Below are 121,896 nucleotides of genomic sequence, written 5' to 3' on the forward strand. Positions count from 1 at the left end.
CCATCTCACCAATAATCCAAAGGCAGAAATTATGACATTTTCATCCAGTGCCCAGTATTTGTTGGTACATGCTAGAAGACTTTACCCCAGGGATCTCCCCTGGGTTCCACTCATGTTTGATTTTCTCCTGGTCACTTAAGCACAGTCTATGTCATGCAGCCTGTGTTTACTGGACCTGTATTCCAGGCCAAATTCAGGTTTGCCAAGAATGGGCTTTCTCTATTGCTGGCCCCTATGCCAAAGCTGCAAAAACGTTCTTTCCTTTGTCCTCCACAAGCCACCTGGAGGGACGGAGGCTTTTTTCTCCACATATGGTATCATACAGTGAGTCCTTCAGGTTTGTTGGGCAATGTCCTTGGTCTCTAAATGCTCAATACCCAGACATTTCTCCAGTCTCCCAAATATTCCAGTACCTTTAATTCTCTTCTCCACCTACTGTGCTCATGAAGGGGAACCCTCTGGTTGGAGCTTCCAGCTGGGCTGCAGCAGCATCTCTGACACTGGGGATTTTCTCCTTATTTTATTATATCCAACCTCCTGTGTCCCTGATCTGCTCTGAACATCCAGTCTTAAGTTCCAGTTAAGCCCCTCCCCACCCTTTTTTTGTTCACCCACCGTGTAGAGAAGCTGCCTGTCTGTTTTCTTGGTTTTATGCCACAGAGCCACCAGGAATGTAGCTATTCCACCATCTTGGATCTCCTGAGATTTCTTAATCTGATAACTACCACTAGGAAAAGTAGCCTTGTTCTTAGGAAATAAACACTGAAATATCTTGAGGTAAAAAAGGTATAATATCTGCAACTTAAATTATTCAAAAACTGAAAGTGAGAGAGGATGATAAAGCAAAGAAGTAAATGTTTTAAAGTGGAGGGACTAGAGATATAGCTCAGTTGTAGAACTCTATGCATGATTTACATGTATGAGGCTCTGGGTTCAAACCCTAGTGTGTGTGTGCGCACACACACACACACACACAGAAAGACACACCAGAAAAGAAAGAAAAAGAAATGCTAATATGGTTATATAAAAGTTATTTGTGTAATTTTTATAATTTTTCTGTAACCTTCAAATTATATCAGAATTAGAAAGCATCCTAAATATTTTAGACTCTAGCTTCACCTAAAGCTAACAAATTGTTTTTACTCTTTAAAACAATATCATCCTCTTGTACATATTGGTGCCACTTCCTCAGTCAAAGTCGCTTAAGTTCTAGTGTCAATTACCTCTTTCTTTGCAGCGGGTATGCTGGGGATTGAACCTGCAAAGCAAACACTCTACCCCTAAGCTATACCCCCATACCCCAGATTATCTCTTTTTAACTTTGTGTCCATCTTTAAGCTTTTAAAACATTTCTGACTAACCATTCTGTAAAATATTAATTTCCTGTGGGTTCCACAATACAACTCTCTCCTATTTTTACCCCACTTTCCTCATCTTTGCTGGTATGTTAACTGACTCTTCATCAGGTGGTCATTCCCCAAGATTCATCTTCATTTTTTTTTCCTTTCCATTCACCATCATCTCCCTACCATCTCATCCATTCCCTCTGTTTTCTCTCAAGTAAATCCAGTCTTGGCTCACTCCTGAGTTCTAATACTATGTAAGACTATGTTATCAATAATATAACAGCTTCCCATGAATGTTCCCAACTTTACCAAAATTGAGTTATGATCTCTCCCTTCAAACCAATTCCTCCTGAAGTCCATATCTCAATCACTAAAATTCCTAACCATTTATTCTAGCCTGGAATCGTAATGTTAATTTAACTCCTGTCTTTTCCTTCCTCACTGTGCCACCCATCCTCTCCTCCAATGTTAGCCTTTAACAGGGATGGACCTGGCTGGCAAGAGACCTGCAGGTGTGGCTAGTATGAATGACAATTATACATTCTCTTACTGGATTCTAGCCCAAACATGAGAACCAAAGTCCTTGCCGACCCAGGGTCAGACCATCTTCCAGTCACTCACACCCACTTACCCCATTCTTCCCATGCTCGGGTTCTCACTGGATGTCAAGCATATAGTGCTGTCTCATTTTTCCTCTTAACATGCTTGCTGTTCTCTCTACCTTTCCCTAGTCTTCCTCCACCTGATGATCCAACTTACCTCTCAAGGCCCAATTTAAATATCACTTCCACTTTAAAGTCTTTCCTTACTATTCCTGCCAGATTTAACTGAATCAGATTTAATTGAATCAGATCTGTGCCCCCACTTAATTTAAACCCTTGTTTTAGTGCTATCTGAAAACTAAAGAATAGCCCAGTTGCTGAAAGAACTAAACAGAAACTTCTCAAGAAAAAGGAAAAAGAAAGAAAGAAAAAGAAACACAAATGGCCAAAAAATATATTAAAAATTTTTCAATATTTCTAGTAATCAGAAAAACGCAAATCGAATCTACACTAAGATTTCGTCTCATTGTAGTCAGAATGGCAATGATAAAAAAATAAATGCTGGAAAGGCTGTGGGAAGAAAAAAACACTTGTACATTGTTAGTTGGACTGAAGATTAACACAACCACTCTAGAAAGCAGTATGGAGATTCCTCAAAAACCTAGGGATGGAACCACCATATGACCCACATACCTCACTTCCTGGCATCTTACCCAAAGAAAATAAAGGGAAAAGGGAGGAAAGGAGAGGATAACATAAAGATAAAGGGAAGCTCAGTAATTTAGAGAAAGGAGATTGAGAGGCAGAGCGAAGGGATAGGGAAGGGGAGGCAATGCAGAATGCATTCATACAAAATCGTGTTATGTGCATATACAAATAGGACAAAGAACCTTAACTTTATGCATAGGTAAAAAGAACTAATTAAACATAAATTTATAGATGAGTGAAAGGAGGTTTAATAGAGTAGAGGAAGGAGAAGGGGAGAAGGGAAGGAGGAAGAGAGGGAAAGGTGGAAAGAGGGGAGATCATGAACTAAAATAGAATTCCATGCAAGTATGAGTGTGTCAGGATGAACCCAACTACCATGCATAACTATAAATGTATGACTGTAAAGCTCTAATAAAAGAAAAATTAAAATAATAATAATAAAAAGAACAGCCCAGTTGCTGGACATGGTGGTGCATGTTTATAATCCCATTAACTTGGAAGGCTGGAACAGGAGCATCACATGTTCAAGGTCAGCTTTAGCAACTCAATGAGGCCCTATATAAACATAAAAAATAAAAAAGACAGGTATATAGTTCAGTGGTTCAATCCCCAGTAACACCCCCACACACACACACACACAAATAGCCCAGTTAGTGGTATACCTGCCACTTGTAGTCAGCTTTCGTCTTGCTGTGATCAATTGCTGTGATCAAAATACCTGACAAGAACAACTGAGAGAAACAGAAGGTTTATTTGGGGCTCACAATTTCAGAGGTTTCAGTCCATAAATGATTGATTTCATTGCTCAGTACCAAGATAAGGCAGGTCATTATGACAGAAGGACCACTGGAAAGATGGTGGGATCAGGAAGCAGAGAGAAGAGTGAGGAAAGATTTACCCTTCCAGTGGCCCACCTCCTCCAGTCACACTCCACCTGACTACAGTTACCACCCCTTCAGTCCATTCAATCTAGAATGGACTGATTGGGTTAAAGCCTTCACAGTCCCCCCATTTGACTTCTGAACACTCCCACATAAATAAAGGAGTTTTGGGGGGATGCCTCATATCCAAACCATAACAATGCCTGTTTCTCCTTATATATTTTAAACTCCCTATCTCCAGGAAACAGGGCTATATATGATCCATTTTTTATTTCCATCAGCTCCCATGCACATGACAGTCGGACAACATGTTTAAAAGGACCTTATTTCTGCAGCCTGTAGTTATGGTGATTGCCCTGAGACACTTTAACAAAGTCTGGCAATTTTTTTCTTAGTAATGTGGATCAAACCCACAGCTTTGTACATACTAGGCAAGTGCTCTGCCGCTGAGTTATATATCTCCAGATTTTTAAAATTTTTATTTTCAGACACGGTTTCACTAAATTGCCCAGGCTAGCTTCAAACTTGGAAATCTTCCTGCCTCAGCCTCCTGAGTAGCTAAGACTACAGGCATGCTCCATCATGCTGGGTTACCAGTCTTATTTCCAAATGTCTTTGCTGGTAGTCCAATTACAGCTATTTATTCCCCTCTTTCTACTTTTCTGCTTTTCATTTCTGCCCTGCCCTAGGTCCTGTCAAGCATCTCTCACTATCCTGATGTCCCACCTTCCTCTTTCCTGCCCTCCTCTCTGGCTTGCAAGAATGGCTAGAGGTGACCATTCAAGCTCCTTTTATCTTCCTTTTTTTTTTTTTTTTTTTTTTTTGTGGGAGCAAGGGGAACCAGGGGTTGAACTCAGGGTTACTTGACCACTGAGCCATATCCCCAGCCCTATTTTTGTATTTTATTTAGAGACAGGCTCTGAGTTGTTTAGCACCTTGCTTTTTGCTGAGGCTGGCTTTGAACTTGAATTCTCCTGCCTCAGCCTTCCAAGCCCCTATGATTATAGGCATTTAAAATTGGAATGATCAGCCCATTCCAATTTCTTAAAAGACTTCTGTCCTGTTCCTCTGTGCCTATTCTATTATAGCCACTGCTGGACAGCTGTGGTCTGCACTGGGTATAACATTGTAAGCTACACAAACACTGACTTTAAGGCCCTCATGAGACTTCACAGAGCATCTAGTAGATACTCTGAACTTGCGGCCAAGAACATTGACACTCAAAAGAGAGGTGAGCAGACTTGTCCAAGGTCATGTAAGCAGTTGCAGCGGCCTTTTGAGCCCACTGCTTTTCCACTTTTCATTGCCTCTGTGAAGAGAGCTTTATATATCATCTCTCATAATTTTGAAACAATCTCCCCATAAAAGCCCATTTTACAACCCTTGCTCATTTTATCAAGTGCCAGTCATTGCTCCAATTTTTGATTGCTGAATGTGCTATGTTTTTCTATGTTTGCTAACTAGGTTTTCATGTATTGTAAATAATGTAGAAGGACAATGTCTCACATATGGGAACTAAATATTGGTCCTTATTTTGTCAGATAATTGTAAAATAATAACTACCTGAGAAAAATCAGATATAGTTTTCTATGCCATATTGTCTTCAATAACATTGGGTTTGATTAACATGGGGAGAAAAGCTGAAATGAGAAAAAGGAAGAGGGTTATTTACATCCTGCTTTGTTTGTATGTCCTCAAAGCAGCGGTAATGCTGCACAATTTCAATGATTGTCACAAAATTGGTAGTTCTCAGCAGCACCTAAGATTCTCCATTGACCTGATTGTTCCTGGAATTCATTATAAAACAAAGATAAGGATAATTTTCCTGGGATTATTGTCAAGCGTCTGATTGTATAAGCAACTACCATTTTCAGGTGTTTTCTGAGCATAAAAGCACAGCAAACAGAAAACTGTGATTAGGAGAAAACCACAAAACATGTTATATTCAAATCTCTTAGTATATGTCTGTATTTGTTATTATTTTAATTCAAAATTCAAAGAAGACAGAAACTATATCTCTTTAGATTCACCTTTATTTAATACTCTCATCTTAAAGCTTATGTAAATATTCTTTCTACCTCTTGTATTTGGTATGTATTAAGTATAGTGTAGTGTGTGTGTGTGTGTGTGTGTGTGTGTGTCTGTAATCTTCTAAACATGCATGAACCATTTCCAAAATAAACTCTCTTACCCAGCATCTAAAAAGTACATTCAGTCACAAATAGAAGTTTAGTGAGTAATATGAGTTTAATTGTATGACCATTCAAGTGATAACTTGTTTCCCTCACTCTACATTAAGTGTCATCAACCCATTTTGCCCCACTGTACCAGATGTGGGACACTTATAAAAACATAAACTTAGTATATAATACATAATGTAATTATTATGGTTAATAATATGATTATAATTATTAAATATTAATTAGTATAATAATATACAAATCTCTAGATTATTATTTGCAACCTATTTTAGTGCACCTGTGTCAATTGCATTGAAACATTTGCAGAATTAAAAACTTGGAACTTAGGGCTGGGGATGTGGCTCAAGGGGTAGTGCGCTCGCCTGGCATGCGCAGGGCACTGGGTTCGTTCCTCAGCACCACGTAAAAATAAAAAAAAATAAAGATGTGTCCACTGAAAACTAAAAAATAAATATTAAAAAAATTCTCTCTCTCTCTCTCTCTCTCTCTCTCTCTCAAAAAAAAAAAAAAAAAAAAAACTTGGAACTTAATGGGCAAAGACACTCTGGTTTGGGTTCTTCCAGAAGCCAATCCCCCTTTAAAAATAGAATTCCCCTTAGTCTGTGTTTGTCTGACGTTTCCTTGGGTGTACAGTAAGGATACTCTAGTGGCCATTAGAATGAGACATATCATCTCTCATAATTTTGAAACAATCTCCCCATAAAATCTCCCCATGAATTCTGAGAATGTTCAGCTAGAATACTACACAGAAGACATCCTGTCTTGATCTGAGCATTATATTTGAAGGCACACAATGGCTTATCATTGGTATCTGGTCCTCATTGGTGCTGCTAGTTGTGGTCACATTGTCCAAGTGTTACCCAGTTTTTCTATTGAATAATTACTGGGGTTTATTTTTCCCCTACTAACTAACAAGCAATCTGTGAGAAGACACTTTGATCAGACAAAAACTGCTACTCACCATAATTTTCCCCTAGAAAGGTTGACACATGGGTACTAAGTTATACTTAGGTAGAAGAAATAAGTTCTGGTCTTCATTGCACAGTAGGGTAACTGTAGATAATAATGATTTATTTGTGTGTTTCAAAAAAACTAGAAGAAAAGAATGTCAATGTTTTCACTGCAGAGAAATGATAAATTTGTGAGGAGATATGTTTATGTTGATTTAAACATGACACAATATACACATAAATCAAAAAAACACATGGTACCCTGTAAATATATGTACCATCCACATATTTTTCTTTAAAAAGACATAAATGGGCCTGTTGTGGTGGTGCACACCTGTAGTCCTAGAAGCTCAGAGGCTGAGGCAAGAGTATCACAAGTCCAAAACCAGCCTCAGCAACTTAGTAAGGCCCTAAGCAACTCAGGGACAGCCTGTCTCAAAATAAAAAATAAAAAGATCTGGGGATGTGGCTCAGTGGTAGAGTACCCCTGGGTTAAAAACAAAAAGATGAATGAAGACATAGATATAGAACCAACTGCATACTAAAGTTTTGTATGTGATAAAGGCAACACTTTAGCCATCTTAGAAATAAGGTATTGGATCTCACACAATGCATCAGAATAAATCTGATCAAATATTTTAGTGAAAAATACAAATAATAGAAAAAACAAAGTGTATCTCTATAACCTGGGGCTGAGATATATGACTTAAAAATCTGGGAAGAATACAGGAAAAATATCAATTACCTAAAAATAAAAAGTTTTGCATGTCAAAAATGCTACTAGCAAAAAAAAAAAAAAAAAGACAAATGACAAAAAAATACTTTTGCTATTTATATCAAGCCCAGAGTTGATATTCCAATATAGAAAGAGCTTCCAAACATAGAGAAGGAAAGCCAATACCCTTATAGAAAAATGAACAAGATTTTTTAACAGAAAATTCCAGAAATGGGAATTCAAGATCAAATGGGGCTGGAGGTGTAGCTCAGTAGTAGAGAACATGCTTAACATGCATGAGACACTGGGTTCCATCCCTAGATCTCTACCCACCCCCCAATAAAAAAGAAGAGAAGGAGAAGGAAAGAAAGAAATTTAAATGGTTCTTACTATGTGAAAGGATATTCAATCTCACTCACAGTAAGGGAAATACAATTTAAAACAACATTGAAATACATTTATCAAATTAGCAAAAAATTACAAAAACCACTCTGGATCAGTCTGTCAGCAAACAAGTACTGTTAGACATTGATGGTGGAAATGCAAAAAGAAGACCCCTTCTGGAAAGGAACTTGGGCATACATAGAAAAATTACATATGTGGTTTATCCTTTGAGTCAGCAATGCCATTCCAAGTCTCTAACCCAAATACATACTGAAAAAAAAACATATGAAGTAATACATGTAATTCACTGCAGCATAATTTGTAATAATAAAAGACTAGAAACAACTCAAATTTCTATCCATAGACGACTACCTGAATAAATTATAGTATATCCATACATTGGAATACCATGCAGTTATTTAAAAATAATGGGAAATATATCTGTATTTCTTCAGAGTGATCTCCAGGATATACTGGTATGTGAAAAAGCAAATTAAAATGAATTTGTATAGTATAACTTCCATTTATATAGAGATAATATGTACTATACTCTCATTTATATATATATATATATATATATATATATATATATATATCATACATTTATATATGAACACTGACTAAATATTTTATAATGTGATTATTGTTTGCTTCTATATCTGATAAGAGTATAAAGATTTTTTGGGGGGTTGCTAGGAATTGAACTCAGGGGTACTCAACAATTGAGCCACATCCCCGGCCCTATTTTTTATATTTTATTTAGAGACAGGGTCTCACTGAGTTGTTTAGCACCTTGCAGTATCTAAGGCTGACTTTGAACTCATGATCCTCCTGTCTCAGCCTCCTGTGCTGCTGGGATTACAGATATGCACCACTGCACCCAGATGAAGATTAAAAAAAAAATCTTTAAAATGAAGTATTAAAGGGCCAGGATTGTGGCTCGATGATAGAGCACTTGCCTAGCACGTGTGAGGCATTTGTTTCAATCCTCAGCACCACTTAAAAATAAATAAATAAAGATATTGTGTCCATCTGCAACTAAAAAAAATATTTTAAAAAAATGAAGTATTAAAGATGTAACTCAGCAGGAGATGAACAATGAGGCGGGGGGAATCAGAATGCAAAAACAGAGAAGTGGAACACAGATGGAAAAATCCTTAAAACTTTGTGAAATCCATCATTTTATAAAAAGGATAATGAATCATAACTAAGTGAGGTTAGCTTAATATTAAAAAGAAACAATGAACCCAGGCGTGGAGGTGCATGCCTGTAATACCAGCAGCTCAGGAGGCTGAGACAGGAGGATCCCAAGTTCAAAGACAGCCTCAGCAATGGTGAGGCACTAAGCAACTCAGTGAGACCCTGTCTCTACATAAAATACCAAAAAAAAAAAAAAAAATAGGCTGGGGTTGTGGCTAAATGGTCAAGTGCCCTTGAGTTCAATCCCCGGTACCCCCAAAAGAAATAAGTTAATTTGCAACACGAACAGAATAGAGAAAACCATTACCCTCTGAATATGTGCAGAAAAGGCATTTGACAAAAATCAAGATAATAACTACCAGAAACCTAGATATAGAAGAAAATTTCCTCAAACTGATAAAGGACACCAGCAACAACAACAAAAAGTTAAATATAATACATACCAGTGAAAGACTAAATGTTTTCCCTCAGGACTGGAAAAAAAGCAGGAATATCTTCTCTCATCATTTTCATTCAATATTGCACTAGTGGTCCTTCTCTTTGCTATAAGGTGAGAGAACAAAATCAAGGGCATAGAGATTGGCAGAGAAAGAAATAACACTGCATTTGTAGATGAGATCATATATGTAAAAGATTCCAAAGACATCTACAAAAAAATTACTAGAACTAAAAAGTGAATTCACTGAGGGCACATAGGATACAAGATAAACATGTACAAGTCAAATAAATTTTTAAAATATTAATAAAAATCCAAAAATTAAATTAAAAATATACCATTTACAATACCAACAAAATTATAAGTTATGTAGAGACAAATTTAAATATATGCAATATGTATATACTAACAAACCTAAAACATTACCAGTAGAAATTTAAAAAGATCTAAATAAGGTTTATAAGTTATAAAATTCAATATTATCATGATGCCAGTTCTCCATAAATTGATCTACAGGTTCAACACAATTCCAACCAAAATCCCAGTAGACTGTTTTGTTGAAACTGAATACATCAACTGAATGACTCAAGGCTACTTGGAATTTTACACAATCCATCCTAGATCTCTTTGAAACCAGTTTCCTAGCATCAATAATGTTTGAAACAAGTGAATGACTATTCACTGAAGGAAAAATTTATATTTTTAATCTGTCAATCAGGCATCTCAAATCAGAGTATTGCATTATTTGATGTACTTTTGTCATATAATTAATTACATTTTTTTTTTTTTGCTCAGAGACCAGAGCTCATGACTGAATGATGTTTCTTACTGTAACCAGACAGAAAGTAGATTTACCTTTTATTAAAGAAAGGAAAAGAGAGAGAAGTGATGGTATAAAGAAATGGTAATGTGCACTAAAAAATGAAATAGAATTCAGAATGTTTGGTTAAAGAAATCAAAATTAAATATTAAAAATCATTATGTTACATACATTTTACCACAATAAAAAGAAATTAAAAATTTTACTTAAAAATTTTCATCAATTCATGTTCAAAACACTAGAAAAACTAGGGGTAATAGGACCATTCCTCAACATTGCAAAAGCTATATACATTAAACCCAAGGCCAACATCATTCTAAATGGAGAAAGACTGAAAGCATTCCCTCTAAAAACTGGAATAAGATAGGGATACTCTCTTTCACCATTTCTGTTCAACACAGTCCTTGAAACTCTAGCCAGAGAAATTAGACAAAAGAAAGAAATTAAAGGGATCCAAATAGGAAGAGCTCAAACTATACCTATTTGCCAACAACATGATCCTATATTTAGAAGACCAAAAAAACTCCACCAGAAAACTTCTAGAACTTATAAACAAATTCAACAAAGTAGCAGGATATAAAATTAACACCCAGAAATCAATTGCATTCCTATACACCAATGATGAATCAGCGGAAAGAGAAACTATCCCATTCATAATAGTCTCAAAAAATTATTTGGGAATCAATCTAACAAAAGAGGTGAAAGACCTCTACAATGAAAACTACAAAACACTAAAGATAAAAGACCTGCCAGGTGGGGTGACACCCGCCTGCAATCTCAGGGGCTCAGGAGCCTGAGGCAGGAGGATTGCAGGTTCAAAGCCAGCCTCAACAAAAGGGAGGCACTAAGCAATTCAGTGAGACCTTGTCTCTAAATAAAATACAAAATAGGGCTGGGGATGTGGCTCTGTGGTCAAGTGCCTCTGAGTTCAATCCCCGGTACCCGCTCCCCTCCAAAAAAAAGAAATTGAGGGCTGGGGATGTGGCTCAAGTGGTAGCACGCTCACCTGGCATGCGTGCGGCCCGGGTTCGATCCTCAGCACCACATACAAACAAAGATGTTGTGCCTGCCAATAACTAAATCAAATAAATAAAAAAACTATAGAAAAAAAAAAGAAATTGAAGAAGACCTTAGAAGACGGAAAGATCTCTATTCTCTTAAATAAGCAGAAATAGCCATACTACCAAAATAGCCATACTACCAAAAGCGCTATACAGATTTAATGCAATTTCTATGAAAATCCCAATGACATTTTTCATAGAAATAGAAGTAGTTATAAAATTCATTTGGAAAAGTAAGAGGCCCAGAATAGCCAAAGCAATCCTTAGTAAGAAAAGTGAAGCAGGAGGCATCACAATACCAGACCTTAAATTATACTACAGAGCAATAGTAACAAAAATAGTATGTTACTGGTACCAAACCAGATGTGAAGACAAATGGAACAGAATAGAAGACACAAACTATTTTAGTTAGCTTTTTGTGCTGCTGTGACTAAAAGACCTGACAAGAACAATTGTAGAGGAAGAAAGTTTATTTGGGGGCTCTCAGTTTCAGAGGTCTCAGTCCATAAACAGTTCCATTCCTTGGGACTGGAGGTGAGGCAGAACATCATGGCAGAAGAGTCTGTGGAGAGAAGCGGCTCACATAATGATCAGAGCAGAGAGAGAGATTACACTCACCAGATACGAAATATATACCCCAGAGGCAAGCCCCCAATGACCCACCTCCTCCAGCCACACTCTACCCATCTTCAGTCACCACCCAGTTAATCCTATCAGGGGATTAATTCACTGATCGGTTTAAGTCTTGCAGAACCCAATCATTTCTTCTCTAAACCTTCTTGCATTGTATCATATATGAGCTTTGGGGGATACCTCAGATCCAAACTATAACACAAATCCATAGAAATACAGTTATCTCATACTAGACAAAGGTACAAAGGTACAAAGGTGCCAAGAACACACACTGGAGAAAAGATAGCCTCTTCAACAAATGGCACTGGGAAAACTGGAAATTCATATGTAGTAGGATGAAATTTAACCCCTCTCACCCTGCACAAAACTCAAAGTGGGTCAAAGACCTAGGAATTAGAGCAGAAACCCTGCATCTAATACAAGAAAATGTAAGCCCAACACTCCAACATATTGACTCAGGAATCAACTTCCTCAACAAGGCTACTGAAGTACAAGAAGTAAAATGAGGAATTGGTAAATGGGATAGTATCGAACTAAAAAAGTTTCTTCACAGCAAAGGAAACAAGGGCATGAAGAAAGAGCCCACAGAATGGTAGAAATCTTTGCCATCTGCACTTTAGATAAAGCATTAATTTACAGGATATACAAAGAACTAAAAATAAAATTAACAACAAAAACAAAAAACAAAAAAACAAATAACCCGGCAAAGGAACTGAACAAACAACTTCATAGAAGAAGAAATATGAATGGTCAACAAATATATTAAAAAATATTCAACCTCTCTAACAATTAGGAAAATGCAAATGAACATCGCACTTAGGGGGTTCGGGATATAGCTCAGTTGGTAGAGCGACTGCTTCACATGCACAAGGCCCTGAGTTCAATCCCCAGCACCACAAAAACAAACAAACAAACAAACAAAAAACCTGCATTGAGATTTCATCTCACTCCAGACAGGATGGCAATTATCAAGAATACAAGCAACAATAAATGATGGCAAGGATGTTGGGGAAAAGGTACACTTATACATTGCTGGTAGGACTGCAAATTAGTGAAAGCACTATGGAGATTCCTCAAAAAACTAGGAACGGGGGGCTGGGGCTGTGTCTCAGCGGCAGAGCACTAGCCTTGCGTGTGTGAGGCCCTGGGTTCAATCCTCAGCACCACATAAAAATAAGTAAATAAAATAAAGGTATTGTGTCTAACTACAACTAAAAATAAATACTTTAAAAAAAACTAGGAATTGAATTACCATTTGACCTGGTTATCCCACTCCTTGGTACATATCCAAAGGATTTAAAATCAGCATACTACATTGATACAGCCACATCAATACTTATAGCAGCTCAATTCACAATAGCTAAGCTATGGAACCAACTTACATGCCCTTCAACAAATGAATGGATAAAGAAAATGTGGTATATGTGTACAATGAAATATTACTCAGCCATAAAAATTAATGACTTTATGACATTTGCTAGTAAAGTTATAAAGTCTGGAAACTATCATGCTAAGTGAAATAAGCCAATCCCAAAAAAACAAAGATCAAATGTTCTCTTCAATATGTTGATACTAACACATAACGATGGGGGAGGGGTAAAACAGAAGTTCAGTGGATTACGCAAAAGAGAATGGAGGAAAGGAGGAGAAGACAGAAATAGCAAAGACAGTGTTATGAATCTAACATGACTTTCCTACGTACATATATGAATACATCATAGTGAATCTCCACATCATGTACCTCCATAAGGCTGGGATCCTAATTAGAATAAGACAAACTTCATGTTTGTATAAATATGCCAAAATATACTCTACTGTAACGTACAACTAAAAGAACAAGTTAAAAAATAAAAATAAAAATTCTTTAACTATAAATATAAATAAAATTATAACACCTCCCTTCCAAAAATTATTATAAAATGTAATATAAAACATATCAATTATTTGTATCTAAAACTCAGTACATATAAAAACAAAAACAGGAATGAGGCAAGAAAGAGGAATAAAATTGTACCAAATTTCTTGATTTATAGAAAAGACTTCAATATCTAATTTTTCCTTTTGTCTCTGAAGATTATGGAAATAGGGGTTAAATGTTGTTTCTAGAAAGCTTAAAGGTAATCATTAACATGGTGTGGTGACACACACCTGTAACTCCAGCCATTCAGGAGCCTGAAGCAGGAGGATCCCTAGTTCAAGGCCAGTCTTGGCAACTTAACAAGACACTGCCTCAAAATAAAAAGGTCTAGGGATATAGGTCAGTGGTAGAGCAGTCCTGGGTTCCATTCCCAGTACCACAAAAATGAAATAAAACAGGATATATGCTTTTTTGATCACTGTAGATGAATGCAAAACACACATGGTATGCATGCACAGAACTATTTACGAAAGTCCAAAAAAATAAAATAAAAAGGAGGGGGAAAAAGATGACTGGAGCAAGACAAGACATGCCAATTATAATTGTAATACAGATTAAAATACATTAAAAGACAATTCCTTGCTTAATTAACAACAATGTCATATCAAAAAGGCAAAAAGGCCAGTTGAGTGTCTATCTGCCAGATTCAAATAATTCAAAAGCAGATTACAAAAGTAATAGCAAACAGATTAGAATTTCAGGCAAACTTTAAATGGGCAGAGTATCAGAGCAGATAAGAATACAATTCAAAATGAATTAGTCTCATGAACCTGTACTTTCTGAATAGAATTGCACCAAAACATATATAAAAGTTATATATTTGTATCTAGCATTTGCAAGAATAAATTAACCAAATTTCCCTATCAGCAGGTGCAATAGGAGATATAAGGGAAACAGGAAAAGAATCTTTTAGTGACTCTTCCTCTATCTCTGCCAGATCAGATAAAAGGTAACTATAATGGGTGAGGTTTCCTGAAGACAGATTCTGAGACAAATGATACCCACAAGAGATTTATTGGGAATACTTTTGGAATAACTTCTGTGAGGGAATGCTGGCAATTGGCACAAAAAGAACTTGAATCATACCGCAGTCACCCAAAGGCCTCAGAGCATGGCCCTTCAAAACAAAAGTCTCCACTGAGGCAAGGAGGGTCAATCTTTGTATTCTTGTATCTATCAACCATTCAGTCATTGGATGCAGACTACTTCCATGAAAGCTTAACCCTTCCACTGAAGACAATTTCTAGGGAGTAACCAGGACTATGATAGGACTGTTCTCAACAAGGGGAGGAGGGCCCAGAATCAGTGAGGACCATTGGATCAGAATGGGAATGTATGAAGAATGGTGAAATGGATGCAAATCCCCTAGAATGTTCTGACATGCTTTTTTCCAGTCCAATTCAGAGTGTTGAAATCTATGTGAGTAAATACAATTTAAAAGGTTGTTTTAAGTGATATCACATTGTCTTGATTACTGTAGCTTTATAGTGTTAAAATCAGTTAGTGTGACTTTCAAATTTGATTTTTTTTTTCCAAATCACTTTGCCTATTCTGAATCATTTGCCTCTCAGAGTCAACTTATCAATTTATACAGAAAACCCTGCTGGGATTCTGATTGAAATTGTGTTGAATCAAGTTGGAGAGAAATGATGTCTTAGCAATAGTGTCTTCCAGTGAATATGATACAGCTCTCTGCCTATTAAGGTCTTTGATTTTTTTTTCATCAGTGTTGTATAGTTTTAAGCATACAGATCCTGCACATATTTTATTAGGTTTATACTTAAACATCTTGGATGCTATTGTAAATGGTACTTTTAATTTCTGATTTTCAATCATTCATTGCTAGTGTACAGCAATGTAATTGCTTTTGTATATTGACTTTGTATCCAATAGTTCTAATAGTTGTAATGGGTTTTTTGAGGATTCCTTGAGATTTTCTACATAGACAACTACGCTATGTGAAAAGAGACATGATTGTATTTCTTCCTTTCCAAGCCATAAGTTTTTAAATTTCTTTTTCTTACCTTATTGCACTAATTAGGATGCCCAGCACAATAATTAATAACTAGAGTGAATGAACTTCCTTGCCTTATTTCCAATATTAGGGGAAAATCATGCAGTCTTTTGTCAAGTTTGATGTAAGCTGCAGGTCTTTTGTAGATATCCTTTATCAGACTGAGGAAGTTCCCTTCTAATCCTAGTTTTCAGGAAGTTTTATCATAATGGATGCTAAATTTTGTCAAATCCTCTTTCTACATTTATTGGGAGTGATGATATGATTCTTCTTCTTTGATTTATTGATATAGTCAGTTAATTACATTGAAATTTTTATGTGGTGCTGGTTATCAAACCCAGGCCTTGCACATGATAGGCAAGTATTCTACTACTGAGGTACAAGCCCACCTGACATTGATTGACTTTTGCACTGAACTACCTACTGGGGAATGATTTGATATATTATAAGGACTCACAAGAATTGAAAAGGAAAAATTAAAACTGTCAATTTTCAAGGACAATATGATTGTAGGAATAGATAATTCAAAAGAATCTACAAATAAATTACTAGTTAATTGAACAAATTTACTGAATTTAAAGTATTTCCATATAGCTATATTTGTATATGCCAGCAATGATTAGAAATTAAAATATACATTTTTCAATAGCATTAAAAATCATATTCCTAGGAATAAGATTTTTATACAATAAACTAAACAATATTCTTAAAGAGCCTAAACAAATAAAGAGACATGCCATATTTATGGATTGGAAAACTCAGTATCATAAATAAGTCAATTCTTCCAAATTGATCTATGGAGTCAAATTTAGTTTCAAACAAAATCCCAAAAACAATTTTTTAACAAAGCCAACAAAGTGATTTTAAAATTTATATGAAAATATATAGGGCCAAGAATAGTCAAGACATTCTTGGAAAAGAACAAAGTAGGAAGACTTAATCAGGTATCAAAAATACTAGAAAGTGACAGGAAACAAGACAATGTGGTATTGGTGCATGGAAAGACAGATGGATTAATAGATGGGAAGAGAATCCAGAAAGAAATTCAAACCCATATAATACATTTCATTTGTGACAATGGAGGCATTACAAAAAGTAGAGAAAGGATGACATTTCCATGGTACATATTTTCAAATTTGGATTCTAGTATTTAACATGCTGTACTATGAACTAGAACATAATCTCTCTGGGAATAAAAACTGTATTTCACTTATATTGAACAACACCAGTTGCTAACACAAGCCCTGGCACATTCCGGGTACTTGATAAATGTTAATTTCATCTTCAACTGAATGACTAAAACCATAAGGAAAGATCACCTGAAGTCACCAGTTTTAAGGATTCCTCTATTGTTCCACTGATTGGTAATTAGGCGGTGACAAATGGGAATGACTGTAGGATACTGCATGAGTTGGCTGATGTCTTGAGCCTATTAGACCTGCATTACTACCAGAAGTACACAATTACGTCTTCTCGTGTCCACACTCGAACTTCAGACCATATAACCCTTTTATGACTTCTTCCTTTTTATAAATTAACTGGGATTTTATCTTGAAAATTAATAGTTGGGGGGGAAGAGCGAAGAAAGAAGCCATAAGGAATAAAATGTGCCCTGTATCTCAGCCCGAGTATAACAGGAACATTCAAGGGACATATGAAACTAGGTGTTCAAAGGATGGAGAAGGTTCAAAATGGAGTCATATCTATCTTTTCAGACAGGATATTAGTACCATAATTCTTTTATGGTTTGTCACCACACACATACACACACACAAAAAATTATCATTCAACTTCAGCGAGAACATGACATCCAGTAGGTCCCCCAAAACAAACAACTGTTCAGGAAGAAACAGAAGTAAAAGTAACCAATTTCTAAAATATTCTGTAGACTAAAATGAAAAGCTGAGTATATTTTAGATGAAAACCATTGTGACTGTAATGCCACTATCAGTTTTGAAGTCTATGTTTTAGAATATTCATTTTTACTTTCTTGTTTTAAAGTTCATTTTATTTTTTATTTGTTCTTTTTAGATATACTGACAATAGAGTATATTTGGCATATTATATATACATGGAGCATATCTTATTCTAATTAGAATCCCATTCTTATGGAGGTACATGATGTGGAGATTCACTATGGTACATTCATATATATATGCAGGAAAGTTATGTCCGATTTGTTCCACTGCCTTTCCTTTTCCTATCCCCTTTCCCTTCCCTTCATTCCCCTTGTCTAATACACTGAACTTCTATTCTTCCCCTTCCCCATTTGTTGTGTGTTAATATCCACATATAGGAGAAAACAATTGACCTTTGGTTTGGGGGGACTTGATTATTTTAAACTGACAGTTGTATTAATCAGGGTTCTCCAGAAAAACAAAGAGATGCATGTATACAATCATCCCTTGGTATCTACAGTGGATTAGTTCTGTGGTACTAAAATCTGCCTCTCTTAGCTCAAGTCCCTTGTATAAAATGACAGCATTTGCCTATAGCCCAAGTGCATCCTCCCATATACTTTACTTTTTTGTGTTCTTGTTGTTTTCAGGTGTTTGTTTGCAGTGCTGGGGCAGGGCCTTGCACATGACAGGCAAGGACTCTACCCCTGAGTTACACTCATAGCCCCCTTTCTATACATTTTAAATCATCTCTAAACCACTTTTATCCTAATACAATGTAGGTACTTATGTAAATAGTTGTTATACTATTGTTTAAGGAGTGATGATAAAAAAAGTTTGTATTTGTTCTATATAGATGAACTTTTAATATTTTATTTTTTTAAGAGAGAGAATTTTTTTAATATTTATTTTTTAGTTTTCAGTGGACACATCATCTTTATTTTACTTTTATATGGTGCTGAGGATCGAACCCAGCGCCCCATGCATGCCAGGCGAGCGCGCTACAACTTGAGCCACATCCCCAGTCCCAAGAATTTTTAATATTTTCAATCCATGATTGGTTAAACCTGTAGATACAAGATTGTAATGATGATATCAGTCAGTTATAGTACAAGTTTTGTGAGGATTTACAGTATCTGTTGGAAATTTTTTTAGTTTAGGAGTTACTGATGTGGAACCATGGATTTGCAGGGCTGACTGTATTGATGGGGGTGAGCTCACATGACTGTGGGAGCTAGAAAGTTTGAAATCTGCAGAGCAGCTGGAGGCAGAATTCCTTCCCCTGGAGACTTAACTCTTTACCCTCAAGGCTTTCAACTGATTGAATGATACCCACTCACATTATGGAGGGTAACATGCTTAACTCAATGTATACTGATTTCAGTGTTAATCACATCTAAACAGAATCTATGCAGCAACACCTATATTGGTGTTTGACTAATTCGGCACCATTGTCTAACCATGTTGACACACAAAATTAATCACCATGGAGTTTTAGAATCTTTTTTGTACAAATTCTACAAGTAGAAAAATCATTCTACTATTCATTCCAGTCTTTCCAAACACCTTAAAGTACCATGCAATTACATGCTGAAAGCTGATTCACTGATCAAAAGAAATATGTACTAAATTAATATAGCAGCTACATGAAATGTCACCATGATTTATTGGGACCTCTTACTGGATAATAAGAACATCCTAACAGTAAATGAAGCAATAATATTTGGTGTTGCCATACTACTTTATGAATTTAGGCATAAACTAGAACATTAAATAGCAATGTTGGAACATCATCATATTACATTAAGGTTTAACATTTTATAATACCGATGCACTGCCCACTATGACAAATAGATGACTAAGGTTAACATTTTTGATACCTATTCTTGGACCCTATGTCTGATAACATCACGATTACACTCTCAGAGCATTATTTCATCATATTAGTATTATGTTTATTTTCATAGAGAACAAGACATAGTTCTCTTTCAATAATCAATGTGCAGGTATGTTGAATGTAATATAAGATTGTAATGATGACATCAGTCAGTTATAGTACAAGTTTTGTGAGGATTTACAGTATCTGTTGGAAATTTTTTAGTTTAGGGGTTACTGATTTAATTCTATTTGATTTAATAAGCAAATGTAACTCATGTGGATGTATTAGTACAATTTCTTTGCATTCTACTACTGAATTCTACTTTTAAGTACAGTCAGCCAATGTCACTCTTATGATTAGAGGATTATTACCCATATTTAAAGTGAAAATTTGTTCAATGTTTCCAGGAATGTTATTTATTGATTTCTTTTTAAGTTTCAGGTTTGTATATTGAGTTTTCTTGACAATATGCCTATTAAAGAAATTCCTCAACTCCATGAACTTGACCTAAGTGTGAAACTACCATTACTTTTGAAAAATTTCTTATTTGGAATTCTGACAAGCAAATAAATGTAATAAAAAGAATCTCTGTGGCAAAAGATGCTTGAGTGATACCTTGAAAAAGAAAACAAGTTATTTGTACATATAATAAAAACCAGTATAGGAGGTACAGATCAAAGTATTTTAAAAGATGTAGTAGAGGTGGGTGCAGTGGTGCCCACTTGTAGTCCCAGCTATTCATAAGGCTGAGGTGGGGGATCACTTAAGTCCACCAATTCAAGACCAGCCTGGGCAATATAGTGAGGCCCCCATCTCAAAATAAATAATACACAATAAAAAGTAGCTGTATTAAAACAAAAGTATAGACTATTAGCTCTTCAAAAACAAATAACTAAAAATGGAATTTATAACTAAGAGCCTGGCATATGACAAGAGAATGCAAAAATTAATTATACAGCATAACACTTAATGGTGAAATATGAGAAACATTCGATTCTTTGGGTTTTTTTTCAACCAATCATTCAGGCTTTGAAAATTAGTATTGAACATGAAGCCCAATTTATCTCAAAACTAAATATGTTCACAAAGATATAGATATATATATGTATTTTTTTAAATCAAAGAACCCACTGAAATCAAATGGCCACTTATACTCTCAACAAAAGCAGACTATTCTCTACTATGTCAGTTTGTACTGTTGAAAATGGTTACCAAGAAAGACAGAAAATCTAAAAAGCAAGCAGTCAAGGGCAGTAACTGCTGCCTAAAGAGAGAGAATGAAATTACTGACAATGATGGAGTGATTTCAGGAGGAAATGAGAAAATCACATATCAACGAATAGAATTTTCACAAAGGAAAATAGCCACAGTTTACCCAAGCTTTGATATTCAGTATTCTAGAAATAAATGCATTGCTGACATCTGATTCATAGAACATTAGTAACTAAATCACCAAGTAATGGAAAACCTCAGAAGACCAAGACATTATCATTAGAGGAGTGTAAGGTCATTTTACATTCATGGCTGAGTCATTTAAAATCTTTCTCAACATAAATATTTGAACTATCCAGGTGCCTTGGTTTAGGCATGGTGAATGCTCACTTACATCATGATTATTTAGAGTTCCTGACACAAATATTTTTATTTTTAAAAGGTGTTTGGTTGTCTGTATTAGTGGGAGAGGGGGGCTCTTCAATATACCAGTACTCCCACCTTTCAGCATAAGTCTAAGGATATGTGGACATCACTGCTCAGTGATTGGTAATATGCTAAGTAGTCTAACTCTGTTTTTTGGGTTTTTTTAAGTTTTATTGATTTTATTGTTTTTTGTTTTGTTTTGTTTTTTGATGTTTGATTGCTACCTGTTTTTGAGCTTCTCACTCCCTCTGTTCCAGTGTTCCACATCTGGGCTAGCTGACAAGAGGCCTGTAGGCTCCCTCCTTTGATACTGGAGGAAGATTCCAACCTTGTAAGCCCTTACCTACACATGGAAACCTCTCTCAGATCCAGCACTAAACCCCTTAACAGTCTTCTTTCCTGGCTCTCTGGAGCCATTTCAGACTTACTTGGGACACCTGTCCTACTTTCCATAGAGACCTTAGTCATGTATGTAATGTGTAATAAAGCTTTTCATACCATCTTGATATGTGTGGTGTCATCAATATCAACATCCAAAACCAATTTTGAGGGGATGACCACTCTGTTCCACAGAGTGGCTACAAAAATAATCCGTGACATTGCTTAGCCAGGCTTCTTTCCTCCAGATACAGAAACATCTAGGCCAACTGGTTAGTGGTTTACAAATTATAACACTAGTGCAGATTTGGTTAAAACTGTCAACAAACATTTATTCGACTCAATAACAAAAAAATCTACCCCTCACTTATGAAACACTGGGGCAACTGTTTAGACAACTGTGTAGACAACACCAGTGTCTTGAAATTGGGCTCTTGGTTCTAAGCAATTTCTTTGGTGTCCATGAATTCTATGTCATCAGACCTGTCAAGAAGTGACTTCAAGGAGGATGGGATGAAGGGGAAAGAAAGAAGTGAATTCATATTACCCTTCTCCATTATACCATTCTGCATAGAAAGTTTTCCTACAATGTTCAACCTCATAACAAGAAAGAGCCTCTGTGGTAAGAAGGTTTTAAAAAATCAATAGAAGCAATAAATACATTTAAATATTTTTATAAGATTTGAGTGAGGTAAAAATACAAATCCAGAAGCTACAAATAAAAATGACTGCATAAAAATTTTAAAGTTCATTTGGCAAGAGATATTAGAATCAAAACTTAAAGGCAAAAAATAATCTGAGTGAAATATCTACATTATCTATGCAAGACAAAGAGTTAGTTGTTATATAAAGATGGTTACAAAGCAATACACAAAATATGAACACTAGAGTAGTAAAAAGATAAGAACAGGAAATTCACATAAAAATACAAATGATTATTAAGTATATGGAAATGATGAATAATCACATGAATAATCAAAGAGATGCAAACTGAAACAATAAAATGGCATGCTTCTACTGGTATGGATATGATCTGAGATGGATAAAAAAGAAGATTAAAGGCCAATGCTGGCAAGAACATAGGGAATAGGCGACCCTTATATACTGCTGGTGGGGAAAAAATAGTACTTCTTTTTATAAGGATAGTGTATATTAAAATAGAAACCATCAATTTCACTTCTAAGGAAATCATTGTTCAGGTGTACAAAGATATACATATAAGTGACATCCATGGGACTGTTGCTCACAATATCTGAATACTGCATTAACAAGAACATTAGTCAATAAGGGTCTGGTAAAGTAAACCATGCTATGGTTATACAATGGACTCACGTAGCAGAAAACATGGAAAATGCCAACAACATAGGAGTACATAAACAAAGAAACTTATAGTCTGTTAATATCACTCCATGTATTTTTTAAAATAGAGAAATGCATGGAAGAATCTAGAAGATTATGGACCTTATTCTTTAATGGCTGACTCTGAAAGTCATGTCTTAGGAAGAGGATGAGACGAGGCATGACTAAATGCCCTGGAATTGTTTGCCCAGGTGTCCCCTAGGAAAATGAGAGGTGGAAAGCAAGACTGAGTGATGGGACTAGCAGCCTCTGGCCCTACTGTCTTCTCCTGCAGGGTTAGAATCTTAAAGGGACAGGAGATATCCTCCAATTACAGGAATTTCTATAAATAAGGTACCTCAAGCACAAGAGAATGAGTGGCTGAATCAGCAGTGTTAGATACATTTCATTCAGCACCACTTGCTTACTTATTATTCCTGGCTGCTGTGCCCTCAAGAAAAGAGGGATGAAAAGATCTGTTTTAACATTGGGATGGGATGGGAAAGCAGGGTGTTACAAAGTGCTGCCAAACACTGTAGACCCTAAGTTAGGTGTAACAACTTATGCTCTAACCCAGGTAGAGGGGATGATAAGAAAGATTATTCATTTGTTGGGGAAAGAGGGAAATAACATCAAGAAAATTGTAATGGCTTGCCTCCTGGGAGTCATCAAAGAGTGTTGAGATAAAGCCCTTTCAGAGGCACATCTCACAAGCTGTCAACTGGAGGACAGGGGGACAGAGATTTGCTAAGCAGGAAACACCACAGTATAATGGAGGCAAATTCATGTAAGCTTCGCAGGTACATTGAACATCCCTACTGATAAAGTCCACAGCAAACATTTCTGGAATCAGGTGCGTTGATAACATGCATGGTATAAAAAGTAGGAGGAAGCTAGAGTTTGTGAATGATCACATTCATCCAGTGTCAAGGCAGAAGTGAAAGTTGCTAACACTACAGAAAGTAACCCAATGGTAATTTGAGAATAAGAGTCACTGGAGCACACAATGGACAAGATCAGGGTGCCCCTGATTAAGGTAAAAACTTCCTCTCTCATTACTCTCCTTCTCCATGGCCCTGACAATGCCCAGGAGTGACTAATCTAGAACCCCAAGCCCTGGAGGTATAGAGAGAAACACAGTGTTTAGTGATGGGTGCTCCCACCCAAGCTCCCTGCCACACAGACAAAATGTATCTATAGTTACTTAACTATAACTTAGGCTGGGAGATGGAATACTTTAGAAACCACATACCTGGTAGAATACAGCTCTTGTCCAAAAAAAAAAAAAAAAACAAACAAACAAAGCAAAAAGAGAGAGAAGAAAAACAACAACAAAAAAGCATATACATACACAAAGAAATCCTCTTTGGATGTAAGCAAGGGAGAAGCTGAGGTCCTCCCAATCTTAAAGTATACCATGCAACTCAAACTCAGGACAGACAAAATGAGGGAAAGGTAGGGGGAAGGGGATTAGCAAGGATGGTGGAATGTGATGGTCATCATTATTCAAAGTACATGTATGAAGTCATGAATTGGGTGTCAACATATCTTATATACAAACAGATATGAAAAATTGTGGCATATATTTGTATTAAAAATTGTAATGCAAAAAAGTACATGTATGATGGCAAAAAATTAAAATAAAAAAAGGGATTTTTATTAGGAGTTCAGGGAAAGAAATATCTGTGCTTTTTCAATATTTTACTCTTGAATATTTTAAATATTGAAACCTACTTTTTAGAAACTAGAAAGTAATTATGGGACCAGAGGCAACTGTGACAAGGATGACAATAAATGGTTTCACTGTGATATCTGACATATTTTCACATGACAAATTTAAACATGTTAACATTTTCATTTCATTATACTGGCAACATAATTAGTTTCAGGCTGTAAGTAATGAAAGTGTTGATCCAAATGTAATCATTGTATTTTAGCTCTGAGATATAAATGTCAATGAGTTACAGTTACCTAATGCATTTTCAGAAGTCAAAAAATATGTTATGGAGAGAGCTTTGCTTTGTACTTTTTTGACATGTTATAGATTAAGTAAACAGTGAAATACTGATGACAGTAAATGTTAGGTCTCATCCACACTAATGAATTTAAAATTTGTGAGATTTATAGACAAGTAGATCAATAAAATAAAAGAGAGAGCTCAGAAATTTTTGATTTATACACATCTGGTTAATTGATTTTCAACAAAGACAAAAAGGCAATTCAACAAATGGTGATCAATGAACTGGACATACATTTGCAAAATGAGAGAGGGAAACAGGGATGGCAGGAGGCAGAGGAAAAAAAAGAAAATAGATCCATACTTTCTCACACCCTACAAAAATTGATTCAAAATGTATCACAACGGTAAAAGCAAAATCTAGAAAAAAGGACACAAGTGAAATCTGGGAGTTCATTGAAGTATACTGTCCTTTTAAAAATTAATTGTTTTGGTACTGGGGATTGAATTTAGGAGTATTTTAGTGCAGAATTACATCCCCAAGACTTTTTAATTATTTTGAAGTAGAATCTAAGTTGCTCAAGTCTCAGCTAAATTGCTGAGGCTGGCCTTGAACTTGTAATCCTCCTTCCTCAGTCTCCTGTTGCTGAAATTACAGGTGTGAGACACCACACCCAGCTTGTACCTTGATTGTGGTAGTGGTTACATGACTGTACATTTATCAAAATTCATGGAAAAGAACATTAAAAAGTATGAATTGTAACATATATAATTATACCTTAATTTAGTTTTTTCAAAATTATGAATGATAAGGAAAGACCACTTTTCATAAAATCTGTTAATTCTGCCACTATCCATCAATATATTGAAGTCAACATAAGTGATCTCTGGAACATGAAAATATATTCATAAATGTATCACAGGTGAATTAGAATAAAGAAAACAACAAATTATATAAAATTAAGAAACTATGAATTATGTAAAATTCAGAACCATTATTATTTCAAAATGATATTTCATGGCCCTTGAAAACAACTTTTAAAAGCTTTTTACCATTTGGGAACATGAATATTTCTTCAGAATAAAACAATAAAAAGTAAAACAGCTAATCAAGGCCTTCCCTCTTTCACCATTAATAAAATTTCTAGTGAAAAAGCAATACTAACTAGCCTTATCACCCTTAAGCTCTTCATTCTTAGCAACTTTGCTGCACAGGGCATTTTCTCAGGAATGAAGATCAACTCTAAGACATCTTGGGACTATCTGTTCACCACACAAAAATTCCTGTAGGGGGAAAACCATCTTCACAGAATCTTGTGCACAAGACACTTTCTTTCTGCTTGCCTCATAGGCATACTGTGAACAATGTCCCTACCGCCCGGGACTACAGTGAAATGCAGTTTGCTGCCAAAGTCCCCTTTATGTGCATGACATAATCTCCTGCTATGTAGGATCTCCATGACTAAGCCTGGCTGTAAACCTAAAATGCAGTTCTGGAGACTACATAAGCTTTCTCAAAGGCTATCACCATTAATTTAGGCAAGTGGATTTAAACGCTAATGAGACAAAAATTTGAAACAGAGGTGATTTCTTTCTCCTTTGGAAGATTTAAAAAACACAATCTAATGAGACAAAAATTTGAAACAGAGGTGATTTCTTTCTCCTTTGGAAGATTTAAAAAACACAATGTTTCTGATAAAGTCTCCAGGGGCTGGGGTGTAGCTCAATAGTAGAGTGCTTGCCTAGCACATGTGAGGCCCTGGGTTTGATCCTCAGCACCACATAAAAATAAAAAAATAAAATGATTTTTTTTTAAACAGTCTCTACATCAGGGCTGGGGCTGTAGCTCAGTGGTATAGCACTTGCCTTACAGGTGTAAGACCCCAGGTTTGATCCTCAGCACCACATAAAACTAAATAAATAAAAATATTGTGTCCATCTACAACTTAAAAAAAATTTTTTAAATCTCTACATCAGAAGTTTAACAGTCCCACTTCTTATTGAAGAAAGTCTATCTTTAGCATAAATACATGAAGTTATAATTTAGCTTCTGTTTTCACATACTCAACCCAGGGAAACAAGAAGCAGCATATGTTCATGAAAATGTTAGTGGAATTCCCAAATCAACCCACAATTTTAAAAAAATTTTCAAAGTACAACCCACAAGTCCAACACTGTTGAATAATTTTACTAGAAGGTTCTTATATTGGATTAAAATCTTAAGATCTACTTATAATTTTCACTAATAGATCTTTTACATAAAACTAATCCAATCATGCTTTCATATTATAACTCTCAAAATGCTTGAAAAATCTTTAATTTTTAACTTTAAATATATATATTTAAAATACACACACACACACACACACACATACACACACGTACCTTTAAGTTTGGGAATTCCCAGAACAACAAAAAATAAGTCCTTAAACAAAGACACAAAACTATGGTATCTAGTAAACAGTTCTTTAGTGGCTACTAAATGTTCAGCACACTTCAGCTCCAACACACACACACAAAAACTGGGAAGTTATTAATACCCTCTTTACAATATGGAGAGAAGAGAGAAAGAGAAATAGAGAGGGACAAAGACAGAAAGAAATTAAGAGAAAGAAGAAGAAAAAACTGAAGTTAGTGACTTTGTTTGAACCCATTTGTGAGAGTCAGCTTTTCGTCTCTGTGACCAAAACACCCGACAAGACCTTAGAGGAAGATGTGTATTGGGGGCTTACCATTTCAGATGTTCAGTTCATGGTCAGTCATCTCCATTGTTCTGGGCCTGAGTGAGGCTGAACATTATGGTGGAAGGATATAGCAGAGGAAAGTTGCTCAGCTCATGGCAGCCGGAAAGCAGAGAAAAGAAGGGGCTATGCCCCCAGTGATCTACTTCCTCCTGCCATACCCCACCTGCTCACAATTACAGCATTCCATTCAAGTTATTAACACATCAAATGGATTAATCAAATGGATCAATCCACTGTTGAGGTTACATAATCTAATCATTTCATCTCTGAACACTTCTGTGTTTTTTAGGGGACATTACAGATCCAAATCATAACACCGTTAGAGAACTAAGAACACAAATCTGTCACCTTGCAATCTGGAGAGATAAGCAAATTCAGAGACTCATAGCCAAGATCTGTTAACCTGGAGTAGAAGAGCTACAGCCATAAACTGGGAGTAGCAATTAAATGGAGAACGTGGACCAAGGGTGGACTAGTATAAGAATGGGAAATTCCTGGTTGCTATAGCTTCCTGCAACTCCTGGTTATTGGGGTTCCTTTCATGGGCTTTACTTTTAGGAACCCCAGAAGTCTGTTGCAGTAAAAAGTCTTTTAAGGCTCTGCCATGGGTAGGGTCAAGCAACCATTGTGAAATACATTCAGAGCATTCCCCTACTAATGCCCACTCTTTGGGAAAAAGCATTTTAGGGAAGATGTAACTGACCTGTGGGAAGGACATTTCAACCCCAGCAATTGTGAGCCTTTCTGACTCAAAGAATGGGAGAGGCAAGACTTACTTGTGAAGATCATATACAGGGACAGACCCACTGGAAGACTGAAATTAACTGACTGGATTAAGAGTTTTATAATCATAAACATGGTCATTTTAAAAATTATTTTATTTATGTATTTTTTATGTGGTGCTAAGGATCAAACCCAGTGCCTCACATATGCCAGGCAAGCACCCTGACACTAAGCCCAGCCCTTTTTTACATTTTATTTATTTAGGGTTTTGCTGAATTGCTTAGGGCCTTGTTAAATTGCTGAGGCTGGCTTTGAACTTCAATCCTCCTGTGTCAGCCTCCTGCACTGCTGGGATTACAGGTGTGCACCACCATGCCTGGCCATACTCCATGTAAAAAAGAGTTCTTTAAGAAGCCCAGAAATAACAGGAGAGACAAGAGTAGGACACTAGAGAAGTCTGAAGCCTCCAGCACCTGCAACTATAGAAAATATTAAAAATAGTCCAATTTCTAGGTAGATTAACAAACTTTATTCTAATAATCTACCTCAGTTTCTACTACCTGGCCAATAATGTTTGGCTTTCAAACAAATGATTAAAAGGGAAAGGAAGAGGCTATAGCAGCACATGCTAACAATATCAGCTACTCAGGAGGCTGAGACAGGAGGATCACAAGTTCAAGGCCAACTTTGGCAACCTGATGAGACACTGTCTCAAAATGAAAAATAAAAGGGTTAGAAGCATAGCTCAATGGTAAAGCATCCCTGGGTTCAACCCCCAGTATATCCCTGCCCCCCTAAAAAAAGGTAAGAAAGAGGCCCATTTGAGAGACAAAGAAAACACCAGAACCAGACTTTGATATGGTGCAAATTCTGGAAATATCTAGCAGGGAATTTTAAATAATTCTATGTTAAGGACTCTAATGGAAAAAAAATAGAAAACAAGCCAGAACACATGTAAGCAGAGATAGAAATTAAGACAATCAAAAGGAAATGCTATAAATCAAAACCACTCAGGGGTGTGAAGAGATGATAGTAGAAACTTCTCCAGTGGAAATAAAAAGAGGAAAAAAGAATGAAAAACAAAAGAGCATCCAAAAGCTGTGGGATATGATAGTTGCAGCCAACTACAAGTCTGAGATCTAGAAGCTGGGTATGTACTTCAGTGACAGCATGCTTAGCATGCAAGAGGCTCAAAGTTCAACTCCTGGCACCCCCACCAGCAAAGTTTGAGATCTACTGCTGATCAGAGTATCAGAGTTTTGAACATCATTCACTGAGAGGGCAAGAAAAGAAACTGAGTCAATAAAGGAATCATACCATGGACATGAAGTAGAAGGAGAAATAGTAATAGAAGACTATCATAAAGTTTTTCAGAAAGCAAGATAGTAAGGAGCAGTGAAAGCAGACAAGTCAAAGGGAAGTGTACTGAATGAAATCCTCTGACAACAGAGGTGTGGCAGTTTTGTTTCATTTTGTCTCTTCTGCTCCTGCCTTTTTTGGGGAGCTGTTCTCTATCCAGCCTCTCTCAAATACGCACATATCTTCAACCCAATAGTAATAGTATGGTTGACTATCACAGAACTGTGCTCACAGGGTTGAGCCCTTGTTCCAAGCTGAGACAAACAGTCCATTATAGTAGAAGCCACTCTAAGAGGGACACAGAATAGATTGCTAGCCCTGCTTCTTTCCATATGGAGAAAAACCATTTAAAGTGAAGAAATGAAACTAAACATCCAGAGAGATAACAGGAGACAAGTGTCTTAGTGAGATTTGGGTTTCTAGTTCCATCTGTCCCTGACACCCAGTTGCATGCTTACAATTCTCTGGTCTATGAGACCAGTCCCAGGAGCATTTAAATGAATACCTATTTTCATGTGAATCATTTCAAGTTAGTTTCTTGCTATCTGGAACCAAAGCCAGCTGTGAATGCTATAACATAGGATTTAAAGCAAACTGGTGGCCTAAATTTCTACATGGGGTTATAGAGAATTAAAACTGTTAAATGGTGATAAGGGAAAGAGATTACTGTATGGCAATTCCCTAAGCTTTCAGAACTATATATTCCATCTCTTGGGTATCTCTCATATTCCTTCTTCATTTTCGTGGCTGTCACTCATTTCTTGCATGGATTTTTATAATAAACTCCTAAATAGATGTTCTGCCCCCAGCATTAGTATTTCTAATTCATTCTCTACACTGATGCCAGTATGATTTTCCTAAACATGAATATTTCTATGTTGCTCTCTATGGATAAAGTCTAAATTATTTAACATGTTTTACAAGATTCTTCATAATATGGCTCCTGCCAAATTTTCCAATCCCATCTTCTATTGATTCTAATATGCATCTTTTGCTGCAGCCATGCATAACAATTTGCTGTTCTCAAGTCCAAGCTTCCATACATGATAAATGTCTTAGTCAATTTTCTGTTGGTATAACAAAACACCTGAAGCTGAGTCCTTAAAAAGAAGAGAGGTTTAGTTAGCTCAGTTTTGGAGACTGGAAGTCCAAGATCAAGCATTTGATCTGTTTGGCCTCTGGGATGGCCCCCTTGGTTGTATTACAACATGGTAAGGAAATTGCCATATGCAGATGAGGCCAAGAATTTGGGTGACCTTGCTTTTTAACAACCTACTCCAAAGAGAACTAAGGTCCTAAGAGAACTACATTGATCCCTTCCAAGGGCAGGGCTTCAAATGGCCTAACTACATCCTACTAGGTCCTACTTTTTTTATTTTTCCAGAGCTAGTCACTGAACTTAGGACCTTGTGCATGTCAGGGAAGCGCTCTATAACTGAGCTACATCCCCAGTTCCTGTCCCCAGCTTTTAAAGGTTCTATTACCTTTCAATATCAATACATTGGGACCAAACTTCCAGAACACGAACCCTTGGGGTAAAACTCAAACCATACTTATGGACTAAGACATTCACTAAATTTTAATTGACTTAAATTACTTACTTTTGTGCATGCTCTTTTAATGCTCTTCTGTCTAGAATATCATTTCCACCTCCTAACTACCCGATCTATGAAATTCATAAAGTCTCCATTTAGGGTTTTCTAAGACAAAACTCTCAAGGTATTATTACTTTAGCATAGAATTTCCCACAAAGTATGTGCTTAAGAAACATTTCTGCCAGGCATGGAGGTACATGCTTCTAATACCATCCTCTTGGGAGACTGAGGTAAGAGGATCACAAGTTTGAAATCAGCCTGGGCAACTTAGCCTGACCCTGCCTCAAGAAAAAAAAAATAAAGAATTGGGGTGTATCTCAGTGATAGAATCCACTGGGCTCAAATTATCAGTTCAACAACAACCAAAAAAAAAAAGGAAAAAGAGAAAGGGAGAAAGAAAGTATAGAACAGAATTGTTCTGTTTGATTTTAGAATTATCCAGTTGATTTTCTTCCAAAAAGAGAAGGTGCTTCCTTTGTACCTGAAGATTCATATTTTCCCAATAGGGAAGATATTATCCAACATTTCGGCTGTAGAATTCCATGTGACAAGAGGAGGTTAAGTGAAAGAGAGGTGTCATGGGATGATGAGAAGATATCTCAGCACTCCAAGGAATAACATTTTCTACAGGTGCAGATGCAGATCCACTTATGTACTAACATTACTTCTTAGCCATCTCCTTTGACATATTGGTCACCAACTTCTGCAATAAAACATGGTGTTTTAGGAAATATGTCTTTTTGTTATTCTCATAAAAGAAAAGAGTAAAAGGAAGTAATAAAGTACTCATTTTATGAAACTGCTATGATAGATGATTTCATCTATTACTCAAACATATTTCATCAAATTGTCCCATTTTCACAGTTGAGAAAAACAAAACTCGGAATTCTTAAGTTACATATGCCACAAAATTTTATAGTGTGGTAAACAAAGTAGGATTCAATTGAAGTCCATTTAATTCTAAAGCATAATTGCTTTTCACTATACTGTTCTTTAAGTTACAAGGATGAAAATGAAAATGTAGTAGCATTCTAGGCTAAAATTTTTAGTTCGAATACTTAAGTTATTTCCAGAGATTATTTCAGGGAATTTTCCACACACACACACACACACACACACACACACGCACACACAATGTATCTTATGATTTTTTTCTTTTTGCTGTTTTATATGAGTAATAGTATTTTTGTAAACAGGAAAATACTAAAGAGATGTTAAAATACTTATTATGTAATACTGAAACAGACTGTCTAAAATTTATAGTGATTATTGAGTGTTAGTGAAAGATGTGGGGAGAAAAGTCATACACTGCCACAGAAAAATGGATACAGTGTTTTTTTGGAAGACAATTGGCAAATGTGCAATGAACTTACATTCAGATCAAATTTTACTTCTAGAAATTTATCCTGTGATATACAAAGATCTGCATGCATGTTACCTACAGCATTGATTTCAAATAAACATGTATTCTGAAAAGGTAGGAGCAGGAGATCTCAAAGAGAATTTTGTATGGCTACTTTCCTGCCTTTCTACAGGTTCAACTGATCAGATTTATGCTATCGTTAAGTAATTGCTGTTAGTGAGAATATTCTTTCATTGCTAGATGATTTTGATTGCTATCTGGATAAAGTTTACAAACTTGCTGTTCAATTGAATATGTGTTTCATATATAATTTCTTTATAAGGACAGCAAAAAAACTGGAAGTTTCAAGTAGCTTAAGTTGCATGAAAAGGATTTGATTTTTATAAATGTTTACCTATATTCATTGGTTACCTATGGAATTAAGTACAACCACACAGGATATACTGAAGATATAAAACATTCTGTATTTCTCTTTATGACATGTGTATAGAATAGACACCAAATTTGTTCATTTAGGATCCATGACCAAATAATTTCTTTATGCAACATGAAATTTTTGTTCATGAGCAGAGCACTTAAATGGCACTTGCACCTACTAAACTGGGTTTTATATAAAGATGATTTCAGAGAGCATTAGAAACCCCAGGTTTCTCTTTGATCCTCCAGTGTCTTTAGAAAGCAATTTCTAAACCACCATTTCCACTACCCTTTTAATCTCTGCAAATTGTTAGTAAAAGCTGTCAAGGCAATCTGCCAATAGTAGCTCAATCATATATGAACTACCACTGATTATCCTAAAGAAATACTGCATTTATGAGAATCAACTCTAGAGTTCATACATAGCAGACTATTTACAGAAAAGTAAAACTTCCTGTGAAATATTTTCCTTTAAAATCTTTCAGAATAATGGTAAGCATATAAAGAATGTAGGAAAACAATTGCCTTATAAATTATTACATTATCTAAATCTTAGAAAAACTTACTTATAACATTCAACCTTAATATACACTTTATAGTTTAACATTTTTTATATCATTAAAGTTAACTTTACAAGATTATAACTTCTATTTTATTATTTATTATATAATTTTAAAATTATTTTCATCAAGTTTTGCATTTTATGACTTCGTTTTGTTTTTGTAAACATATTTTGGAAGAGGCAATCTATTCCAAATGTTTTATTTTTTTTCTATTAAATAATTATACATTTTTAAAGATATATTGCAAACTAACAATAAACTGCTTTTATTTTAGCTGATATAGTTTTTTCCCCAGCAATTGTCATTTCTCTGGCATGGTATTTTGGGGCTGAACATTCCAATGGATTGTGCTTTATGGCACTTATGTAAATTTCCAATGTTACCCCTAAAAGGGAAAACCAGTTCAAATCAGATTTTCAGTATTACTACTATATAATTCTCTATACTGTGACAAGATCAAATTGTCTTTCATATCTAGCATTTCATCTGCAAAAACTTTACAATAAACACTAGATTTGCTTAAAAGTCAGGACTCATTACTAAACTACTTCACAAAGTGGATATTTTAGGGCAAAAATTTTCAAGTCCACCTGAAACATATGGTGTTAAGACTCTTATTTTGTACTGGGGGTAAAACTCAGAGGTAGGGCATTTGCCTAGCATACCCAAAGCCCAGGGTTCCATCCACAGTACTACTCCCCTTCACACATACACATTCATATTCATTTTCTCTCTCTCTCTCTCTCTCTCTCTCTCTTTCGCTCACACACACACATATACACATATATGTATATATATATATTATTTTTTAGGAACTCTAACAAAGCAACTTTTATAAATCAGATTCTTCTTGTAACACTCATAGACTGAATAAACAATTAAATTGTTTCATGTTAGGCTTTGTAATGCAAATTATTGAACCAGTAATTAAACTGCTTAAAATCTATTAAAACTGCTACTGATTTATGAGGTAAACACTAGCTTATTGCTTTCTTTTAAGCACAATTCTCAACCTAGAATTCAGCCTGATATCTATATCTACGTGTGTGTGTGTGTGTGTGTGTGTGTGTGTGTATACACAGTTATATATATATAACTGTCTATACATGTTAAATATCACCTCAACATTAGCAGTACATAAGAAGGACAAAATTGGACAAATTATTCTCTAATAATATTGTTCTATGTCTTCTAAAATGTACATGTTGAAACTTCATTAACAAATGCAATAACCTACTAATAAATTTGCCAAGGTATCAAAAATTGGAGTTCTCCTTCAAGAAAGTGATGGCAACAAATAATTTGATTACTTCATAAAAAATTCACACATAAAAGTTGATACCTTCCTTGACAACTATAATTTAATTCATAAATGTAAAGTAATATATCTTTAATAAGACATAATAGAGAAAAAGACTTTACATTAAAATCATTGAACCTCTCATCAAAAATTGATAGCATATAAGAAAAACATTATAAAAGTATATTTTTAAAAAGTTCTACATAGTAATTCTAATCAGTGTGTGGTAATAGGGTGAATATTTAAATAATAAGCTCCTCATACAAAATAGTACATAAAAACATGATTTTGCTTAAAAGTCAAAGAATTATTTTTTCTTATAAAAAAGTATTTAGTGACATTCTAAAATATGTAAAAGATGTCAAAGATATTGTTCAATGGAAATACCTTAATTTAAAAAATTAAACTCTATGTAAGCAAGATAGAGTTTTTATTTAGAAATAAAAATTATATTTCAAAGGTGTCATTGTTCTTTTCCATATCATGTATCACTCTAAAATAACTTCTAAAATACAAAAAAATATTTAAAATTCAAACTCACAATTCTAGGGTGAGAGAATTGTGATATATTGAACAACTTTTCATATTTTGCTCCCTGTTATAACCTAATGTTATTTTCTGCTATGAATAGAAAAACTAATATTATAGCTTTCCTGTAAAAGAGGTGGTTTCTTGTTTGGTTTGGGTTTTTTGTTGTTGTTTTTAGGAATCATTTAATTGGACTGCATTACTACAATTATTTGAACAAGGGTAATGTCTTTAACACCTACTATTCATCCCTAGGTTGTACTAATAATTGTACTAATTTAGAATACATTCATTTATCAAAATACAGAAAACTATTTTTAATATAAAACATCTGAATCTTAGGAAAGAATGAGTCAAAATATTTTCAAGGGTAGTTAAATTGCAAGGATTTTGCATTTTGAAAAGAAAATGTGAAAAATCACTGTATACAGAGAGAAATAATGAAGTCATATTAACACAAGCATAAAATTATCAAAATAATTTTAAAATAATTGAAATAAACACTGAAAACAAAAAAGCACTTAGGTAGACTAAAAAAGGGGGAGGGACCTGATTTCAGAAACTGATGAAATTAGCAAAAATTTTAAAATAAACTTTATATTTCAGCTCCCTAGCAATTTTGTTTTCTCTTTCTAACCTCCAGTTTTACTACAAAATACAAGTGTCTTTGACATGAATCTTTTTTCCTTCTTAACTGCAAAGATGATATTTTAAAACTACAATGTGAAAATTTCACTAATCGAATTATTTCACCAATACTTTTTAAACTAACCCCAAATCCAGTAAGTGTCTCGATTCTAAAAGGCACTCTTGAGTATCAAGCAGAGTTATATTGTCAAACACAGTTCATCTTGATGAGGAAATTCAGGACAATCTATCTGCTACTCTAGAAAGACTAATTTTCCCTCTCAGTACTGGTCTGGACCTTCAATTCAAAGAGGATCTAGCAGAAGGTTTCTGAGCTCCTCCCAGGCCCCTCTTGCTGAGATGTCAATAGCAAATCTAAACTCTGGGAAGAGAGCTTTTTTCAGAATTTCTTTGCCTAATGTTTTTGTTCCTAAGGTTAATTAATACATCAGAAGTTTTCAATAAATACCACATTTAGTCAAAAGGCCAAGAAAGACCACTGAATCTTTTTATTTGCCACAGGCTGTCTTACCAAGTTTTCAGTGTTAAGTATGAAGTGTGAAACCACAAAAACCTAACTATTAAAAAAGAAAGGTACCAAACCATATAAAGCATGTTATGCCTCATATATAAAGTGATGGTATGCTTCAAGATATATAGACAATCCCAGAAGAAACAGGTAACATTTAGTGTGAGAAGGGAACTGGGAGGGGAGAGGGGAGAGGAGCCTTCTCTTTTCACTGTATTCCCTTTGAGAATATTGGCTTTTTTTTTTTTTTTCTTTTCTGAGTGCCAGCATTGTTTTTAAAGGGGAAGGAGTGAGACACCAGGAAAACATTCCTGAGAAATATATTCCCTGTAAAATCCAATTTAGTCAATAGTAATTTAAAAACTAAGTATAAATTCCCATTCAGAATTTCAGCAGACAATAATCTGATGAAATAAATTTGGTGAAAAGCTTCAATGGAATACCAAATTGTTTTGTATTTAAATATACATATATATTCTCCAAACTACATCTATTTAAAATCATCTGCACACATCCAAATAGGGTTTCCAGATGAACATATGTGACTTCTATAGATACAAAAAGAATAGATACAGATACTTCCATAGATAAAAGAAACACTGAAAATTATAGATTTTGTTCCCCTAGAACTGCTCACCTCCAATGAAGAAGTACTATTGGGTTCACTGTATTCCTAAGCAGTCAGAAAGTGACTCTCTGCAGAGATTCCTCAGATATGATAAAGAGCTTTTTTATTTAAAGATGAGAGCCTACCAGATGTTAATGCAATATGACCCAATACAGTTAAAAAGTAAAATAAGCAACAACTTGTAGTGTCACCACTTATAAATTGCTATATTGACGTCCTATAAATAAAATGAGAAGAAATGTATTGCCTGAAAATAGACTAAATAATATTCATCTGGAAAATTTGTAAATACCTCTTTAATTTGGACAACTAATCAACATGGAATTTATAATAACAATTTCATTTATGAAATATGTTTAAACTTGAAAAATAAAATATGATATCTCACAAGTGACTTTTACATTCACAGATGTTATAAGACAAATATTTTTACTTACCTTGTCTTTGACGAAAGTTTAAAATAACTTTCTATTATTTTTTTTATTTAAGGTAATAAATACAAGCAATATAAATTTAAAACAAAAACGTAAAAGCCAAGCTGGAGTTTTCAGAAGGATCCCAGTAATTGCTTAAATACATACATAAAGGCTTCTTTGTGTATTATTAATTTAGGAAAAGTAAGTAGGTAATTCCTATACAGATGAAGATGAAGACCTAGCCCAGGTGTTTCAAGTTCAGGGAAGACCTGTAAAAGTAGCATCATATTAAAAATTTTAACAATATTAATCTTCCTAAGTCAATAAGTGATGTCTGTAAATAACTCACATAACACTGAATTTTGTTCTTCAGTATGCACTTATAAATATTACTCTAAACACTCATCTAGTTGCACTTTCTTCCCATAGGTGACCATGTGGCTTTTTCTCCCCTAGAAATAGGACAGATTCTTTGCCAAATTACCTGAAATGAGCAGAACAATGATTAAAACAATAAGACAAAACAAGAAGGAGATTGCAACCTCAGGGCCAAAAGCAACCATAAAAAAGAAGATGTAACATTGTTCTTGCCTTCAGGTTAACCTTTGATAGTTTTCACATATCCTTACTTTCTTTTTTAAAAAAACACAACAAAATATTACTTCCAAAAGCATTCTCCTTGCTTTTCTTTTTCCTAACCCAATCTTCAGGAAAACTTAAAATTACATCTTCATTTCCCTGTTATCAGTATGTTTTTTGAAATTGTAAGACTGTTTTCAAAACTCAGTCAATATGTTTTGCACACTTCTTTGTTTTATTCTTTGTATTGATCAGTATTTAGTGGAAAATTCATAATGTCTAAGTTCTTCTTTGCTATGCAGGTAAATTTGCAAACCAAAAGATGACAAAACAAAATTTTCTAATCAGCTTATCTGTGGTTTTCTATTTTTTTTAAGAAAAACTATTTTCACCTGATCTCTACACTTTCATATTCCTTAAACAACTAGAAATACTTGAGACTTTTTTTTTTTATTAGTGTAGTGATGGAATAAATCGTATGGGTGGGGGGTAAGCGAGGGAGGAAACAAAGGGGAAAAACAGTAAAAAAAAAAAAAAAAAAAAAAACTTTACAGATGCAAACTAACCATGAAACATTAAAAAAAAAAAAAAAAAAAGTGCCCTCTTTTCCCTTGTTCAACCTACATCCCCACAGAGTAAAAACACAATACTTACAAGTTAGCATCTTTGTATTTGTCAGTGTCTGTTTTCTCTCTTCTTTGGACTTGGATACTTTGAGCTAATTTGGAAAGTGTCCGTTCGGTTGCCCGCAAAATGATGCTTAAGGATCTAAAGATGCATAAATTAGGGAGCCCTACAATGGCCGAGGATGGTCATTGTATCTCTTCTCTTTATGCGCTCTCGTGGTGGGACCCAAGAGCCTTTTTTTTTTTTTTTTTTTTTTTTTTTTTTTTTTTTTTAACACTTTAGATGATGGAGCTAGTGAGGGGCTGGTAGCTAGAAAGGAAAAGAAAAGCCCTGCAAACCGTCCCCTCCCAAACTTAGCAGCACGTTGCCCCCTCCCCAGTTATACTGGACTTCGCTACTAAGTCACTTCAGGAAAACTTGTGTGTGGATGAGGACAAGTGTGGAGTCCTTCACGTCTAGCTTCAACACCGGCTTCTATTTCTGGTGCCGGGGTAACTGGCGCGGACCGAGGCGCCAAGGATGGAGAAAGCAAAGGGGGGTGATCTTTTCAAGAAACACCCAACTGCCCCCTTACCTTTTTTTGCCTGCGTTATGGGGAGGGGGGGACGAGAGAAAAAGATGTCAATGACCATTGTTTGCTCGTTTGGGATGTTGCTCCGCCCCCCGAGTCTGTCGTAAACCTGGCGCCGGACTAAAATAAACCCCAGATCCCGCAGCTCCGGGGGCTCGCCGCGCGGCTGACTGCTCTGCACAGGCGCTGCCGCCGCTGCCGAGGTGGCGGCGACGAGCGGCCGCCGCGTCCCGCCCGCGCCCGCCCCCGGGCCCCCCTACCTGGCCGTCCGCCGAGCCATGTCGTTGAGCCCCAAGCACACGACGCCCTTCTCCGTGTCCGACATCCTGAGCCCCATCGAGGAGACCTACAAGAAGTTCGGCGGTGCCATGGACGGCGCGCCGCCCGGGCTGGGGGCGCCCCTGGGGGCCGCGGCCGCTGCGTACCGCGCGCCGCCGCCGGGCCCCTCCTCGCAGGCGGCGGCCGTGGCGGGCATGCAGCCGCCTCACGCCATGGCAGGCCACAATGCAGCGGCGGCAGCGGCGGCGGCAGCGGCGGCCGCCGCCGCGGCTGCCACCTACCACATGCCGCCGGGCGTCTCGCAGTTCCCGCACAGCGCCATGGGCGGCTACTGCAACGGTGGCCTGGGCAACATGAGCGAGCTGCCCTCCTACACGGACGGCATGAGGGGCGGCGCGGCTGCCGCGGCCACCGGCTGGTACGGCGCCAACCCGGACCCGCGCTATTCGTCAAGTGAGCGGGGCCAGGAGCGCGGGACTGAGGGCAGGCGGGCGGCGCGGGCATTTCCCGCCACAGCCCGGGGCGCTGGGGTACTGAAGCTCGGGTCCGCGGCGCACGGGGGTTGAGGTCCCTGAGCTCCCGGCCGGCGCGCGGGGGGTCCTGGGATGCGCGAGGGGTGCTGGGCCCCTGGCCTCGCGGAGGGGGCCGGGGCCGGGGCCGCGGCGCGCAGGGGGACTTGGGACCTGTCCTGAGGCCCCGCGCCGTCGTGGCTGCTGCGAGGTGAAGTAAGCGCGAGCGGCGGCGGGAAAGGTTCCCGCGGGCCTGGAGCTCATCGGTCATCTCCTTCGGCCCCCTCCCCAGTCTCCAGGTTCATGGGACCGTCGGCGGGCGTGAACGTGGCCGGCATGGGGTCGCTGACTGGCATCGCAGACGCCGCAAAGTCCTTGGCGCCCTTGCACGCGGCCGCAGCGGCGGCGCCGCGAAGGAAGCGTCGCGTGCTCTTCTCCCAAGCGCAGGTCTATGAGCTGGAGCGGCGCTTCAAGCAGCAAAAGTACCTGTCGGCGCCTGAGCGCGAGCACCTGGCCAGCATGATCCACCTGACCCCCACACAGGTCAAGATCTGGTTCCAGAACCACCGCTATAAGATGAAGAGGCAAGCCAAGGACAAGGCGGCGCAGCAGCTGCAACAGGAGGGCGGCCTGGGCCCGCCACCGCCACCGCCGCCGTCACCGCGCCGCGTGGCCGTGCCCGTGCTGGTCAAGGACGGCAAGCCGTGCCAGAACGGCGCTGGCACGCCAACGCCCGGCCAGGCCGGCTCGCAGCCACAGGCCCCGACGCCCGCGCCCGAGCTCGAGGAGCTGTCGCCCAGCCCGCCCGCGCTGCACGGCCCCGGGGGTGGCCTGGCAGCCCTGGACGCGGCCGCCGGGGACTATGGCGGAGGCGTGCTGGGCGCCAACCTGCTCTATGGCAGGACGTGGTGACCGTGCGGGCGCCCCGGAAAGGGGTCTTGCCTGCGGCAATCGTCTGCAAGAACCGATGGGGGGAAACGTGTGGAAGCTGACTCTAGTGTGCACAGCGATCAAAAAAAAAAAAAAAAACAACGAACGAATCACGGAAAGCTCTGAACTTCTTTGAGGAGGGTGGGAGACAGCAACAACCCCAGGACAGAATAATGTAACACCACGTTTGAGGGTGGTGATTTCCTCCTTCTAAAATAGACGAAAAGCTGGCTGAGTCTTCATTCACCATGTTCCTAACTAAAGCTCTTAAGAGTTAGTTGGAAACTTTGTTGGTGTTTGTAGCTCTAAAAGTCAACCCAGCTTTAACGATGAGTCCATTTCAAAGCGACGTTTATTTATCTTGGGAGACGGATTTTTAAAGCCCCACCCCAACCCCCCGCAAGTGCAATTGCATTAATTTTTGAAAGTAAATTGAATTGTAGCTCAAGGTGGATCGTACACATAGCAACATTATTTAAAAGGAATTATTGCCATTTAGGTAAAATAGAGCAATGGGTTAAAAAAAACAAAAAGTACTGATTATATGAATCTATATAGCTTTTTAAAATTTAATGCTGATTTCAAAATGTTCTGATCATCTGGCACCCCAGTGTTTGTATATTACCCTAGAAGAGAATTCTCACCCCCTCCCCATCCCCAGATGCAGCTCACCATAAGGTTATAAACTACTTTTTATATGGAATCTGGTTTCTCCAAGTCAACTGATAAAATAAATACACCCTATCTTCTATAGGCATGTTATTTACTCTTTTTAGGGCATTTTTTTTGTCTAAATTTGAAAATTTTGACAAAGTACTAGAACAAAAGTAAATTGCAAAAATTATCATCAGTCTATTTCAAAGTATGTCAAGAAGAAAGATTAAGGTGTCTTATTGAATTGTAATCAAGATACAAAGAAAAATAACTAAAATATTTAATTTCCCATCATATTTACGACTTAATAGGAGTTGCACCGATTTTGTTGGTGTTTTATTGTATAATAATGTATTTACTCTTTAATATACTGATTTATATTTCCTATGTTTCAAATGGATATTTAAATATAACTTAAAAGAACCTTAAGTACTTTTTTCCTAAAAGTCAAGTGGTCATTTCTTTTTCATTAAGTGTACAGGGTTTTTTTTGTTTGTTTTTAAGACACTAGTTGGAATGATGTGACAACACAACTCAGTTTATTCATGATTTAAATACCTGGTATTGGAAAAATACTTAGAAATAGCTGAATAATGTGAGCTGATAAATTAATGAAAGTTAAAGAACATAGATAAAGCATGATTTACAAATGATCTAACAAATAGTAATCAGAGACCCCAAATCTCTTTTGAGTTTTAAGGTTTCAGAATAAGAGTTTGAACCTGAAATATTTCATTTCATTGTTTGAACATTTTTCTGAATGTGCAAAGTGAATCCATAGGCAGGTGTTATAGAAGTTAAATTTGCACTTTCTCTAAATTATATTTTACATATTATATGCTTTTTTGTTTTTTAATAACCCCAGTTTCTGTCACACTGGGGCGTAGGAAGAAGCAAAATGATCATCATTCCTTTTTCAAGGAACTGTGAATATATTTTGAAAAATGAGATATAATTTTAGAAACTTTCTACATGAGAAGAAATAATTTCAGCAGACAAATTAGTATTGACAAAGTACAATAAACCTACAGAAAAATCTTCGGGCTGTTTTTTTTTAACATATTAATGGATGGACAATAAAGTGAATGTTAACCAAGCCAGCAAAATTATCACTGATGTGTCAAAGTTCAAAATGCTTGTTAATATCAATTTGATACGTATTGTTGTAGAATACATGTTTTTAAAGTCCACATGGTTTGCAGTATATGTATATGTGTGTATATCTATATACATTTACATATATGCATATATATATATATATATATATATATATCCACATATATAATTTTTTAACAGCACAGTAACTACAAAAGCAATAATTGCTTATGGCCTAAGAGCACTTGATAACATTTTTAAGGAAAAAAGAATCTTCCTGGACAGTTTTTTCCTTGGCAATTTATTTCTAGAACAAAGAATTCCTTGGGCTGATAAAGTGAACTCCGTTTTTTAAAAGTCATCATTAAGAAGAAACACTTTTATTCAATATTTTCTAAAAGTATATTTAATGTAGTCATATCTTTTTTTTTCTTTTCAGCATTCCTTTAAGTAGTTAAAAACCCAAACAAGAATTGCTGCAAAAGGCTTAACATTCTGCACCCAGAAATTTATTGAGTTTATGTGTACACATCCTGAAATTAGGAAAAGGTTTGCTTCTTGAAACATTAAAAGAAAATGTTTTTGCTATAGAATTCCACCTTTTGATTAATGCAAAGCAAGAGCTTTTTTCTTTTGCAGTTAGTGCTCTGCAGATCTTTTATAAAAACACAAACCACAAACGGCCAGACTAGGTGAAACTCATTAACTGAAGAGGAGGATAAGTGTCTTCACAACCAAGAGAGAGAACTGGCACAGGGTCTGAGTGGAACAAAGCCCCTCGAAGTTTAACAGAGGCCACAGCAAACCTCAGTTTCAGAAACGCTAACTCTGGAAATCTGACATTTTCCTACAGTTTTGCGGGTCTAACATATTTTTTCCAGTAGAGGCACAGAAATCAAAACCCAGAATCAAAGTTGTGGAGAGGAATGGCAGGGATTGCAGGTACTTTTCTGTAATCTGCTTTGGGATGTAAATTGAAGTGTTGTGTATGAGAGTGTGTGCAATTTTGAAGGACATAAGAAGGGTGTTTTGTATATGGAAGGGAGAGAGTGTAACCCAGTTGTCTTCTATTTAAGGCTTTGCTTAGAACCACAACCTAAAGGTCAGAACAAGTAGTCAATCAGACTTCTATCAACACAGATGTGTTCAAACTCCATTCTGCTAGTGACTGTTTACTTTTAACTTAAAGCAAATCAGAGATTCAATCCTGTTCACTAAATGCAAACACCTTCCATAGACTCACTTTAACTACATGGAATAGTGATGATTTAGGAAGACTTTTAAAATAAATTCAAGAACCATAATTATATAAAGAAGTACAAAACAAATTTTAGATATGAATTTGTGCATAGTAGGAAAGAATGAATTATGTGGTAGTAATATAAATTTCAAATGCAGGTCAGAGGATGGATGATATTACCCAGCTGTTGAACACCACTAAAGTATGTTCCACTAAAGTATGTTAATCATTTGAGTCCAGTTTTTTGAAACGCTGTTTTTATCCACCCCCAAGTCTAGGGAGACAGAGAATCAGGATACATTCTATAAAACATAAATAAGTAACCTTTTTCTGCTAGTGAGAATTATCATCTGGGGATATTTCAAAGATGCCCAGACTGGGAACCGCTCCCACACATTTCATTAGGAATTCGTTCTCCAACAAGTATTGAAAATGCTCTATGATTTCAAGATCATTTATATAATTTTTAAGTTTAGCGATAACAAGTTTGTGGAAGAGGCTTTTTGTTTTAGAACATTTTACCTGAAATCGAATGAAATGCCCTTTTAAAAAAAGAAAGAAAATCTGTTAACCTTTAATTTCAGTAATTGTCTAGGTGATGTCTAATAAATTTTTAACCACTATGTTTGCCTAATTTTAAGTTGTAAAAACTAAATTGCAGCAGTGAACGTCTCTAGTTCTATTTCACCCACACATATTAAATTGTGTTCTCTCTTGATCCTCCTTCTATAAATACAGAATAGTAAAACAAGTCAGAGTGTTCCATTTAACTGTGAGTGGAGGCAACATACACCGGCAACGTACATCCACAATGGGCCTTTTGTTATTTTATTCGTTGGCTAACCTTTTTTTTTTTTTCCCCAGGTTAGAAATAAAGCAGATGACCACCAGGAAGAGTCTGATGGGATCTCAGTTCCCTGATCCTTTTAGGGTGGGCAGGAGGTTTGGGACGGAGCCAGACAGCACTCTGCAGGCTGGAAATGGGGAATTTATTTCAAGGATGTCTGTATTTTAGATTTCTAAGCAAGTTAAGTTTGATTACATTTAGACTTCGAATTTAAAATGGTAGCCTCGCGGAGGGGGCGGGGGCAGGAACATTTCTGATATTCTCTTACAGGTTCAGCGATTGCATTTATACAGGGACGGGAGATAATGAAGCTGGGCAGGTTGAGGAGCCCGGCGCCGCATCCCGGGAGCAAAGGGAAAATGCTATAATGCTACCCTGAGGGTCGGAGGTCTGAGCTTTCCTGCACCCACCCTGTTCCACGCAACCAGCTTGCAGCGCTCCAAGGCGGCGGGGCAAGAGACTAGGTCGCCGGGACTCGCAAGCCCGGCAAGGAATGCGGGCACGCGCCCCACGTGCAGCGGTGCCTCGGCGCTTTCCGACATAGGCGGGAGTGGAACTGGGCCAGCTACCCAGAACAAGGACTCTAAGGACCACCCCATCTCTGGCTGCGAAGTTGCAGCGTCTTCGTACCCTTAAGCTCAGCCCAGGTGCACCGGACCTCCATTCAAGGCGCCTAGGGAAACACTAGGGCGAGAACCCCACACCCATCTCGGCTTGTTCCTGACGTCCTGCGTCACCTGTGAAAATTAGCTTATGGGTTATTACACCCAATTTGCCTCTGTAACGCTAAATGGCAATCTAATATCAGTTTGTAGATGGCTGTGCACTTTAACATATATTACCCCATTTGATCTTTAAAAGGAAGACAGCTGCTCATTAGGGGCCCTTAGTGCCACAATAGTTAAGCTGTTCGCAGGTTCTAAGATTTTAAAACTTGTTAATGGGGTGGGGGGGTGCCCTATTTAAAAATATAATGGAGTATAACTACTTAAAATTGGCCCTTTGACTTAGACATTAGAATTTTGAGGAGACATTTATAGCTGTAACTATTCTACTTAAAAACTGTACAAAGCATTTTATTTGAAATAACTGTAAAAGTCCAAGGTGGGGACAAGACAGAAGAGACAAGAAAAAGGGAGAGAAGGAAGCCAGGGTGAAACAATGGAAGGTTCCACTAGCAGACCTAGCACACCCATTTCTGCAGAGGGAACCTTAGCATCATCACTGGTCCATCAAGCCTCTTGCTTGGGCTTTAAAATTCAGTCAAAAGCTGAATTATATAAGAGAGTCTCATGAAGGATTAAGACACTTAGGTGGCAACTGTGCAATATGTAATACTTCATTTAGATGGCTACACATTTTGAATATTTGGAAGGTATCTAATAGCATTATCACTTTAATGTAGAATGTGGATATTTAATAGACAGCGTTATCACTTTAAAGTAGAATGAGGGTAAATCATGTTTATGTTGGCAATTCTTAATGCACTTAATAAAAGGATCCTGCTTTATTCACCCATCACTAGCAATGAACTCAATTGTTTCAAAATAACTTCCTATTCAAGGTTAAGATGAAAACAAATTTTTCACATAAACTAAGATTAAAAGGGTGCTTTGGTTGAGTATTAAAGCAAAAACTTCCTAAGAAACTTAGGTGGCACCTTTGTATTATGCAATACCTCATTTAGATGGCTACACATTTTGAATGTTTGGAAGATGTTTAATAGATGGCATTTCAAAATGAAATCTTATAAGCTTTGGCTAGGATGGAAAAAATTGAGACAAAGTAACCAGAGTCTACATGAGTCATGTGTAAGTTTTGTTTTGTTAATCAAATAACAATGCTTGGAAAAATACTGTGGGTGAGCTCCAAACATACATTTAAGAATTAATGTGCTTAGTAGTAAGAAAAATAAAGGATACAAATTAAAATCTGTGCTTAGTAGTAAGGAAAATAAATGATACAAATTGAAATCTGTAAAATAACATACAGTTAGTTACTTTAGTACAGACTATTTAGCTATGAATTAAAATTTTCAACTTTTATTCTCAAAGATTCAGAACAAGTCCTTAAAACTGGAACACAAGTCTAGGTGAAACTTATAAAAACGTAAATAATTTATTTTTACAAAGACTACCAGTAATGGACATACTATAAAATAAAAACTTTTGTTGGAGTGTGTTAACCATATCCTCTTAATATCTGCTTTGTCACTGACTTGTTTCTGACATTAATTGTAGAAATGAACTGTTTTTTGCAAAAGTTGACTTATGAAAAACATGCTTTGTCAAGATTTTCAAAGCTGAAATCCTATAAAAAAACAGGAGGCCAGAGTTTTTAAAGTTTAACTTTATTTTATTTTTTTTACTAAAGTCCAGAAATTTCTGTAAGACAAGTACGGTAATGAAATGTTTCCAAAGAAATACTGAACAATATACACTCTAGTTTGCTGAGGGTTCCAGCTCAAGAGTTCACACCTAATTCTTGTGCATTAAAAATCAGCATGGATCTTAGATGATCTAGAATAAGAATACACTGTGTTTTGAAATCCACAGCTGGTTTGATTTTTAACCATAATGAAAAACCAGTACTCCTAATTCCATCAAATGTGTTTTACAAGCAATAATAAATTCAGATCCACTGTATTATGCAACAACACATCTTTGGAAAGCAACATAAAACAGTGAGATCAGATCAGTAAAAATATACACAGTTAAAAGAAATACACAAAGTACTGTAGTTTTATTAAAAACTACTACTTGAGAAAAGAAATCTCCTTTCCACAAATAGCATAAAACTGTAGAATGATGAAAGGATTTGGGAAAGCTTTACAAAAGCTTAATTCCAGCTATATCTTCCTGAGGGTGGTGGCAAAGGGTATTTCCTTCCTTCTCTGGGATATCCCTGAAAATAAACAAAGAGAGAATTTATTTTCTGGATTAATTCCCTTGCAAAGAAATCAATTTTACGCCTGTGTGGAAAAACACAACATAAAAAAGCTAAGTGTGTCTTAAGGTACAGCACATGGAAAGTCCCCATAAACAGGTACTTTGAATCCAGAGCTTTAACACAAGCTTGTTGCAAAGTTGGAGACTGGAGCACCAAGGATATCACTGAAAACTAACCAAATAAGCCTCAACAACCACACTTAAGAAATTCCTCAAAGTATATACAATGAATTACAGTAAAATGTTAGGGTAAATATGTTCTCATTTTCCCACCATCTCGAGTAGTAATTCAAGTCACTTTGTGGTAAGGAGCCCCCATCATTTTTAGACATATTACACTAAGAAAGTCATTTTATATAACCAAGGAAAAGAGCCTGCTGAGTCAGCTTAAGGCCTAATAAGCAATTAATTTTAGGGATTTTTTTGTTTGGTTATAAATAGTAGAGCACTAAGTAATAAATTAAAGTATTACATAATCAATTAGTGGTAACATAATGTAATCTAGTATGCTTGCAAGTAACATTTCTGTATAATAAAAAATAAATTTGACAACCCTTTCATCATAATTCCTTTTCTAAGGGCTGGAAGTGTTGCTCAGTAGAGGAATGCTTGCCTAGCATGGGTAAAGTCCTGTGTTTGATCCCCAGCACTGGCCGGGTGTGGGGGCAGGGGGAGAAAGAATTCCCTTTCTAGGCTTCCAGGGTTATAAAACTGAACACCCTCCATTTTGCCACTCAGAGCACTTTAGTAAACTTAAACTATAGTATATGCAGACCCTGACGGCCATAGTGTAAGGCCTTTTCAGTCATAAACTTCACTAAAAAGATAATAAAGACATGACTATGTAATAGGGATTTCTGCAACTTAATAGCACTTTGACAATCATGATTTAATAAAAAAAAAAATCTCAGTGGAAACAAGACTGAGAAAAAAAATGAAACACAAATTTACCAATTGGTTTATATCTTCTAAATAAATAAGAATAACCTCCTCTAACAGCAGAGAGGACGCTAAAAGGGATGAGATCTCCTCTATAGGAAGTAGGAAGATGATGAACTGGAGTCAGCAAGCCACGGCAGTTCTGCTGCCATACTGTATGGGGTTCCAGGATTTCAGTTCCTGACTTGGAAAATGAGGTGACTGGACTAAACATTCTCTAAGGCTTCTTCCAGTTATATCCTCATTTTAAAATGCTTATTATTTTAATTGCATAATGACATTTAGGCTCTAGTAGCACAATCTCTATTTAAAGGTTTTGAGTTGAAAGAATTCAAAGTCAAATGAACTGATTTTACTGAACTATAACAAATTCTCCAAATGCATTAAATATTTGCAATTAAGGTGATTATTTTCTCAAAAGATGGAGACTTGTAAGAATACACAAAAAAAATAAAAAGATTTTCTTTAGCTATCAGAAACGAGATCTTATATGAAAAGAGACATATAGCAAAAACCTGAGTTAGAAAATTAATATGTGAAGCACTGCAAAAGTCCTGCAGGCAATACCAGGTAAGCAATTTAAAAACCACTTCATATCACTGCAGGTGCCAAACTCCATGAACACCACAGCATTCCAATCCTGTTCTCTAACAAGAATTTGATTAAAGAACATGTAAATACTGGCCAGGATATCAAATTGCTGGGAGAAATTATGTTAAACAGAACTCTTATCTTAAATGATACTAAAACTAGATGCTATCAAGAGAAGAAAATGAAGCTTACATCTACTAAACTTATTTATGAATGTGGAAAATCTTCAAGATTTTTTTTCCACATAGAAGGATATCAACGATGAATCAAGAAAGGAGATTTCCAAGAAGAATAAAGTCAACATGAAGAGACAGATTCTTTCTTTCAACTTCCAAAAAATTCTCATTTGTTAAGAAAATTTGAGTTCCTATTAAAGAACAGTATCTTAAAGGAAAAACAATGTTTTGGTGACTGAGTGTATTTGTGCTTTATCAACTATTATTAAAAGGGCTTCCGGGCTGGTAATTCTTACGTACCTTTCAAGGTATTACCAAGTTAGTGAGGTGGCTATTTACCTTAGGTACTTTTTTTTTTTTTTTAAAAGAAGATGGGTAAATTATTCATTCATTCATTCATTTATTGTGGTGCTAGAAATCGAACCTAGGGCCTTGTTCATGCAAGGCAAGCTCTCTACCAACTGAGCTATATCTCTAGCCCCTACCTTAGGTACATTTTTAATGAAGGACACAAGTTTGGCAAACCTACTCTGCTAATATTGTTTCCAGAAATACTGAAAAGTACAGAGTCCTCAAAGGCATGATTAAATAAAAAGTGAGCAGTAAGCTTTCCACCCAGTCCACAGGAAGTATTACCTGTCTTCCTCCACGATCATCTCGTCTAGGTGGATACCCACCAGGCCCGGCTAACATCTGGTACTGGTTTGGCTGGAAGGCTGCATTTTGGGTTTGGAGCATCCGGTTCCACGGCAGTAAAGGTTCAGCTCCAGCACCTCTGTGGAAAGGTACCATGTCTGCATTAGAAGTCAAGCCTCTTACACTATACAAAGCCTAAAAGATATCATTTAGGACAATCCAATCTGTCTGGATTTGTCACATGCAATACAGAGTATAAGAATGGCCCTTATTTATATCCAGTACAGTCTAATATATTTCAGCAGCTATTTAACAAAATCTTTAAATTCAGTCAGGTCTAACTTTAAAAAAGTAATTTGTTCATTTCCAATTGTAAAATTTCCTTCTAGTCATTTGAAGATATAGATCTAAGATCACCTAGTTGGTTACATTTATGAAGCTATCCAAAGAGTGGACATGTACAAGACAGGAGAATGAGGCTTTATTTTTTTTAAATGTCCAGACTTGTTCTTGGAATCCATTCTTTCTAGTTAATTGCAGGTTGCAAATGAATTCTTACTGCTGAGTATTTTGAATCCAGGGTAGGGGACTTGGCTGTTTTTTCCCATCCATTATTCTGCTCAATATGTCAGAAGGTCTGATCGGGAGGAAACCTTTTCAAGTTCTATTGATGCAGCTTTCAATTGACCACGGTGACCTAGCAACATGAGCACTAATTGGCATGGGCTGACTGGCATTTGGTGTACAGTTTACATGGGAACACAGATTCAACAGCTATTATAACCCAGTTTGCTGTCCCAGATTACTAGTCGAAAGAAATGTTTTAATTGTCTTCAAGTGCCTATTTTAACTTTGCAGATACAAAACAACAGGTATAAGGTATTAAATCATAACTTCATTAAAAGCTGTCCCATAAATGATGTAGCATACATATACCTTCTAAAGGCAATTGCCATTTAAGATATAAAACTTTCTCCTTGAATAACTTTCAACTTCTTATAAGTCACTACACAAAGAATAAACAAAAGGAAAATTCTCTAGTATATTTAACATTAGAAGCTTTGGGGCATCAAGGATATTAAGGAAGAATTAACTTTTACATTCACTTAAATACTGACTAGTTGGTATTAATTGTTACCATACTGGCATATAAATTTCCCTTTTTAGGGGGAAAAATGCTTCTAGGGATATAAGCCCAAAGTTGAGCTCACCGGGTAATGTATTCTCATAGCCACTCAAGCCTGAATCCATCCTCTCTACATTCTACCTTCCTCCCTTCACTTAGAGCTCACCTTCTTTAAAACAAACAAACAAATAAACAAACCCAAAGATAATTATTTTTGTGTGATCACTTAAACAGAATAACAGCTCTCTAAAGAAGGCCAAATCTATTCTTTACAGTTAAGTGTTAGAAACTAGAGCTCCATTAAGATAACTTGCTGTGATTCAAAATAAAATTAAAAGTCTATAACTCAGAAAGAAATGCATATGTTTGGAGCTTATAATTATTTTTAGGTCCATTATTAGAAAAAATAAATTCTAGCAAGATATTTAATCTGTTTCAGCAAGAACAGCTCCATATGCAGAGAGAGGAATGGTCTCTTCTGGTCTTCCCAGAGGTGAGGGGCTCAGAACTGCACTGTGACCAAGGCGGGTCATCAATCTTGGCCATTTGTGCAAAACCCACAAGCCAAAAATGCAAATCACATATCGTTTTTACTGTGACCAGTTTTTCTTTTTAGTTTTACAACGATAAAATTCACATGAAACTATGTCAGGAAAATCGGCTGGCATGGATAATATATATCATAAATGCAATTTAAAAATATTTTGTTTGAAAAGTAGGTTAGGAACAAAGCCAGATTAAAAACACACAATTCTCCTTTTCATTTGAAATTATTACTAACAGTATTTGACAGATATTTATGATAAAAATCATTAATTAAAAGTAAAAAGAATAAAGTAACAGTGACATCCACTACCTTCTTTTGCTGTTTATTGCAAGAGAGGCCTTTGTTTTTCACAAGACAATCATATTTCTATATTGAGCATATAAATTTGCATATACAAATTAAAATTGGCCTAGGAAAATATATCTTTAAGATCTGAGATAGGAGCACTGAAATTGGCACATCTTAACTTTTCAAAATTAGCTGGTATAAAACTAGCTTATCTGAGGCATTTTTGGCATCACAGCAGAAACACTATTCTTAAGTTTCCAAATTACTGCTTTGAAAAGTAACTGGCATATGAAGTCTACCAATTTGAGTAATTTTAATTTAGACATACAGCAAATTAGAGTTTTTAAAGATTTACCATGACTATCTGAGCTTAACACCCGTAGGTTAAAAACTAAATGCCTGCTTTGCATAGGACGAGAAAAGACAAGCCTCCTCTAGCAATAAGAACCCAGACAATGTGGCAGAACTCAAGTGGCAAAGGGAATTCAAATGCCAGACATTTTTGCTTAATATGAACACTAGCTTGTCTTTGTGTGGGGAGAGGGGGTAGGGGACGGGGATGTTCCTATTGTATTTCTGAAACAAATGAATATATGTATTATAAATGACAATATCTAACTAGGAAATAATTCAAATACAACACAGTGTAGTTCAGGAAAAAAAAAAACAAAAACAAAAAACCCCAAAACTCCCTTTTCTAAGGATTCTCAACAAACCCTCAAAATAGTACAGCAAAAATGTACCAAATTAAGGACCTTATGTAAAACCTGGTTCTTATAACTCCAGTTGTTATAAATTGGCAAAATCAAAACAGTTTCTCCTCTCTAAGTCTTATAAGGTCTGAATGGTTGGACTGACAAGTACTATGAAATGATGTAATACACCTACTAATCAGCTAATGGAAAACCTAGCATATCAGAATTCAAACTTAGTTTTCTTTATAAATAAAATGGCCTATTTCTTAAATAACCGGATTTAAGACTTATAAAATAGAATTCTTTTTAACTTTTAAGTTAACTCACATTTAACTTTTGCTTGTATCTATCTAAAATGGAAGCACAAAACACCCTTTAAAACTTGCCCTTAATTTGCTGATTTCACAGTCAGTCAGGATAATACCAGTACTTGGTTAGGGTAGAGTAAAAACATCAGGGCAAGGAAAAGAAACGATGATGATGATCTTAGGAAAACTTGTCATTTGTAAAGAGGAAGGAAAGCTGCTAGGACTGAAGAATGCCTCAGTAGAAGTAGATTCTTCACTTCCTTTGAAGTCCCTGTGGCCTTTATATTATGCTCAGAGTAAATATTCTTAGGAGTTTTGTTTTAGTGAATGTTTCCTAGTAAAGAATAATAATGGAAAAGTGACCTAAGGTAAGCTACTAAACTAAGTGCCTCAGTTTCTTCATTAGTAAAAATAATAGCAAAAAGATTAGTGGTAGGAATATATAAAATCATGTTTTTCACAGAATGCTAAAATGGTGCTGACAGTTCATGAGCAGATAATAAATATTAGCAATTAAAATTATTAACATGGGGAAGAAGTGAGCAATAAAATGGGAAAACTAAGTATATAATTTAGAAAATTTTACCCCATATTTGTAAAAAAATGTTGTTACTTTGTTGATAAGGAAATAGTATCATATACTGTTGTGTTTGAACACTTATGCTAAAAATAAAACATAAGTATACATACTTCCAGTTGTATTAAATTTAAGATGTGACTTACACTAAGTAGTTGGTATTACTAATAATCAAATGAATAACACAATTCCTTTTATCTTCTTGAAGAAAAGAATAAAATGAAAATTTGAAGTCTAATTATAGTTTTCTTAAAAGCAGCATTTATAAAAACACTACTCACTTCAGATGTGAACAGATTAGAGATTGCTAAAACACCAAACGAGAGGGGAATAAAACAGATTGGAACTGAAAATGCAAAAAAGGAAGCCTTACTATGATGGGGCTCCATCTGTTTTTGCATTTACTGTTGGCAAAACTAGCATGAACCATACATTTTAAAGCTGCCTTTAAAAAATCATTCTACATGTTAATATAATTATTCATAACGTGCCTAGATGTCTTGTTGTTTAGAGTTCACCTTACTTAGGAGCACACAACTTATCAATGAGGGAACACATGTCAAACATCCCTTGTTATTAAACCATGTCACATTCTTCCTAGTCCATGGCACTTATTAGACTGCAGATCCCATAATCCTCTTCTGAGTCCCTTCTGCGTTTAATTCAGTTCAGTCTTAAGTAGTTAAAGAAACTGTTTTCAGTGGCAACTAATAACTACTGACCTACAGTGACACTGCCCCACAATAGGCTTGTCAGCCCTGAAAAAGTTTTACCAAAGAAGCTGATTAGGACTTCAAGAGGTTTGTAGCAAGGATCAATGGTTGGTCTGTACTAACGCTGTGTTGCCCACACAGAAATGATAAAAGTGGAACACCATTAGTTATGCCTCATTAAGTTGCACAACCCTTCTAAAAAGAAATTTGTTTAGCCTGACCAAAACCTAATACAGTTTTAAGCTGTGTTGCATTTTTCAGGGCATCTCAAAAAACTTCAAAAAAATAAAGGCCTAGAACCCAAGTATATAAAGTTGAGTATTTTAATTCCAAGTGTTAACTATATATTTTCCCAAAGGATAGGTACAAGAAAAATTATTTTTGGTAGGAAAAAGTATATTTGAACTATGGAAATTTTAGATTCTAAAAAGCCAATAAACCCCAAATGTTGATGTGGAAAAATACTTAAAAGTCATGTTTGTTTTAATATTACCTGTCAAATCTTTGCTGTTGGAAAAGAGGAGGAGGACCTCGCCAGGAATCCTGGGGCCTCATATCTGGAAAATAGCAAGGAAGAGTAAAACAAAAAATTTTTTAAGTAATCATTTTTCAGTTACCCACATATTTTATAATTAAAAAAATCTGAGAATATAAACCAAGTAAATTAGTATCATAATTATACACACAAGTATAAAAAGTAACCAACAGGATCAATTGATATGTTTGCTTTATCATTTGTCCTCTGCATGTATAAACAATATTTTTAACACTTATATTTTAAATGCTGTACAAAAGGAAAAGTCTTATAGTCTTTTTCAAAAATGCAGACTGAACAAACAGTAATTTTAAAACAAACACTGAAATTTTCCTCCTAAAATGTCAACGGCTATGACATAAAAGCACAGAGCACAATCTCTCCAACACAAACCAGGAAGACATGACAATGAAGGACCACCCACTTTTCTCTCGTTTTTGATAGTCAAACCTCTCCCCTCCAAAAAAACTGAACTAGCAACATCTAACTATAAGATACAAATAGATGGCTGCTGCTCTTCTATATAAACTGAACATTATATGGGAGGAAAAGCCCACCAACACCCGGTCAGTCAGGGCATTCAGCAGTTCAGGGGGCCGGTTATCAACCAACTACAGCTCCTGGCTCCAGCCTTTAGCAGGGTTTGCTGTGACCTAATTAAAACAGCTGGTTCCAGAAGTTGTCTAATGAGTTCACTGTGTGAGGACAGTAACCTACTCCAGAGTCCCGAGAACAAGGACAACAAGGCTTACTATAATGTATTCAGGCTCACATTTTAATGGAAACACAAACTAGAAACATGCTTTTCAAAATTACTGTCTTAAAGGAGGGAAGATATGAAAGCTTATCTCTAGTTAAGACCCAAAACTGCAATCTGGTTTTTGGTGGAAAAGAAAAAGGGATGAGGGGGGAGAAAAGTAGAACTGTGTTTTAAAAAACACCACAAAGAAGAATATGGAAATAAGTAAATTATTTACTATTCATAATCATGACATAACTGGCTACCTCTACTCTGGACTTTCTTCCCCTCTTGACATGACTGAGATGGCTAGACTGGGAGGGTTTTCTAAATGTAGACATGCTACCTGAAAGGGACTGGCTATCTGCAGCCCATTGCCCTCTTGGTCCATGACCAGCAGAAGTTACCAGCAGGAAAACTAGAAGCAACTCTTTCAGAAAAGAAGGGGAAAACCAGCTGTTGCTTCAGGAATCCCATTTTTGAATAGGAAAAAGGTGGTATGTCTAGTTGATATGAATTAAAATCTTTTTTTTTAAAAAAATAACCTCTTAAAAGCCAAAGACTACAAGTTAAACTGAGTAACAAAACTGAGGAGATTTTATGGTGGTCATCAGATAGGTAGTGCCTATTCAAAATTAGAATGGAAGTTCGGGAAGCTAATCACCCCGAAATCCACAGAAAATGGGAGAAGACAGTTCCTTACTCTTAAGAAGGCCCAGAAAGAATTACTACTACAGACTTAAAGCCACCAGAAAATCCAGACATTCTTAAAAAAACAGCAATCATTTCAATTATGCACTTTCTTTCTATGGGAAATTTTAAGATTGGTTTACTCAGCATATTGTAAAACTTTCAATGAGTTATCATTTATGAGAAAGCAACCTGCGGAAAGTAAATCAACATTTTTGCCACTTTTTCTGAATATTATTTTGTTAAACTTGAAACTCACTGGTCTATTCATGTGGAGTATGAAAATTAGAATCAGTTCAAATGTTCCTAATATTATTTTAGTGCCTTTACATAAACAAACTTAGCTAATATAAAAGAAGTAAAAAGAAATATAATGAATTGCATTTGGACCTCTATCTAAATTGTGCTTCACATGCACAGAATTGCTGTGATCACCCGGTAACACACTTTTCATTAAAACAATTCTGTGATTCCAGTTCCAGGGTATCTCTTTATGTATTCCATGACATAATCATGGAATACATTCTCTGTGGTACTTTAAAAAAAGCTTCCATACTAGATTCTTAATAAATTTAAGATCAAATGAAGACAATAAAAAATCTATTTTAAGAAAAATCTTTCAAAATACTTATCCTAATATCTTATGAAAAACAAAACTTTCACATTTTTTCCTAGAAATAGAATGAACAGAGGGAAAGCCATCACCATCAGTTATACAAATGCATTAGATTTAAACATGCTACATATTAAAGCTATATATATATCCAAGCAGAACTGAAATTAAGGTTCACTAAACATAAATGTTTAGCAGGGGCAGGAAGAGAACTCTTCAACAGTTTACCTGAATACAAAGTTCTAGAAAGCTAGCAAAAGTTTCTATTCCATAACTTCTAGCTAGCATACAGGTTTTCTCTATTTCACATTTACTATTTCTCACCTCCAGGACATTTTTTTCCTCATAGTGAAAACGTGCAAAAAAGGAAAAAAAAAATTAAAACAACAAAAAAAAACCAAGCAAATTTTCTAAAATCTTTAATTCTGTCATATAAAACTCCCTTGCTTTCAATCCCCAAAGAAAAATGGAAAAGATCAAACAAAAACTTCAAGGCACCTTTAAACAAATTTCTTCATGTGGTACTGAGTAATATATATAACTCTTAAGTGTTAAGCAGAAACATTTCCTGGCTGATAAGTAATGAAGTAGATGGTAAAACAAACTTATTATCATTCATTTGTATGGCTCTAACAGAAAATCCATTTGAGAAGGAGGAAAAAAATTCTGAGATAGTGAATTGCACTTCAGAAGACACAGGCGAGAGAGGAAAATGATGGTTAATTTTTTTCCTTTGGTCTTTAAAAACTTATTCCTTTTCTAGAGCCCGAAGGCCACATAAACCAAGGCTTCACCAATAGCTTCTCAAGTGACAATTTACCTAATCAGCATGGCAATCACAGAAAAGATTCCATGTTTACTGATTGCACTAATCAAAAATCACTTTTTCAAATGCAGCTAATTGGCAAGTTTACTGAGTGAAATGAAGAGAAGTCACATATCAGGTTCTCATAAGGGCTGCAGAAACTGAATCCCTTATTCATACTGAGTACTCAGGACTGCACTTGACTCCAACAAGTTATCAATACCTAGACAATTACTCATCAGCCAAAAACTGACACATCAAAGACAAATCAAAGACCAACAATAAGAAACACCTGCAGGAGACACTTGATAAAGAGTTGGCAGTTTGACCAAATGGCCCTTCTTGAATATTAATTTTACACTATATGAAGAAAATAGGAAACTAAAAACATTGTAAAATAAGATTAAATGGTTTAGATTTACATTGTACAAAAACAATCTCTAACCAAATTTTAAAGTTCAAAATTCTATAAAAAGGAAAGTTGATTTTTCATCCTTTAATAGTTTCATAGTATGTATGTGTAAGGTACTGTTTTAAGTATTTAACAACCTAAACTGACTTAGTCTAAATAAATATTCTGTGACACAGACATTCATATTCTCTGTAACATCTTCGAGATAAGAAACTTGGGGCACTGACCAATATCTGCTGAGGTCAAAGGATTATTACAGGGCACAGTAATGCCATGGGTTATGTTCTTAGTCATTTTCCACCACAGTATACAACCTCCAAGTTTCACAGACACTTATGCTGTTGGTTGAGGTGATGCTTTGTGTAATTTTTATTTTACGGAAGGACTAACCTCAAGTAAGAACTAAACTCAAGTTCTGTGCTTCTCAAATCAGAAGGCTCAGAAGCTTAGGGTTTCAGGAAGGCAGGATTAGGAATTCGAAAACTATTTTCAATACTTTGAAAGTTTAGAACTGACATTATTACACACAGCTAATTAGGACAGGAAGCAAAGGGTTGGCAGAATAGCTCAGTGATAAAGAGCTTGCCTAGAATGTACAAGGCTCTGGGATTGATCTCAAGTACTGCAAAGAAGATAAAGGACTAAAAGGAAAAATAAAAATAATATGTACCTAATAAATATTTTGTATGTGTAAATTATATCTAATAACAGTTACAACAATGGCAAAGGAGGATTTATTTATCTGAAGTATCCACTACTTGAAATAAAATGCATAGGTGCAAATAAGTGTTGCCTATTTCCATGAAAAGCAGACCAAGAACTGTAGGACTGCAGGCCCCTTAAAGGGAATAAAATTCCCTACCTTTGGTGTGAAGATGCTGATGAACAAAATAAACTTCAGGCTGATTTATTTATTTTTGTGGTGCCAGGGATGGATCCCAGCCTCACACATGCTAGCAAGCATTCTACCACTGAGCTACATTCCCAGACCCTTGTTTTCATCTTAGAGCAAGCAAGATCCAGTGGTCTGAAACTGAAAGACAATACCCTCATACTGAGTAACTTTCTGGAGATTAGGTCCATGAATGTTAGATTATGGGCCTATGATTCCTCAAAAGTTAAGGATCAGTAACCTAGAGTAACATTTCTAACATTTCTCAAAGAATAATATGCAAGATGATTTGGGGGAACAAGTGTGTGAACAATTTTTTTATGTACATGGTTATATATTCATTTCAATGTGTATTTGACCTGTTTTCCTTCTTTTTTTGGGGGGAAGATGGGTATTGGGGAGTGAACGCATGTCCTCACACTTGCTAAACATGCACTCTACCAGTGAGCCACATCTCTTTTTGATACATATTTGGGGGAAAAAAGTATATCAAACCAATAATATCAGAGCAGAAAATAAATCAATGTGAGTTAAAAAAAATTAAGCAAAGATAAATGAGCAAGTAACTAGGTAATATTTAGATAGACCATGGTGATAGTGGGCCTGTGATTACTATACAGTACTACAATTTGGATATAGTTTGAATGTCCCTCATGGCTTCATATATTCAAATTTAATTCCCACAGTGAGGTATTAAGAGAGTCAAAACTTTTATTTGACTACAAGGTCCAACATGGGGCCTTTGAGAGATGATTAGGATTAGATAAGGTCATATGGGTAGAGTCCTCATAATTAAATCCTGGTGGCTTTATAAAATGGAGATTACACACACACACATTCTCTCTCTCTCTCTCTCTCTCTCTCTCTCTCTCTCTCTCTCATACTTTTTGTCTCCTCATGTGATGCTCTGCACTGCTTCAGGACTCTGCCAGCAAGAAGGCAATCCCCACATGAGGCCCCTCAACCTCACACCTCCAGAACTCTGAATCAAAATAAACTTCTTTTCTTTATAGGTTAGGCTGTCTCATGTATTTCACTATAGCAATACAAAATCAACTAACACTTGTGGAATGGAGGGAAGCTGATTAATGGGAAACTCATGTTTTCACCTTTGCTACTCAAATCTTTTAAGGTTACTCAATGCAATAACCTCAGAAATTCCTCATAATTATCATCTTGAAATGACATACATAAAACTAAACAAGTTGAGACATGCCAGCTCCAGAATTTCTGCATCTCGATTCTTTTTCCTATTTGGAAGCTGTGCTAGCATACAGATGAAAGCAAATGCCAAAGAGCCGTAAGAAAAAGGGAACTGATTAAGAACTGTGTCAATCAACAGCCATCTTTAAAACTAAGCTGGACATGCTTTTACCATTTACAGGAAAAATCTCAAGGCATAAACAGTTCTTTCAAAGTGATGAGACTCTTCTGCTATATAAAGTATGACTTGATATTGAATATATGGAAGTAGTCAGAAATCTTATTTGCTAAATCTTAGGAGGGAAGCAGCTATTTAACCTCTGTATCATACAGATCCCCACAGGCTCATTACACTCTTCACTCTTTCTACACTTCACTAAATAAAACTGCTAAAGTCCACAGTTTCCAAGATAGTCTCTCATAATTCTCCAATCACTGACATTAAAGCATAGACTACTCCAAGTCAGATCACTAGAGAAAGCATACCCTGGAAACAGAGGGCCCTGAGACAATAAGACCTTCAGAACCCATTTTTTTCTTTGGGTACCATCCCCAGAAAAATCTGAGTTTTAGGTTAAAAAGTAGTTTGTAATTTACTCAGCATTATAACAGTGGTAGGCACAGAACATAAATATTTTCTAACAATTATTAATTTAACCTAGCAATTCAATTACTATGAATCTGGTATAAAGAGCTCTGAAGGTAATCTGTATTACAGTAGACTCTTTTAAAAAAAATTATGAGACATTTCAAACATTTAGAAAACAAATTTTAAATGACATGACATTCACACTTAACAAATGTTAGCATCTTGCTACCCTGTTTCTTCTCCCCCCATGCTGCGTCTGTCTGGTTGGGTACCAATCAGATAACAGGAAACAGAAATAAAATCCTCATGATGACAATGGTTTTGAGAATTTGGCACATCACTTACACTTCCTTGATAAATGGGTGCAGCCATAGAGTTAAAAAATAACATTAAATAGATAAAGTTAGTGCAAAATCTATAAAGTTTAACATTACCTTACTTTCTACCTTTCCCAAAGCAATCAAAATACCATGTTAATTATTTCTGTAGTTAAAATTTCACAACTGGGGGCTGGGGTTATGGCTCAGTGGTAGAGCACTCGCCTAGCACATGCGAGGTCCTGGGTTCGATCCTCAGCACCACATAAAAATAAATAAGTAAAGGTACTGTATCCAAATACAACAAAAAAATAAATATTAAAAAAAATTTCAGAACTGTCCACAAGTTATGAGGGGTTAAAGAAAATCAAGGTCTTCATAGAACCACAAGTTTAAAGGAACATCCCTACCTAAAGCAATGCCTAGCTTTATTTATAAAAGGAATACTTTTTGTGGCTCAGTGGTAGAATACTTGCCTAACATACACAAGGCCCTGGGTTTGATCCCCAACACTACAACAACAACAACAACAAAAAAGATACGTTTGTTTTTTTGACAATCTATTGCCTGATTTAACTGCCCAAATATTTGCATTAATGGAATGAACACCAATCAACTCCACATGCCTTTCTGCATGTTAACTAAAAACCATATTTATAAGTGAAGTGAAGGAAGAAATCCCGTTCATTTTATTTAATTAATTATACAGTGAAGATAAAACGTATTTAAAAGATTTTGCCTAAAGTATTCTCTTAAAATTCTTATAAATTATGTTTTTAAAGTCCTTACCTTTGTACCGATACATGAATTTTTTAGCAATGGGGATTAGAAATCAACCTCTGCCCTGATATTTAGTATAGAATGTAAAATAACAAATTAGTAAAAACTTACTTGACATTAGTTTTGGAATTTGGGCTTGTCCTCTCAACAGTGGCCTGTATAAGTTCCCCTGGTAAGTGGGAGGTGGTGGTGCAGCATTGCTGTAAATACCAGTTCCTGAGCCTCGTGGCATAACATGGCTGTAAAAGAATCCCCCACAACACATCAGAAAAAAATATAGATATATCCACCACACTAATTTGGCACAATTAATTAAATGCTAGGAGCCATCTCTTTACTACTAGACTGAAAATAAAGTTTAATTTATAATTAAAGTTTAAAACTGCATACAATGGTAATGGTGGTTACACCAAGATTAAATGGTAATCATTTAAATATAATATTATATATGCAAAACAAAAATGTCTTACATTCCCCCCCTCCACATTTCCATTTTTTTCCTTTAGGATCATGCTGTTGCTATCACTATACACATTACTCCTCTACATCTTGCTATTTTCAATTTACTATATCAAACATTTCCCTCTATTTTTAATTTTCACAATTATAATATATGTACTACAGAACCATGAAATACTTCACTATAATGAGAGTTCATATTTTTAAGCTTTTCTTCTTATTTAGTGCTAGTATTATAGATATAATGTACCCAAATACTTACACATATAATTGTTTTTCTCTAAAATTATTTTCTCAGGATAAATTTAAAAAAAAGAAGAACATGGATGAAAAATTAAGAGTATCTTTAGAGCTGGGCATGGTGGTACATATGTGTAATTTAAGCAACTCAAAGACTGAGGCAAAAGGATACCAAGTTCAAAGCCAGCCTTGGCAACTTAGCAAGACCCTGGCTTAAAATAAAAGCATTTTTATGTGGCTTTCCAGAATAGCTGGAATAATGGGAAATGACCCCCCCACTCCCCAGTCCTGGGACTGAACTCAGAGGTATTCTGTCACTGAGCTATAACTCTAACCCTTTTTATTTTGAGACAGGGTCTTGCTAAATTGCTGAGTATGTCTTGTACTCATGATCCTCCTGCTTTAGATTCCCAGCTTGCTGGAATTACAGGTGTGCTTCACACAGCCACAAGGTATTCTAAGACCATTCTAAATTTGTTTCTTTTAATACTAAGAATGAAGGCTCTCTAAAATAACCACAGTTACAGCTAATGTTTATTTACACAGTGTTTAGGGACTATTCTAAGTGCTCGACACACATTAGTTCACTTAATTCTTACAATGTCATGAGGTAGATGTAATTATTGTCTCCATTTTACATACAATTAAACTGAGGCATAGAGTGGTCCAGTAACTTAAAATTATATTAAGTGGTAAAAAAGGAAACTGAATCCAAATATTTAGGGTTCAAAGCCCACTCTCTTAACCACTATTCCACACCATTTTTCCTATTATTTGGGGAATAAATTACATGCTGATGTAATTTATTAGGAAAGTGCTGTACCATTGAGCTACAGCACTTTCCTTCTCTAGTAATTAGAAATACCTATTTATGAGTTATCATTAATTCTTCAATCATAATTCATTACTATTTCCTCCAGCCTGCTGTTTTTTTTTTTTTTTTTTTTTTTTTGGTTTTTTTAAATCCTAGCTTTACCTGTAATTATTTCAAAGTCCTCTCTATTTATTGTCATTTCTACAGCTGGGAAAAAGATGATTCAGTAGCTAATAAGAGCAAAAGACAAAAATCAGAAATTTACAAAGAGGAAATATAAATGGCCAATTAAAAAAAAAGGCCAATTATACATATTAAAATATAATCTGAGTAAAACAAAAATGCAATTCAAGCAACAATGAACACCACTGTTCAAGCACTGGATACACAAAAATTTGAGAGATGAGCTGCATTTACGTACTACTGTACTGATTAACCCTTTATACAGATTCTCTGTCATCCACTAATTCAGCTGAAACTTTTGAGGGTAAAGAGAATGTTTTATTCCTTTAAAATAAGTGTCAGTGGGCTGGAGATGTAGTTCAGTGGTACAGCACTTTCCTAGCATGCTTGAGGCCTTGGGTTCAATCCCCAGCACTCTGGGGGGAAACAACAAGGGTGGGGTGGGGAGGTGGGGAGGACACGGGAACGAGGACTGAGATATCTTAAAGAACACAATACAATATTCATGCAATATATAAATCAAAGACACAGAGATGTGGATTTCTAAAAGCGAAGAAAAGCAGAAAAGCATCAAAGTCATTAACATCTACAAAATCAGTGTATCTTATGAGCTCTTAGATATCTGTATCAAAAATACTGACTTGCTTTGTCAGATGATTCAAAAAAAATAAACTATACAAGGGACAGAAACCTACCACTCACCCCAAAGTCCTGAAGGCTGCCTGATCCAGGTGGACAGGCCGCCGGTCCCGGTTAAAGCCAAGCTGGGGCTTCCACTGCCGTCCATTGCTGGATTTTTCCCAGTCACTCGGTTTTAGCACAGCTGCTGGCTTTCTGACCATTTGAAAATACAGTATTTAGTTACAAGGATGAATACCACCCATAAAAAATAAACCTAGATAGTTTACTGCTGTTACCTTGCTCCTGGAAGCATTACAGCTTTAAAAATGTAATCTTCAGCAAATTGTGGATCTTTAAAATTAATGCTGAAAGAGAACAATAAATAGTTTAATGATTTAATTAATTCTTGGCTTAATTACCATGGAAACTGACATTCTTTTTGTTTCAACAGAATAAAAATTTTAAAGTCTCTAAAAATTTTCTTAGCCAATGATTTTACCAAATGGCTAAATATCTTCCTCATTATAATGCCTCTAATTCCTAACACACACCTTCTTATAACTTTCTTTGTGGGAAAGCCATGTTGAAACCAACTGTGGATGATCACAGAGAAATAAGGACATTACTCCTGAGATATTTCAGTATGATACTAGAGATATGCTGAAGAGGTTCACAAAATAAATAAATAAATATTACACACACAAATAGCTAAGACACCTATGAGGGTATTTTAAAAAAAACTAAACAAAACAACCTACTAAACTTCCTGGTTGGAATCCTATACCCTTCTTTCCTAATGTTGGCAGACACATGCACATACAAGGTCTTCCTTCTGACCTAATGACTCAGTTAGCTATGCATTGGATTTATACTTAAGGTTACCAATAATATTTTTATTCATAATGTTAAAAAGACTGCAAACCCAAGTGTATGAATAATAGTAGACTATTAAAGATAACCAGGGCTCTTTCTAAAAATGGAATCCTCAGGTGGTAGTTTAAAAATTTAGTTAACAGAATACTTAACAATATAAGAAAAACATATACAACATACTAAACATATATTCATTGAAAGATTATCAATGACTTTATACAATCATCATCTCCTTTAATTATTTTGTATACTTTCCAAAATTTCTCCAATGATTACAGATTTTAGTTATAGCCAATCTATATGATTTTACTAAACTTTTTGATATATTTACATAGCTGATTTTTTTCTTTTTGAACAATGCCACTTTAACAACTTTTCTGTTACATTGAAAATTTCCTTGTAGAATTTAACTGTATATTTTAAGTGCACTACATTAACTTCACTTTTATAATAAAAATAACATAGGTTCAAAAACAACACCGCTTTACTCACTCAACCATTTCTTCTAACAACTCATCCTTTACTGGTAACTGTTTTCACCTCAAATGTTCCCTACTGAGCAAGGTTGCATAGGGAGGGCAAAATAGGGCAGTGATTGTCAAAGGTTTCAGAGCGTGACAGAGAAAACAGTAGCTATGATTTGGGCTCATGTAGGGCTTTGCAAATATAAAAAAGAGAAAACTGATAATACAACAGGACTTACAACTAAAAAATATCTCAGAAAGAATTTTTTCACTTGGCAACCAAGGAAACCATCATCAAAAAGGCTGTGGTTTAAGATGAGACCAGAGTAGTTACAGTGTGGTACAGAAAATACATGAAACAAAGATACAGTTGAATTTTACAAAACACTTAAAAGAACTAATACCAATTATTATCAATCTATTAAAAAAATTTTGTTGAAAAGGGGAGAAATCTGCCAAACTCTTTCTATAAGGCCAGCATTACCCTGATACCAAAACCAAAATTAAAAGAAAGAAAGAAAGAAAGAAAGAAAGAAAAAAAAAAAGACTGATATCCCTGATGAACCTTAATGAGCACATAAGCAAAATTTCTCAACAAAATACGAACCAACAAATATGAATCAACCAAACCCAGCAGCACATTGAAAAGATCATAAACCATGACCAACTGTAATTTAACCCAGAGATGCAAAAATGGTTCAATAAATAGATACAGAAGGAATATACCTCAACACAATAAAGGTTACATATGAAAAACCCACAATCAATGTCACACTAAATGGGGAAAACCTGAAAGTGTTTCCTCTAAAGATCTAGAACAAGGCAAAGATATCCATTTTCATCACTCTTATTCAACACAGTACTAGAAAACTTAGCCAGAGCAATCAAGCAACATAAAGAAATAAAGGGCATCCAAATTGGAAAAGAAGTCAATTATACCCATTTGCAGATGACACAATTTTATACAAAGAAAACCCTAAGGACTCCACCGAAAAACTGGTAGAAATGATAAACAAATTTAGTCAAGTTGCAAGACACAAAATTAACAACAAAAAAATCAAAATAAGATAGCATTTTATACACCAAAAACAAACTGTCTGAAAAAGAAATTTTAAAAAGTAGTCCCATTCACAACATCCAATGTTTTTAAACAATAAAATACCTAGCAGTAAATTTAACCAAGGAAGCAAAAAATCTCTTATAAAACATTCATGAAAGAAATCAGAGGTCACAAAAAAATGGAAAGACATTTCATGTTAATGGACTGGGAATTAATATTGTTAAAAGATCATATTACTCAAAGTGATCTACAGATTCAATGCATTCCCCATCAAAATACCAATGGCATTCAGCACAGAATTAGAAAAAAACAAAACAATAACAAAAAAACCCAAACCAAAACACACACCAAAAAAAAAAAAGGAGGCATCACAATGTTTGACTTCAAAACATTTTATAAAACTATGATAATCAAAACACCATAACACTGGCATTTTTTTTTTAAAGGCAGAGACTCACAGAACAGAATAAAAGAAATTAATCCATGTGTTTACAGCCAACTGACTTTTGATAAAGGGGCCAAAAACACACACTAGAGAAGGACAGTCCCTTCAACAAATGATACTGAAAAAACTGAACAGATATATAAACAAAAATAAAACTAGACCTCTACTTCTACAAAAAACAACTCAAATGGACTAAGAACCTAAATTTAAGACCCCAAACTATGAAACTACTAGGGGAAAACACTTCAAGATATTAGAATAGGCAAAGATTTTTTTTTATAAGATCCAATACCCACAGACAACAAAAGCAAAGCTAGACAAATAAGGTTATATCAAAGTAAGAAGTTTCTGCACAGCAAAGGAAACAACAGACTCAAGAGGTGACCTACAAAATGGGAAAAAATTTCTGTAAATTATTCATCAGATAAGGGATTCATATCCAGAATATATTATAACTCAAACAACTCAACAGCAAAAAACACACCACAAATAATCCAAGTAAAAAATGGGCAAATTATCTGAACAGACATTTCTCAACAGACACACAAATATGTAAAAAGTCTTCAACATATTCAAATCAAAACCTTCATTAGAATGGCTATAATTAAAAAGACAAGCCAGGAATGGAGGCACACGCCTGCAATCCCAGACTTGGGAGGCTGAGAGAGAGGATTTTGAGTTCAAGGCAGTCTCAGTAACTTATCAAAACTCTCAGCAACTTAGTGAGACTCTATCTCAAGATGAAAAATAAAAAAGGGATAGGGATATGGCTCAGTGGTTAAGTGCCACTGGGTTCAATCCCAGCAAATAATAATAATAATAATAATAATAATAAATGCTGGAAAGGATGCATGAAAGGAAACTTAGACACTATTGTTTTATAAGAATTATACAGTCATTATGAAAAACAGGAAGTTCCTAAAAAACTGAAAATAGAATTACTGTATAATCCAGCAATCTTACTGCTTACTGGGTATAGATCCATTTTTTGTTTGTTCATTTTTTGTGGTGTAGGGAATTGAACCCAGGACCTCAGCATGCATTCTAACACTCAGCTACACCCCAGCCCTAGTACTGGATATGTGGCCAGAGGAAACAAAATCATTACATCAAAGTGATAAATGATACCTGTATGCCATGTTTACTGTAGCACTATTCATAATAGCCAAGATACGAAATGAACACAGATATTCATTGACAAGTGAATTAGAAAATTGTGGTATATATACACAATGAAATATTATTCAGTCATAAAAAGGGACAAAATCCTGTCATTTGTGACAACATGGAGAGAATTAGAGAACAATATGATAAGTGAAATACGCCAGCACAAAGAGATAAATAGCACTAGGAGAGGAGGAAAGGAGGATGGATACCAGAGGGTAGATAATGGGAATCAAAACATAGATAGTGGGAAGCAGTTTGGATGTTATATAGCACAATTAGGCAACTACAGCTTACAACATTTATATATTGCAAAATAACTAGGAGAAGAGTTTGAATATTCTTAACACAGAGAAATGATAATATCTAAGTAGATAAAAATGCTAATTATGCTCACTTGATCATTACTTATTGTTTACATTTATTGAATTACAACACCATATTCTATAAGTAAAAACATTTCATGTCAACTGAAAAATATTAAATTTGAGGTCGTGTGTGTAAGTCAGAGGTAAAGTGCTTGCCTAGTATAGGTGAGACTCTGGCTTTGATTCCTGACAATGGAAGAAAGGAGAGGGACGAATAAAGATATGGTCCTGTTTGCAGGACCAAGGAAAAGCACAATTAGAGAAGTCCTTCTCAGTGGAGATCTGAGAGAGAAGCCCAACATAAAAACGATTCAAGCGACTATATTCTCAATTCTCCCAAGGAATATAAATAGCAAGTACCATTCTAGAGGCACAGAACACACAACTTACCTGTTACATACAACAGAAGCTTTAATCTCTGAGGCTTAATTCTCATGTGGAACCCCAAATGCAATAGGCTAGACTGGAGTGCAAAGTGCAGAAACAGAAATGGGCAGGAAGAAAGGCTATGGATTATGGTCATAAAGGGTTTGACTACAGGGGCTGGGGATGTGGCTCAAGTGGTAGCGCGCTCGCCTGGTGTGCGTGCGGCCCGGGTTCAATCCTCAGCACCACATACAAAGATGTTTGTGTCTGCCGAGAACTGAAAAATAAAATATTAAAAAATTCTCTCTCTCTCCCACTCTCTCTTTAAAATAAAATAAAATAAAATAAAGGGTTTGACTACAACTTAAAGCCATTTCAAGTCATCAGTAAGGAAATAAAAGTGATCAAAGATATATTTCAGAAAGAACAAGCAAGCAGCACTTTGAAAGAGGGCAGAACAAGACACCCATAAAGAAGTCAGAGATGTGATCTAGGTAAGAGCCTTCAATATACATTTGAAAAAGGGATATTGGGAAACCACACAGAATGGCAGGATTGGAACTAGAATGAAGATCAGATTCAGATGAAGGTTCAAGATAAAGATTTTATCTGCTAGTCATACACAGAAAGACTTGACACTAAGAAAACGAAGGAAATAGCCAAGGTAACATGCTCTTGGAGAGAAGATAGATAATTCCAGGATTGGGAGAATAATCTCTTCCAAAAGACAGGAGTTATTAACAACAGGAAAATAAATCATCTAGTCACTTAATATGTGCAATTCACTGTATGTACTATTTAATAAATTTTTTTTAAAAAATCCCATTTTTCATGTTCATGCTCTAAAAGGTAAAAAATTTCCAAGCCATTAAGAAAATAATTTTTCTAGGCATAGTGGCACACTCCTGTAATCCCAGTGGTTTGGGAGAATGAGGCAGGAGGATTCAGAGTTCAAAGACTGCCTCAGCAATGGCAAGACACTAAGCAACTCAGTGAGACACTGTCTCTAAAAAAAATACAAAATAGGGCTGGAGATGTAGCTCCGTGATCGAATGGTCCTAAGTTCAAGCGTCCAAAAAAGAAAAGAGAAAATAATTTCCAAGAGTTCCCACATTGTCCCCCTGGAGAAACACATGCAACAAAGTAGTCTATATATTTAACATAGTACAAACCATTAAGAGACAAAAGGGGTGCCTAGTTTGGAAGTCTCCACTGAAGAAATAAAGACACTATGCTCTCAAAGATTAAAGCATTTTTCTTCCTTGGGTCTTTGAGAACAATTTGAAATCATACTCTCCTAAAATTAAACTTCTCCTGGTAAAGAGATTTTTAGTATTTTATTTGGTTCCTAAGAATGTGTACTAGGATCTATTATGTTTTTAGGAATGCACTTTTCCAATGTGATAGCTCAAACAAAATTCCTAAAAATGAAACAGACAAAGGAAGAGCCAAAGGATAACTTTTTATATGAATTCAAACTCTCAAAATTCCTTCATATTTTTCTGGTTTAAATTTAAATTCTTAAAAGTAGAGCATTGATGGGGGAAAAAAGCAGAGATTACCCTTTGACAATTTTCACCATCTGGGGCTAAAGCATCAATTGCGGAGAGTTTTCCTGTGGAGGGAAAACATTAAGTAACCCTGAGACACCCAGGAGCACCCAAAGTCTCACAGAAGTCAAAGAAAGAACACAGCAGTCTTTGGGGTCTCGTGATGTAGCTCAGTGATAAAGCACTTGCCTAAAGCATGAGGTCCCAAGATTGATCCACAGCAGAGCCAAACAAACAAACAAATCCCACCCACCCCAAACAAAAACAAAAACTAAAAAGCCCTGGAACAGCTGAAGGACTCAACAGGCTGACCAGCTAAATTGTGTTTGAATTTATATTATTTTACCTAATTCTGTGCACTGCAGAAGTATTTTCACTTTACTTTTTCCAAATACAGGAACAACATTGCTGATTTACCCAGCATTAGCGTCTACCCACCAGGTTAGCCCCAAGAGCAATATAATGAATCTCTTCCTTAGTAAGTATACTCTCTTACATTTTCATTTACCTGGTTGTACTTCACCAAGTACAAAACAGAAATTTAAAACCTAAACATGGTTGAAAATAAGGAAACTGAACTATGCTTTTATCTGTACTACCATAAGAAGAAAACACAGCAAAGTCTCAATAGAAAAGTAAGGGAATGTACAATATCTTTTCATGATTTAATTCACTCTAATTATTATCCTTAGGAATGCTACATCAAGTACTAGTAACATTTAAGAACAGTGGCACCACTTTACAAAGAAAGCAGAAAATTCCAAATACCAGGCTTCATTTTCACTCTATCTTTCCCTCATATATTCTGTAATTAATGCTAAATCAGCATACCAATGCAAACTGTTCTAGCAGGGAAAATTTCATAATTCATATACTTGACATTTTAAAACACTTAAAGAGTTTATAGAATTGTGACATTCTATCAGAAGAGGTTAACCAGCTCAGTGTCCTACAAAGTATTACAGGCAGTGGAGGTTAAACCCTCCAAAGTGTTTTCCACCATGAAGTTTATTGCTGATTTCATGTATTCCACTTCTGTCAGGCATTTCTGATTTCAAATTAGCTGCTTGCCAATAATGAACCTTACAAATGCTGCAGTAATGGTTACATTAAAAACTCCATCTCCGCACATATTCACAGTTTTTAAAAAGAATTCCCTTAAAGAAAGAATGTTCTGTTCCTTCCCTGATTTACCCAAAGATGAAAACAAAGTTTGAGAAACACTCATCTAGAGAAAAAAGTTTGTAACTCTTGGAAGAATCTGGCAAACACTACTTCCAACACTATAAACAATTGAACCTTTGTAAGGGTTTAGAACCATGCTAGATGACATGAGAGAAAAAAGAAAAACCTAATAATGCTAAAAATAACATGACAAAATTATGTAAATTTTGTGTTTTGTGAGTGGGGAGCAACAAAGGGACAGGCAGAGAAAAAAAGGGAAGAGTATTTTAAATAAAGGGAGGAAGACACAGAGGCCAAAGGAATGCTGAAGGGACCAGCCTGGATGGAAAGGAGGTGTCTTTGAAGAACTAGATGCAGGCACAGAGCTATGGCTCTGCCAAATTATGACAGGTCTTAAAAACATAAAAGGGTACATACATGTCAGTACATGTATACACCTATCCCTCCAAAGGAACAAAAATTGTGCTGCTTTACTGGAAAGACAACTTTTCTGTAACTTTAAAGTCATACACAGAAGGATTTATATATTTAAAGCTAACAAAGAACTAGTCAAAAAATATTATGTCTAAGAAGACCAGGATGAGGAAAATTAAAGGAGATAGCTTAGTTCTATTCCAAGTTATACTATTAATATGGTGAATGACACAAGATCAGAATTGAAAAAGATCTCTTAGGTCATAGCTGATTGTATTCCCTAAGGGTTCTTCTATGAACTTAAGACAGTTGGAATGGTTCAAAGGGGCTGGGAATTTAGCTCAGTGGTAGAGTACTTGGCCTGGCATGCACAAGGCCCTGGATTCAGTCCCCAGCAGCCCCACCCACACACAGACACAAAAGCTTAATAACCTGTATAATATACTTTTGAGTACTACAAATTAGACTAAATATGATGGGAATAACCAACCCAGCATAAGGAAACAAATTCTCAAAATACGGAATGGATGCATTCTAACAGAGAAAGGGGCTGGGTAATGGCAGGAGTCAAAACAAGTAACAATGGAAGCTGCATTTTCAGATTTTCATTTATAAAGCAAATATAATGCCAGGATGCACAACAAGCCCGGGGACACACACGGATGGGGATACACAAACACACACACACACACATACACACACACACACACACACACACACACGCACACCAAAAAAAAAAAACCAAACTGCAATAAAATGCTTCTTGGCCTCAAGATTATCCCTCAGAGAAAACAATGAAATTACCTCATAAGGTAAAAGTTAACTTTAATCTTTCACAAATCTTTATGAAATTAACTCAAAATCAGTTGTACTCTGGAATTATTCTAAGCATACATCTGAATATGCACACAGACCTGGAATTTGTTTTATAAATTTAATTAATAGTGAAAATATAGTGAGTATCAAATACCAAAATCACCTTCAAGCATAGAAACAACCAACTAACATTATCATCAACCAAACAAAAACTCCAGGATCTATCCATTAATTCTTTAACTCTCCTTTGGACAAGCCTCTCTATCCTTATTAGAAAGTTAAGTAGAATTAACTATTTCTACAGGGCTGGGCAGGAAGCCCCTTGAAAAGATACAGAAGAACTGAGGAGCACAAGCAAAAATGTGACAATCCAAAGAGAAAACTGGTGGAATTAACCAGCCTGAAGTGACAATGCAAGTCAGAGACCCCAAGGGTGAATACACAGAATCTACATGAATCTATCAGAGCCAGATTGTTTGTGATGGGCTTAGGAGCATGGCTTTAAAGTCTGTACTTCACCCTTAACAAAGGAGTACAAAGACAAAGAGCAGGACAAATTATGTGTAAAAATAAACAAAACAAAACAAAATCAACCAATTCAGGAAGATTTTTCCTATCTATAAATAAAAGGCTTTCTAGAATGACATTTACTACCTAAATCCATTAAAGATAGGAAATAAACATGCTTATACTTGAAAAATCTGCATAAAATCTAAAATGTTTTCTGAGAGAGATTAAAAAATGGGTAAGAAAGGAAGAATCAAGATTAGAAGGCCTTTACTAAATTCTTAAATATCTGAGATGTATTTGTTTTAGTTTTGCCTAAATAACAGAGAAAATGACAATAAACTCTGCTGTCAGTCAAGATTACTAATTATATTACACAAATGAGTAGTAAGTATTGATTTTTATTCTAAACAGTCATATTTTACATTATTTTTTACTCAGTAGAAAGTACTATCACTGCTGAAGAACTGAGGGATAAATAAGTTTTCCAGAGAGGAGAAATCAGCTCTCAAGTTTGTGATAACCTTACTTACTTACTTACTTATTTATTTTATTTATTTATTTTGCAGTGTTCAGGATTGAATCCAGGGACTCATGTATACTAGACAATAGTTATATGGCTGAGCTATACCCCAAGCCCACCAGTGTAATAAAAATTTTCACAATCACATTCTGTCTCATCTTAACTAAAACATATCATATAACGTTTTTGTTTTTAAACTGTACAGGACCACAACTATAAAAATAATTAATATAGTAAAGTTGTGTGAGCTGCTGGGATGTAGAAGCCTGTTTGCTTCTATATGGCAAACTACTAAAAAGTCCTACTCTCCACCTCCCACTTTCCTAATCCAGGAAGAATTAGAGGTTGTCAGGGGAAACCAGAAAACAGATAAGCACGCTTGTTAAATCAGTAACCTTAACAATATACATAATTTAAAGTCAAGAGGTCCTGCTCTGAGGTCTGCAACACAGGGACTCTCTACCAATCTCAAAGCATTGGTGGATTAACAGTTGCCAATTCCTTGTGAAATCAGAGTTCTTTTAAAATTTTATTCATTTGCAAGTTCAGAGCTGTGTTCAGGGTGAATGCTATGAATTTAGGAAAACTTACCTGATTGCAGAGTTCTGTGTCAGATCTCGTAACATGGGAACAGGAGAACATACTACTCTAAAGAATAACAAGAAGAGAACCACCCGTTTGTAAACTGTAACCTTTTAGATAACAGGAAGTAAAATGTTAATATGTTTATTAGGCTATAGAAGAGCAAATTAATTAAAACGAACAAACAAAAACACTATGACTATTTGTATCTTTAGAAAATGACCCTGTCTTCCTTGTTTATCATCTCCTAAACAAAAAATGATTATGAGCAAAAGTTTATCAGTTTCTAAAACAAAAACAAAAAACCCTACAAATCAGTAAAGAGAACAGAATAACTTAAAAAAAAAAAAGTAACACGTACCTCATAAATGAGAAAAATCAAATGATTAGCCATTTGATATTTAAACTCATTAGTAATCAGAGAAATGTGATTATAAATCACTGTCAATAAGCACCCACCAGACTAACAAAAATTAAAATGTTACAATGTCCCAAGAATTTGCCAGGATCTGCAGAGCAATCCGATTTCTCACAAATGGCCACTGGGATTATAATATGATATAACCACTCTGAAAAACACTACATAGTTATCCAGTAAAGATGAAGACACACATATTCTGTGCTCAGCAATTCCATTCCTGAATACAAACCTATATATTCCTATTCTCAAACTCTGATCTCAGTTTTATTATTGTTGTTTAAAATTTTAAAAATTACTGAGAATCTCCAAGAGCTTTTGCTTATGTCCACTATATTATCAATATTTACCTACTGAAAATTGAAACTATTAATTAAAAAATTAAAACTAGTTTTTAAAAATTAAGACATTTTAAAGATAATGAAAAAATCTATTACATATTAACATAAATAACATTTTAATGAAAAACAGCTACCTTTTACAGAGCAAAATAAAAATAAATGAGAAGAGTATCACTGTTTTACAGTTTTGAAAATCTCAGTATCTGGCTTAGTACCTGTAAGTCAGACTCTCTTTGCTTTTGGTTCTACCTCTTAAAATATCACACTACATTTATTTTCTGAAAAACTCCATTGTGCACTCAAAGAAGAAAATAAGTGAGAAAACCAATACCATACAATCTTAGTGTCACTATGAAAATAATTATAATCTTGTAGTGCCCTAATAGGTTTCAGGTACCCCAAAATTCCCCGCACAATGTGCAGTCTACCATATGTTAAAGAGCTGGGCTTTGAATCCAAGCCTTTTCTAATTCAGCAGGTTTTACTTTGTGTTAAGTATTATTTTCTCACTATTACAAGAGAATAAAATGTTAGGACACAAGAAAAATGCTAACTAAACTTCCTTCCATTCACCTTAGTTATATACAAATGAATGCTTACTGATCTGGAAGAATGGCTTCTTCATCCAAAGAAAATTTTCCTTGAATCCCATGACAAAGTTCAGGTGGCACATCCACTGGCTGTGGAAAAAGCATTCCTAATTATATACCTAAATGAATAAAAAATTAGGAAATAAGCAGATACTTGTATGTTTAAGTTCTTAGGACTATTATTCATAAAAGCTCACTGGAGTATTATTTATAAGAGTCAAAAAAGGTAGAAATAACCCAAGGATCCATCAACAGACAAACAGGGCATATACATATAAATGGAAATGAGACATATAAATGCAAATTGAAAATAACTCAGCTATACAAAAGAATGGAATTTTGCAATGTACTACAACATGGATGAACCTTAAAAATATACTCGGTGAAATAAGCCAGACACAAAGGACAAATATTGTATAATTCCACTTATATGAGATACCAAGAATAGGCAAATTCAGGGACAGAAAGAAGTTATAGGAGATGGAGAAAAGGAGACAGAGTTTAATTCCTGCAGAACTGCCGTATGGGTGTGTGAAAGTTTCTGGAGATGAAGTGATGTTGATGACACAATACCATAAATATAGTTAATGTCACATAATTTTAAACTAAAATATGGGTAAAATGGTAAATTTCAAGGTATGTTCATTTTAGTATATACCAGTGGTATACCATACCTCAGTGGAACCTGTCTGATACAGCTCTGAAATGAAGTCATGGAGTGGGTGATGTTTCCCCACAAACAAAACATCACCTCCAAGGCTGTTCCTTTTATCTAAGGGGAAAGTTAGAAAAGAGTAAGATGACGTATTAAGCAATTATATTTACTAGACCCATTTCTGTGAGCACACAACAATAGCATCTAAATTTTAAAAACAATTCTAGTATGAAGTTTATGACAAATAATTTTAAAGTGACAAACCTAAATGCGTGATGTGTGTCTATGGAAGAAAAAAATAGTTTGACAATGTTTTCAAAGATCAGTAACAAAATGATATCACTGAAAGGTAACTGAATACATTGTAAGATAACTGGCAAGGTTTTCTTATTCATAAAGAACTCAATTTCTTAATATAAGGAAATACAAACTGTATCATCTGAGGATAAAGATTATTCTAAAGATACCTGATGGAAAAATTGTTTCTAACAGACTTTTATTGTACTGGTATTAAACATACATTTTTCAATAGAGATTAGCTTTACAATTTCTCCATTTAAATACTTTCTACTGTATTAATTACAAAAAATGCCACTTTTATGCAAAATAATATTTCAAGTTAACACTCTAAGGGCAAATGCTTGTTTCCCCCTAATCTTTCAAGCAAGGTTATTATTTCAGAGGCCATGGATGGAGAAGACAGAGGAAATGAGTAATACCTTCCCACCAGACAAAAGTATTATTTTGAGTGCATGTCATATAACAACCAAAATGTCAAAGGATATTCTTGAAGTATCACTTTCTAATAAATTTAACAAAGACTTCTAAGTTAATAAATATTACTTAAGTATTACTTCATTTAGAGATGATAGATTAAGACAGTTAATATCTGTTATATAAAGTAAAATCAGTGATTTATGCTCACTTATAAGAAATATGACAAATGGGGGGTTTAATGTTATAAGAAAATGTGAAGTCTATTTCACAGGCTCAAAGTTGACCAAATGGCAGTAAAAATCTTACTTTCTTCCGGAGTGAGGTCTGGGTATACCTCTTCTAGGGCAGCTCGCAGCCTTCGCTCATCCACGAATGGCAACAGAGCAACACCTGAGGAAATAAACAAACCATCCTAGCTACTAGGATAATTGAATTCCAACTTATTGATCCAAATAAGTGATTTTTATCTAGTACATACCAGTGGTATACCTTCTTGATATAAAGACATTCTGGAACTGAACTCTATTTTGTCATTTTGCCAAACTAGATGCAACAATTTTATATGTAGCAGAAGAAAAAAATATTTTCCATATTTCTCATACTTAAAATGGCTCAAATAGAAAATCATGGTTTTTGAATCTTTGTGGTGATATGATTTTTATTTTTTATTTATTTATTTGGGGGTAGGGACTGAGGATTGAAACCTGGGGCACTCTACCACTGAGCTACACCCCAAACCTGTTTATTTTTTGAGACAGTTGGTCAGGCTGACCTCAAACTTGCAATCGTTTGGCATCAGCCACCCCTGGAATTACAGGCATGTGCCACCATGCCTGGCATATGATACCCACAGAAAAACCCTTAAGGAATTGTTCATGAAGAAATGGTCACCTAGACACTAAACTCTTGCCTTGCTCTCTAAGATGCCCTCAGACAATCCACCTAAACACTGTAGGACTTGAGTTTTTTATTTATTTTTTTTAATCTTTATTACACCCGCGGTCTATAAAATGAGATCATTCAACTAAAATATTCAAAAGTTCTATTCAACTACACCATAAGAAAGGTATCTTCCAGTCCAAGCTTCTATAGTATTAAGTTTATGCTTTTTAAAGCCTAATTAATTAATTCATGAACAAAAATTCTTTAGACACATCCTTAAATAACTTGAGGTGAAAAACAGAACAGAGGCTGTTCAGTTAGGGGCTGAAAATGGTTCCCTAGAGTATGACAGAATTAAGGGCAATGCTTTATTTGAATCTATATAGATAATTTTCAGCAAAACATACCACTAATAAATTATCTATTACCAGTAAAAATTTAAAAAGTCATTGAAACATATGTATGTTCTCCTATTATGGATTAAAAAATAGTATTTTGGCTAAATAAAAGTTTAAGGTAAAGAGCAAAAACAAATATTAAACAGAACCAAATAATTTTGAAACTATTGCCATTCAAAACTGCTACATTTGAAAATTATGAAGAAAAATGTTTCCCTAAATTGTCATTATTAAGTTACTCTCCTTATATACATACATATACACATATGTACATACATATATACACATAGACACACACATACATGGTGGTTAGTTTTGGGGGGCAGTACGAAACATTTGAACCCAGGGCCTCACAAGTGCTCTACCACTGAGCTACATCCTAGCCCATTAGCTACCATATTTTCAAAGAAAACATTTAATTTTACTATCTAGTAAGGAGAAATTTTAAAATTACAAAGAAACTTAATTCTACTATGAATTTTGAAGAGACTAAAAAGTTATTTCAAAAATATTAATATCAAGGGTTGGGCTATGGCTCAGTTGGTAGTACACTTGTCTGGCATGTGTGAGGCCCTGGATTCAATTCTCAACACCACACAAAAATAAATAAGTAAATAAAATTAAGATATTCTGTTTATCTACAACTAAAAAAAATAATTAAAAAAAATATTAATATCAGAGGGCTGGGGATGTGTCTCAGTGGTAAAAAGCTTGCCTAGCATGCATGAGGCCCTGGGTTCAATCTCCAACACTGCAATAACAACAATAACAGTAATAGTAATAATAATCTGAGTAAGGCTACTTCAATTACTACTAACCCACAGAAAAACCCTTAAGGAATTGTTCAAGCTTTATTTGGTAACACTTAAGATAAATGCATAAATGAGAAACAACATTATAGAACTTTTATTTTCTATCCATTGGACTTAGAATCTTAAAAAACAAAAAATAACCTGCAGGATTTTACTACAACAAGGCTTCCTTACAATATTTACTTGAAGAAGCTAATCAGAAAGCAACCTATAGTGCCACTTCGAGCAATAAAGTTTAAAAGCAACACATCAACCCTAATGGCCAGGTAGAAAGAAACATCTTACTTCCAGGTGTGATATCAACAGTGCTTGAGAGCATGCTGAGAGTAAAATGAGAACAGCAGCTACTGTTCTCTGAGTTCTATGTTACATGCATTACCTCACCTAATCCTCCCAATCACCCAGAGACAGCCCAGATAGTGGGTATGCTCAGATAAACACAGTCACTTCAAAAGTGAGATCTAGAGTCATACCCTCTGATCAAATTACTTTTCTTTTCTGTTTCTATATCTAGCAATCAAATATATAACAATCAAAACACCTATATCAAACTAAAAAAACTTTACAAATAACAATATTGCTATTAAATTACAACATTGATAAGTATACACAGTCTAAAATTTGAAAAAGTACAAAGATATATTTTATCTTATATATTTATTTTGGTATTTTTCAGTACTGGGGATTGAACCCAGACATGCTTTACCAGTAAGCTCCACCCCAAGTCCCTTTTATTTTGAGACAGGGTCTCACTAAGTTAGTGAAACTGGCCATTCCTACAAAATCTGTTAATAAAAAGAACAACAACAACAACAACAAAAATAGGTAAAGTAATAACTAATTTCAAGTATTTAAATTAAATAAAAATTTCTAGTATATTTTTTAAAAATTTCCATGTAGTGTAAGGAAACTCTGAAAGGACACTACCATGTTTCTTTCTCTGTTAATCTCAAAAGGTAATAATGAACTACTCATAAAATGTAACAAATGTTATTGATTAATCATAAAGGAGACAACAGATGTAACTACTAACCTATTCCAATTCAATTTGTTTATTGTAATTTATTATTAAAATTACTATTAACACCTGGGCATTGTAACCCCAGCGACTCAACGGTAACCCCAGCGACTCAACGGGCTGAGGGAGGAGGACTGCCAAGTTCAAAGGAAGCCTTAGCAAATTAGTGAGACCCTGTCTCAAAAATAAAAATAAAAAGGGATGGGTGTGTGTGTGTGTGTATGTATGTGTATGTATATATATATCTCAATGGTAAAGCACCCCTGGATTCAAACCCTAATACCAAAAATAAAATAAAGTACTATTAATCATTTTCTAATTATAAATGATGGACAAATATCATTTTTTTCATATGTAATTCTGAAAGCATCTTTTCAAGAATTCTTTCATCCCATAAGTCATGATTGCTCGGTTTTACCAAAAAGTTTAACAAAAAGAAATAATGTCTAAATGTTACCTTGCCATGCATATTTCTTCCCATTCAAATCAATAGCAAAATCTTCAGGATAGAAGTCAATTATACTAGAATCCTACATCAGGGAGAAAAAATAAAGAATCAAAACAAAAGCCTCACACCTCTATTACAAAGAATTTGATATGACTTTTGTTCAATTTTTCAGGCCTGATAAGGAAATGAGATACTCCCCCTTGTAAAAATGTAAAAATATGAGGTCATCAATCCCAAGTGCAGTAAAACAAAATTAACAATTTTACTAAAAAGATGAAGAGAAAGGAATTTTAGAACTGACAGGCAGGCAGGCGGTGAAGGGTTTATTTACTCTAACAATTCCTACTTCCTAGCTGGTTCTCACTTTTTCTAGCTAATACACAAAACAAGTTCAGAGGTGATTTCAGGTAAGCCAGATTTTAAGCTTCCAGAAGCCATCATACGGGGCTGAAACAACAACAATAAAAATCTTACAGGTAGGCTGAGGATCACCCAATCTTATTTACTAGATAGGATACTTATTTATAAGGGAAATAATATGTTGGGAGGAAATATATGTAGTGAAAAATACACAGAAGAACTCAATACTTGAGTTTTTGCGAAGTTTTTTTTAACTACAAGATGCAAAAGTAACTGCAACTAATGTTAATTAAATACATGATAAAAACCCAGTTATAGGGATGGAAATGCAGCTCAGTGGTAAAGCATCTACCTAGTACGAATGAGACCGTGGGTTCAATTCCCAGTATTGTGGGTGTGGGGGAGCAGAGGAAGGAAAAAACCAACACACTGAAAATACCAAGACTCACAGGATCACTCATGAGTTTCCGCCAAGATGGAGGCAGAAAATTACCACTTGCAGCAGGAAAAACTCCCATAAGTTGTTCCAAGGGTTTAAACTGTGAGAGAGAGAAAATAAGGGGGAAAAAGTTGAAACCTCAAATTATTACCTAATCCAAAATTTATTTTATTGATTCTAATTAGTCAGGCTTACCGGTTTAGTGCCCTTCTCAAAATCAGAAGGCATGTCTGCAATACCTTCAAAGTCTGAAGCAAATGGGGCATAATGGAATGGATAATACCACTTCCAGGAAGCACAGCCCTATAATCATTAAAAACAAATAAAAATTAAAAACCCATGTTAATGATAGATATACTAAAAAAAAATTAAGACTGTTCACCTATAATATTCTATTTATAAAACACTTGACTTCTGGGGTATACATTCCACATAGTAATTTTTTCTCATTAATCCCAAAATTTGTTTTGATTAAATCTGAACTTTCTGCTTCATACCAGTGGCTCTCCGACTTAAAAAAATACTGCAAAGCATCTTCAATTATTAGCACCTAACACCAAACTTTATATTCACAAACACAATTTGGTGAAGATTTTCATCCTGAATATATATTTGGTGACATTTCTTTCCAATTTTAGAGCTGTCAACACAAACTAAAAGCAAGAGCAGTTGTAGCTGACATTTACTGAGTTGTAGGTAGCTAGGGAAATCATTGGAACACTGTTCAGAGTAAAACAGCCAAATTTCATTTTACAACTCACTATTATGTTTTAATGTGATAATTTTCTTGTAACTACAAAAAATCAGTAAACACATCAAAAAGAAAACAAAAGCAAGTTATATACATAGGAAAGAGATGCCTTTTGACATGTCTTTTGACTCATCCTTTAACAAACATTCAAAGAGAATATTTTACATTTGATGCTTGGTCCACTCTTGTTACTTTCTACTTATAAACAAACTTCATCTAGGGCTGGGGATGTGGCTCAAGCGGTAACGCGCTCGCCTGGCATGCGCGGGGCACTGGGTTCGATCCTCAGCACCACATAAAATAAAGATGTGTCCACCAAAAACTGAAAAATAAATATTAAAAAAAATTTTCTCTTTAAAAAAACAAAACAAAACCAACTTCATCTATTCCCAGGTCACACCAAACTTTACTTGATTGACTCTCTGAGCGTGAAACCAGATAATTACCAGTGTACATCAGTATGTCAATCTACTCTCTTACCAATCTGATATCTCAATTATTAAAGGTTTAAGTAAGATACAGATCAGTTCAATTAGAATTCATTCATATAATATCATTATCATATTATGGAAGAAATAGTACCATTCAAATTCCTTTCAAACTCTAACGGGTATTTTCCAGGCTTTATCTTTTGTTCAGTCATTTAGTAACTGTCAACTAATAACTCAGTTACTTTTAAATTGTCAGTTAAAAACTCAATTTAATCACCTTAAAGACAAAGTATGTTAACCACATTACTTGATGATAAATATCTTTTACCACAGCAAAACCTAATTGTTTATTTAAACCCAAGTAGTTTTGAAGTCTTTACAAACAAATACTATTTATGGTAATAAATTTCTGAATAGAAAGCTTAGAAAAATTAGTCTGGGTATTATTTCAGGATATTCAGTATTATACATTATTATACAAATCACTACCTTTCTAAAATGATTAACTAGACATACATAGGAAAAAAATTTTCTTTTGGTACCTGGTAATAATATCGAAGAACCCAGCAAAGTCCCTCAACGTAAGACTGTACAACTTTACGACGGAATTTCTCATCAGCTGCATCAACATCAAACTTGTTCTTGTAGTACCGCTGCTTCCAACCAGCTTCCCATAACCTAAAAACCATGGAAAGCCTGTTTATATTGAATTAATACACTTTTTGATAATAGATTGTGTCTACTGATTTATATCCCAAATCAACTTATATTTAATACCCAGGGAAAATGTGGATGAGTTAAACAGTAATGTAATATAGATTCATATAACTTCTAAAAAAGTCCATTTGCACAGAATTTATCAACTTAAAGACAGTCAAATAATAAAATGCAAAACACTAATTTGGTAAAAACCATTACAACACTACATTTAAAAAAAGAGAGAGAGAGAGTGAAACCATGTGTTAAGTACACTCAGAACATCTGTTTGCTCGATTTTAATAACACTTTACATGTTTTTTTGTGGAACAACTCTAAAACTACATTTTAAGATTCAAATACTTAAATATATTTCATGTAGTTCAAGTTCTTCAGTTTGTTAAAACATATTTAAGCTACGCAAGTAAAACTACTTTTAAGAAGGTATTCTTTAATGTAAATAATAGTTTATGAAATATCCTAGGTACCAGGCAGAAATCATGTGTATACCTGTTCTCTCTATCCTTGCTTGAGACTCCTCCCTCTTTCAGCTAAGAGTTGTTGATGGCTTAAAGGAAGGAGATAGATATATATAGAGAGATACACATTCTACATCTCCATATTATCTATACACACACAATGTATGATCTGGTAAAACCTAGAAGCAGGTTTATTTATCCATTAATTATCATTTTTCACTGAAAAGACAATGTGAAGAACCACATTTTCACCAAAACACGTTTTTAAGTACCCATTTTTCATTCTCTAAAAGATTTTAACATTTTATTTAAGGAACATGAAGAAGCAAAAGAACACTTTAAAAAGCCAGGACAGATCAAGAACAACAAGATGATTCTCTATTAAGGACTGTTTTCCACATGTGCCAGATTGCACATGTTAATCGCAGTCATGTTTCAGAATACCATAATAATTTTAATTCCCCTCCCACACAAAGGAGTCATAGAAAATAGTTATGAGTAATAGCCTCTATCCATAATGTAGATTTATCACTGTTTTATAAGAAAATGTTCATGAAATAAATTCTAAGAGCTCAAAGCACTTCTTGGTAGAAGCATCTTTACCCTGATTATCCTTAGAACTAGGATTAAACAATAAAATATTAAACAAATCAAGATACCTATTAAACTAGCATTGATCATGATGGCTACAAGTAAATTTAAAAGAGCAAAACAAACACAAAAATGCTCTAAGAGGGAAATGCAGAGTTAAAGAAGAGAACAGCAATAAAGAGCAGGTAAATGTTAGATTACATGCCTCCATGGATCAGACATCAAAGGATATGAGAAAAATGCAGAATTATAAATGATCCTTGTTAAGTTATAAACATTAACATGAACCATAAACTTTCACATCCCATAAAAACAAGATTTGTGGGCCACTACTGTCCCATTTACTTTTGAAAAATATTCTCCTAAATTCTAAATGAGCTACAATTTTTTAGATTGTTGGCCTTTTGTTATTGTTTTTTGTGGTTCTGGGTACCAAAATCAGGGTTTATGCATGGTAGGGAAGTACTCTGCCATTAAGCTACATCATCAGGGCCTAAAATATTGGCCTTTTGCACTAGGGCCCAGGGACCAAATTGGACTTAATTATATTAAAGGCTGTTAATCTTATTACATATTAGTCCCAAACTTTTGGATAAATTAAAGAATCATTTTTCTACGATAAATTTTAAGTATACAACTAACACGAAAACTCCTGACATGACCAAGTTTGTTGTTTTTTTTAAAAAATATTTATGTCTTAGAACAGATTTTGCACATTTCACTTTAAGAAAGAACCTCTTCAACTGAAAGATTAATACAAATTATACTGCTGCCCAAATGTAACTAAACTTTCTAGGTTAAGCAGCTTGAAAATTTAATCTACAAATAGTAACATTCAGATCACACCATCAGAGCTAAACACCTCATGTCTAGCAGATCTAGTGCCTGGTCTCAGAGGGGAAAGTGGCTTGGAAGATGAAAACCTGCACGCATACTAATCTAGATACTTGGGTTTAACAGCTATAGCTTACACATCTCACTGGAATTTACTGACTATTCTAACTCTCCACATTAATTACTGGTGGATAAAAAGATCACAGACAAGCATCTGAAGGCACTACTGCTCTAAGCTAAATAAAGTTAATTAGACCACATCTATTTCCGCAATTTGCTAACAAAGTGCTACCAAAAAATGGCTTCACCTGACGTTATCCTCTGGCTCAGGTTCACTGTCACTGTCTTCTGCTTTTCGCTTAATTCCTCCTATCGGAGATGGGGAGCCATCAGATGTGAAACTTGTATTAGGAGATACTGAAGGACTCTGCAGACAATTGTGACATTACAGAACAAGGATTTCATTATTCATTTTACATAAGAAGGTACATCTAACTACCACTACCTTTAAGTGATTAAATAGATTGGGAAAATATATTTAGAAAGTACAGAGACTTATCTGACCCATTCCACTCCTCCTCAAAAAAAATAATAGAGTACACTAAGCTTCCTATGCTTAAACTCAAAAGAATTAACATTAGAATAAAAATTGTTTCAGAAGAAAAAAGAAAAACAATTTTATAGATTTTTTAAAAAAATAGGACTTGGATTTTGTTTTCCTTTGGTGGTTTCCTCATGTTATAAATTCAGTCACTTTCAACTTATTGAATAACAGAAGTTTGAGGGGAAAAAAAGTATATTACATCTATAACATATATAACAATATTTAACAATAGTATATAACACCATGTAAAGTAGTCAATGCTGGCAAGAGTGTAGTTAAATAGTAAGGCAACAGTTTAATGAGACTCTGTTCCAATAATGATTAGATTGTTTCCTATGTACTGTTTTTGAATTTAGTGATAATAAAAATCTATTAATCATCTTAGAAGAAAAATGCACATTAGTATTACAATGAACTGGAAGCCACTTTAAATTTAATATCAGCTCCCCTTTGTACTAAATAAAATTAAGACGACAGCGCCCTAAAACATTTTGATATTTAATTTAAAAATTAGAAAAAAACCCGGAATTTATTTAAGTTAAATGATTAAATAACCAAAAACCTAAGTAGCAGAAAACATTTTTACAATAAAGCTTTCCTTCTATTATTCACAGCATATTAGATATCTTTAGTAAACTCAAATATCTTAAAATTAAGAGTCCATTAGGATATTTTAAATATACCAGAACTAAAACCTAAACATGAAGGCAGTTCACACCATAGGCAAAGGTTAAAAAAAAAAAAGCAGTTATATTTCACACAGAGCTTAAAAAAACAAAAAACTTTTCTTGTAAAAATGTATAATGTCAGTTTTATTCATGAAAATGTATAGACAATATTGTCAAAAGATAAAAGGCACACACAATTAAAGTTAATCCAGGAAGGCACTGTTGTACTTGGAAAATGAGACGTGTATTGAGTCAGACAGATTTGAGTCTGAAATACCAAGTTCACCCTTTATTGAATGCGTGGCCTTAGGCAATTTAACGTTTGTAAACATCATTTTAAAAGGGGATGATAATGCTCTCATTACGGGTTATTGCAAGGATTAAATAAAACAATATAGTGGAAGATTATTAACTAGCATGCTGCTTGCCTGGCACATGTCTTTAACCATTTGGCAAATCATTACTACATTATTATTTTTTAAACCCTTCACTAATACATTTGGATTACATCATAAGAATGACATTGCTATTAACTGTCTAAATACAAAGTTGAACAAGAAGTAAACTTTTCCAAAAGGGTTCTCTTTTTTTTGGAGGGGGGGTGCTTTTAGCCAGTTTTATTGCAATAATTATGAACAAAAGCTTAGCAAAAAGATTTGAAAACTTACAATTACAGAAAAGCTCATGAAAGTTGGAGCCAAGGAAGATATGGTTGCTGAAGAGATGAGCACCACTAAAAAGAAGCCAAATACTTTGTACAGTGACAACAGGAAAGATATGTTGAGTTCATGTTAAGAATTGCCAGAACTCACTCATCTTAGGCTCAAGCGAGTAAAAGTAAAAGTTCATTTAAAAGACTTTGCTTTGAGAAGACAGTGCAAGGACATGCTGCTTGCCCAGGGCCACCTTGGAAGGTGTTGCCCCAGAATTCCTTTCATCATGTTCAGCTGAACATTCACATGCCTCTGCAGCTATGGTACAATGGACCCCAGGTACTATTTCTACTGACAGCAGAACTCGAAATCCACGATCCTAGTATAAACTGATAATTAATTGGATATAAATTCCATCTTTATATAACAAAAAATAGCATATTTTCAAGAAAAGAAAATAAAAAGTTGTCTACCATTTAATGCTGAATCTCTGTTGCTGTCCCTCTACCAATAAATGTATTCTTTTCTAAACATACCAAATACAAATTCATTCTAAAAACTTTCTTTTTAAAATAGTTTTTGCAATCAAATTCTATTAAGATAACCTCAGATATAATAAAACCAGAATTCAGAATGCAAAATTTAAAACCACAAATATGAGAAAACAGAAGCTATTTAATAAATTAACAATGTTGACCATCAACAGACCAAATATTTACCACCAACAGACCAACTCCTACAGCTAAGAATAAATAAAGCAGCAAAAACTCCAAAACTTAAAGGCTCCTTTTAAATGAACTGATAATTTGGCTCATGATTTCCTTAAGTTAAGACCATAACTTAAGGTTATGAAAAGACTCCAAAAATTCCTTATCTCCTCTATATAGGAATAATTATGTCAAGGGGGGTTAAGACAGGATCCCAATTAGCATTTTCCCAGAATGGGGAAAATGGTAATTCGTCCTATGGAACCCGAATATAGGAAGGAATCTTTCTCAAAGCAATCAGCTGGCAAAGTCTAAAGTTACCTGCCTCCCTTAAGAAATATTAAGAAAAAAAGCATCCTTTATAATAGGTATGTGAGAATAACAGTCACTCTCAGTTTTACTCTGTGGGGACTGTAATCTTATAATCTTGAATGACAGACATTAGCTTTTTATGTTCAACTCAGCTATCTCTTTATAACCACTTTTCCTGACCCTCCACATCCCACTGTTAATGGAACAAAAGAATAAAAATCAAATAGAACAACAAATACAACAGAAACTCAGAACAGGCAAAAATCTTACTTCTCAAATTCCAAATCTAAGATCTTCTAAGTGTGAATTCACATGAATACAATTTGAATAAGTCCCCGATATAGCAAAGCTCCACATAAAGTGATTCTACTTTGTGTACAACCAGAGACATGAAAAATTGTGCTCTATTTGTGCAATATGAATTGTAATGCATTCTGCTGTCATATATAACAAAATAAAATTTTTTTAAAAATTCCACATAAAAGTTGCCCTTTAAAGATACCTGAAAATCAGCACTTGTATCATAACACAACCATGCATACAATATGGAACCTTCCATATTCTTTCTTCCCCTATTGTTGGTTCTTAGTTCAGTCTGTTCCCTATCCCTACTGCTGCCACACACAGTGCTCTAAGCTTTGGTTACTGGCACTACAATAGGAAGCTGACAGGAGAAAACAGCTTTTTGGGGTATGTTGATTTATTTCTGTGGTTTGGATTATAAAGTTCAAGCAAGGAGGGATGCCATGAGACAAATGCATGTAGTTCTTAAAGTTTACATACAAGGAGTAACCACAGTTTGGATAGTGAGTGCTACATTAAAGTATTTATTCAGAACAATTCCATCCCTGAATTAGAGAGCAAAGGTTTAGGCAGTTGGAGTATCTGTTTTTGATAGCCTAAGAAATACTACATTGCCAAATGTCCATAATTGATCCCTAGGAGAAAATAGGAAAGGAAATATTGGAGCAAAACTTGCCCTCCTTTCTTGATCCATGTGTGAGGCATCTGGATGTCACAGTCATGCTTCTAGCACCATCTACTCCACAGTTCTTGGGTAGAGAAAAGCAACTGTGGACACTTAGCTATCTAAATTCACATGTATTGACTATCCCACATATTTCTCTTTCACATCATTTAGATATTCTCATATTTATAAAAATGAATTTAATAGTTAAAACTTCCTCAAGGCAAAAGAAATTGGGAGGAAAAAAAAAACTATAAAACAAAACAATTCTAGGCCATGTAATAGAATTCACACACACACAACTAGCTGTAAGAGGAATCTCATGTTCATCACTTTAATGCCACATAAAAGTAAGCCACTTACAGAATTATTCTGCATCCTCATTTCATAGGCTGCTTGTCTTGGATTACTGGCTACTTGAGAACCTGGTGAATTTCTTGAACCCAAGGCATGAGGGGTTAGAATTCCACTAGGAGTGAAAGCTGGTTGATCTCTCTTAACATAAATGGAAATAAATGTAGAAATGAAATTACAAAATCACAGGTGACAGGAAGAAAAGGACAACAGAAGCAATTCTCATGGTAACCACTTAACAATTAAAATGCACTAAAAGACTAAATAGATTTCCATTAACATACATTGCCTATACTTTGACTAGATGGTTACTTATACTTTAAACAACAATTTGTAATACTTAACACATCTGTCACTGTTCTAACACACAGAATTGACTAGTCTCATTATGCCAATCTACTGTTTTGTTTACAATGTTAGACATGATTTCAGGCAAAGAAAATAATATAACAACAAAGTTCAAAATGTAAAGTTTGAGTTATACTTAAGAAATATTAATTCACCTTGCTATATCTTAACTCTATTTTCAACTAATTAGAGCTATTATAGCTGTAATGATAAAAAATACTGAAAGAAAATAATATCAAGTAGAAATCAAATATCCCTCCCAATATTAATGATTTTGAAACTAAATATAATAATAAACAACTCAACTTTTCTCCCTTCGAGTTTCCTGAAATTGTTCAATTTTAATACAACATAATAATAAAAGGCAGTTCTGAAACACTACAATTTTGAAAATCCAGTTGAAAAGACAAGAAAAAGAAGAGCTAAAGAAGTTAAATAACTAAAAAACATTATGCAATTAAGTAAGAAAACAAGTATCACCGGGAGAAAGCAGCACAGATAAAAGAAAGGACTGTAGTACTAGGAGCAAAACTAACAAGTAAGGCCTTGAGGAAAACATAAGATGTGGTTAAAGGGATCCATTTGGAGGTACCAAATGAAGGTAACACTCTTCAGTCAGTAGATGCATGGTATATTTAGAAGACAATAGGAAGTAAACTGAATGCCTACAACTGGACCAGATTATAGTGTTCTCTGAATGCCCAACTAAGAGCTGATTCTTAGGGATTGGGAGTCAGTGGTGATTTCCAAATAGGGAAACAATAAAGCTTAGAGCAGCATGTTCTTGGAAAATTTGCCTGACAAAGAGGTAGGAATAAAAAGAGTGTGTAGTGACTTTCAAAAGGATATACAGAGAATTGACTGTTTTTATTACAAAAACAATATCTGATTACCATAAACAATTCTAATAGCCAAATATCACTTGCCTCCCTCCTGCCTGTCACATATATCCCCTGACTTATTGTATCCTCTGACTCCAGAACTTAGAAAAATTGACATGGGTATTCTTTTTCCAGGTAAAAAGGCAGCTGGTTGGACATTTATGTTTCTGACCAATTCCTAGTAGATATGGAAAAAAATTACTGTAATGAACATTTTTCTCACAGAGTATAAACTTATGCTATTGCCAACCTCATAAAATTAAAACTCACCTTCATTCTCTTTCTTTTTTCCTTCTGTCGTCTTCTAAAACTGTCCTAAAAGTATAAAATCCACATATTCTGTCAAATAATTACACAAAATGTCAGAGTTAAACATTACCAGGAATGATTCGGTAGACCATTTAAATTTTAAAGGAAGACCCCAACAATCTAGGTATAAGATTAAACTAGGCAATGGACTATATGTTCAAAGTGCTGTTTATCAGAACTTTAGATGAGCAGAAAGACTGAATTTAGGTAATTGTTTTTCTTAGTTTTCTTTAAATACTTTTGACATTTCAGGAAACTGCAAAAGCCATGACAAAGACCCTTGGTTTTACCTTAGATGTAACAGGTTGTCAATAAGGAGGAAACCCATATAGCAGAAAACAAAAATTCTTAAGTTTTAGCTGAGTGTAGTTAATAAATAATTATTTAAAAAAAAAAAAAACCCTACAAGACAATAAAGAGACAGTTACATTATTAAAGGCTTGGCAGTTTCTAAATCCGTAGCATGAATGGCACAATACAGAAAAGAGAGAAATGGGACTCAATGCAAACACTAACACCTAGCTTCCAAAAAATCTATACAATGTAAGAAAGAGGGAAATTCAGATGTATACACTTTTACTCTGGGGCAATTGAATCCACAGAGAGGTCCAGTTCACAATGATTCTTTCCCTTCACTCATTTTTAAAGTGCAGCCATGATTTCAACTGGACAAGATTTGGGGTTAATCTTGCTTCCCACTAACTCTGGGAAAGTCAGTACAAAGGTCATACATGCCGACACTAAAGGTTCCCTGAGTACCAAAGGACCGAAATTACAGCTAAAGTGGGCATGGCTGCTGTTGTGGCCTAAAACAGGGACCCGCAGGTACTGTACTAAAGGCTACCCTAACTTGTTGAAACTTCCAAGTCAGTCCTGTCAACTGCAATATAATACTTCAATGAGATGTGAAATCGGTGCTGTCAGGATAGGGGTAAACAGTGGACTTTAAAAAGTGTGCTTCTCTGAAATGAAGCTTAGGTAGGTGACTGACTACCTTAAAACCTCCTATGATGTGGAATTCACCAATATCTTTAATCAAGCTTCTGCCCCCATCTTCAATGAAACTTCTCTTATCTAGGTAACCAAGATTCATTTACAGATTGGGAAACCCCAACAGTAAGTTTTTAGTCCTTAACTTACCATGACTCTTTCCTCTTTGAATCATACTCTTCCCTTGGCTTCCTGCACGCTATACTCACTTGGTTTTCCTTCTCCTCTCTTGCTTTCTGCCTGTACTCAATGCCCCAACCTGTTGATGCTGGTGTTGCTCTGAGCCCAGTACTTGGACCTCTCCATGGCTCTCCTCCCAAGAGGGTAATCACCTGTCTCCTGGCTTTAAATACCATCTATCTCCTGATAATTCTCCAATCAAAGGACCTCTCCCAACGCAACATCTCATCTGGATATATGAACACAGAATCCCCAGTCCCACCTCTGCACCTCCCACAGACTTTCTCATGAGGATTGCTCAGTACATATTTTAGCTGCTTGGGCAAAATGCCCTAGAGTCATTCTTAATACCACAACTTCTCTCACATCCTGCATTTAGTCCATTAGCAAACCCCTCTGGTTCTATTTTCAAAATATGTTCAGAATCCAACAACCCTTTATCTCTACTATCATCATCTGGGTTTTCCTGGATAACTGGACGTGGGGAAAAAAGCCAATGCTGCACTCTTTCTACCTTTGTCTCCACACAGTTAGGAGTGATCCTTTTATAATGTGTCAGATCTTCTCACTTTGCTACTCAAAACTATCCAGTAATATACAATAAAATTTCAAATCCTTATAATGACCTCTAAGGTCCTACCAGATTTGGCCCTCCATCATCTTTCTAATCTCATCTGTATTACCCTCCATTTGCTTCCTCTGCTTCTTGCTATTCTGTTAATGTTCTGGGTGTGCACTTACTGCAGAGCCTTGGCACTAGCTATTCTGTTTGAAGTGCCATTCCTTCAAACATCTGTGTGTCATACTCCCTCTTGAATATCCTCCAGGTTTTTATTCAAAGTCATCTGCCAGTGAGGCTTTCCCTGGGCAGCTTTTCCAGAATTGCAATCTCCCCATTGCCACCTTCCCAGATGCTTCCTCACCTGCTTTACCTTCAAAGCATTTATCACTAACATATTACAAGGTTTATTTGGTTCCTGTGTTAACTGTCCATTCGCCAAAGAATAATGTAAGCTTCACAAGGGCAGGAATTTTTGTTTGTTTGTTGCTATATCATCACCACTCAGAACACTGGCAGATGGCTAACACTTAACAAATATTTCTGAATAAATAAATAACCAACATTTTTAAAATAAAAGGCAACCATTAAAACTCATAATATCGGGGCTGGGATTGTGGCTCAGCGGGAGAGTGCTCATCTAGCACGGGCAGGACCCAGGTTCAATCCTCAGCACCACATAAAAATAAAGGCATTGTGTTGTGTCCATCTACACTAAAAATAAATAAATATTTTTTTTAAAAAACTCATAATATAAAAAGCACTATATCTCTGACCTAACTGGTCTTTTTTGTTGGGACTGGGGACAGTACTTATGCATGCTAAAGAAATGCTATACTACTGAACTCTATCTTCAGCACCTTTATTTTATTTTGAGACAGGGTCTTGCTAAATTGTCCAGACTGGCCTCGAACTTGTGATCCATCTGCCTCAGTCTCTCAAACAGCTGGGATTATGGGAATGTGCCACCAGGCTTGGCCTAACTGCTCAGTTTTAGTAACAAATATTGACACATTCCTTTTCTACCATCTGTTCTGCTGGTTTGTTAAATATTTATTTCTAAGAGTGTCAGTTACACACAAACAGAACAGCAGACTACCAGTGTGGACCTTATTGATCTTTAATTGTTTTTTTGAATTAAGAGCTCCTTCAGAAACCAAGTCAAAAGCCACAGACCATTTCCCAGAAGAGCGCACACATTCACAAGCTCTCATACTGAATTTCTGAGGGTGTTAGAACCATGCTGAGGAACACCATATGACTTAAGGGACACCAAAAAAGAAGTTTTAAAACTTCCTGTCCTCTAAGTCAGTTGGAAACCATACTAACTAAATCTGAAACAGTACTGAAATCCCATACTTCCCCTTCTAATGCCAAGTTATCATCAATATTTAATGGTACAGAGACTGTTAAAGCCACATAAAGCCAGCTGTGTGAGACACTGCTCCTCTAACATGCAGTTTTTATACAAGTAGAACACAGTATGTATAGTTTCTGATAAGCATAAATGGCAACAGGTCAAATGAAAATACTGTAATTTTTTGAAACTTAATTTTAAACAGTGACTTCAGTGATATTTGATACTCCTAAAGCTACTTCTATACTTTGAATTTTATATGTGAAAATTCTTGCCATCACAGAAAAAATATTGCCAAAGTATTCACAGCTTTTGACAAGAATGCTTATAGTCAACACAGTGTTACATAGAATGATGTTCAAAGTTCTAAAAATAAGAAGCCACTAAACTATAATATGCAAAGTTGAAGAAAACAAAAATCTTGTCAGAGCTAATGACATGTTTTAATCTGTTAGATCATGAAGCAATGGAACATTATTATGTTGTTATTTGCTAAAAATAGCCATATGACTTCTTATAAAATCGGTCAGTGAAAAAATTTCCTTCACTGTGCTCATTTTGCCCACTATTGACTTTCTTTACCATCCCAGTAACTCTCTGACTCACTCTGCCTCCAGGATGCTGTCCTTCTACTTTTATCAGCTCTCCAGGGCCTCCCAATCCCTGGCCATGGGCTTGTTGCCTGGCCATTTCACTCTGACCCCTTAGGCAGCACCAATGGCTTCTCCTCTGGATTTCCTACCATCTCTCAAGAACTGACTCCTTTCTCCTTAAATGTCCATGCTTCTTGAGACTTTTGTTGGAGGCACTTTCACTTCATACAAGCTCCCAAGAAATTTCCTACTAAAGACTCAAGTTCCTCCCATGAACTAAGAGTTCTCAAATCTCTTTTCAATACATTTTTCCTCTCAGAAATCTGTAGCCCCTCAAAAGCAAATATCTCAAAAATGAAATTCAATCCCCGCTTTGTCCCTGGACCCCTAGTGCTCACTATCTCAATGAGTGGCACAAGCAAACCCCTAACTCCCTAAGCATTTACCCATCCTATATACAATTTCAACTGCTTTGTTATTTTTTTTCCTTCCTTTATGTTTAAATTTTTTACTTAAGAGCTGTATCCCTCCACAGATTCTAAAATTCTTCTAGCCCTCTGCCCTAGCTGATACAATCTAACCCAGACAGATCCCTACATTCTATTCCTAGAATACAAGTTATTAGGTCTTGACCTGTCTTAGAGAGCATAAGTACTCCCTACCCTATAAAACATGGCAGTCACTTGCTCAACACCAGCATTATTCAAGGCTTGGACTCCTAATTCCATGTTTTACTGTTTAGAGAGGCATTTGGATTCATATCCTAATTAAGATTATGAGGAGAGAAAAAAAAATCAATATTTTACTCAAATGATGTGCAATACATAGTTCCACATAGCAAGCATCACAGCCTTTATTACATAATCAAAGCACTGACAGCTTATGATTACATTAGGGTTGTTGCACTATAATAATATAACAACGTGCTAAAAAATGTTAAAAGTACAATAACAGGATTATCACAGCCTATTAGATACAGGAGCAATTTTAGCTACCACAATAGAAACACTTTACCTCATCATCCTTTCTCTTTTTAAAAATGCTATCCTCAACTTCACCAACTGCTAACATGATCATCTGTACTCTCTGCAGATTGACATAACCACTTTCTGTAAGGTAACCCTGTAAGTGATAAAATACATGTAAAAATGATCTTCTTAAAAAAGCAAATACTTCTATTTGAAATTATTCAAGAGTGAAACTTACCCCAGTTTTGTGTACCACGTTTTTGTATATGTTAACCAAACGGTCAATTGCACCTTCCCTGCCACCAGGAGACAAACATTATGCATTAGGACCAGCAGGCTATGTAAAGTTAAGAAGACTAAAACAGTGGTTTGGGATTTAAAAACACAAAAAAAACACTTACCTAATCTCTAAGGATGGCAAATGAGGAAGGAAGTCGTTTCCCACAAAGAAGCACATAAAGACCCAATCATCAATGCTCCTCTCCACATCAAATGTGAATGGTAGGCTGGCCATGGTAAGTTCCCTTTCCAAATACTATAACCAAAAAGCAACGGCTGCCATTAAAGCTATCAAAAGGTTTTAGGAACTCCAGTTTCAATGACTACTGATACAAACCTCACGAAGAACATTCAGCCGCAGGAAGATGAACTCTCCTTCAGCACATGGAAGACTATCTGCAAGCTCATCGTGCTATAAGAATGGGAGCAGAGAATAAAAAAGTTTAATCCAAATTCTGCATTTTTTTTCCCAGCCAAGGAAATTTTAAGGCTTTTTGAAAGCAAGATCATTTTAATATGACAGGTACAAATTTTTTTCACCAATTATTTAAAAATAAAAATTACCCATAAACAATCTCACCTACACCAGAGGTCAGCAACTATTTTCTGTAAAGAACTAGAGCGTAAATATTCTAGCTTGGGGGTGAGGGACTCATACAATCTCTGCTATGTACTCTTTCATGTTTTATTATAGTTTTACAACCCTTTAAAACTGTAAAAACCATTCTTAGCTCCTGGACCAAATCTGGATAACTGTAGTTTACCGATCCCTAATCTATACCCAAACAATATTAATACTCTGATGTAAACACCTCTACTCCTTTCTCTGTGAAATGTGTGCCTAGATACACATATGCCACCTTTATTCTATGCATCTCTGAAAAAATACTGTATATATTTCTTATCTGCCTTTATTCACTTTTTCCCCCATGCCATATTCTTAAACAGAAATCCAATTAAAGAGAACTGGCTATAAGCAAGTGAACCTAAAATACACAGAAACTGTGAATAATTTAGAAATATCAAGAAGTTTAATATATTTAATTTATAGTTACTTTTAAAAGGAGTAATCATTTGAAACAAGAAACTTCTACAAAGTACATGTAATGTATCTTATTATCTATTAGAACTTACATCACTTAGATATAGGGTATATTAGAAAATGAGTGTGTGCATGCTTTTGAATGTGGGTTTAAGTGTTTAAAAGTGTGGCCAGGCACAGTGGCATACATCCCAGTGGTTCAAAAGGCTAAGGCAGGAGGATTTCAAGTTCAAGGTCAGCCTCAGCAATTTAGCAAGACCCTTCTTAAAATAAGAAATAAAAAGGACTGGGGATTTGGCTCAGTAGTTAAGCACCCCTGGGTTCAATCCCTAGTAGCAAAAATAAATAAAATAAAAGGCTTTAAAAGATACATTTCAGCGAGGAATAGCATTTTAAAAATGAGGCAGTTTGCATGCATTTAATGCTATTTAATATTACACTTAAATAGGCTTAAAATGGTCTATTCTGTATTATGTATTTTTACCAAAAAAAAAAAAAAATTTTAAATGAGGAAACTACCATATCAAAGTTCTTACCTTTCCCTTCTTTTCTCTTGGCAAACCTTCACAATCCTTGACCTCATGTCCAAACTGATTACAAAGACCACATGGTTTGGGTTTGTTTGGTTTGAATTCTTCTCTAATGATGGTAAAGTTGGGTTCATGTGTAGCAAGGCCAAGCATAATGAGATCAGCTTTCAATTAATGAGAAAAAAAAGTATTGAACAGTGAACACTGAGAACATTCTTATAACTGAAATATTACAAGATACCAACATAAGGAAAATCTCTAATCAGTACAAATAGTCAACAAAGCCAAAAGTCTGCAACTTTCTAGCAGTTACCAGTCAACAGGGCCTCCAGACATGTGGACTTACAACACAGACTACCACTATGAATTAAATTCTTGGAGAATTTTTCATTATAGAGGTATGTGTAGCTAACAATACCAAAAGGTTGAAGCTGCACATGTTGGTATACACCTATAATCCTAGCTACTCGGGAGGATGGACAGAATGATGACAAGTTCCACTGGGCAACTTAGTGAGACCCTGTCCTAAAATAAAATTTTAGAAACGACTGAGGATATAACTCTGTGGCAGAGTTTGCCTAGCATTTGTGAAACACTGGGTTTAATCACTAGTACCAAAGGAAAAGAATGACAGGTGATCACTGATCACAGACTAAACAGCAACTCAATTGTTCTTCTGAATTTTAAAACAAGCAAGCATTTTCAACAATCTTAAATAAGCCATTACTACACACCAACTTATCAATTGCTATAATTTAATCCAAGAAAAAACTTACCATCAGCTCCACATAAACAATGATGTGTGTTTGGGTCATGGTTAGGCTGGGCTAAAGAGAAGAGAAACATATATTTATGTAAACATATTACAAACCACAAAATATTAACATCTTGCCAAATATTTTATAGTCAATAGCTTTTTTTCTTTTTCTGTTCCTTTTTTTTTTGGCTATGTTAGGGATTGAACCCAGAACCTTGCACCCAATATGCAAATGCTCTCCCACCGCAGCCTGGCCCATCTTTTCTTCATAGAATATACAAATATTTATAAGTGAGTTTTACCTCTTTGTCGTCTAATGTAATCCATGATTTTATGTTCTCCTTCACCAGGAGCACTAGCATCAGATAAAATAACCTATAAAAAAGGAAGTTTTTAATAGGTCATTCTGTTTTCTACCACCAACAAAATCAGAACTAAGAAAAACTGAGATGATTACATTAAGACAGTAATTCTAGTTGGAAAATTTTCTGAATAAGGTGCATATTATTAAACACCATATATTATGTGCATATATTACTTAATTAACTTACTATATGGAATGGAAAAGACTGAAATGTCTAGGTAAAACGCAGCCTTAGGAAAACTGATAAGTTTGCAAGTTCTTATTATTTTCACTACTATTAGAGGATAAAGCACCAAACCTTACAAACCCCAAGAATGATCAATAAAAGATACCAATTACATACAGCTCACCATTTCTAATTCAAGGAAAACACATTTATGAACCTAAAATTACATAAAAGTTCATTTACAGGGAAAAAAAGTTCATTTACGTTTTACTTATGAGAACAGTCATTTTTTAAAAGGCAACTCCACAACTTATTTTGGCTATATTTTAGTATCTAATTACTGAAATTTCTACTTAAAAACGATATTTTTATACACATACATGTTATACACACACACACACACACACACACACTTTAAAAAAAATTATGAAACCCTTTTTATGGCTCCACAGTGATAGTAAGGGAACAAAATTGGCACTGAGAGAAAATTCAGCTATCTAAAACCTGACCATGCAAGGCACCCCATTTCCAATAACCTTGGATGCTTCTTTTCCCTGATAGTCAATGGGCATTTTATGGAGGGAAAAAGTATAAATAATATCAGTCATATCAAAGTGCAATCTCAATGATCACTCTCATCTTTTTGAAGTACCAAAATGTGAAACTTACTGTCAAATTTTTCCACCCTGGGTCATTATTTAAACGATCAGCTATGTAATAGCGAAGGCATTTAGCAAGATTGTCCATGAACTCAGTTCCCTAAAATGATAGAAAGAAATAAATTAACCTATCATTTAAGAGTTAGCAATAGCTAGCAAAATATAATACTACTTACTGGTGTAATACAGTTGCTGTCAAATCTTTCTTTTACTTCTTCCGGAGGAAGAAAGCCACCTAGAGAAAAGAGGCAATGTTTTGTTTTCCCCATAAAAAAGTGAAATAAATTAATCAATATTAAGGCAGAACAACAAGAAAAAGTTCAAATACAAAAGAAAAAGAATCATTGTTATCTAAGGAAAATTTTCCTCTTAGGGGGAAGAAAATAAGATTCCTCCCCTGAAATTTAAATTAAGCTTTTCAAAAAACTGTAGAACAACATATGCTATATAAGATATACTATATTGTTACTTAAAACATAAAAATTATGAAGCTCTTATACACACACACACCCCCACCCCTGATTAGGGTTTTAATTTTGATAACAGTTCTTAAGATGATATAGAAAAATAAAACTAAAAATTTGAGTTTATCAGAGCTTTATGTAAGAAATAAAATTATGAGCTAACAGGATATGAAAATCCAATTTTTTCCTCTGTATCTCTGATTAGCTGCTTCTTAAGAAATAATATATCCTATAGCATCTTCAAGAAAGAAAACATCTTTAAAACGAAAAACATTCTATCATGAATATAAACAGGTTTTTAAGTCTTAATTACAAGCTGTGGTTAAGGTAACTATATTTGCACACTTCCAAAAAATTAACGTAAAATGTATTATAACTGCAGGCCTATGACATCTTTTTTCCAACTGTAAAGTATAATTGTCTTGAGTAAATAAATTGTGGTTTTCCTGATCTGTTATCATTGTCTTATATAGCAGACACCAAACAAATCACCCTGCTAAAATCACCAACCATTCCTCACCTCACCCCAGGCCGGCAGGTTAGGAGAGAACCAATTAGCATCAACTGCCTCTGACCGTCTTCCTCATTGACACTTAGTCAGCATCTATCTCTGTACCCACCAGGAATTTCAAAGCTTTGTGGAATACCAGTAAAAAGTCCAACATCAAAATATAAATTTTCTACCTTTGGCCAATATTTCTTCCCTGACTCGCTGCTTCTCAACTGCTGCTTCCATTCCTTCTTTTGATGCTCTGAACCTCCTTGAACGCTGCTGGTTCATTTTAGCACGTGGTGCCTGAAAACATTCATTTCATATTCACATAATACTGTTCACAAGTAGATCTGTATATTATTTTCAATCAATCATTATTATAAAAAGAGCACACTAAAATGGAAGGTAAGTAGCAAGTCTAATAATCTTTTCATGATAAGAGAGCAGATCCTGAAAACTTAAATTTGGACCAAGAATCTCAAAGCAGAGGTTTATCAGATGAGTGAGTGATCGACAAATGAACAAACATTCTATAAAACCACATAGTTCATATTGCAAAGGGTCACAGCCTAATGCTAATTCTCCTGGGTTAGGGTGCTTCAAGGTAGACAAGACCTAGACAGAATTAAGAGAGTACTTACTACAGGTCCAGGGTCAGGGAGACCTTTCTTATGTACAAGACTTAAAAGGAAAGACAATCTCCAAATCAGATTCACAATGTCTCATAAAGCAATAGAGAACTTTTTTCTGACCTGCAGGACCTCAATGTACTTCTATTTTGTATTTCCCACATTAAGGTTCATAATTACTATCTTCCTTTTCTATACAGCAAGACAATTAGAAAGGGAGCAATGTTATAACCCAAAGTACTTTTAAATCATTCTAACCAAATGTAACTTAAATCACAGAACAAGCCTAAGTGAAGTAAAATGTACTGTTAAGTTTTTTGAAGTTACTGAGATGAGTTTTGAAGTTGGAAGAACTCTGTAATATTTTGACAACATCTAAGTTTTATAATATTCCTTTAAAAAGTTCTTTCTGTAAAATGAGACTACCTAATAAAGTCCTCTCATATAACAAGTTCTATGATCTAAATGCACACTTCAACAAAAAAATGCATGTATACATGCACATATTTACATACACATAAATATGCACATATTTTATACTTGACTTAGCAAGAGCATACTGGAGTAAAATTAAAGACTTTCTTCAAGAAGTCTAGCTGAATATGAATTAGAATATGCTCTTAACAAGATGTATTCCTGTTCTTTTTTCTCCTTACTCCATTATAACTGCAAGATAAAAAGAAACTAAGAGTTTTCACTGAGTAAAAAGATCCATAGTAATGTTAATTTTCTTGGAGTCAAGTTCTCTGGATTTTCAAAATCATTCTATTAATCACCAGGATGTACTAAATCTAAAACAAAATTTAGTTGCCTATAGCTAATAAACTTAGGGTTATGATTTACCCTAATTTTCTTATATCTTAATGTATAATTTAGTGGTCATTTATAACCTAACCTACTTGGTATAATTACCATAAGTCAGTAAGATACTCTGCTCTTAAATTACTGAGATTACTGCTCACTGTCCAAATTCCTGAGAGTGGCATGTGAGGCTGTCTTTAATTATTGCTCTACTTCCCTTTTCAATCCAAATTACTTGTAGTTATCCAAACGTATCAGTGTAGTCAAAGGCATGGAAAGTGTGTTAACCCAGCAGCACATTTAAGAATCTGGAAGGTCATCCCTCCTTTCCACAACTCCCACTCATTCCAACACAATGGCTACCAATCTCCAATATTCTTCATCCTTAAAGAAATGGGATAAAAGTCGTCTTCTCTATCTCCTAATTTCTATAGCAGCCCTGGCTTCCTCAACACCTTACATGTATTATTGAGTACCTGTAACTAAACTCACTCATGGATCTATGTCTCCTTCCTTTTAATGGAAAGTCCTTCAAAAAGAAGGGCATTCACCAATATCCCCAGAATGTCACAGTACCTGGCACAAAATAAGTACTAAAAAATGCCTGAATGAATGACTAAAGCAATAGGCTCTATCAACATGTTTCACTGTTTAGCTGACTTTCATTTTACACACTGGGAACACAACAAAAATAAAAGGAGGCTTCTAAATTAATTATTTTAGCACTCACCACTCCATCTATTGCCATGTAGAGAAGTCGTCTTGGTCTTACAATATTGAAAAGTCTGTCAATGTACTCAAAAATTGCAACCATCATCTCATCTTCATTTTTTGGTGCTGGTCTATAATGATAAGCAAACAATGTAATATAATGTAGCACTTCCTTTGTGACTCGTGATACCAGTGACAAAAATGAATTACGTACTTGTCTTCAGGATGAGTACAGGGATGGATGATTCCATTCATATCCAAATACAGATTATCAAACTCCACATCATTTGGATTAGGTTTACTGGCATCAACTGGAATCTTGACACCATTGCATTCTTTTGGCTATGAGGAAGTGATAATTAATAGTAGTTTGTTCAGGTCTAAAAATGACAGATCCTAGACTCAATATGAACCTGTTTCATTTCTGAACTGGAAATAAAACACTTCAAGTAATAAATTATAAGATATTGTCTTATTTTATTCCTTAAGACAAACTGAAGCAGAAAACTCATCCATTGAAAGTACAGGGCTTATAACACAAGTTAATTTTGACAAATGTGGGAGATTTTAATCAAAATTCTCAAATCACTCAAATTGTTCTAAGTGAGAGATCAAGGGATTCATCTTAGAATTAATTTCACCCACATTAATAAGTCCTGTCAATTTTACCTAAAAAATGCCTTTCCATTTCATCTTCTTTTATTCCTACTACCAGGAACATTAGGTTATCATATCCTACCTAAAAGGTCACAACAACCTTCCTATGGATTGCCTCCCCAGGAGATTCTCATTTCCAGCCCACCTGCTATACTATCAGAGTCCTCCTTTTAAAACATAAATTTCCCTGTCTTAATCTTGTCTAATTTTCCAATGATTCCCAAAGCAGGAGCTAACCAATGAGCCTGATCTAGTCTCCTGTCCTACTGCCATAATGTTGAGGTACACCTGGTCTCTCAAAAAGTTCCTAGGAAATGCTCTTCCATCTCTCAATGCCCTTTCGTAACATATCTCCTTTCCGAAAGGCTTCTTCCTCTTTACCAGCACTCACTTCCTGAAATCTTATTAATTTTCCAAGGTCTAGACTCAGATCAAATGTCACTTACTTTATAACACCTGTACACTATCTGTGAAGAAATTAACTACATTTCTTCTCCAAGATTTCCTTAGAATTGTGCTTACTCTCTGTAAGCACAATAGTTGTACAATTAACCTTTTATTCTAACCTAACTACACTGTGATTTCTTCAAAAGGTAAGGCCTACCCACTGTTCAACTGTATTTTTATAAATGGTATTATCTTTGTATTTTCCTACCAGAGTTCCAACAAAAGATTAAGAACATGAGATCCAGTTTTTACTGTTATTAATAGAAAGTCGTTCAAAAAATAACAGTTCTTTAAACACATACAAAGCAATCTAGCAAAAAAATACTGTAAACAATTTAAAAGTCCTTCTTGTACAGGCTACATTATAGATAAACCTCAAAACATTATGTGAAATCAAAGAAACCAATCACAAAAGACTACATATTGTATTGATCCTAATTATATGACCGAATAGACAAATCTATAGACAGAATGTAGATTCATGCTGTTTCAAGGTTAGGGTGAAAGAAACACAAACACAACATTGCTTTAGTTGTGATCAAAGTGTTTATAATTAGATAACTGTACTACTCTATCAAGTGCATTTCATGATACATATATTAAATCTTAATAAAGCTATTTTTAGAAGAATAAAAAAACAAAAGTCAGCTTAATTAGGGGAGGAAAAGCCTATCAAAAGAGAATAATAGGACTGGGTATGGTGGTGCACGCCTAATTCCAGCAATTCAGGAGGCTGCGGCAGGAAGAGCCTAACTTAAAAGCCAGCCTCAGCAACTTATTAAGGCCCTTAGGAATTTAGCAAGACCCTGTCTCAAAATAAAAATAAAGAAGTAGTTATGCACCCCTGGGTTCAATCCTTGATATCAAACATAAACAAATAAATAAAGACATCAAAAATAATAAGCTAATATGTTCATATACTGGATTGCCAGACAAAAGTGATATTCTAAAAAAAAGAATGAATGGTCATAAATATACTGTTGAGCCAAAAAAGCAAGTCACAGGAGACTACATACTGTATACCATTTACACAAAATAATATTAGATACTATTCAGGGATGAATACAGAGAAAAGCAAATGAAGTTTAAAAAATGAATTTCAGGAGAGTGATATCTCTTTGAGAAGGAGAAAGGACATGAGATGGAACCTCAATTTGTATTATAATCAGAAGAAAGGATATGGACAGGAAGACAATTCTTGGCAGCCTATGCAAAAATAAATAAATAAATAAAACACCAAACAACCAAGTTCTGTTCAGTCAAGAGGCTATCTACCTCTCTGTCTAAACCCTACACCTCATAGTTCACATCTTCCTTTCTCCTGTAACAAGCATCTACCACACTCAGGAAAACCAATACTCATCTTTTGAGCCTCACAAAGTAAGCATTTTATTCTGGGCCATATGATCTCAGATGCAAACTCTAATCTCTGCTTTTGTATTGTGAAAGTAGCCAAAACAAGATATATATGAATGTGTGGCTGTGTTCCAATAAAACTTTAGTCACAAAACAGGTCACTGGCAGGCTAATTCCTACCCTAGTGCTTACACAGCACTAGGTATTATAGCTCTTCAATGAATACTGAATGTAGCTGCACAAGAATTTCTATCTCCACTACCCAGAAAAAAACACTGTATTGGGAAAGTGGCATGTAAGGATGCCAATCTTGAGAAAAGCAGCTCAATAAGAAAACTGAATATATTTTCCCCTCAAGAGGACTACAAACACATTCAACACATATACATAAATTTGGAACTCCTTTTTCAAGAGATTTTGATGTCAACAAAGGAACAGACTCCTCAAAAACTTTGTCAAAAACAGTATCAGCATGTTTCCCGTAGGGTTAAAAAGAGATCCTTAATCAAAGGGCATCTAAAATAAGAGTCACTCTGAATCTTAAAACCAATTAATTTCACATAATAACTTTTCATTATCTTTTGGGGCCTTCAGATGACACACCGAGAACACACTGCAGTTTTTTTACCCAAGACCATATGAAAAGTTGAACAAAGTAATTGCAGACCTATGATGGAAAACCTGAGGCAAGACCTTCTGTGGACAAGAAAGCACAAGAGATGCCTGAAATATGGGAAATTAGCAACCTGACTGAAGACAGAGTACAATACCTACAACATGGTAGAGGAGAGATGCTGCTGATGGTGGGAGAAAACAAGAGGGATCCAGGCCCAGAGAGGGAGCTCAAGGGACAGCTTCTGGAAGACCCATCAGAATAGAACCAGTTGGGAGGGTCAACCCCTGCCCTCTCCTCTCCTTCCCATCATGTCCCACTGTCTAAGACAACTTGAGACATGCATTCCCAGAGAATATGGAAGCTTGGGTCAGAAGGAAGGGCAATGCCTGACTGACAAACAATTCCATGAAGAAACAGGGAGCATCCCTATCCAGAATGGCTGGGAGTCAAGGTAGCTCTGCCTTAGGAAAAAGCTGACTCCTCCTCTACTTCAAGGAAAAGACACATGTGTCCTAAACCAAAAGTTCAAATATCAATGTATCTATGCACAAACATTCCAAGAAATTAAAATGAAGAAGGTATTTACAGAAAGATAATACATATACATAAATAATGATGTCTGTACAGTAATTTCCCCCCTTATGTACAGGGAGTATGTTCTAAGCTCTCCAATGGATGCCTGAAAGTGTGGATAGTACTGAACACTATACTGTGTTTCATTATTATAGATCCAAATAACTTCAGAACCCATTTTTTTTCTTTCCTTATTGAGAACTTTCATCTTGGGTTAAAAACAGCATTTGATAGTTAGTTATTCTCTGGCATGTCAAAATTGCTTGCATCACCATTCTTGTACTCTGGGTCCATTATTAAGTAAACTAAGGGGTTACCTGAACAGTGGCAGTGCAATGTGGGATGTATTCTTACACAGCAGCCCCCCACCATTCAGTTTCACTTTTCTAAGTTTCAGTTACCTGTGGTCAATTTTGCTTCCAAAATGTTTAATAAACAATTCAAGAAACAAGCAATTTAAAAAAACTGCAATAATGCTGCCATAACATATCAATGAGATAACTGATATAACTACTGAGTGACCAATAGGCAGGTAGCATGTACAGAGTAAACACACTAGACAAAGGATGACTCACATTCCAGATTGGATGGTGCAGGAACTGTGCAAGATTTCATCACACTACTAAGAATACCACACAATATACAAATTATGAAGTTTATTTCCAGAAATTTTCATTAACATTTTAGAACCAGAGCTGAGAGCAGGTAACTGAAATCTTGGAAAGGAAAATTGCAAATAAGGAGGACTACTGTATAAAAATACATTTCACAGTTTTTGAAGTAAACCACTAAAATCAATTTCATAAACTTACTGTTACAATTAACTTAATAAACAGAAACTATTGCCAGTAACAGCTGAATAGATGCATTTTTGTTTAGGCCTACATGGAATTTAACAACATCAGAAAAATCATGAATCATGTTTAAGGCTCCAGAGTAATGAGTGTGTCCCACTGATGAGAGTCACATGCCAAACTCTATGACTCATTTTAAATTTCCTTTAAAGCAGCTAGAAACTATAGGAAAGAAATAAGATGTAGATTGTATTTGAGGAGAAATATACAAACGGCTAATGAAAGTCTCAAATTTTATTATTTTGTCTTAGAAAACAAGACTAAAAATTTATGTGTGTGTGTGCATGTGTTTAATTTTGTTTTGCTGTACTAGGAACATAGCCTCACACATGCTAGGCAAGCACTCTCCCCACTAAACTTTATCTTCAGTCCTACACTATACATTTTAATTTAATTGCCAAATAGGGCATTTCAATACCTGTGATTACTATTTTTTAAAGTTTTGTGTTAGAGCTTCATTATTATACAGTGTTAGTGAAGAAAGACTAATAATTATCACTAACATTTATAGAGCACTTAAAATGTGACAAGCCCTGTTCTAAAAAGGCCTTTACTCATAGATTATTCTATTTTATGCTCACAACAATCCTGTGAGATCTGAAGTATTCCACTTACAAATGCTTATGCTTACAGTTAAGTGGCTTTTCCTAAGTTAACATTGCTATTGGATTGAGGAACTAGGATTTTAATTCAGTAGTTTGACCTTAGAACCTGTTATCTTGACCACTATGCTAAACTGATTAACATAATTTCACTAGATTCAATATTATGTGTGCCAAGGACTAACACTAGTACTATGGAGAACACAAAATATGTAAAATGTGTAAAAATGATCCTTTCTCTCCAGATATTGAAACATGGGAGGGGTCAACTTGCAACATGAGAGGGAGCAGGTCCACTTACCTGCTCCCAGTGAAACTGGTGAAAATTATTTTAAAAACAAAAACATTCAAAACTTTGGGAAATGCTCCTAAGGGAAAACAGTGATCTAATCAAGAAAACCTATGAAAATACTGAAATTATCTCAATTGCAGAAAAGCACAGCAAAGTTAAACTTAAAGGAACTCTCAAGAATGGTGAAAGCTGTAAAAAGTAATTGGGAGGAGATCCATGAGTCTCCTGGAAAAATAACCAAGATCACAGGCCAGCTAGTTTACAGAAGAAAATTGGAGAATAAGAGAACTGGAAGGAGCCCTCCAGGATTTAGCAAAAAACACTAAACACTGACCTCAGAAACTAATCCCAAGCCATAAACCAACTTCACGAGTTTGTAGAGAAATTTCTGTTGAAAATATCAGAGCAATAATAGGGTATGACCAGAACAAAAGGAAGCACTACCTGTGCCACTGTTACCCAAGGGTGACTGTAGGCATACCAAAAATCACACTGCCATAAGAAGCAAAACCAAAGGCATAATAGGGAGAAACAAGTTCACTAAAATAATCCAGCCAGTCAATAAACAAATAAAAGCCCTAGAAGGATTTGAAGGGAGCCCAATACCCAACAGAAATGTTCAGTTCGCAAACAAAAATAATCAGGCATGCTAAAACCAAGAAAGTATGAATCATACACTGGGAAAAAAAGCAAGAGCAGCTGCCTGTGAGCATGAGCAGATCTTAATTGATATTTTAAATTGGCCAGTATTACCTGTAAGCCATTTAGTTAGATACAGAACTAAAGATGACTGAAGACAAAAACAAAGGTATGACGAAAATTCATATTTAATAGAGAATGTCAACAGATTTTAAAATTATATACAAAAAGAACCAAATGGAAAGAGTTAAAAAGTAACTGAAGCTGGGTGCGGTGGCACAACCCTGTGATCCCAGCAACTCAGGAGGCTGAGGCAAGAGGATAAGTTCAAAGCCAGCCTCAGCAGATTAGCGAGGTACTTATCAACTAAATGAGAACTGTCTCTAAATGAAATACAAAATACGGATGGGGATGTAGCTCAATGGTCAAGTGCCCACGCCCCAAGTTCGATCCCTAGTACCCTCCGACAAAAGAATTATGCAAGTAAAAAAAAAAAAACAGAGGAAAAAGAATGAAGAAAAATAAACAGAGCTGAAAAGAAATACAGAACACAATTCAGTGCACCAGTAAAGGAGAAAGAGAAAGGAGTAAGGGGGAAAACACTCCAAGAAATAACAGCTGAAAACCCCCCAAATTTATTAAAAGAAAATCACTATAATCCAGGAAGCTCTATGAACTCCAAGTAAGATAAACAGAATGAGACCCACAGACACAGAACAGTAAAAATGCTGAAACTAAAATACAAGGAGAAAGTACTGAGAGAGCAAAGGAGCAAATGAAGAGTCACTTACAAGAGAATCCCCAAAAGATTAATAGCTTCCCAGCAACTCAGGAGACCGAGGCAGGAGGATTGTGAGTTCAAAGCCAGCCTCAGCAACTTAGCAAGGCCTTAAGCAACTCAGGGAGACCCTATCTCTAAATAAAATACAAAAAAGGGCTGGGGATGTGGCTCAGTGGTTAAGTGCTCCTGGGTTCAATCCCTGGCACCAAAATAAATAATAAATAAACAAATAAATAAATAACTGACTTGGGGCAAGGATGGGGGTGGGGGAGGCCAGAAAGTAGTTGAACGAATGAAGCAAGAAAAAAGAAACAAAAACCGTTAATCTAGAAACTTAGGGGCTGGGGTTGTGGCTCAGTGGTAGAGCACTTGCCTAGAACATGCAAGGCTCTGGGTTTGATCCTCAGCACCACATAAAAATAAGTAAATAAAAATCAAGGTATTGCGTCCAGATACAACTAAAAAATAAATTTAAAAAAAACTTAGGAAAGCTATTATTCAAAACTGAAAGTGAAATAAAAATACTTTTCATATGAGAGAGAGAAAATATGTTGCCAACAGACTCAACTTCCAAGAAATCCTAAAGGAAATTCTTCAGGCTGAAAGGAAGTGACCCATATTATAATTCAAATTCAAAGAACTCTAGTAATTTTACACATTTTTTCCTCTTTACTTCTCTGAACTAAAAAGAAACTATATAAAATATTATGCAATATATTGTTAGGTTTACTAATAAAATGTAATCTATGTGTAATGTGTTCGCCAATAACAGTACAAAAGGAGGTGGAAGGAAGTAAAATTGCAATGGGTAAGGAAATAACTCTAGAGGGTAAACTCTCAACAATGTATTTGCTGGCTTGTAATCTTATTATATATAACATATAACAACAATACCAAAAGAGGGAGTGGAATCAATCTATGAAGCAGTAAAAGTTCTATAAATTGCTGGATTTAAGCAAATATAAATCTGAAGCTGATTCTAGTAAGTATATATGGTAATTCTACAGCAATGACTAAAAAACACTCAAAAAATTATGAAGAAAATCACTACTGAAATGAGAAAGCTACATCAGAAAATATTCATCCCCTCAATGCAAAAGTAAGTAGGAAGAATAAAAGAAAAATGACTAAGATAGAGAAAACAAAAAGCAATATGGCAGATGTAAAACCAACTATATCAGTAATGACACTGTGTGAATGAATAAATAATCCAACAAAATGGCATAAAATCAAAATGGATTTTAAAAAATGACCCAACCACATATTTTCTACAGACCATACTCTTGAAATTCAAAAACAGAAAGTAAAAGTAAATGGATGGGGGATGGGGATATAGCTCAGTTGGTAGAGTGCTTGCTTCTCATGCACAAGGGCCTGGGTTTAATCCCCAGCACCACACACACACACACACACACACACACACACACACACAGAAAAAAAAAAAAGAAAGTAAGAAAGAAGTAAATGGATGGGAAAAGTTAATTATGCAAAGAGCAACCAAGAGAATTCTGAAATGGCTATACTGAGATCAGATAAAATAAACTTTAAAACAAAACTGTTACTAGAGATCATGAAGGAAATATTATAATGATAAAAAGACATCCCATCATGAAAAAGATAACAACAGAAATATTTCTGTACCTAATAACAGTGAACCAAAACATGAAATAAAAAAATAAATGAATGTGACAATTCAATAAATAACAGCTGAAGACAATAATCCACTATGGATATGGGTAGTACAATGATACAGAAAATCAATATGGAAACAAATGACTTGAACAACATCAAAAACTAGACCTAACAGACATCTACCTACAGAACAATGTACATTCAAGTGCACGAGACAGTCTCTCAATTTAAAAGCGTAAAAATAAGAAATTATATTCTCCAACCACAATTAAATTAAATTAAGAAAATCAACAGAAGGAAATCTGATAAATTCACAAATATGTGGAAGTTAAATAACATACTCCTAAATAGCCAACAGGTCAAAAAAGAAATCAAAAGGGAAATAAAAAATTACTTTGAGATCAGTGAAAATGAAGACACATATACCAACCCTTATGGGATAAATCTAAATTCCAAAGGGAAATTTATAGCTGAAAGGCCTAAATTAAGAACTATCTCAGCCAGAAGCAATGGCATATGCCTGTAATTGCAACAACTCAGGAAGCTGAGGCAAAAAGATCTGAACTTTGTCCAGCCTGAGTAAATTAGAAAGACCCCGTCTTAAAATAAAAAGAAAGAGGTTAAAAAAAAGGGCTGAAGGCTCAGTGATAGAGTACCCCCCAGCTTCAATTCCTAGTACCACCAAAACAAAACAAAACCCTCAAATCAATGTCCTAACCCTTCTATTTTAAGATATCAAATAAGGAATAAAAGGAATAAACTAAACCTAAATGAAACAGAACAAATAAAATCAAGATTAGAGAAGTAATTAATAAAACAATTTTTAAAAAGAGAATATCAGTGAACCAAAAACTAGTTCTTTAAAAAGAATAAAACTTCAAGACAGAGATGCCCTCTTTCACCACTCTGTTTAACATAGTTCTTCAAACTCTAGTCAGAACAATCAGACAGATGAAAGAAATTAAAGGGATACACATAGGAAAAAAAGAACTCAAACCATCACTATTTGCTGATGACATGATTCTAGAGGATCCTTATTCCACCAGAAAATTTCTATAACTAATAAATGAATTCAGCAAAGTAGCAGGATATAAAATCAACACCCACAAATCAAAGGCATTTCTGTATATCAGTGACAAATCCTCTGAAAGAGAAACTTGGAAAACTACCCCATTTACAATAACCTCAAAAATAAATAAATAAATAAAATACTTGGGAATCAATGAAAGAGGTTAAAGACCTCTACAATGAGAAATACAGAATGCTAAAGAAAAAAATTTAAAAAGACCTTAAAAGATGGAAAGATCTCCCTTGTTCCTAGATAGGCAGAACTAATATTGTCAAAATCAAAAGCAATATACAGATTTAATGCAATTCCAATCAAAATCGCAGTGGCATTCCTCACAGAAATAGAAAAAGCATCCATGAAATTCATCTGAAAAAATAAAGAGACCCAGAATACCCAAAGCAATCCTCGGCAAGAAGAGTGAAGCAGGTAGCAACACTATACCAGACCTTAAACTATACTACAAAGCAATAGTAACAAAAACAGCATGGTACTGGCACCAAAACAGACTGGTAGACCAATAGTACAGAATAGAGGACACACAGACTAATCCACAAAATTACAATTATCTTATATTAGACAAAGGCACTAAAAACATACTTTGGAGAAAAGATAGCCTCTTCAACAAATGGTGCTGGGAAAACTGAAAATCCACATGCAAAAAAATGAAATTAAACCCCCATCTCTCACCATGCACAAAACTCAACTCAAAGTGGATCAAGGACCTAGGAATTAAGACCAGAGATCCTGAGCCTAATAGAAGAAAAAGTAGGCCCAAATCTTCATCATGTCAGATTAGATCTCAACTTCCTTAACAAGACTCCTAAAGTGAAAAAAATAAAATCAAGAATCAATAAATGGATGGATTCAAACTGAAAAGCTTCTTCTCAGAAAAAGAAACAATCAGTGAAGTGAAGAGAGAGCACACAGAATGGGAGTAAATTTTTACCATACTCACATCAGATAGAGCACTAATCTCTAGGATATAATACATAGATTCTACATATCAGAGACCATATCTTCTCTGAATATGAAGACAAAAATCCTTGACAAAATTGCCAACCTTCCAGCTCAAAAAACTTACCACCAAAAAAACAAATAACCCAATCAATAAATGGGCAAAGAAACTGAACAGACACTTCTCAGAAGATTATATAATCAATCAACAAATATATGAAAAAATGTTAAATATCTCTAGCAATTAGAGAAATGCAAATCAAAACTACTCTATGATTTTATCTTACTCCAGTCAGAATGGCAGCTATTAAGAATACAAACAACAATAAGTGTTGGTGAGGATGTGGGGGAAAAGGCACTCATACATTGCTGGTGGAACTGCAAATTGGTACAACCAATATGGAAAGCAATATGGAGATTCCTTGGAAAACTTGGAATGGAACCACCATTTGATCCAGCTATCTCACTCCTCAATTTATACCCAAAGGACTTAAAAACAGTATACTATAGTGACACAGAAACATCAATGTTTACAGTAGCACAATTCACAATTGATAAACTGTGGAACTAATCTAGATGCCCTCCAATGGATGAACAGATAAAGAAACTGTGATATAAATACACAATGGAATATTACTCAGCATTAAAAGAGAATAAATCACGGCATTTGCAGGTAAATGGAGTTGGAGAATATCATGCTAAGCAAAGTAAGCCAATCCACAAAAACCAAAGGACAGATGTTTCTCTTATAAATGGATGCTGATCCATAATGGGGGTGGGGGGGGGACTTGGATTGGGCAAAGGGAAGGGTCAGGAGGGGACATGGATGGAGGAAAGATGGTGGAATGAGATGGACATCATTACCCTAGGTATATGTATGACTGCAAATATGGTGCAATGCTACATCATGTACAATCAGAGAAATAAAAAATTGTGCTCTATATGTGTAATATGAATTATAATGCACTCTACTGTCATATATACCTAATTAAAATCTAAAAAGGAAATTGTGGTATATATACACAATGGGACATCACTCAGCATTGAAAAAGAATAAAATCATGGCATTTGCAGGTAAATGGACAGAGTTGGAGCATATAATGCTAAGTGAAGTAAGCCAATCCCCCCAAAAACCCAAAGGTCTAATGTTTTCTCTGATATTTGGATGCTGATCCATAAGGGGGTGGCAGGGGAAGCATGGGAGAAATGGAGGAACTTTTTAGGGCAAAGGGGAGGGAGGGGATGGGGGTAGAAAAGATGGTAAAATGAGATGAACATCATTACCCTAAGTACGTGTATGAAGATACGGAATGGTGTGATTCTACTTTGTGTATAACCAGAGAAATGAAAAATTGTGCTCTATACGTGTACTATGAATTGAAATGCATTCTACTGCCATGCATAACAAATTAGAATAAATAAATAAATTTTTTAAAAATTAAAATAAAAGTACAGATCTGGAAAAAATTTAAAAAAGAATAAAACTAACAAATCTTTAGTGAGTCTGACCAAGAAGAAAGCAAAAATTCACATTACTAGAATCAGACACAGAACTGAGTACATTAGTGCCAACCTTCCAGAAACAAAAAGAATTATTTAAAAAATTATTATAAATAATCATACATCCAAAAATTAGATAAAATCCAGGCCCAGATGGTTCTGAATTTTAACAAACATGCATAGGAATAAATTCATACCAATTCTTCACAAACTCTTTCAACACTTCTGAACTCTCTCTCTCTTTTTTTTTTTTTTGGTACCGGAGATTGAACCCAGGGGTACTTTATCACTGAGCCACATCCCCAGTCCTTTTTATATTTGGAGACAGAGTCTCACTAAGTTGCTTAGGGCCTCCTTAAGTTACTGAAGCTGGCTTTGAACTTGTGATCCTCCTGCCTCAGCCTACAGAGCTGCTGGAATTATAGGCATGCACCATCACACCTGTCTTTCTAAATCATTTTAAGGCTTCTATTACCCTGATACAAAACCAGAAAAAGGCATAACAAAAGTAGATAAGAAAGAATTATAGACATATCTTCTATGACTATGAATACAAAAATCCTTGACAAAATACTAGCAATTCAAAGACAGCAATATATAAAAGAATTATACACCAAGACCAAGTGGGATTTATCCCAGGTATACAAAGTTGGTTTAATATCCAAAATGAAATTAATGCAATACAGCACACTAGTAAAATATAAGGAAAAAAATGACATAAACATCTCAATACACGTAGAAAAAAGTATTTGATAAAATCTAATACTTTTTCATGATTGAAAAGAAAAACACTCAGCAATGTATGTGAAGCTCCTCAATAGAAAGGGCATCCATCTAACCCAAAACCCTCAGTTAACATCATACTTAATGGTAATCTGGATGCTTTATTTTTAAGACCTGGAACAAGACAAGGATGCCTGGTCTTGCTACTCCTAGTCCACATTCTAGTAAGGTAAATGGGCAAGAAAAAGAAATAAAAGGCATCCATGTTGGAAAGGAAATAAAAATATACTTGCAGATGATATGATTTTTGTCTACGGAAAATCCTAAAGTCCACTAGGAAACTTTCAGAACCAATTTGAATTCAACAAGGTTGTAGGAAATAAGATCAATATATAAAAATCAACTGAATTTCTATAAATTTGCAGTGAACATTCAAAAAAATTCTATTCACAATAGTATTCAAAGAAAGGAGGAAAAATTTTAACAAAAAATGCAAATCCTATATTCTAGAAAGTACAAAACATTGTTGAATTAAATCAAAGAAGTTCTAAATAAAAGGAAAATATCCTACATTCATGAACACAAGACTCTACATTAAGATCGCAATACTCCCCAAACTGATTTACAAATTTAATGAACTCCTTATCAGAATCTCCCTGACTTTTCTATAGAAACTGACAAACTCATTTTAAAATTCAAATAGAATTGCAAGGGAAAGAGAATAGTTAATATAATCCTAAAAAAGAAGAAAAAATAATAAAGCCAACTCACAGAAGGGGAGAAAACACTGCAAATCATATATCCAGAAAGGGTTTTACATACAGAAGGAAACAAATATTCTCTCTCACCCAGTTCATTCCTCAAAAGAAAGAAAAGAAAAAGAAACAAATGGAATAAGCATATAAAAAGATGTTCCGTATCATTAGTCATCAGGGAATTGTAAGTCAAACTACAACATATCATTTCACACACCTACTAGGAAGACTAGAATCAAAATGTCAGTTAACAAGTGTCTGCAAGAGCATGACAGTTCTCTGGTGGCCTTAGACCAATATATTCCACTCCCCAACCACCTGCTCTGCCCCCACTTTTTCTTGCTCATGAGGTTTCAAAGTAACTGCAGAATGTATGTACTGGGAATGCAATATCCTAAAACAGGAAAGAACTGGCTGAAACTGCCAAGGTTTTTCTTGTCCCTCCCAGGGAATGGAACATCTTGAGATAGTGAGAACTGACAGGGACAGTCTGGGCTTTGTTCCTCCTTTCCGCCAGAAGCCAGATGCCAAAGTTTTTTTGCACAGTTGAGTCACATCACCCCAGAGGTAAATAACCCAGGTTGTCTGCCTTTAGGTGGTCCCTCAGCTGCATTGAATGTAGGGCAGCTGAGATTTCATTTGCCCTAGGCAGTTTTCCTGAGTCTTGGGGAATCATCCCACAATGAATCAACATCAAAATTTAAGCCTCTCTTGTACCTTAATGCCTGTCTGTAAATAATAAATCTGCTTCATGTGACTTATTATATAGGATGTTCTACTTCACCAGACTCAAGTAAGCTGGTAACCACTACATAGTACTTGCTGCACACCATAGTACTTGCTGCACACCAAGAATGTGGAAAAATTGGAACCCTTATATACTGTTGGAAGGAATAAATGTAAAATGGTGCAACCACTTTGAAAAATAGTCTGAAAGTTCTTCAGATGATTGAACACAGACTTTCCACATGACCCAGGAAATCTACTCTTAGGTATATATACACAATGAAATGGAAACGTGCCCATAATTGTGGCACATAGTTTAAACAACATCTAGAAGGTAATTTATAACACTTCACAGAAAGAGAAGTAAAGTCTGAAATCAATGACCTCAGCTTGAAAACCAAACTAAATCCAAAGTGAATATAACAAGGAAATAAAAATAACACCAGAAATCAAAGAAATAAAAAAAACAGGAAAAAAATAAAGAAAAATCGACAAAACAAAAACTAGTTATTTGAGAAACAGTCTAGTCAAACTGAAAATGGGACAAAAAAGAGAGAAGACAAAATTACCTGAAATGATGCTCAGTATCCCCTGTCATTGGGGAAATGCAAGTTTAAAACCACAATAAGGGCTGGGATTGTGGCTTAGCAGTAGAATACTCACCTAGCACATGCGAGGACCTGGGTTCAATCCTCAGCACCACATAAAAATAAATAAATAAAATAAAACCACAATAAACTAACACCATACTGGAATATCTAAAACTAGAAACAGCAACTGTTACACCCAGTGTTGGCAAGGAAGTAAAGCAACTGGAACTTCCATGTGCTGTTCATGTCAAAGTAAAATGGCATAACCAATTTGGAAAAAGAGTCTGGTAGGTTTTTAAATAATCATGTATCTACCATACAACTCAATTATTTCACTCTTTGTTTTTCCTCCCCTAAGGAAACAAAAGCACATGTCTACACAAACACTTGTATGCAAATATTCACAAATAGATATTTGCCTATAAATATAGACAAACTGGAAACAATAAATGCTCATCAATCGAAAAATAAATAATCAAAATGTAGTATATTCACAGCCTAGAATACTATCCAAAAATAAAAAGAAACGAACTACTGATACATGTAACAACATGAGCAAATCTCAAAATACTTAATGCTACATGAAACTGAGTAAACCAGGTAAAAAAGAGTATATGCTATATACCACTTATACAAAATTTTAGAAAATGAAAACTTATCTGTGTAAGGTCAGAAAACAAATCAATGATTGACAAAAAATGGGCCACAAGGAGGGTAGAGAGGAATCACAGAGGAACAGAAGGAATGTTTTAGAGACGATGTTTGCTGTCTTGATTGTGGTTATGATTTCATGTATACATACATTATACTAAATTGTATGTACACTTTAATATGTATTTATTTTATGTCAATTATACTTCAATAAAGCTGCAAAAGGAGGAAAGGGGAGAGCTATAGGAGAAACAGAAGAGGAAAAATCTGATTAGGAGGACCAATATTCAGAGTTTGGTAAGGGACATTAAAGGTCTAGAAATAATCAAAGAACATTCCCTAAAACTGAAGAACACAAGACTCCAGACTCAAAGATTTTTCCAAGTACTGATCAAAATGAATTTAAATTTTAAATGAAATCTGTACCTAGGTACATAATCATGAAAGTTTAAAATTCAGAAAATGGCAGGTGCGGTAGTGAATGCCTACAGTCCCAACTACTTGGGAGGCTGAGGCAGGAGAATTGCTTGAACCCTTTAGTTTAAGGCCAACCTGGACAACAGAGAGATGCCATATAAAATAAATAAATAAATAAAGTGGCAGGGTGCAGTGCAGCAGGTCTGTAATCCCAGCAATTTGGGGGCTGAGGCAAGACATCAAAAGTTCAAGGCCAACTTCAGCAATTTAGCAAGATCCTAGGTGACTTGGACACTGTCTCAAAAAAAAAAAAAAAAAAAAGAGCAGGGATGTAGCTTAATAGTAGAGCATCCCTGGTTTCAATCCCCAGTACCCCCGGCCCACTACCACCACCACAACCCCGGCCAAAAAAACTCAAATCATATAAAATTCAGAAAGAAAAACTGATCAAAAGAGAATGAAAGCTGAAGTGCACAAAAATTAAGAACATGGCCTTCCTGGTTTTCACACACTGGCTCTGACATCTATTAGTTGAGTGATCTTAAATATGTTACTCATCCCTTCTATTTCCATTTTCTTACCCTTGTTATAGGTAGTAGCAGTAGCCATGTAGTTATTACAAGGATCTAACAAGTTAATATTTAGAAAGTGCTCAGAATAGTACCTGGTATATGGTAAATGCTACATAAGCGTTGGTTAAATAAATAAAAATCACTTTAACATTGAACTTGTTATCAGCAATACTGAGTGACAAAAGAATAATGCTTTTAAAGTTTTGAGGAAAACTAGTTCCCAAACTTGAACTCTATACCCAGCTTATGATCATTCACATGTATGGGATAGAATGGAGATATGTGGGGCACTACATTGACAGAAAAATCACATCCTACAACACAGCTTTTCCTAAGAATCAATTGAGAATAAAAACCAAGGAAGGATTTAATCCAACAAAGAGAGATAATCTAGAAAACAGTACCTTCCACTGAAAATTTCAGGAAGCAGCTTTCCAGCAAGCCTATAGAAAAACTAATGTGAAAACAACAGAAATAAAACTCCAAACTTCTTTTCCAAAACAAGGATTTGAGTGAAAGCAAAAAACAAAAGAACTTTTGGGTGAAAAAGATGTAAAGTGGAAAAAAAGGCAGCACTATTAAAAAGACAAAAGGAGCATAAAAACAGAATCACAGTACACAACGTGAATCTGCAGTGACAACAATCAATGATACAATCAGATCTCTCAGCTTTTAGAAACAAATTTTTATAGCTAAAGTCAAAAATGAAAAAGTGCTGCTGACAAACTTGAAATACTAATCTTAGAAACCAATAATTCAAAGGATACTTTACACAGGCGATGGACTTTTTGTTTTTAAGATGTATTACCTGAAGTTACAAAGTTTGCCAACAAAAGAAATAAAGATAGTGCTTTACTACATTAGGAGGATGGGAAGGGGGGCTGAATAAGTAACTAAATCCTCTCCTACCCTTGGCCAGAACTAATTAGAAATAGCTAAAACTGAAAAATTAAGTATAAACAAACTGAGATAGTTACATGTCTGCCTCGGGAGAGGACAGGATGGGAAACAGAACAAGGAACTGTTTTGTTGTTGTTGTTTTAGCCCACGGGAATGTAAAGTCTGATAAAAGTTTTACAAAGGGAAAAGCATTTAGTTTAGCAGTTTCTTTTGGGGGTAGGGAGGGGAAACAAACACAAGAAATATGGGAATGTCACCAAAACAAGGCTTTTAGTTTCTACCGGGTTAGAAGCTAAGAAAGTAAAAATCAACATCTCAGCAATATAAGGAAAAGAAATTCACAGCAACAGGCAGGTGCTGACTTCAAAAACCAGGAACGGGAGGAGACAACCGTGACCCTGAACCTTCCCAGTCCATAAATTCTAAATAAGAGTACAAAATCGAACTCGCACAGAATCGCTAAACACAGAACTCAAGAAAGGCCCAGAATCTACCGACATATTAACAAACTAACAACAAAAAAAGTGTTGTTCGAGTGCATCTAAGAATCTTGAAAATGTCAACAAGCAAGCTGTCCAGTAGCAGACACACACCGAGAAAGCGGCACTTATAAGACCTCTGTCTCCTCCTAGACCTTTCTCACATGCTTCTTTTCGCCTAAGATTTAACAACAGAAACAAATGGCCTCTCTCGGATAGTAAATAACAAGAAGATCACTGACAGAATTACTTTAAAGGTTGTTAAAAGCAAGAATCGGCATCCGCGCAACCCTTACCAATGGCAAGCGTAGCTCAACAGCTTTTGAGCCTGTAGAGCCTCCACAGAGACCCAAAATGCGCGGTCCCGGGAGGAAACAAAGCCGTGGGCGGAGCCTTCCGGTGCCGGGAAAAGCGGTCAGGGGAGGAGCGGCCCTCCCGCGAGTTCTGACCCAGCTCCGCCCCCGCCCCTCTCGGGCTGTTCCCAGGGATCCCGAATCCCTGAGCCCGCGACCAACCGCGCGTCAGACAGCGGCTGCCCGCGGAGCTGGCAGGGTGGCACGAGCTCCGGAGGGCTGCTCCCGGCCAGGCGGCTGGACCCGCGGGCCGCGGCCTAGAGAAACCAAGTCTTCGGGTTCCACCGCGGCGGCCGCTTGGCGCCTGCTCACCTTCTCTTCCACGCAGTTGACAATGATGGAAGGGTACTTGCGGCTGAGCCAGCGGAAGAACGCTGGGACTCCCATAGCAGCAGCGCACCTGGAGTCAGCGGCTGGGCCAGCGGACCAGCGTAACCAGAGAGACAGGAGCGGCAGCCGCGGGCACCGGCACTTCCTCCCACGTGCGCGCCGGGACGGGAAGTGACGTCACTGCGCCGCGCCGAGGAAGCCGGGAAGGGGACTCAGATAGGTGAAGGAGCTGACAGGCTCTCTTGTTAATGGCGGTTTTGGGAGGCCGGATTCGGTGGCGGACGAGGTGGTGTGAAGACTGCGGCTAGCTTCGCTTCTCGAGCTTGTTCTTGGTGTTCGCTGCCCGGGAACGCGAGGTCTAGCTCCTCTGAATCGCGGGGTTTCTTGGTAATGCCTTTGCCGTGGCTCCACGGGGATCTCACTTCCCCTAACTTGGGTTCCGCTGGGACG

At 35.5% G+C, this 121,896-nt stretch overlaps 2 protein-coding genes across 4 annotated transcripts; one reads left to right on the plus strand and one right to left on the minus strand.

Moving 5' to 3' along the window:
• Positions 1-39,732: 39,732 nt before the first annotated feature.
• On the plus strand, positions 39,733-41,166 carry Nkx2-4 (NK2 homeobox 4). The gene is made up of 2 exons (XM_076848911.1): positions 39,733-40,198; positions 40,547-41,166. Exons 1-2 carry the CDS (start codon positions 39,745-39,747, stop codon positions 41,164-41,166), a joined length of 1,074 nt encoding a protein of 357 aa, XP_076705026.1. The 5' UTR covers positions 39,733-39,744.
• Positions 41,167-47,354: 6,188 nt separating this feature from the next.
• On the minus strand, positions 47,355-121,602 carry Xrn2 (5'-3' exoribonuclease 2). Of its 3 annotated transcripts, none has more exons than XM_076851454.1 (30): positions 121,429-121,602; positions 103,193-103,320; positions 102,998-103,109; positions 101,029-101,140; positions 100,057-100,115; positions 99,891-99,980; positions 98,994-99,066; positions 98,711-98,761; positions 97,941-98,098; positions 96,700-96,774; positions 96,485-96,618; positions 96,322-96,379; positions 96,130-96,237; positions 91,398-91,442; positions 89,908-90,039; positions 85,942-86,060; positions 83,576-83,711; positions 82,047-82,154; positions 81,862-81,951; positions 81,062-81,134; positions 77,801-77,884; positions 76,797-76,894; positions 76,133-76,212; positions 74,783-74,839; positions 64,753-64,821; positions 64,538-64,669; positions 62,251-62,378; positions 55,058-55,121; positions 50,311-50,449; positions 47,355-47,924 (listed from the first exon to the last, which is right to left on the minus strand). In XM_076851454.1, the coding sequence occupies exons 1-30, from the start codon at positions 121,501-121,503 to the stop codon at positions 47,859-47,861; spliced, it is 2,853 nt and encodes a 950-aa protein (XP_076707569.1). In that variant the 5' UTR covers positions 121,504-121,602; the 3' UTR covers positions 47,355-47,858. The 3 variants fall into 3 exon arrangements, with proteins under 3 accessions (XP_076707569.1, XP_076707571.1, XP_076707570.1); XM_076851456.1 differs by lacking the exon at positions 121,429-121,602 and adding an exon at positions 121,060-121,112; XM_076851455.1 differs by lacking the exon at positions 96,130-96,237.
• Between the last annotated feature and the right edge of the window lie 294 nt (positions 121,603-121,896).

Source organism: Callospermophilus lateralis, chromosome 3, assembly GCF_048772815.1.
Source record: "Callospermophilus lateralis isolate mCalLat2 chromosome 3, mCalLat2.hap1, whole genome shotgun sequence".
Classification (NCBI taxonomy): domain Eukaryota; kingdom Metazoa; phylum Chordata; class Mammalia; order Rodentia; family Sciuridae; genus Callospermophilus; species Callospermophilus lateralis.

Coding starts and splice junctions, on each gene's coding strand:
- Nkx2-4 (XM_076848911.1), top strand. CDS start 39,745: ATGTCGTTGAGCCCCAAGCACACGACGCCCTTCTCCGTGTCCGACATC. Junction 40,199..40,546: donor GGACCCGCGCTATTCGTCAA/GTGAGCGGGGCC, acceptor CCCCCTCCCCAG/TCTCCAGGTTCATGGGACCG.
- Xrn2 (XM_076851454.1), bottom strand. CDS start 121,503: ATGGGAGTCCCAGCGTTCTTCCGCTGGCTCAGCCGCAAGTACCCTTCC. Junction 99,067..99,890: donor CAGGGTGGAAAAATTTGACA/GTAAGTTTCACA, acceptor CCTTTTTTATAG/GTTATTTTATCTGATGCTAG. Junction 83,712..85,941: donor GAGCCAGAGGATAACGTCAG/GTGAAGCCATTT, acceptor CATGGTTTTTAG/GTTATGGGAAGCTGGTTGGA.